This window comes from Podarcis muralis, chromosome 7 (genome assembly GCF_964188315.1).
Source record: "Podarcis muralis chromosome 7, rPodMur119.hap1.1, whole genome shotgun sequence".
In the NCBI taxonomy this organism is placed as follows: domain Eukaryota; kingdom Metazoa; phylum Chordata; class Lepidosauria; order Squamata; family Lacertidae; genus Podarcis; species Podarcis muralis.
In genome coordinates, this window is record NC_135661.1 from 68,004,694 (window position 1) to 68,110,120 (window position 105,427).

General features: G+C 47.8%; 1 protein-coding gene and 1 long non-coding RNA gene across 6 annotated transcripts; one reads left to right on the forward strand and one right to left on the reverse strand.

Moving 5' to 3' along the window:
• Window positions 1-36,700: 36,700 nt before the first annotated feature.
• On the reverse strand, window positions 36,701-79,242 carry LOC114601479 (mitochondrial peptide methionine sulfoxide reductase-like). 5 transcript variants are annotated; one of them, XM_028738653.2, is made up of 7 exons: window positions 79,069-79,211; window positions 71,853-72,126; window positions 61,428-61,496; window positions 60,674-60,793; window positions 53,770-53,874; window positions 46,812-46,918; window positions 36,701-37,477 (listed from the first exon to the last, which is right to left on the reverse strand). In XM_028738653.2, exons 3-7 carry the CDS (start codon window positions 61,468-61,470, stop codon window positions 37,319-37,321), a joined length of 534 nt encoding a protein of 177 aa, XP_028594486.2. In that variant the 5' UTR covers window positions 61,471-61,496; window positions 71,853-72,126; window positions 79,069-79,211; the 3' UTR covers window positions 36,701-37,318. The 5 variants fall into 5 exon arrangements, with proteins under 5 accessions (XP_028594486.2, XP_028594481.2, XP_028594480.2 ...); XM_028738648.2 differs by lacking the exon at window positions 71,853-72,126 and having other exon boundaries at window positions 79,069-79,241; XM_028738647.2 differs by lacking the exons at window positions 71,853-72,126; window positions 79,069-79,211 and adding an exon at window positions 71,523-71,667.
• On the forward strand, window positions 79,119-88,757 carry LOC144328454 (uncharacterized). Its single transcript, XR_013393725.1, has 3 exons — window positions 79,119-79,192; window positions 87,997-88,160; window positions 88,286-88,757. It is a non-coding gene; the product is annotated as an uncharacterized LOC144328454 (long non-coding RNA).
• The last annotated feature ends 16,670 nt before the right edge of the window (window positions 88,758-105,427 follow it).

Consider the following 105,427-nt stretch of genomic DNA (forward strand, 5'->3'; position numbering starts at 1 on the left):
GGTGGAAGCTTGGTTTCTACTTCTGCAGAGGATAGGACCTGAACCAATTGATTCACATTATAAAGGAGATTTGGATTAAACATTAGGCAGACATTTGTGACTGTAAAAGCTGTTAATAGTGGAATGGACCATCTCAGAAGGAGGTAGACTGTCCTTCATCGAACGGCCACTCTTCAGCTGCTACCACAGGGATGCCTGAAGGACCATCTTGCCTAGAGGAGAGTGGAAAGAAACTTGGGAGGTGATTGCCATCATCCATCTACCACAGTGGACTGCTTCCTCCCTCAGCTGTCAGTACAGGGGCTTCTGCAGAACTATCTTGTCCTGCAGGCGAGTGAGAAGCAGCAGAAGCCTCTTCTAACGAAGCAAGTTTTCTTTTCCATTTTACTGTTAAAAATCTTGATGCAATAATCTTACATAAACCGCTTGGTGAAATCTGCCTGAAAAGCAATATAGAAAAACTGTAAATAAATAGAGATATGAAAATATTGCCTTCTCTATAAGGAGTTCAGATTTCTTTGTCAGTACAGTTCTAGACCATTTGTGTGTGTGTGTAAAGCAGCGGGGGCGGGGGTATGTGTGTGCTTTGTGTAAGGGCAGACCTTGAAGATTCTTCCCACACCCTAATGTGCTTTGGATAAAGCCTGTTCCAAAACTTCAAAATATAAAGATAATAAATAGAGCTGTAGATGAAGTACCAGCTGTGCAGAAACAGATAATTAGAAAGAGAGAGAGAGCCTGGAACACAGGTAAAGAACTGTCTGTTCATTTAATTTCTACCCTGCCTTTATGCAGAAAGTCGCAAGAAGCATATAAGTACCCCCCCATTCAAATAATGCAATAACATTGCATTTAGTCCCTCCCAGATGACCTATTAAGCCCCAATCCTGATTTGTTTGCACAAAATTTGCACGGAGGTTATGCAATGTCATGCTCCAGTGGTAGCTATTCAACATTTTCCTCCATCACTTTTCTTACCGCAAAAAAGTCAATTTGCTGGGGGGCGGGAAGAGAAGATTTGTTGCACAAAAGCACTGTAGTGCGACACTGCTACTTATCCTCTTCCTTAGAAGTGGGTTGTGAAGGTGCATTTGATTGTGCCAAAGGCGTGTACCACACCTGCCCAAGCAGGTGAGAGAAATGAGCAAAAGTGCCGACGTCTGAAAATAAGAGACTCGGTGTGTCATAGTGTAAGGTTTAGCAAACGGCAGGCCCAAGGCCAAATATTGCCCTTGAATTATGCCAATTGGTCCATGCAGCAGCCAACTCAGAGGAAAAGTGTGTGCGTGTAGGGAACACAGTAGTTCTGGCCAAGGGAACTTACCAAGCGGGGGTTACGCAGCCTGCCATCCTTCTTCAAAATGGCCTTGCTAGTAAAACTAGTTGTTAGGGAATGGTGTGTTAGACTCGGACTGGGGAGGCTGAGGTCGAAATCCCTGCTCCACCATGAAGCTTGCTATCATTCAGGCTGTGCTACCTCACAGGACTGTTGTGAGAAGAGAAGAGGCTAGTCCTCTGTGTGGTGCCCTGATAGCTTCGGGAGAAGGGCAGAATACAAAGGGGATGCAATACAGGCCCATGCCTGTGGCTCTACTGGCCCAGATCCCCCTGACTGTACCTGAGAATGCAGTTGGGTGAATAAGGTCAAAAACAGGAGATGGATTTTGCTGCAAAGGGAGAGGGGGAGTGGAGGCAAAAGGAGCCCTCTATTTTTCTATTTTTCTTTAATTGGTTTTGGTGTCAGCAGAGTGAGAAAATACCAAGCGCCCTGCAGGTGTTTGCCTGTTAGCCTCAGCTAGTCTATTTCCAGATCTTCGCCTGAGGTCACGCACAGGTGCTGGCCCATGGGTGACTCAGAAGAAAGTAACCGACTGAGTGGCAGCAGGCGCAGCAGAATGTGCCGTCCCCTTCCTCCTACGATATCCTCTCTCGGGGACCAGCAACCATCGATTCAAAAGCCGGCGGCGGCGGCAGCGACCTCACACAGAGGCTGCAGGCAAAGAGATCAGGGGCATTGTTGGAGGGTGGTCAGTGCTGGGGGGGGGGAGGGAATCAAGCTCCCAGTGTTTTGCAGGCACTCCGTCTCCTGCTCTCCCCCACTTCTAACGTTGTTGTTGTTGTTGTTGTTGTTGTTGTTGTTGTTGTTGTGATGCCTATAAGAGCATCTGGGTGCATTGTTGATGGGAGCCCATCTTCAGCTTGATCCACACCATACATTTAGAGTGCATTCAATATAGCAGGGCCAGTGGTCAGGGATGATGGGTATTGTAGTCCAGAAACAGCTGGAGACCCAAGTTTGGGAAACCCTGTCTAACCTACCTCACAGGGTTGTTGTGAGGATGAAATAGGGGAGGAGGAGGAAAACCATGTGACCACCTTGAGATCCTTAGAAGATAAAAGGGGTATATAAATGTAATAAATAAAACCATGTTGTTGGACTCCAGCTGGCATCAGAACCAGCCATCGGGACCAAGGGCCAGGAGTGATGTGAGCTGTAGCCCAGCTACACCTGGAAGGCAACAGGCTCCCTATTCCTGCATGACTACCTCAATGAGATAGAAGCCTTTTTGCTGTGTATGAATGCAGTGATGCTGTTCTTTTGCTACATGCCGCCCCAATCTCTGAGTGGCGAGAGACTTTGGGGGTTCCAAGCATGTTACCCAGAGTTTGGTTTCCTTGGGATGAAGGTCAGTGGAGGCTCTGGTGACTTTAGCATATATGGATTTATTTGCACATATATACAACCAGAGCATTGGATGGAGGGGCTCACAGCATTAATGCCCCCGTAGATCTTACTTCCCCTTACGTTTCCAGGGGAGTCCTCAATGTCCAGCACAGAGCAAACATGTCTCTGTGTCTCCAGCTTCCATCCCGCTTCCAGCTCACTCATGCACAACTGCCTTAATAATAATAATAATAATAATAATAATAATAATAATAATAATAATAATAATACCACACCCATTGGGTTGGGTTTCCCCAGCCGCTCTTGTACTGCTAGGGGAGGGTGTATTTGTTCTATGGCACAGAGCAACTTCTTTGGATTTGGAAAATGTGGTGCTTAACTAGCCAGCCAAAACCATCGCCATCCTATAGATTCTATCCCACTTACCGGATTCCAGGTTTGGAAGGTGAGCCAAGGTATCATCCAGACTCACATCCACGGCCAAACTCATAACACTGGCTTGGAGGGCTGCTTACATGTTTGGTTTCTGCAGCTTCTGAGGATATCAGCCACAATCAAGCACAAATTTGTAAGCACCATTGATAGTTTAACTGACTGCCGTCACTACTTTTCTCCTTTTTAAACTTATGGCAGAGCTTTGAAGGATGGGGATCTCTCAAAAGAGGAGAGCTGGTGTCCGTGGCAACAGGGAACCTCTTGACTAGATCTAGCTGACTGCTCCCTCTTCATGCTTTGCTACTCCAGACCACAAACACACACCTGTGTGGGCAGCGAGCACTCAGAGAAGAATGTCTTTCGATTTTAACAGAGATTAGAACAATGGGCAGCTGGTTGTGGGGCATGCCTGTGCTTTCTCCGTGCACACCGTGGTGGAAAAAGTGTTCTCTTTCTCTGGCAGCTGGTCTCTTAAGGAACAAGGCAGCCAAAGTAAAGCGCTTGTCAATTGCACTCGTTCCAATGGGCAATTATTGCTTTGAAGAACAGGCACCTCTTGAAACCAGTTTGCACCAGTTTGCATGCCACGTTAAACCATAGTGGCTTCATTTCCCCCCAGCTGCTGATTTGGGCACAGTGATGAAACAAGCCACATTTAAACCATAGTTAAGACGGTGCCTGCATTTGCATGTATTGCTAAGCTGCAGTTAAGGCCAGTAAACCAACAACAAACCATGGTTTGTTTTCACAAACCGTAGCTAAGGCACTGTGCTGGATTCAGATGTCATGCTAAGCCATGGTTTACCCACTAGGGTTTCTTCAAACCATGGTTTAATGTGGCATTCAGAGCAGGCCAGGCAAGCTGAAGCCTTGTGGAGATCTTTGACTTCTGCTGGGAAGGCTCAAGGCAGGTATCGCCACCACTGAACCTTGCCCGGGCATTTGGAGCCTGGCAGCTGCAGGTACTGGGTACCAACATCAGACTTAGTTCAACCAATTTAAAAAGAAGCAAAAGCATAGCTAATACATAGTGGGGTGTGTTTTTTTAAGAGAGAGAAGAAGGGGAAAGTATTACATTCCAGGGAGAATTAAAGAGATCAGGCAGCTTTCAAGTAGTTGAGGTATTTGACCCAGATAAATAAGGAGAATGTTAATTTTTAAAGAAAGGGATTAAATCCTATCCCAATTGCTCTGTTTCCAGCTTGAGCAACGCAGCACACACAGGGCACACAATGCTCTCTGTCCTGTAGCCCCTTGAAAGAAACATGCAATTGTGTTGGAAACAGTCAAGCCAGAGCAATCACGGGATATAAGGCGTAACCACTGTCTTTAGAGGTGGCCCCTTCAGCCTATCAGCATCCCTTAACAGCCTGTGGAGATTATTCCAAGTAGCTGCTGGATCACGAGATCTTCCCTCTAGCTTCTGTATCTCCTGTGGTAGCTGTTGCTCCATCATTGTCTCCTGCTGCTCCGATCTGCCCTGTGGTCCCGATCTGCATCCCTCGGATCAGGCCTATTTGCCTTGTGATGCTCTAGAGGTCACCCATTGCACCACAAATCTATCCCCCAAACAATTCAGGGGGGGGGGCAGAGCTAAGGTGCTTTTTTAAAAAAAGGGTTTTGTAAATCTTCTTTTAACATACAAATAGATCAGTGTTTCCCAACCTTGTGCCTCCAGCTGTTTTTGAACTACAACTCCCATCATCCCTGACTAGCAAGACCAGTGGCAAGGGATGATGGGAATTGTAGTCCAAAAACAGCTGGAGACACAAGGTTGGGAAACACTGGAATAGATGACTTCCTTCACTACTGAGCCCTGGAGACGGAGGTTAATTGGGAGAGAGGACTCCTCAGAGAATCTATGCAATAATTTGCAACTGGCTGTGCCGGGCCGAAGCTTGAAAGCTGCAAGCTGCATGTACGGCCTCCTATTTATTTATTTTTAAAAGTATTTTTATAAAAGGCACTCTAGCTCACCAGGAGATTCAGTCCCTCTCCCTGTCACCTGAAGTGAGCCAGGCAAACCTTGAGACTTTAGCTCAGCCCTGGAGGCCTTGCAACCCTATCCTTACCCCACTACTTGGGAGTAAGCTTCCTATTAAAGAGGACTTACTTCTGAGGAGACATGGTTGGGATTGTGCTGTAAGCCATTGCCCTGAAGATCAAAGTTGGAATGTTTGGGCAGGCACAACTTCCCCACATCCCACACATTAGTTTTCGGCAATATGAATCAATATGTCAGGGGACTCTCCCCTTTGCCTCTCTGCTCTGCCCATCTCTAGCACTCAGGATACGGCACGAGCATCACTCAAATGCTAGCTTTGCATATCTTGCAGCCCTGGTTGTAGAATGTGCCAGCTTTATCTCAGTCTTTATCAGCTTCCAATAACCTACTTTTATTTTTAGATAGGCACAAGCCATCTCAAAAGAACTATTTTTGTTTCCACTCTCATCTGCACGTAGTTGCCTCCTGGTTTCCTGCCCATGGCTTGCACCAAAGCAGTGTCCAGAAGTGATCGGAGCGGAAGCTTCGCACATTTTGAGAAAGTGCAGAAGCCACAGTTTTACTCATCCAAGGTGCAAAAGCCAAACAGGATGTTCTTCTGCTTGAGCCCCAAAGGAATAAAAGGGGGCTGGCAATTGCAGACAGGTAACCAGTTTGCTGGTATACTGCACTTCCCAGAAATTCATATGTGCTCAAAGCAGTTCACAAATATAAGCAACTATAAGAAAGTACAGAACCATAAAAAATGAGTGTCACTCCAACTCTAATAATGAACAGTTCACTGAAAAATATATTAAAATGCGAGCGTCCATGCAGATCGTTGCTCTTGAACAAAATTGAGGTATAAGGTCCAACTTTTACCTTCTAATTCACCAATTCAGGTGTTAAGTCTACCATGCCATATCAAGTCTATCAGGAGAGACTAACCAAATTCTACCATACACATCACTGGTTCTCAAACCTTAAGAAAAAAATAATAATTCTTGGGGTCTCAACTGACCCCTTGGTAATTAAAAAATGTTTCACAAATCACTATATATCTAAGGTCCAGTTGTGGACGACTCTGGGGTTGCGGCGCTCATCTTGCTTTACTGGCCTAGGGAGCTGGTGTTTGTCCACAGACAGCTTCTGGGTCATGTGGCCAGCATGACTAAGCCACTTCTGGCGAACCAGAGCAGTGCATGGAAACGCCGTTTACCTTCCCACTGGAGTGGTACCTATTTATCTACTTGCACTTGATGTGCTTTTGAACTGCTAGGTTGGCAGGAGCAGGGACCAAACAACGGGAGCTCACCCTGTCGCGGGGATTCGAACTGCCAACCTTCTGATCAGCAAGCCTTAGGCTCTGTGGTTTAGACCACAGCGCCACCCGCGTCCCATCTATATATAATTAAATAATATATATAATGTTTAAGCACAGTCTTGTCCTTCAAATGTGATTGATAAATAACAATGAAATAGCACCTGGTATTAAGCACTGTGTTATGAAATTCATGAACTGTAAGCTAAGCAGCTGAGTATAGCCATTTCGACTGGTATATTTGTGGAGGGGATGAGGAGACCAATGTCATGTCATGGTAGGGCAATAATTGGCCCTATACCAGGGTTTTGTTAAGCTGTTTGATCATTCTGCCCTGGTCCAAACAACCTCATTCTCCATCATCAAACAAAGCAAATCAAGTCCAGGACCATGTACAGATCTTCATGGCAGTTCCTCAAACTTTCCCTAAACCATGTGAATGGAACTTGTAGACCACCAGTGGCCCACAAAACACACTTTTAGAACCTCTGGTCAAAGGAGGATGATCCAACCCCAACCCTCCTGCCTCAACAAATGAGACCTGATTGTTCAAATCAAGGAGGCCTGCCTTGTTCTGGATAAATCTCAAAGCAGGCCTACTGTATTAATGTAAAACTAGCCCTCAGAGAATGGGAGTCTCTAACCACATTGTGGACTACTCCTTTTTCAGAGCCTCCAGTGAAATTCAACTCAGGCAATTGAACTGACCAGCTCCGTATTTTCTACTGACCAGCTCTCCAGGTTTTTGAGACAGAAGTGTTTCCCACCCTTCTCTGGAGATGCTGAGGAGAGGGCTGAGTTTGAGGCTCTTGGTGATGACCAGAGATAAGACCTTTCTTTGGGGGTGATGTGTCGTTTGTTGAATATTCTGCCCAGGAATAGTCATTTGCACCAACTCTTCTATCTTTTAGGATGAGGAACAAGATATTGTTGAACTTCCACTTCCAGCCGCCCCAACCAGCATGGCCAACGGTTGGGGATGATGAGCAACTTCCAGAGGACCACAGCTAACCCTCTCCCCATACCATAAAGCAACCTCCCTCAACCTTCAGTCCTCTAGATGATGTTGGACCCCAATACCCATCAGCCACAGCTAAGATAGCCAGTGGTCAGGGATGATGAGAGTCATAGTCCAACAACATCTAGAAGGCCACAAGTTCCTTGTCTCTGACAGATGAAGGCCTACTTCCACATGTTCAAGATTCAAATGCCCAGACTTGAAGGTTTAAAGTGGGAGCAGCCAATTTGGTGTCTTCAGATGCTGTTGGGCACCATTTCCTATCAGACCCAGCCATTATGGCCAATGGTCTGAGATGATGGGAGTTGCAGCCCAACAACATTTGTGGGGCCATTGCTTCCTCATCCCTCTTGGAACCCAACAACACACTTTTATTGATTACTGTTTTCGGATCACTGCTGTGTTCCCTTTGAAATTATTTCTGTGTTGTTGTGATCTATTCTGAGACCATTTCATCTGGATGAAGGAAACAACTTAAAAGATGAGAAGTCACCAAGATAAGCTGATATCCAGGTATTTGAGGTCCTGCTTTTAGGCATCCCATAGGCTTCTGGCCCACCACTGCAATACCAGGATACTGGACTAAATGGACCTTTGGCCTGATCCAGCAAAGCTGCTCTTATGTCTTATGCTCTCTATGAGACCACCACATTCTGAGTTTTTAAAATTGCAGTTTAGAAAAGGAAGTGTTGGCAGTTGACACTTTTCTCACCTCTGCCCCCTTCCTGGAAACAACTTGCATCAGACCCCTGTGGGCTGCATTGCCACCCCATGCACAGGCCACAGCCATCTGCTCCCTATAGCTCGCTTGGCAGGGCATGGGATTTGCAAGCTCTGAGGCAGCGGCACAGAGTGGGGGGCAAGCAACCTCTCTCCCATCCAGCATATGTGTTGCTTTGATAACGATTCCTCAGGAACTGCTTCCTTTCCTTCCAGTGATCCGTCAAAGGGCCAAACGCAAGAGAGCAGGAAGCCCCTTTTGCAAGCACTGACACCTGGCCAGGCTTCCTCTTCCGAACCACCATTCAAGGTGCTGAAACCCCATCCTCTCTTGATTCTTGCCAGCCTCTCCAAGGCTGTAAGGAGACCTCCGGCGCATGCTCTGAGAGAGGTGCAGATGATGCTGGCCTCTGTGACACAATTTCCTTCCTGAAAGATAGTTTTCCATCCACCCAAGAACAGGTGGCAGGTGAAGGTAATCTGTGTCTGCATGTGCATGGGGTTTTTGCTATTGCCTCCCTCCTCTTGCAGTGCAGGTCCAAAGCCCTAGAGCTTTATGTGCTGTATATGTGAACTATTTTCATGTGATCTATACCATTTGGTACTTTTGTGGAGTGCAGGTGGCAGATGCTAACATTCATCTATTGCAATCATATACAGTAATGGAGAGAGAGAGAGAGAGAGAGAGAGAGAGAGAGAGAGAGAGAGAGACCCCCGACCTCTCTCTTTCCCCATTGGAATTCTGCACTCTCCTCAAGTGTTTTTTCCTGGCTGGGAATGTCTCCTTGAACTGTGACAGTGCCTCTCTCAACATTTTATTCAAGCTGGCACCCTGTTTACATTAGAAACAAGAGGGGAATAAATATCTACATGGAGAACCAGGTTGGGAGGAGACCAGCAGTGCCTCTTATTCTCCAAGAGGCCATTGTAGAGGCAGCCTTGGGAGGGCAGATCCAGCCTACAAGGAACTCACAGCAGCTGTCACTGCCATCATGGTGGCAGCAGCAGGTCATTCATTCATTGGAGCCCAGATCTGCTGACCCTGTGGATCCCGCTACCCAAGGCAGTTGCCTCAACTTGCCTCCTGAGTGGACCAGCCCTGTCGGAGGTAGCATATAGTCTTTATATAGTCATTGATAGCTGGTAGGTTTGCCAGACCTCCAGGTATGACCTGAAGTTGCCAGGTTTGCCTGGTCCTCTCCAGGTGTCTTGAATCTCCATGTGGGGAAGAAGAAGAAGAAGAAGAAGAAGAAGAAGAAGAAGAAGAAGAAGAAGAAGAAGAAGAAGAAGAAGAAGAAGACGACGACTGTGCATGCAGCTTGCAAGCTTTAGCCCAGCAGGAGCCGGCTGAAAATAATAGCATAGACACTCTGAGGCTGTCTGCCCTCCTCTCCTCCCCTCCCCTCTCCCAATTAGCCTCCATCTCCAGGGCCCATCTCCATGACATCACATGGGGCCTCCCTTAGGTCTCAGGTTTGGGCTATTGGAGGTTTGAGCTCCTTGGTGGCTGGACCTGTCCTCCCAAGGCTGCCTCTACAGTGGCCTCAGGGTCTGGGATTCTCCTGACCTGACCTATGGACCTATTTATAGCTTTGCCTCTGTACAATGGGTGACAGCATGGGGTGCCTGGCTCATCTGCCAGGGCTGCAACACCTGCCACCGCCCTATACCATGTGAAGAGGAGCTTGAACAGTAGCATGAGGCAGAGCTGAGATGCGACTGTGCAACCACACACAGCATGCACAAATTAAAGCAATGGCACATGGTGCCACAGGCATGGGGGATATGATCCACGTTAGGCCCTTGGCATAGAACATCTGTGGCTCATTGCTAGAGGTGCGACTGCCTTGCAGCTGTAACAGCCATGGGGAAGAGCCTCGGCCAATGCAAATCAGTCTTGCTCTACAGATTGCTTCTGAGGCCACTATCTGTGGCCCTGCAAAAGAATTCAGCAGCATGTGCCTTTTAACAGCTACAACCTGCATCTTCGTCGCTACCCTTCACTGCTTTGCACCTGTGATGCTCTACAACAGAGGAAGAGGAAGATGGAAAAAAATGCAGAAGTGCCATCAGAGTTTAATCTAGACCTGAGACGGTGCAGCTGTGGCTTCACTGGAGGCACCCTGTACTAGCTGCAGAAGCCTTCTGGCAGATGCAAACTGGTGGCTGAGACCCTGAGAAGTAGTTCTTTGCAGTAGCAGGCAGGGCAGAGTCACACCATGCATTTCAAGCACACACCCAGCACACGTTTCAAGCACGACTCCCCCCCCCCCCGCCCCAAATCCTGGAGATGGTAGTTTGCTAAGGAAGCTGGGAATTGTAGCTCTGTGAGAGGGAAAATGATAGTGTTGATCTGCCCATAGAGCTGGACCCAAGTCTGTGCAGTGGTAGAATCATGAAGTGGTTGAGCGGACAGTACCACTTTAAACAGGAGTGAATGCACACACAATTATCTCACACTGCACCTGCCTCCCTGCAAGTAGCAATGGAAATACCTTTGAATTTCGGTCCTCTTAGTGTCATATTTTTCCAAAGTTAAATGCATTTCTCTACATTTCAGCAGCAATTCACAATTTTTTAAATGCAATCTCTTCTAATAAACACACTTCTGTATGCAGTCTTGACTCATGTACACTTTTTTTTTTGCAAGGAATCTCCCCTAAAAGAAAGCATTTGTGTAATATTGTTTTTATGAAAACATTCATTTTTATGCAGACGTTTCCCCAATAGATGCAGTTTTGTAAACTATATTTGGTTGGAGAACTGCACCACAAAATTCAGGCAAGTGCAAATTTTGACAGATAGCTGTGTCCCAGTTCCTACATTATTTCTGCAAGTGCAGATTTGATAGATTTGGCTTTAAATGAAACCCAAATCAAATTTCTCAGCCATCTATTTCCAACTCTCTTTATCCGGCCCTTTAGACTCTCCTCAGGCCACACCTCTGGCCACATACTCCTACTGGTCAGTCCTGAGCAGTTGTACCTGGCTGGAATGTGTCCATAAACTTTGATAATGCTTCTCTGGCTGGAAGCTAGGGAGGGCATGTGCAAGTATGCGCAGAAAAAAGCCTACATACAAAGATTAAATTTGCATTCATCCCTCCACTCGCTTTTGCCAATGTCCATGTGGACCTTGGAAGGTTGCACAGGAGAGAATGTGGCCAAGTGGGAAAGCTTTCCTCACTCCTGTTCTATACAAGGACATGTTCCAGCCAGGCAAAAGCACCTGAGGAAGGCATTGAGTCAGTCCAGTGTGGAGGGTGGCCTGGGAAGCATATGTTGTCTATGGAACATTCAGAGGGGTGTACAGAGAGGCTCGGAAACCGCATTTGACTCCCAGGCCTGAGGGTCTCCTCTCCTGCTCTATGGACGGCCCTGAATTGGATACTCAGGCGGAAAGCAGAATGTCAGGAGTATGCCACAATCCTCCACCCGTGCAGAGGTGACATTTGAATCAGAATGCAAGGCCATGAACCTGAGGGCCTGTGCAGTGCCGGTCCTACCATTAGACAAGGCGAGGCAGCTGCCTGGTGTCACAAAAGGGTAGGGAACTATTGGCTATTTTAATTTGTTGCCGTCATCATCTATTTACTGTCAGGAAGGGGAAGAGGCATTGGGGGGGTTTTCTGCCTCAGCTGACTGAATAACTTGATCACCCCTGGGTACTCTGTACCATTGAGGGGCTGTTGTTTTGTTGCTCCATGCTCAGGCAGTCAAATTTCTTGGTTGACCCAAGGTCTGGGATGGGATCTTCTTGTGTGAGGTCAGCAGCTTAAGTGACATTTCAGATCAAATGGTCATACAGGACAGGCAGCATCCATTATTAGCCATTTCCACACACGGGATATTGAACGCCAAGAACTAACAGTAGCAGCGGAGAAAACATGTTCCCCTCTTTATTTTCAACTTTCTTGGGCACATAAAACTAACCACAATTACCCTGAATTTCTGCTTAACCCTCAAGAAGGAAGGGCGTTTTCGCTGGCCAGGTTTAATTCAAATCCATCAAACCTCCTTTGGGGAAGGTTCTCAGGCAGGGTGGAAGGAGAAAGAACTTGCCCATGTGAAGACCAGCAGTAGGTGGATCCAGAGCCAATGGCAGGCAGAGCCTACTTCTGTTGTTTGCCCTTCTCCCTCTACAAGGGAGCTCTACAAGGGCAACCCTGACATTGAGCTCTACAAGGGCAACCCTGACATTTCAAAATGCAGAACTTCCTTTTGCAGAATATAACTGACAAGCAATTAATTCTTCTTCTTTTCCAGTTAGGAGCAGCCCAATTAGAAAATGTGCATCACTGGAGATACCATATGCTATTTTCTTTCATAGGTTGGTGGAACAAAGTTTGGGGGTGGGCTGTAGTGGAAAAGTCAGTGTTGCAGGGGAGACGGACGGACAGAACTGTAGCTAGGTGATCTTGCGATCCTGGCAGAACTGTCCAGATTGCGCCCCCTAGCCACGGACAAATTAGCTCTTCTTTCCACCTCTCCTCCAACCCCCCTCCACCCATTCAATTCACCCTCTATTAAAAACCTTTCTTATGAGGCAATAATTGATATTTATATTCTGGACATATTTTTAGCTGATTTTGCACACACACCCAATTGCCTGCGCCCTTGGTGGGGGCCCACCTTGCCACCCCCTAGCTACGGCCCTGCATACGGACATGCCAGCTGCTTAAGGGAAGTCACACCAATAGTCCATGGATACTGTCCTATAACTTAGTTGACCCAACCACCAGTTCAGATTCTTCCACCTGCCACCCAAAAATTCTATGTGGCTGAATACAATTCCCATGCATTATTGGTTGCTCGCTTAAAACTACAGGCGCTGAGATGAATTCAGCTCACGAGGCTTATATAGTGCTGCTAATTTTTATACTTGACTATGTAAAACGATTTCCAACTCTCTCGCTTTCCTGGTCATGTCAGAGTTTGTGGGTGCACACCCAGTCTATGTTTGTCCTTGTCTGCTTTAATATTTTATTATGTTTGTATAGTTTATTTAAGAATTCAATAGAGATGCTCTTTTGAAAATTCAGCATTTCCCAAGAAATGACCAAGATAGGTAGAGATTGTGGCCATGCTGCTTTCCAAACTAGCCGAGCGAGTATCTGTCCTATGAAGGTGGGAGATGGCAAGCAGTGTCACCCGCTGGACTGGGTGCAAAGGAGGTGGGCTTGGAGGTTGGCAGTGGGATAGTGTCTCATTTGCCTCAATGGGCCAGCTGGCATCACACAGCCCATCCCCTCTTCACACACTCTTATGCTGATGAGCCTAAAGAGAAATGGGGCTTTTAATGAGATCACCCTGATCATTTGCCATGGGACAACAGCAATAAGTTTTGGGTTTCCCTCAGCCAATGGGGTCATTGAACCCATGGCGCCAGGGAGCAATGGGCCATTAGTAGCCCATTTAGGACAATCCCAGTGGTGAAAAGGATGCAGAATGAACCTGCATGGGCTTTTCATTTTTTTTAGAATGAAAAAAGTTTGCAGGGGAGGGGAAAGCACTTTTTGAGGTCATAAAATTGGCAATAGGTCCAGTTTGTGCGTGGACTGGGTAGAAGACAAACAAACCAAGACCTCAGTGTGCATGGGCTGTAGACTAAAATATGGACTCAGATGAAGACAAACACCACAAAAAGAAATAAATTTTCCTTTCACCTTCTCTCTGCCATTGTAGAAACCTGCCTTTAACAATTGCTTTATTTCAGCAAGCCTATTTGGTATTTGTTTAACATTTGCTGATTTTATCTGCATATTACAGATCATTCTTTTGTATCATTTCATTACACTGCTTGGATATTTTATTTATTTTATTGAATCATTTCTACTTCTTTTCTAAATAAAATAAATAAAAAGGCAATGTGTATGGAGGGTTGTGGGGTTTTTTTGGTGGGGGAAGCAAATTCATACATCAGTTTTTGGTACAAAGTTCTTATCACGAGCAGCTGGATTGGAAATAGTTCAAGGAGAAGGAGAGCCAAAAGTTTCTGGTTTCTCTGTGCAGCTGATGGAGAGGCCCTGCAGCCCCATCTGTTCCTCTGTTAGAGCCTGCTTCAACAGTGTCTTGGGTTTCAGAGCACATGCAGAGTTCCTTGTAGAAGAGAGAGAGAGAGAGAGAGAGAGAGAGAGAGAGAGAGAGAGAGAGAGAGAGAGAGAGAGAGAGAGAGAATTCTTGCATTCTCCCTGCAGCCAAATGGAAAAAGGGAGATCAGGTGTGGCAAACTCTTTAGTTGCTGCTGGGGACCCACATCTTCCTACAAATAGCCCACATCGACACACTGGGGAGTGGGTGATAAAGTCTTTTGTTTGACAACAATCCAAACTGATAGCTTGCAATTTTGCAAAGCAGCTTAGGAAAGGTTTATTTAAGGGCAAGGGGAGTTTGAGAACTTCCACCTGGAAGAGAGCAGCTCAACTGACTGTAACACTTTGGCATCCGCCTGACTCCAGCAAGTCTGTTCTGCCATCTGGAACCCATATCAAAGACAGCCAAAGGCTCCCGCTGGAATGTCACCCTTCGAAAGGGGGCTGTGCCCTGCTCAGTCTGCAAACAATCTCCTGCCCCAATCCAAAGCACTGGGCGGATAGATGGAGAAAGAGCAAGCCTCAACTAGAGATTTTTTAAAGACACTCCCCCCCCCCCAAGACAAGATATTTCAGAGGAAAGAAGGGGATGTCCGTCACAAGAATATACATATAACTGTTTGGCATTAAAGTTGGAACCGGAATGAAAGCCAATGTCACACTGAATCACACAGCTGTTTGAGCTTGCCTAGACATAGGTCACTGGGCAAGTCAGGCATCCACATGGAAATCAGTGGTATAAGTGAGCAGTTATGGATCATCATTATACAGCTGCCTGTCTTACAGCTTAGCTATGAAATTATATTATCTGATTTATATTATCTGTAGGTTCACAAGGCAGTACAGCGGTACCTCGGAAGTCGAAAGGAATCCGTTCCGGAAGTCCATTCGACTTCCAAAACGTTTGGAAACCAAGGCATGGTTTCCGATTGGCTGCAGGAAGTTCCTGCAGCCAATGAGAAACCACAGAAGTTGTGTCAGGCATTCAGGCTCCAAAAAACGTTCGCAAACCGGAACACCCACTTCCGGGTTTGCGGCGTTCGGGAGCCAAAACGTTCGACTCGCAAGGTGTTTGGGATCCAAGGTACAACTGTATATGCAGTGCTTTTTTTCCCCTAAAAAAATGTTTAGAGGTACTCTCATTTTGACTCAAGAAAATCACCATGTTATAGTTCAAATCGGAAAAATAAATACAGTAAATGGACGAAAGTACAAAGATTCACAAAATGTTTAGGGGTATGCGTACCCCTGCATATCCCCCCCGAAGCACTGAGTATATGTAACAATAATAACAATTTTTAAAATACTCAGGAAATCCAATGACACAGCAACTGCTGTTTGCCTTCCCTGCAAAAATCCTAGGAGTTGTCGTTTGTTAGGGTATAAATTGCCCACAATTCACTACCATAAAGCAGTGTGCTCAACATGCATTCCTGTTAGACCTTCATCTTGTTATTGGTCGTTAGCACTACGCCCTAAACATCTTTTGGGCATCGCATGGCAGGACAGAGTCTCAAACAAAGATGTGCTCTCCCAGTTAAACATTCCCAGCATGTTCACAATACTGTCTCAGAGACATCTATGCTGATTTGGTCATGTCCACAGAATTAGATGGCAGGATCCCCAAGGGAGCTGGCTTCAGGCACCACCAGGCCAGTTGGTAGACCCACTCTGCATTACAGTAAAAGGTAAAGGTAAAGGTACCCCTGTCTGTACGGGCCAGTCTTGACAGACTCTGGGGTTGTGAACCCATCTCACTCTATAGGCCGGGGGCCAGCGCTGTCCGCAGACACTTCCGGGTCACGTGGCCAGCGTGACAAAGCTGCATCTGGCGAGCCAGCGCAGCACACGGAACGCCGTTTACCTTCCCGCTGGTAAGCGGTCCCTATTTATCTACTTGCACCCGGGGGTGCTTTCGAACTGCTAGGTTGGCAGGCGCACAACCCCAGAGTCTGTCAAGACTGGCCCGTACGGGCAGGGGTACCTTTACCTTTAACAACTCACATCCCCCTGAACAAACTACAGTTCCCAGAATTCTTTGGGGGAAAGCCATGACTATTTAAAGTGGTATCACAGTGCTTTAAATGTAGGGTATGAATGTGACCTCTGAAGCACATTCGTAAACATAACATTTCAGGGACAGCAGTCCCAGGAAACCTTGTACAAAATGCTGCAATTGCATGTGTAAACAATGTAAAACTTCTCCAGATCAGTTGAAATCAGGCAGGTGGTCTGGATAACCTCCCCTTGGATCTTCTTTAGATTTCACTGTGCTGCCCCAGATCCTCTGCATGTCAATGGAAGCTGATTACCCATACTGTGTTCTTTCCTGCTCCCTGTGGAGCAAAGGTTCCCAAATTCCAAATGCTGTTATTAGGGAGGCCTCTAGTGGAAAGTCGACGATACAGTCCAGTGCAATCAGACATTTGGACAAACTGGATAACTAGAAATGGCCTGGGAGGACTTGTCTGTCTCCTGCGATGGACAGCATGCCTCGAAGAGAAATAAACCAATCGTTTACAATGCTGTTTCTCAATTGGGACCCACCATTTTGACTGTATGGGCAGATCCACACCAGACAGTTAAAGCACATCCAGCATACATTTAAAGCACATGATTTCCCCCACCCTGAGAATCCTGTGAACTGTAGTTTGTAAAGGGTACTGAGAACTGACAGTAAGAGCTGTTCGACAGTGGAATTTGCTGCCAAGGAGTGTGGTGGAGTCTCCGTCTTTGGAGGTCTTTAAGCAGAGGCTTGACAACCATATGTCAGGAGTGCTCTGATGGTGTTTCCTGCTTGGCAGGGGGTTGGACTCGATGGCCCTTGTGGTCTATACCAACTCTATGATTCTATGATTCTAACTGTTGCACTGTTATGGGGAAACTACAATTCCCAGGATATTTTTTTTTGGGGGGGGGTCATATATTTAAAATGTGTGTCTTGTGTCTTTTCAATCTATGTAGTTGGTCTACCCACTGCATCAATGGAGGTTTCTCCACAGGAAACCTACTATACAGCAATGATTCGTTTCTGCACCTGCCTTAGTTCAGTAACTAACAGAAACACACACAGAGAAAAGAAATAGTTTAAGGGTTTTTATTGGGATGTGATGAAGTGTTACCTGCCTGGGGGTGAAGATGAAGAAGAGGAAGTTCTCACCAAAAAGAAAAAAAGGTGTTTTAATATGATTTCAGTGGTATGTTTTAAATATGAGAACTGAGTGTGTTTTGCCCAACAACAACAACAACAACAACAACAATAACAACAATTTTATTATTTATACCCCACCTATCTGACTGGGTTTCCCCAGCCACTCTGGGCAGCTTACAGCATATATAAAAACATAGTAAAACATCAAACATTTAAAACTTCCTGAGCTTGGGGGTTGCATATTAATTTGTGTATATCCTGTCCCAGACACCACCTGTCATTTAAGTGCTTAATAAGCACATAACTTAACATGTCTAATTCCCCCACCTCATTTTTCAAACTGCACATTATCAGCTTTCCAACAGCACAATTTTCTTCCAACTTCACACTTTGTGTCTAATAGCGTTCTAAATATCTAGCACACACAACTAGCTAGGGGATCACTTTACCTGCCATAGGCTCTGGTTCCACCTCCTATTGGCCACCTGGCTTTTACTCTGGTAGTTCCAATGAGTGCTGCCTGCCACAGATTGAAGGGGACACTGTGGGAGTTTGCCCGACCTTAGTTGAAGGTCATGTGTGAACAGTCATGGACAGTGGCGTAGCATGGGGGGTGCAGGGGGGGCCGTCCGCACCGGGCGCAACATCTGGGGGGGGGCGCTCGCTGCCTCCGGAGTCGCCGAAGAGCCTCGGGCGCAGGCTGTAGCAGAGCCCCATGTCTCGCGGAACCGACAAGCTGGCAGTGGCTCTCAGCGCTCGCCGCGGTCCCCGCGCGTCAGGGCCGCGGAGGGCGTGCCAGGCAGCCCCTCCTCACAGCCCCGCCGCTGCTGCTGCTGCTGCAGCTGCTGGGCCATGTTGCATTTTCCTCGCCTCTCTGCCCTCCTCCTCCTCCGGGCAAGCGGCGTCGTTTGGGCGGCAGCGCCAGCGGCAACTCGTCTCAGATCACCTGACACGGACCCGCTGCCGCTGCCGTGGCTACCTTACCGTAAATACCCCAGCCCAGGCAGCAGCAAGAAGAAGCTGGCAGCGGCGGCAGGTTAGGGGTTAGGGGGTGCAAATTACTTGCCTTGCCCCGGGTTAGGGGGCGCAAATTACTTGCCTTGCCCCGGGTGCTGACAACCCACGCTACGCCGCTGATCATGGATGAGTTTACCTGCATGCACTCTACTCAGGTGACCCCCCTTCATCCCCTCTTTTCCCCATGGTAGACAGTGTACCTGAGGCACCCCTGCACAGAGAAAAAAGCACTTTTAGCCTTGATCACACATGGGTGTTCAGTGCACAAAGAAAGTAGCTCTCTGTGCGCCTTTGTGCATGGCGGAGGAATCGCCAGAAAGCAGCTTGCATGACAGCCCGTCAACCCCTGCTCTGAAAGGCAAGGAACCTGCTCCCCCCTCGGCTTGTGGGGACACGGCCCAGGCAGCGGAGTGAGCAATCATTTCCTCGCACCTGGGCAAGCGCTTGAAAGGTGTGTCATTAGCAAAGTACTAATTACCCTGAGAACCTTGAAAGGGAAAGTGCAGGCAGAGGAAGGGAATGTGGGCTGGCTGCTTCTCCCTTGGGAAAGCGCTGAGTTGCCAATGTGCTGGTTTCAGTTCTTTGTATTCGATTTCCCCACCAACCCCCCCCAGCAAGCCCCAAGTCCTCTTTCAGGTCCGGTGGCCCGAGGCGGCAGGCCTGCGCACAAAGCAGGCGGGAATCAGAAGGGAGGATCGATGTTGTGGTTGTTGCCCGGGGGTGGGGGGCAAGCTGTTCCTTTTGTACAGCCCAGGAGCAATGCTTGCCTCTGGGAATTTATGCTTTTGCCATTCCCCCCCCCCCCCCGAAGGATGGGGCTCCTGTGCCTTCAGCGGTTGCCTAACAAGCAAGAATGAAGAATGGTGCAGTTTTTCTAGGCACGGCAACGCAGTGGCGTAGCATGGGGGTGCAGGGGGGGCCGGCCGCACCGGCCGCAACATCTGGGGGGGGCGCGCTCGCCGCCTCCGGAGTCGCCAAAGAGCCTCGGGCGCAGGTTGTAGCAGAGCCCCATGTCTTGCGGAACCGACGAGCTGGCAGCGGCTCTCAGCGCTCGCCGCGGTCCCCGCGCGTCAGGGCCGCGGAGGGCGCGCCAGGCAGCCCCTCCTCACAGCCCCCCCGCCGCCGCCACCGCTGCTGCAGCTGCTGGGCCATGTTGCATTTTCCTCGCCTCTCTGCCCTCCTCCTCCTCCGGGCAAGCGGCGTCGTTTGGGCGGCAGCGCCAGCGGCAACTCGCCTCAGATCACCTGACACGGACCTGCCGCCGCCGTCGTGGCTACCTTGCCGTAAATATCTCAGCCCAGGCAGCAGCAAGAAGAAGCTGGCAGCGGCGGCAGGTTAGGGGTTAGGGGGCGCAAATTACTTGCCTTGCCCCGGGTGCTGACAACCCACGCTACACCGCTGCGGCAACACAATGGGGTGGGTGGGGGAACATCCCTTCTCTTGATTACCAAAAGGACTGTAGTTTTTTAAGGGTTACTAGGAATTGTTAGCTCTGTGATTGGCTACACTGCGCAGAATTCTTTGAGGGAAAGAATGTGTTTTGAACATGTAGTGTTATATACAGTGGTACCTTGGGTTACATATGCTTCAGGTTACATACGCTTCAGGTTACAGACTCCACTAACCCAGAAATAGTGCTTCAGGTTAAGAACTTTGCTTCAGGATAAGAACAGAAATCGGGGTCTGACGGCACGGAGGCCCCATTAGCTAAAGTGGTGCTTCAGGTTAAGAACAGTTTCAGGTTAAGAACGGACCTCCAGAACGAATTAAGTACTTAACCTGAGGTACCACTGTATGGCCTAATTTATTTTCGTTTTATCGATAGATATAAATATACAGCTTGATTGCAAACCCCCCCCCCAAAAAAAAAAGTCTCAAAGTGATTGTTGTTGTTGTTTCACATTTTTGGGAGAAGAAAATGCTAAGAAATAAACCCTACACAAATCCAGAGTGGAGTCCTTAAATGGTCGGACGGCACCTTGTACGCCTCCTTCTGGCAATTCCTGCAGCCAAGCTGGTACCAAATGTATTGCTCTGATTTCCTTTGGCCCACATCAGTGAAGCTGAGAGGTCTTGCCATCTGGGCAGCCCAGGACCTCCATACACACTGCCCAGGCTTGTGCCCCGGGGAGGTCACTTGGGTACTGCAAACGATTGTATTACTTTGCACAGCATTTTCGTTTTGGTAACCCAGCCTGGGCTTTTTGGGTCAGAAATGCTGGAAATAAAAATATTAATTAAATATTTAATAAATTGGATGATTGGGTATAGCTGTTGCACTGTGAAGGGGGTTGTTTTCTGCTGCTCCAGAGAAGTGGACACGGAGCAATGGATCCAAACTACAAGAAAGAAGATTCCACCTAAACATTAGGAAGAACTTCCTGACAGTAAGAGCTGTTCGACAGTGGAATTTGCTGCCGAGGAGTGTGGTGGAGTCTCCTTCTTTGGAGGTCTTTAAGCAGAGGCTTGACAACCATATGTCAGGAGTGCTCTGATGGTGTTTCCTGCTTGGCAGGGGGTTGGACTCGATGGCCCTTGTGGTCTATTCCAACTCTATGATTCTATGAGACCCTTTAGAACTGGGACACAGCATCTGGTTTGGATGCAAAGGCTCCTGGGTTCATTCCTGAGCATCTCCAGGTAGGGCTGGGAACGCCCTGGAGAGCTGTTGCCCATCAGCCTAGACAATACTGTGTTAGACGGCCCAAGAGTCTGACTCAATATAAGGCAGCTTCCTATCTTCCAGAAACTGTAATGGCCCAAGGCAGTCTCCCACCAAGCATCAACCGGATCTAGACCAGATCAGCTTCGCTGCAGCAAGTTTGTGGCTTCACGTGACTTCAGAACATGCCCCAGGACCAATCCTCATGCTCCAGGGCCTGCCATGAACTTTTGCGATGTTTTGCATGCAAACTGAAGGCGGCAGGGAAAAGCTCAGACAGCAAGATAGAAACCCTCTGGGGCTGATGAGTCATCAAGATGGGCCACTTCCTGTGAGTCAGCACACCTGCCAATGCAACGCGTCTTTGACAGGGCCTGACCTTGCCCCAGAACAGAAGCCTCCCCACCAGCCATTTCTCATTTGCATATGCTAATTCAATTATACACCTGCAGGTTTATCACTCTTAATTACCGTGAGTCAAAGGAACTGGAACTTTGTAAATCAAGATCCCTCCAGAACAGCAATTAAAAATATAAACAAAACAAAACCCTGCGCAGACTGGCCTGAAGATCATTTTTGACGCTGCTGATGTGGTAGGCAATGCGCAGGGCGATCTATAATAATAATAATAATAATAATAATAATAATAATAATAATAATAATAATAACAACAACAACAACAACAACAACAACAACAACAACAACAACAATAATAATAATTTATTATTTATACCCCGCCCATCTGGCTGGGCTTCCCCAGCCACTCTGGGTGGCTTCCAAAAGAATATTAAAATACTATAAAGGTAAAGGTACCCCTGCCCGGACGGGCCAGTCTTGCCAGACTCTAGGGTTGTGCGCTCATCTCACTCTATAGGCCGGGAGCCAGCGCTGTCCGCAGACTCTTCTGGGTCACGTGGCCAGCGTGACAAGCTGCATCTGGCGAGCCAGCGCAGCACACGGAACGCCGTTTACCTTCCCGCTGGTAAGCGGTCCCTATTTATCTACTTGCACCCGGGGGTGCTTTCGAACTGCTAGGTTGGCAGGCGCTGGGACCGAATGACGGGAGCGCACCCCGCCGCGGGGATTCGAACCGCCGACCATGCGATCGGCAAGTCCTAGGCGCTGAGGTTTTACCCACAGCGCCACCCGCGTCCCTAAAATACTATAATACATATACTATATGTATACTATATAAAATACATACTATATTTATATAGTATACTATGTATACTATATAAAATATCTTAATAGCATAAGATATTCACAACAAGGCATTCCTCATGGCCAAACTAGATGATATGACAGCAACCTATGATCTCCAGTCTGCTGTTGTCATGATACCTGAATCTAGCAGTGATCCCTTCACGGCCTAGGACCCTCGTGCCTATGGGACTGCCTCTCCTGGTATGCCCCACGGAGGACCTTAAGGTCCATAAATAGCAACACCTTAGAGGTCCCGGGCCATAAGGAAGTTAGATTAGCCTCAACCAGAGCCAGGGCCTTCTCAACACTGGCTCTGTCCTGGTGGAATGCTCTGTCTCATGAGACCAGGGCCCTGCAGGATTTGATTTCTTTCCACAGGGCCTGTAAGACAGAGTTGTTCCGCCTGGCCTTTGGCTTGGAATCAATTTGATTCCCTCCCCCTCTTCTTTTTTCCTTTCCCCTCTTGTGATGGAACTCCTATTTGGGGACTTCCCTGGCTTTTTTCTGGCCCATGTAGGATCAGTCTGGAAAGTTAGCCTTGGTGAAGACTTGACGTTTTCATCCCCAAAAAAGTTTTTGATTTGAGTTTCCATTGAAATGAAGCTGTATTTTAATGTTTTAATGTTGTATTTTACTCTTGCTTCTAAGTTATTTCAATCAATTTGTTTTTATATCAGGTGTTAGCCGCCCTGAGCCCGGTCTTGGCTGGGGAGGGGTATAAATAAATTTCATCATTATTATTATCCAGGCATGGAGTTGTAGACTGCAGGCTCACCAGGTCAGGTTCATGGCTCCCAGCTAAGTGCAGAAAGGACGGAGACCATTGCACCTGAGTCTGTTGGACAGGAGCCCCCCGAGGAACCTCCTAGACCACCAGGGCCTATGGGACCAGAGCCCTGACCCTCACAAGCACCTTCCCCTGAGGAACCAGGTGCCTCCTACTGCCCATTATCAGATTGTTGTTGTAGGGAGAGCACCAGGAGGGAGGCTGTGGGGCGGAGGAAGTGTGTCTGACTTCAGGCCGGGGGTTGGCCCTTTAAGGCTCTGCAGTTCTCTAGAAAGGGTGTGTGTGTGTGTGTGTGTGTGTGTGTGTGTGGAGGAGCTAGACTGGAGACTGATACAGTGGTACCTTGGGTTACATACGCTTCAGGTTACATACGCTTCAGGTTACAGACTCCACTAACCCAGAAATAGTGCTTCAGGTTAAGAACTTTGCTTCAGGATGAGAACAGAAATCATGCTCCAGCAATTTAGCTCTTAGCTAAAGTGGTGCTTCAGGTTAAGAACACTTTCAGGTTAAGTACGGACCTCCGGAACGAATTAAGTACTTAACCCGAGGTACCACTGTACTTAAAAGGCCCAGTCTGCCCCTGACTTTCTTTGGAGCAAGTTGCTCACTGGGAGCTATCCATGGTCTAGCAACCTTTGACCTGCCTCCAGCCTTGCTGCTTGCTCCTTTCTCCTTCATGGAATATGAAGATGTCTTAGAGGTCATCAAGTCCAAACTGCTGCTGGCTGTCAGAGCTGTAGTTTAGGGGGCAACCTCAGCACCCCTGGCAGGCAGCCACCTGTTCTCTTTCAGTTGCTCCAGTGAAAGAGCAGCTTGCATCACTAGGAGGGGTCTCCTCATACTCTGCCAAAATCTTCCACCCTGCAATGCCAGTCTATTGATCCCTGCCTTGCCCTCTAGGGCAACAGAAAACAAGCCTGCTCTTGTTTCCCACATGACAACCCTTCTGATAAGAACAGGTTTCCTTGGGAGCTAGTGGGCTCTCATTTGCTGGAGGCATTCAAACTAAGGGTTGGCGGCCGTTGGTCAGAGGTGCTGAAGTTGTGTTCTGCAGTACAGATAATTTATTGAAAGGGGGGTGGACTAGATGACATCGAAGATACCTTTTTAAAAATTGCATTGGTAGCCCATTGCGTCCGGGATGCGCAATTTGTCTCTGTCATGCAAGACAATACATTTGCAAACATTGATATACTTGCCGATAGATCCCACTTGTTGAATGGGCACTGATGCTGTTCGTTTCCCCACAAACACACACACAAGATGCTCCAAAATGTACAGGAAGACATGCTGATCATGTATGTTCAGTGTAGCCGACTTTACAAGAGAAAGATGAATGACTTGTGCTTGTTTTTTCCTGGTGTTGAAAGGATAGCTGAAGCCCTGGCTACACAGGATGCAAAACACATCACTTAAATCTACATAAATCTCCTTTAAAAGAAGCGACAACCTCTAAATGCAATAGTATGTAGGGAGGAGGATCAGGATCAGGACCACAGCATGTGGGTAGGAGAGGTTCGCCCACTTCCTCTTCCACCATAGGCCTGCCAAGGCTACTGTTTGCGCTGAGAAAGCAAGCCACACATTGGCACCAGCAGAACTTTCTCCAATAGCAGCTTCAACGAGATGATTAGTGCCGGCCCTGTCATTAGGCAGAGTGAGGAAGCAGGTGCTGAGTTATTTTTATTTTTATTATTGTTTATATCCCACTTTTCTGCCAAGGAGCTCAAGGTGGTGAACATGAGTCTCTTCTCTTGCCCATTCATGGGGATTTGATTCCTGACCTCCCAGGTCCAACCCTCTAATTATTACACCACGCTAACTTTCATCTTAAGCGCAATGGGAATTCCCCTCTGTGGGAGGGCAGAGCTGGCTGGGCTGGATGACATGTCTTGCCCATCCCGAAACTGCAGTGGAGGAGGCTGCCTTGTCAACAATACTAAAGTAAGTTTAAAATGTCAAACCAGTTGACCTCTGAACCTAGAATGGGGGAGGGTGTCATCTCTTCCTTTGCCTCAGGCGGCAAAATGTATTGCACACTGCCCCAGAGAGGGAATTTTGGTTGTGAGACCATTATGTGGGAGGAAAAATTTCTTGGGTTTTTGGTTTTTTTTATGCAAACCTGAGGGATGGAGGAGAAAGTTTTGTTTACATTTTAATGAGAAAGTGCTTCATTCGCCCTTCTCAAATCAACTCACAAACTGAAACATAGCTATCCTAAGAAATCTATACTTCTCAGAATTTTGTGGTGTAGCTCTCTGGCCAATGATGTAGTCCAAATATTAGTATAAAATACTTGTGAAATTACATACAAAAAGGCATCCTCCTGGGGGAAATTGCTTGTAAAAATATGTATATAGAAACATGAATAATTTACCCTCAAATGCCAAGGAATTTCCATCAGGATTTTTTTTTAATGCACACCGTTTTTTCAGAAAAGTAGAGAACTGAATTTAAGATAGGGAAAATGAGAAATGTAGAGAATGAAAAACAGCAGTTTTATCCATCCTAATAATAGGTCTCCTCTGTCTCGTATTTAGAGGTTGTTAAAAGATTCAGGGCAGATCCACCCCATATATTTATAGCACATCCATTGCACATTAAGATCTTCCTTCAAAGAATCCTGGGAGGTGTAGTGCAGTGTTTGGTTGGGTATATCAGGGCGACACAATCTTTCAGGTATCCTGGTCCCAGCTGCATAGGGGTTTGGAAGGGCTGTAGCTCCGTGGTAGAGAAGCTGGCATCTCCAGGTGGGGTTGGGAAATATGACTGCTTGAAACCCTGGAGAGCTGCTGCCAGTCAGTGTAAACAGTAATGAGCTATATGGACCAATGGTCTGACTCAATACAAGGCAGCTTCCTATGTTTCCTAAAACCAGCACCTTGAACTTAGCCTAGTGGCTAATAGGCAGCCAAAAGAGGGTGGGTATAATCTAACCTAGGGACGCGGGTGGTGCTGTGGGTTAAACCACAGAGCCTAGGACTTGCCGATCAGAAGGTCGGCGGTTCGAATCCCCGCAACGGGGTGAGCTCCCGTTGCTCGGTCCCTGCTCCTGCCAACCTAGCAGTTCGAAAGCACAAAGTGCAAGTAGATAAATAGGTACTACTCCGGCGGAAAGGTAAACGGCGTTTCTGTGCGCTGCCCTGGTTCGCCAGAAGTGGCTTAGTCATGCTGTACGCCGGCTCCCTGGGCCAATAAAGTGAGATGAGTGCCGCAACCCCAGAGTCGGCCATGACTGGACCAATGGTCAGGGGTCCCTTTACCTTTACCTATAATCTAACCTCTGCATAACTTTTGCACCAGCAAATTGGGATGCATTCTCAATAAACGGGTCGCTTTGAGGAACCAGGATGCAAAAATAGGTGCACCGATTACTTGGAAAGCTCTGAAAGCAGAAACTGTTCCTCTGGAATGCAGGGCCACAGAGGCATAGTGGTGTTTCAGCAAAACAAGCCTCACTTGAACCCAGCCCAGAAGCACGGTCCTCACTTTTAAGATGTGCAGCTGGGGACTTGTGCTTCAGACAGGACGTGAGTAGGTGGCAGAGACGACAACATACCTAGCCGCTCTCGGTGCCGGAGCTGGGTCGGCGGCTTGTTAACAGCGAGCAACAAAGCTTCTGGGGGAACGTGGGCGGAGAGGAGAGGAAGGGCGGCCCGGGTGTGGGTGTCGAGATCAGGGTGAGCTGCAGGCTGGTCCGGCACCAGGTGAACCGGGATGGGGTAACGTGGCTTGCAGCAGGAGTGGCAAACAGGACACCGCAGAGATCAGATTACTCACCTCCAGCTGCGAGGCACAGCACAGCAGCTAATAAAAGACCCGAAATGCTTCCTGTTGTTTCCTCATTAACACCCGCCCACCTGACCAAGCATGTCCCAGTTGCAGCAGGGAGGGCAAAAAGCACACAAGCCAATGATGATAAGACGACAAGAGACATGAGGCAGTGGGGGAAGGAAACAGCTTTGCTACCAGATGCTTCTCCTTCCCTCAACTCAGGTGGCCCAGGCAGGGCTCAAAGAACCCTGTGCAAACATTCAAAGAGCCTGGCTGTTGGGTCGCGTCAATGGCCCATCTAGTCCTGCCTCCTCCTCTCACGGTGGCCAACCAGATGCCCAGAGGAAGCCCACAGGCAGGGCTTGAGTGTGAGAGCAACTCTCTTCACTTGTGGCTCCCAGCAACTGGGTTTCCGAGGCCTGTGGCCTCCAACAGTGGTGGCAGATCATAGCCACTGTGACAGGCCTCTCCTGTCCTGTTGGAAGATTCAGGACAGATAAAATAAAGTCCCTCTCCACACAGAACAAAGTTAAACTATGGAACTGGCTCCCACAGGAGACAGGGAGACCCACCAACATGGATGGTTGGATCAGACAAATTCATGGAGGAGAAGGCGATCAATGGTTGCTAGCCATGTGGAAGTTCGGCTCTACTTCCATTGTCAGAGACATTATGCCTCTGAAAACCAGATGCTGGGATGTACAGCTGGGCAAAGTGCTCCTGTGCTCATAACTTGCCTGTGGGCTCCTTGTGATTCAGAAGGTCTATTCTTACATTTTTTTCTAAACTTGTGTGTGCCTGAGAAGGCCTGGCACTGTTACCTTTTGGGATGGCTCTCTTAGCTACTGTTTTTAGGCGGCTAATTGGAGGGCAGGATTTCAGCTAAAATGATTAGAGGAAGTCAAGGGCCTTGTGGATTTTATCACATGCTAGACATATGCCCACATTAAGGCTGGGGGAGAAATGTAATTCGGTTAGCATTTGAAGGTGAACTACCTTATCTCCACTTTCTAAAGCAATATGTGAGCTGAAACACAGCCATCCTTCAAAATCCGCACCTCTCCAAATTTTGCAAGGGAGGTTCTTTGGTCAAGTAATACGTGCAAAAAATGCGCGTGCTTCAGCCAAATGCACATAGAAGTGCATATAGTATGAAAATAACATATGAAGCACATCATATTAGGTGAAACTGCTCTGCAAAAAAAAATGTGTATAGTAGCCAAAATCCCATACAAAAATTTGTGTTAGGAAAAATCCACACAAAAATGCTGGCAAAATTTCATTTCTTGTTTAAAAGAAAACCCCTTTCCTACCAGATGCTTCTCTCCCACTCCTCATAAAAAAACAGGATCCTTGCTTCTGAGTAGTGGTGTAAAGCAGGGATGGGAAACCTGTGGTCCTCCAGATGATGATGGACTACAACTCCCAACCCCCCCGACCATTGGGCGATGCTGGCTGGGGCTGATGGGAAATGGAGTCTTTTGGAGAGCCACAGGTTCCCTGTTCCTGATTTACAGGACTTTGCTGCAGGGCTGTAATCCCAAATTTGTTTTTGTTTGTTAATAATGCTTCTAGGTGACCCTTTCTTTTTACAGATAGATGCAATGAATAACCTCAATGTAACACAATGTAAAGATGAAGTATACAAGGGAGTAACACACACAGAGCACGGTACATTTTTACTTCTGACTGTCCACCTGTCCATTTCAGTTTCACTCCGTTCCTCATTTTCCAGTCTTCGGTCCTCCACATTTTCTCATCAGTTTGTGATTTTTTTTAAAAAAGCCTCATATAAACCTTTTTTGATGTCTCCTCATATACACCTTTTTGTGTGCAGTTTTGCCTTAATAAATGCATCTTTGCAAAGCGTTTCCTCCCAGTATAATGCATTTTTGCATGTTACTTTCCCTAACGTGCATTTCTATGCACACCATAACCGTTTTTGCATTTTTGTACCCATTCCTTGGCTGGAGAAATGTATCACAACATTTGGAGAAGTGTGACTTTTGATGAACGGCTGCATTTCAGTTCACATATTGTTTCAGAAAGTGCAGATTAAATAGGTTTGCCTTTAAGCGAGAACCAAATGGAATTTCTCCCCCATTCCATCTTCTGAGTAAACATGCGCAGGGTCGCATTCTCTGTGGGCTTGCAAAGAGCTCCGCTTTGACTCAGCATTTCAGCTCTTGCGAAGCTTATCTTTCCCCTCTTAAAATGCAGGTAGTCGTTTGTCCAGGAAATCCCAATCATGAAAAGCACGTGAGATAAAGTCAATCAGAAGGGAAGGAAACTATGCAAGAGTAGATTCAACAGCAAAACACGGGGAGGGTGCTGGCTCTCAAGTGAGGTAAGAACATAAGAAGAGCCTGCTGGATCAGGCCAATGGCCCATGTGGTCCAGCATCCGGCCCTCACTGTGGCCAACCAGATGCCTGAGAGAAAGCCACAAGCTGGATTCAACCACAGGAGAACTCTCCCCTCCTGTGGATTCCAGTAACTGGTATTCAGAAGCATTTCTGCCTCCAACCTTCCCCTCCACGAATTCATCTAATTCTCTTTAAAAGCCATCTAAATGGGTGGGCATTGCTGCCTCCTGTGGGAGCAAGTTCCATTTTGTTGTTGTTTAGTTGTGTCCGACTCTTCATGACTCCATGGACCAGAGCAGGCCAGGCACTCCTGTCTTTCACTGCCTCCCACAGTTTGGTCAGACTCATGTTCGTAGCTTCGAGAACACTGTCCAACCATCTCGTCCGCTATTGTCCCATTCTCCTTGTGCCCTCCATCTTTCCCAACATCAGGGTCTTTCCCAGGGAGTCTTCTCTTCTCATGAGGTGGCCAAATATTGGAGCCTCAGCTTCACAATCTGTCCTTCCAGTGAGCACTCAGGGCTGATTTCCTTAAGAATGGATAGGTTTGATCTTCTTGCAGCCCATGGGACTCTCAAGAGTCTCCTCCAGCACCATAATTCAAAAGCATCAATTCCACAGTTTGACTTAAGGACTTAAGACTTCCCAATGTGGTAAGCCAGCCCTGCTGTGTTTTTAAGGCCCTATACACACACACACACACACACACACACACACACACACACACACACACCACCAAAACACAAATAGTGAAACCCCCCAGGCAGTTGATACATTGGTATACAATATTCAATAATATACATATTCAATAATATTCGCTAATAACATATTCAGATCAACCATATGTACACTTCTATATACCTTAACACTCCTCCTTCCACAAGATTTAACTTTTAATATTTTAATTGCCCCAAATTGTTCAAACCTACCCAAATAATTCAATATCTTCTCAAACCAATCCTCCACTTTCTCACCGGCCTTAAGCCCTTTCATTCTATGTATCTTCACAGTTAGGTATTCTAAAATGATAATATTATTCAGTTTATTTAAGGCCCCTTTTTTATTCTGCAAAGCAGGGCCCTCGACCTCTGCCCCCAGGCCTTGTTTTGATGGTACCACTGGACCAAGGAGGGACCTTCAGAGACAGCTGGAAGCAGGCATTTCCCTCCCTCCCTGCCTGACTCACGCAGTTCCTGTGTGTCCTGAGCCACCCTCTTGCACCTGTTTCTAAAATAACTTCCCGCAGTGAATCACCTGCAGGTTCAAGGCAGGCAGATTGCTCACTCCACTGAACTTTGAAATAAAGGAGTTCACCAGAGATCTTATCAAATGGTGGCTGGAGCCCATGGCGCTCTGGGAATGCAGACTGTGGATCTGGAGACTCCTGATGTGTTCTTCCACACACTGCAGCAGACGTAGGGATGATTCATCACAGCAAATGGTTCAACAGCACCAGCAACCGAGAAGTATGTCCACTGACTTCTAAAACTGGCACTGAGTTGAAGTAACTTAGGGTCGCAACCAATGCTATTTTTACTCGGATAAAGTTGCTCACATTTGGAAAAAGGTAGACTCTACCGCAGGAGCAGGGCCAGGGCGGGAGAGTGCTAGAGTCCTGTCTGGTCAAGTTGCATGGGATCAGTTCCAATCTGTTATCTCCGAGGATGTAGACAGGCTGCTTGGACACTGAGGTCCAGCTCCAAGGGCCTTCTGGTGGTTCCCTCACTGCGAGAAGTGAGGTTACAGGGAACCAGGCAGAGGGCCTTCTTGGTAGTGGCACCCGCCCTGTGGAACGCCCTCCCATCAGATGTCAAGGAAATCAACAACTATCTGACTTTTAGAAGACGTCTGAAGGCAGCCCTGTTAAGGGAAGTTTTTAATGTTTGGTGTTTTATTGTTTTTAATATTCTGTTGGGAGCTGCCCAGAGTGGCTGGGGAAACCCAGCCAGATGGGAAGGGTATAAATAATAAATAATAAATTATTATTATTATTATTATTATTATTATTATTATTATTACTCAGAGGAGACCCATTGGAATTAATGGACATGACGAACTTAGGTCCAATAATTCAGTGGGTCTACTCACAAGGAGAACTTAGTTAGCTACAACCTCTTAGTTCTTCACAAATATTCTCAGTAGCGAAAATAAATAAATCCTATTATTATTAATATCACTGGCTGTCCATACACTACCAGTCCAGGTTCAAAGGCCTTAACAAATTGGGTCCAGGATACTTCAAGGTCCTGCCAGTCACTTATATCCCTGCCCATTCATTGAGATCTTCGGGTGAGTCACTGTTAGTGGTCCCCCATGGCTCGCATGGATGGTTTGTACTCTCCAGGAGCTGTGTGTTCAGTATGGTGGGGCCAATTTTATGGAACTCCTTTCCAGTCGAGGTCAGAAAGAGCCCCTCCCTGTTGAACCACTGGTACCTACTGAATACTTTTTAAAATTCCAGCAGGCATCTCAAATGAATTCTGGTTTTTACAGCTTTAACTTATTTTGACTTTCATTATTTTGGTGTAACTTGCAGGGCCGGCCTTAGATGTATTACTATGAGAGGTTAAAAATAATAAAATGGCTCCTCCTCTGCTGTGCACCCAGGTTCACCCACTGCCACAAGCCTGTGGGTGCACCTCAAGGCAACATACAATTAAAAAGCAATAAACCTTCCAATGCACTGTAAATAGCAATCAAAAACGGAAACACAACATCGCTAACCACTTCATACAAACAATAACAACCCAGAGACACACAAACCATGTAATCACCACCGCCGCTAAAATTAATCAGCCAGACTAAGTAATACCAACAGCACTAACAAATGAAAGATTTAAAAATTATTCAAAAGGCTGAGAGGAAAGAAAGGTGGTTAAGTTGCCCTATCTGGAAGAAAAACATTAGCTTATTCATTCGCAGTGCCTTGCTCACCGTCACATAGGCAAATCCGATTGCTTATGGATAGTTGTCCTGTTCATTGTTGTGAGATCCCTGATTGGCTGGAAAGGCCCCCTTTGCAGAGGCGGGGAAACATCTGTGACCCTTCAGGTGTTATGTTGAACTCCATCTCCCATCGGCCCCAGTCAGCATGGCCAATGGTCAGGGATGATGGGAGCTGGAGTCCAGCAACATTTCCACACCACTGCCATAAAGTGAACAAAGCAGCAACACAAACACAAAAACAAAAATAGAATTTGTAACATGCAGCTCTAATAGCTATTCAGCTGCTTCCCAGTTCAGAGCCAAAAGTCATTGTTTCAGGATAACCCTGATAGGTAAAGATTGTTGTTTAGTCATTTAGTCATGTCCGACTCTTCGTGACCCCATGGACCAGAGCACGCCAGGCACTCCTGTCTTCCACTGCCTCCCGCAGTTTGGTCAAACTCATGTTAGTCGCTTTGAGAACACTGTCCAACGATCTCATCCTCTGTCGTCCCCTTCTCCTTGTGCCCTCCATCTTTCCCAACATCAGGGTCTTTTCCAGGGAGTCTTCTCGTCTCATGAGGTGGCCAAAGTATTGGAGCCTCAGCTTCAGGATCCGTCCTTCCAGTGAGCACTCAGGGCTGATTTCCTTCAGAATGGAAAGGGTTGATCTTCTTGCAGTCCATGGGACTCTCAAGAGCCTCCTCCAGCACCATAATTCAAAAGCATCAATTCTTCGGCGACCAGCCTTCTTTATGGTCCAGCTCTCACTCCCATACAGCTGCTTCCCAGTTCAGAGCCAAAAGTCATTGTTTCAGGGTAACCCTGGTAGGTAAAGATAATAGAAAGTTCATGCTAGGTCCTGACTTAAAATACAGGTGGGGACTCCATCTGGAATTGCCAGCACCTGTCCAGGACTTTTGTTTGGATTACTCAAGGGTTTCAAGTCGTAAACGGACTATGCCTTTGCAACACCTTATTTTATTCAAAGAATTAAGGGCATTGTCGTTTGCCGCTCGGTTAACAATTCACAGCAGAGATGGATTTAGGGGAGCCTCAGGGGCACCGCTAGTATGATGCAGAATGGAAAGTGAGAAGTATGGGGGCGCTGGGTTTTGGTGTTGCGCAGGGCACCGCTGAAATTTGAGACCCCAAGGTCTGCCACTGTTCACAGCGACACTTAAACAAGAGCTGTCGAATTGTAGAATTGGAAGTATCATCAAGTCCAACCCCCTGCAATGCAGGAATATACAGCTGCGCCAAATGGGGATCAAACCTGCAACCTATCACACTTTAACCAGCCTAGCTATCCAGGCCATTAGGGCAAATGGGGTGCTGCCCCACTAACCTCAGTGTGCCCCGAGGCCAACTTCCTCTTCCTCCATCTCAGTGTTGCCCTTGTAGAACTCAGCAGGGAGGACGGGGGCAAAACTAGGGTTTAGTTGGCTCTGGAGCCACCTACTGTTGGGCTCTGAGCCTTCTGCCCCTTGTGTCCCAATGGGCACCAGTCACAGATCAGGTGTTTGTGGTTTATGACCCCATTTTGCATCAGCCATTTCACTTTTGCATCATGTCCTGCCTGAAAAACCCCTTTTCCCTTTGCATGGATTACTTCTTTCTCTTTCATTCTCAATCGCCAGATCGATGCTGACCAGGAGAGGCTGATTTGGTTATGCCTTTTTATATTTATTTTGGTGCATGCAGCACGCTCTGATTAATGTCGCAGCTCCCCCTGCTGGCATCCTCATGGAACACAGCTACAAAGGCAGAAAAGAAAGAGGGCAGGCCCAAAACTTTTGAAGGCAGAAACAGTATTGGAAGAAGAACAGGATATAACCAGCTCCCCTTTATACCACCATGAGCACATCGTCATGAATGCACAATAAAAACAAAGTCTGGGTTATCATTCTTGGCACTCTGGGCTCCTTTTCCAAGAGAGAGGCAGGACAAAAATAAGTTTGTTAAATAAATACAGGGACATACACTGAAATACTGATGTGCCAGGTTGTTCTGTATTTCTTCTATTTGTTTAATTAATTATTTTTAAAGGGCAGCCTTCTAAGGCTGTTTTTCATTAAGTTGGGGGGGGGGAGTTAAACTGAATTCAGTGGGATGTGCAACACAACCCCTTGCAGGCTCCCCCAGGAGCAAGTCCCACTACGTTCAGTGGAGCTTGGGTTAGCTGCATATAAGACGGCTGCCTTACTGAACTCAGTGGCAGATCAGTTCCGTTTTGCATGCAGAAGGATTTAGGTTCAATCCCCAGCCTCCCCAGGTACAGCTAGGAAAGAATCATGTCTGAAAATGCAGAGCCACTGCCAGCCAGCGCAGGCAGACCTGAGTTAGATAGGCCAATCATCTGATTCAGTTATAAGGCAGGATCCTGTGCATCTCAATTCTTTCTATGTTCTAAAACGGGTGTGGGTGTGTGCTTCCATGTAACCCAATCCTTTCCATGTCAGACACATGGGAATTAAATGTGGCTCCCATGTAAATTTATGTAGGGTTGCAGCCTTAGACATATCCCCTCCCCACCCCCCACAACACATGCTTTCCCCCACTAAATGCATTTATCACTGTATATGTTGACACATGGATTGCTTTACAGCTGCCTGACTGGTGTTTTTTCTTTTTTTTAAAGCACCGCCAGTCACTGGAACAGTACAATTAGCATATGCAGATGAGCTACTGCTCCACTTCTCCCCTTCCCCCTCAATTCTTCTGGAAGCAGTAGCAACTTGAAAAAAGGGCCTGTGTTGCTAGCAGCATTACTCTAGGATGTTTTGGAGGGTGCCGAAGCAGGGCTGTTTCCCCCCAGTTGTGATCTACTTTGAATTCAGTGACTTGATGCCTGCATTGGCACCAGTACCACCATGAACATCAGAGGGCAGAGGGCACTTCCAAAAGATGGAGATACTATGAGTCCCGTCCCCCAACACACACAAACAATGCTAATAGCTAATCTCTGAGAGAGACTCTTCTCTCAATCCCACTACACGCACTGAAGACATTTAAGCAGTTGATTTGTGATCTAGTGCCATTTCTTCAACCTTGGGTCCCTAGGTGTGGGTGGACTACAACTCCCATCGCCATTAACCACTGGGCTGTGAAACACACCTTGAAAACAGAGCGGCGTTATAAATGGTCCCGTGGCCAATCAGGGGGCAGGAGCAGAGTGGAGCCAATCAGAGCCCTGTGGGTGTGGCATAGCCTGCCACAGCCAATGGGTAGAAAGAATGGGAAGGAGAGACACAGGCCAGCTGTCTCTCGCTGCAGATTGGTGAAATGAGGAAGGAGCTGCGTAGCTGCGTTCAATAGCAGCTGGCCTGTTGTGTGCCCATAAGACACAGCGGAGGGAGAAAACAAGGTCTTGGCTTTAGTCACAGGTCACAGATGTGGAAAATCCTGAATAATATTTCATAGTTCTAGGCAGCCTCTCTAAGTCACGGTGACCTAAAGAGAGTGCTACAAAGGAAAGCACAGGAGAGAGAGTATTTGATGCAAAAACCATTGCCAGAACACTCTGGGCTTGACCATAGTAGCAATTAACATGTGTTTGAAGCTCCTGGAACCTAAATTTTTGGCCCATCATCCACATGACAGCCTCCTTTTGATCATTCAGTCAAGAGTCCCCCTATCCCTGGGACAATACGAAAAGGGGAAATAAGCCTATCTCACTGTCATCAGTGAGCTGGACACACTGTAGTAGGGCTGTTTTTGTGGGCTGGCATGTCAGAACTTTTTTTTTTGTTGTTTTTGAAAAAATCCCTTTCCTGCTTCCACACCCCCTGCTTCCTCTATGGCTCTTGTCTGTCTTCCAGTAGTTCTCCCGACAACTTTTGGTAAGAGTCAAGAGTTTCTTTAAATGCAGCTGCACTGGAATTGGTTTTTTGCCAATTCCCTACAACCACCTACTTGCATTGCAGGCTGTCTTGGTTGTCTCCAGAAGAGCTGAAAATGGCTTCTTACTGGTGAGGGCCAATGGGATTGTGAGCATTGTGCCAAGGACATCCACCCTTTTCCTCTCTCTGCCCCTCTGGAGGGCTGCTCCTTAGCAGGCTGTTGGTGGAATCCTGCACAATACACACACATACATCTATGTTGCAAGTCTGGGTGCAACTCAGCTTACAGAAGAGGGGTTTTGCATGGGTTAAAACAGACAATGTTATGGAATTCCAGATTCCCAGACTATCCCTGTACCTTTAACCTCTTGAGCTGACCTCTCTCTCTCCCTTTGATGTTAGAGTGATGTTCTCAGGTTGCATCCTGCTTACAACTTCCTCTTCCTTCTCCTACTTGAACCTCAAGATAAGCGGTCACCTTTAATTATCCTCTATGACAACAAAGAACCAGGTATGGCTGCCTCGTTCTTCTCTAGACTAGAACATTTTCTATCCAAGTTACAGATTTCCTACAACAAACAACTTCGTTGCCTTCTTAGCTGCAAGCACCTCTGTGTGGGCAATGGCAACTGGTACAAAGTCTGCTCTCTAGCCCAATTTTCACTAGCCAAATGCTGCTGACTCTGCATACAGAAGGGTTTCAATAGGTAACTGGCCCAGTTGGTCCCAATAATGTATTTATTTTTTTAAAAAACCACAAAAACCGCAAGCGTCCAGAAGTGATGGCAGTGCTAATGGAAGGGCATAGAGAACAACACACAGCCCCAATACAACCCAGCTAGCAGTGCCCAACTGTTGTGGATGGGAAACATCTGCAGAGAAAATTGAAGGCATTTGTGTGCGGACAACCAAGGTGCGACAACAGGTACATGGAAATGGTGGCCCACGCGTGTGTTAATGCCTCAGTGTGAACACAGCCTCAGAGCAATGGCAGTCTCGTCTTTCTGCATTGGCCCTCTCTGAGACAGGACTGGACATCTGAAGAGGCCACAACCAGGAAGAAGGCACCCCTTTCCTGTGTGAGGCCTGTATAGGTGGGTAGCTGTATCTTATCCAAGCCACAGGACGGTCTCCTGGCAGGCTGGCCGTTGTCTGCCTCCTTCCCCAAATCTTGCAGCATCCCACAAACACAAAGGAAGGAAAGGACAGCCCCAATTGCTAAATTACAGCTGAATTAAGGAGGATGCTAGGCTGCTTCGGTTTCCATGGCAACTGCTGAAGGGTTCCGATCACCATGGTTCCCAAGAACACTCCCCTCTGGAGGAGGCGGGCTCTCATTTGCCAATGGGGCAGGCAACCCCAGTGCCTTTCAGGCCGCAAAACCCCTTGGGGTTTTTGTGCAGGTATTGCTGGTGGTAATCTTCAGCGTAGTAGAACTTGCCGGCCTCCTGGATCTCGGTCGTTATCCGTCCCCGCTGCTTCTTAGACAGCTCCTGCCAAAGAAGAGACATTCAGATAGTTAGCACTCCCAGCAGGATGGTTAGAGCAAAACGCAAACCACGGATAGGTAACATGCACCCTTCTAGATGTTGTCAAGACTACAGCTCCCATCATCCCTGACCAATGACTGTACTGGCTGAGGCTGATGGGATTTGGAGTTCAACCATTATCTGCAGGGCCATAGCTCACTATTGCCTAGTACACTGACTGACAGCAACCCTCTAGGATTTCAGATGGGGATCTTTCTCAGCTAGGCCTGGAGATGCCTGGATAGCTCAGTTGGTTAGAGCGTGGGGCTGAGGACAGTAAGGTTGCAGGTTCAATCCCCGTATGGGGCAGTTGCATATTCCTGCTTCGCAGAGGGTTGATCCTCATGGTCTCTTCCAACTCTATGAGTCTATGCCGGGTACTGGAACCTGAAACCTTCTGCTTTGCAAAGCATGTCTTCTACTAATGAGCTATGTATGGCCTTCCCCCACCTGCCTGCAAGATCTTTAGTTACAAGTCTACGCCACCACCGCCTTCATAGCATCCGTCAAATTTTGGAAGCTTGGTGCTGGAGATATAAAATATTGAGATGCTTATGCTAATTTCACCACACGTGAAAAGAACACAAGTTTATGGCCCACGTGACTGTGAAGGTGGCTGCACTTGGAATACTGTGCACAGTTCTAGCTGCCTCAGCTCAAAAAGGATACGGGACAGCTGGAAAAGAGACGAAAGAGCAGGCAAAATGGTCAAGGGGATGGGAGTGGCTTCCTTATGAAGAAAGGTTGCCACATTTAGGACTTTAGGGAAAAGGTGACATGACAGAAGGCTATAAAATTTAGAACTTATGGGCACCAAATGAAGCGGAATGTTGGGTAGACCAAAGAAAATACTCCACACAGTGCGTAATTAAACTATCGAGCCTGTTCCTCCTGCAGGTAAAAGATAAAGGTAAAGGACCCCTGGAGTGTTAAGTCCAGTCAAAGGCAACTATGTGGTGCGGCGCTCATCTCGCTTTCAGACTAATGGAGCCAGCATCTGTTCATAGACAGCTTTCTGGGTCATGTGGTCAACATGTTTAAACCATTTCTGGCACAACAAAACACCATGATGGAAACCAGAGCACACGAAAATGCCGTTTACCATCCCGCTGCAGCAGTACCTATTTATCTACTTGCACTGGCGTCCTTTCGAACTGCTAGGTTGGCAGGCGCTGGGACAGCGCAACGGGAGCTCACCCCGTCGCAGGGATTTGAACCTCCAACCTTCCGATCGGCAAGCCCAAGAGGCTCAGTGGTTTAGACCACAGCGCCAGCTGCGTCCCTGATCCTCCTGCAGGAGGCAGTGATGGCCACCGACTTGGATGGCTTCATGAGGACTGAGCAAATTCATGGAGGATGAGACTGTCCAATGGCTACCAGCCACAATGGCTGTGTTCTGCCTCCATGGTTGGAGGCTATATGTTTCTGAACACCAGCTGCAGGAAACCATGGGAGGGGAGAGGGTTTTCTCTTGGTCCTGCTTTCAGGTCCTGCTTGAGGGTTCCCCACAGACACTTTGAGAAGAGGATGCTGGACTAGATGGGCCATTGCCCTGATCCAGCAGGCTCTGCTCAGTGTTGGCCTCTGGTCGCCCACTGTCATGTGGCCCTAGAAGGTTATCCAGAAAGGAATGAGTCTGGAGAGGGTTTCCCACCCCTGCAGTAGATGGAGGGCAGACAAGATACAAGTTGTTCACAGAACACATTTTCAGTCAGTGAAACTCACTGCCACAAGGTTGGGGTCTGGTGAGAACAGAGGAAAGATGAGGATATCATGGCACATTTAATCAGCTGGGGTTTGTGCGTGGAATCTTAAGTTAATATCATTTTTAATCTCGGTGGCTCCTCTGCATTTTGGGCTTGTGGATTTGTTACATGATTGATTCTCCTGCAATCTGCATTAATTGAGTTACTTCTCGGCCTGTCACTTATGTTTTCACGTTGCCTGGAAATGTTATGATCTAGTAATTATAAATTGCACGTTTTGATGAATTGCTTAATGGATTGGTATTGCCTAATATTTTTTTATGTCTGTCTCGTCTTATTACAAATTTGTGTTTTAACTATCGAGGTCTTGTAGACTAACATTATTATTTTTGCATTGAATTACAGTGGTACCTCGGGTTAAGAACTTAATTCGTTCCGGAGGTCCATTCTTAATCTGAAACTGTTCTTAACCTGAGGTACCACTTTAGCTAGTGGGGCTTCCCGCTGCTGCCGTGCAATTTCTGTTCTCATCCTGAAGCAAAGTTCTTAACCCGAGCTATTATTTCTGGGTTAGCGGAGTCTGTAAATTGAAGTGTCTGTAACCCGAAGTACCACTGTATTTTTGTCAGTTTAATGCAAACCACCTTGAATGCATAGGGAATGATGGACCTATGCAAAGTGAGGTGATGTTCAGTAACTCCAATCACTTTAGAACGGGGTGAGGAACCTGTGACCCTCCAGATGTTGCCAGACAACAACATCCCACCATCCCAGTCAGGCTGAGGCTGATGGGAGCTGGACTCCATCAATATCTGTGGGGGTCACAGGTCGACCACTTTTCCTTTAGAAGGTGATTGGACAAATTCAGGGTGGATGGGTCCACTGACAGCCTGGAGAGCACCATCACTGTTCTGGTAGCCCTTGCAACCTAACTCACTCTTCAGTGCCAAATTTAGGGTGGTGCTCTGTGCCCTGCTTTCACCTGGGCAGAGCAATAGCTGAAGTTTCAGTCAGCCTTCAAACCCATGGCTGGCACTACCACTCTGCATCCTCGGGCAGCTTCTGATGCCCCAGGAGGGACCACTGGCGTCGACACCTGCTTTGAAATTGCCCCCTTCCCTCTCTGGATTTGGGGCTTACCGCAGCTGGCCGCCATTTTAAATTTCCCAGAAATGCCATTGTGGATAATTAAAATGGCAGGCAGCTCGCAGCCACCGCCTACCGCAAGACCACAGAACGGCAGTGGCGGCAAGCCGTTGCCCACCCCTTCCATCTTGGGCCTCCCTGTCAAGCTTGGAGACGCTCAGCGGCACTGAAATTTCTAGGCGAATTCTCAAGCAAGGAGGTAGGAGGAGACAGACGCTGTCAAAACGAATTACTTCCCTCCGATGGGCTTAGGAGGGATTGGCCTGCTTCCTCCGGCATCTCCTCTACCCTTTCCCCTTTAGCGATAGAGGTAGCGAGCCTCTTAAGCCTTGGTGCCAAGTACATCTTCCCCCTCTCCTCCTAGTTGGCGGCCTTCACGTAGGGAGGTGATGGTAAGGAGGGAGAGGAGAAGCCAATGGATGTCTTCAGCAGTAGTAGGAGGGATCTGCATCACGAGAAACGTGGAGGGGGGGGAGAGGGCGGCTGCAGCCCAGCTTCCCAACCATCTCTTTAAATGCAATTAAGGATGCTGCCCACTTCAAAGGCTCTGCCAACTCTGGAGGGCTTCCAGCCAACAACACTGGGCTGCACATGTTTTGGGCGGGGTGGGGGGGTGGGAGTGCGTAACAGCTGAGAGGGAGGCAGGCGAGGAGGGAGGCGCATGGCTCTCCAGGGCTCAGAACAATGAGGCTTATCGCAGGCAGAGTTAATTCACAGGCATCACGGATGGTGCGTGCAAGAGAGCCGATAAGACAACACAGTTAATTAACTGGAACCCAGCTGGGCCTGGTGCTGGCAGAGAAGCTGCAGCGGGAAAAGAGCAACAGCGGAAAGCAGGCTTGCAGAGACAGAGAGAATGTGCAGGGTGATGTGGGTGCTTGTGGATGTTACAGGGGTCATAGATCCTAAGGAATTTATTTTCTTCCTCCTCCCCCGCCTCCCCGCTCCCCTGTTCTCTCTATTAGCAGGATGGGCATGGGTGGAACTAATTGAAAAGCTCACCTCTTTGATCTCCAGCCCCCAGGAACTTTCCCTCATCCAGCACCGCTTTCTCTGCAGTGCTTTGGGAGGTACATCCGTTCCCATACAAGCATCACTAGGGCATAAACAAGGGATGGGGAACCTTTAACTATTGAGGGCCACATTTCAGGATGCTGATAGCAGGTGGAGATGAATAGAAGTGGATACATCCACTCTGCTTGCTTGCTGGCTCTCTGCCGCCGCCTCTCCCTACCGCCTCTCTGTGTGTGTCACCCCCCTTTTCTCTTTCGCTCTGCCACCCACTTTCTCTGTGTGTCACTGACTTTCTCTCTCTGCCACCTTCTCTCTCTCCCCCCGCCCCAATCCGCTTTCTCTCCCCCATGCCTGTTCTTCCTCCCCACCCCATGGGCTACCAGGGAAAGGACAAATTGCTTTTGTCTCAAGCCTGAACTAGATGCTTGCAGAGGCATTTCCGCCCCCACCCCAATAACTCCACCCATGTTTGCCTTTTTCCTATCCCTCCCCCCCAACTTTTCTTCTCTCCCTCCATACTCCTCCTCTGATAAGAATTAGGCCAAGGGTCCCTGCCCTTCTTATAAAGGGTCAGATTCGAAAGAAGAACCCCCCACTGGACCACATCAAAGAGTTGGCTAGTCAGCATTCCATTCCCCACATTAGCCAATCAGATGCTTCAAGGATGCCCACCAGCAACTGGTATCCAATGGCATGAATGCAGGGCCTGCATTTATGTATCGCAATCAGTTTAGAAGCCTTGAAATCCACCAATCAAACAATCCATATTTTAGCCTATGCAGAACACACCCTAAATTGGGGATGAGGGAGGGAGTGCATCACTATTGCTATCCTGGAACATCCCAGAGCAACTCTTTGAACCTATGCAAAGTTCCCATTCCCACCTGAGTGCTCCTGGTGGCAGCTAAAAATGTTGCTGGTCTGCCCATCACCCACCTATCTCTTACCAGCCACCAGCAAAGATTACTGAAGAGAGGCCCTTTATAGCATGGGTAGGCAAACTAAGGCCTGGAGGCCAGATCCGGCCCAATAGCTGCCTAAATCCAGCCTGCAGACCATCTGGGAATCATCATGTTTTTACATGAGTAGAATGTGTGCTTTTATTTAAAATGCATCTCTGAGTTATTTGTGGGGCATAGGAATTCATTCATTCCCCCCCCCCTTCAAAATATAGTCCGGCCCCCCCCACAAGGTCTGAGGGACAGTGGACCGACCCCCTGCTGAAAAAGTTTGCTGACCCCTGCTTTATAGGGAGTAAAGGAGCAGCATATAAATGACTGCCATAAGCCCTTGTACAATTAAGCACTCTCAACAGCATAATGCACCACTGGTTCAGACACCAAAACAACCATGTGGCTGTGGGGGCGCATAGATGCGTGGGGGGTGTATGAACACGTGTATCTTGCATCTTTACCCCAAAGCCAAACAAGATTGGCTGGTGGAAGCAAGAGGTTTCTGTGCCCCCTTTATGCCCAACCACTTAAAGGTTCGAGATCCGTGTCTTTTTCCATCTGTGATCACCCAAGCAGCTGCCAATGGGAAACACAGATCCTGCCTCCATGCTGCTGCCTCTGTCATCAGCATCAGTTACCTGCTTTGGTCATCTTTTGAAGACACACCTCCTGCTCCAACCTCCAAAAGCATTTTCTCTGAAAGCTGGAAAGCTTTATTGCTTTTCTGTACTTTTTTTTTAAAACTACTATTCCTAGTGGCTTGTAACCATGCTTTTATTGTAAATTTTGGAAAGATATGTGCATATGTGTGTTTTAATTTGCAGTACACACTTTAGAATTTTATTTTATTTTACTGGTATATTAAGCAGCATAAAGATGGTCTTAAGTAAGCAAATGAGAGCAGGGTTGGGAAGGCGCCCCCGTAGGAAAAGGCAATGCTATTGAGACAGGATCCCAGGTGGCTCTGGACAGCAAGGAGGCTCCCTGCCCTTGGAGCTATTAATAAATGCTAAGATGTGTCTTCTGCCACATGCAGGCCTCAGATGAGCAAAGCTCTAGGGGCCCCTCCAGGGAGCAGGGAGCAAAGTGCCTAGTATTTAGGCTCCGCGGAGAACAGAATATATAAATAACAGATTGTTCCTAGAGGCAGCATGCTGTCCCACTACCCTCTGGGACGGGGGCTATTGAATATTTTCTCCCTGGTGGGGTATATCTTAGCATGACTAATGGGCCGTTGGAAGCAAACCTGCCAGCAGTGCAGAGCTGAGCGACATGTCATATTTGGGATCACCAAGACGGAGACAGTTTCTGGTCTCAAAGTTATGCTGCTGAGTAGCCAGAGACACATACATACAAACACACGCGTGAAAAAAGAAGATATTCTGGGTGCATGGAAGAGTAACCAACCTATTATAGCTAGGGTTAACTCGATGCAGCCCATTGGCACTTAGGACATAGCTGTCAACGTTTTCCTTTTTTTAAGGGAAATTCCCTTATACCGAATAGGATTCCTCGCAAGAAAAGGGAAAAGTTGACAGCTATGACTTAGGAGCATAGGCTTCCCAGGATTTCAGGCGAGGGTCTCTCCCTTCTACCTGGAGATGCGGGGGATCAAAGATGCATCGTATTAGGGAAAACCTGTTTGAAAAGATGCACATGTTTGGCAAAACCACACACAAAAATGTGAATATTTAGGACAGGGGTCAGCAAACTTTTCCAGCGGGGGGCCAGTCCACTGTCACTCAGACCTTGTGGGGGGCCGGACTAAACTTGGGGGGGGGGGTGAACAAATTCCTATGCCCCACAAATAACCCAGAGATGCATTTTAAATAAAAGCACACATTCTACTCATGTAAAAACACACTGATTCCCGGATCGTCTGCGAGCCAGATTTAGAAGGCGATTGGGCCGGATCTGGCCCCGGGCCTTAGTTTGCCTACCCAAGAGGACGTTAAACTGAAATTTGCAAGCTGATGTGGAAATGTGGAGAACAGACCTTAAGACTGAAAATATTAAGAAACTGAAATTGACCGATTTGTCCATCCATGGTCAGAAGCATCTCACTGTGGCTCCGCCTAGGAAGACGGAAGCTTCCCAAAGTCATCCATGTTGCCCTTGATCTCACCTCTTCCCAACAGCCCTCAAATGTGGAGCTTCTTTCCTCACCAGAGGCTGCTGTTCAACCAGCTCTGCCTACAACAATCCCCTCACCAACACCCTGCGCCCCATCCATCCTCGTACACCTCCCCCCCTCCGGTTCAGGCACACGCCGACGTCTGCCCAGCACGTGCCGATTCCAAGCAGGGTTGCCCTTAATTGCCTCTGCAATGGCGGCCGGGGGGGGGGGGGCAAACGGCTTACGGCAATGAATCACATTGAAAGGGGCGGTGGGTGGAGAGGCTACACCTGCCTGTGCCGCTGACCTTTGCACCCTAGCTGCCAATTGCCGCGGTGGCAAGTTGCCAAGGAAACCAACATATTCTCTCTCCCCGCCCCCGGCGCAACCCCTCTTTTCCAGCCCATAGTACACATATGGCCTTGGAGGAGCAATTATCTGCATGCACTCCCGCCTGCCTTTGTTGTGGGCATGGCTCAGAGGGCAAGTCCTATTCACCAGAGGGCAAAGAAACAAGGCATGTTTGTGTCCCCCCCCCCAAAAAAAGCCCCATTGGTATCTCAAGTCCTATGAAAATGTCAGCAACGAAACAGCGGGCAAATATCTCCCCTGGGACCCTTTTATTTACGGGATTTTATAAACCGCCTTTCAACACCGGTCTCCCAAACAGGTGGCAACATCAACCTACATAAGGAGGATTAAAATATTAAGCAATATTAACAAGCGAACAAGCCATGGGGGCGGGGCGGATCCCAGCACCAGGATCCTGCTAACAGGAGCTTTGCTCCCCGCCCCTCAAAGGCACAGCAAAACAGAAACCTCTTCCCCCTGCCTCCTGAAAAGACAACAGATGGACTCTCACAAGCTTCTAGATCAGGGTTTCCCAAACTTGGGTTTCCAGCTGTCTTTGGACTACAACTCCCATCACCCCTTGCCAGCAGGACCAGTGGTCAGGAACAATGGGAATTGTGGTCCAGGACCCCTGCAGAGAAGATGCTGTTTCTTACAGCAGCCACCCTGGCTTCTACACCCTACGGTTCTCTCAGCAGGGCTTTATTTGCTGATGTTAAGTCTCCTGGTAATTTGGATAGGAAGTGTGTCTTCCCGGGATAGTCAGGACACAAACGCTTCAAGGCAGCCTTCCCCAACCTGATGCCCTGTAGAGTTTTTGAACTCCAGGTCCCAGCAGCCCCAGCCAGCATAACCAGGGCCAATCGGGGTGTGGGTCGGCGCATTTGGCCCAGGGCCTCAAAGCTCAAAGGAATCCAGTGAATGCTTGCATTGGCAGTACAGTGTGGGGCAATGACAGTCCTTTGCAGGAAGATATTATAATAATAAATTATTATTATTTATACCCCGCCCATCTGCCACAGAAGCAGCTTTGTTGATGTGTATCAGGAAGAGGCCAAAGATGGAGAACTTTTCACAGTGATGAATGTTTTGAAGGCTCCACTAACTTCCCTTCCCACACACTTTTAAGACTGTTATGTACTGAGTTGAATAGGATTCAAAATGCAGCAATCTGATTGGTCCTAGAACAATAGGATTCAGAATGCAAAAGTCTGATTGGTCCGAGAACAATAGGATCCAGAATGCAGCAGTCTGATTGGTCCACAGAAGCCACTCAATCCAGCTCTAGGTGTAAGTGAATCCGCAACCTGATTGGCCTACAGGAGAATCCCGGAATTAGCCAATCACGTGGGGCCCATTGTGTAAATAATGTATATAAAGCAGTCATTCTAGGGGAACTTCCATTCCTCCTCACCACTATGAGCTGAATAAAGAGCATGAAATCCATCCTCGACTCCGAGTATATTTCAAATACCATCTTCACAATTACAATTGCAAGCAAGCAAGCAAGATGGGTGTTGAAACCAAGATCTTACTTTGCACTTGAATGGGTTTCTGCACTGGCGTATACAAAGTCCTTGATCATAAATGAGATACATTCTCAGGGTTTGCTTCATGGCTGCAGAATAGCTGCTGAGCTCTTTATTTTAGGGTTATGGGGCACAACCGCTGTTAAGCAGGTTTCTTCATTAGCACCAGACTCAAGGAGTAACAGCACAGCGGGACAATAGCAGGACACGTTTTGCATACCGCAAGTCCTGGGTGCAGTCCCAGGAATCTCTAGCTGAAAGATGTCAGATAGCTGGGCTGCAAAAGAACCAAACCCAGGAGTAGCCCCTCCAGATGTAGCTGGACTACAGCTTCCATGATCCCTGACCAGTGGCCATGCTGGCTGAGGTTGATGGGAGCTGCAGATGATCAACACGGGGACGAAACAGACTGATCACATAAGGCAACTTAAGGTGTCCTTACCCTCCAACCTTCCCCCATCCAAATGCCCATATCTCCCATACCTGCTCATACATCTCCTTCGATCTCAGGGCAGATTCCAGCTGCTCAGCTCCAATGGGATAGATGGCTGAACGATACTGGGTGCCGACGTCTTCATATTGCTTCATGCCTGGAAAGAAAGCCGTTGTTAAAGGGAGCAGACTTGCAAGGCGGCCACCCTTGTTCGGCAGCAACTGATAAAAACTGGAGTTCTGCACTTAAGCCAACTATTGAGTCTGTGGGTATAAGCCGGGGCAGCCATTGCGGCACCCTCCCATCAGCCACAGTCAGAATGGTCAATTGTCAGGGATGGTGGGATGAGATTATTGGTTCATCTAACCCAGGATTCTCTACAGCAGCCTTCTCTACCCAGATGCCCTCCAGATGTTGCGGAACTCCAGGTCTCATCAGCCCTAGCCAACATCACCACTGGTAAGGAATGATGGGAGTTGGAGTCCAACCACATCTGGAGGATACCAGGCTAGAGAAGGCTGGTCTACTGTTCCTTTTCAACCTGAGACCTTCAGCCAACCAAAGGCATACTCTCCCATTGAGTTGTGCTCTTCCCCCGGCTGACCGTCCTCACCAAACACTGGCCTGCCCCCATGTATCCATGCAGACGCACTTTCCCCCTGCCCCCTCTGCCTCCCAGCCACGAACAAACAATTGCTATTCCTCTCATGGGAAAGGCTGTTAATCACCTAGGCACAACAAATCCACTGTGCCCACTGTGTGACTTGTCAGCCCAGCCAATCCTGTGTCTGCGTAATGTGAATATATTACGAAGCCCTCATCTGGAACACAGAGAATGGAGCCCAGGGAGAAAGCAGTGCCTGGAGGGAGCACCACACTGGAGAGATCAATGTTACCAGAGATGGGGCAGGGAAGGACTCTTGTGGTGTGCTGGAACCAGGATGCTGCTACTGCTCTGTCCATCTCAGTACTGTCTACATGGAGAGGCAGTAGCTCTCCAGGATTTCATGCCTACCTGGAGATGCTGGGATTTGAACCTGCAATGTTCTCCATGTAAATCAGATGCTCTCTAACACTGAGTTATAGCCCTTTGACTATCTCAGCCATAGGCAAACTCAGCCCTCCAGATGTTTTGGGGCTACAACTCCCATTATCCCTAGTTAACAGGACCAGTGGTCAGGGATGATGGGAGCTGATGGAAGTTGAGAATCCCAACAACTCTACAGGTCCCCACCTCTACTTTTGAGTCCTATGTCTGTTCTTAGCAGATTGGTATTCTTGCCTGGTTGACCTCTGGAATGCAGAAGTGTCCCAGGTGACTGGTTTTCCAATCAGCAGGAAATGGGGCTCCAGTCTTCTGGGTACCAAACTGTCACAGAATTGTAGGGTTGGAAGGGACCCTGAGGGTCACCAGGTTCAATGCAGGAATATCAAACAGATCAGGCACCCCCAACCTGCGCCCTCCAGATGTTTTGGCCTACAACTCCCATGATCCCTAGCTAACAGGACCAGTGGTCAGGGATGATGGGAGTTGTAGTCCCAAAACATCTGGAGGGCCAAGTTTGCCTATGCCTGGCCTATCTGGACCAGGGACACTGTAGGCCAATAAAGGAGGACATTTCATTTCACTTCCATTTCACTTGTAATTTGTACACTGCCTCTCTGTATGATTGTGTGCGAGGCAGTTTTACAAGCTGAAGAAGCAACAAAGATTGCACACCTCCGATCCAATGCAGAGACGTCATAATAAAAACATAGTTTTAAAATAAACAACTCATATTGCTTTATTTGATATGAGTAATATTCAATAATCCATTAGGATATAAGAGTACGCAGTAAAATTAAATATCAGCCCCCCCAAAAAAAATAGCTAAACAGAAATTCACTCTTCACAATTACAATAAATAACTTCTAGACTATAAGCAATAAAAATAGCAGCAAGTCACAGTGCATAAAATAACACAATACAAATTGAGAAGCAGAGACACACAACTTGTAAAATTATTATTGTTTTTTAATCCCCTGAACTCCTCTTCATGGTACTCCTCCTTAAGGACATGGCAATGGTCTATAGAATTGCTCATGGTAGGGAAAAAGCGGATTTAAAAAAATATTATCATATGACAAAAATCACTACTTGGCAACTATTTACACAGTATCATTCTTCTTTTTCATAGATTTTAACTCCAAATTTAACACCCCAACCTTTCCCATTATCACAATATCATATGATTCTTCTTTTAAAGCCAAATTTAGCCTTATAAACTTATAAAACTTATAGCCTTATAAAATTTGCTGAGTCCCTGCTGAACCAATTTAATCTATAATTTCACACACACACACACACACACACACACACAGGCAATGTAACAATTTCAAGTTTGATCCCAATGCTGTTGGGGCTCAAATTCCTTTTCCAAGTTTTGCAAGCGCTATTCTTGCTCTAGTAAGAATATATACAATTACGATTTGTTTTTCTACCCATACATAGTTCTAAAGAAAAGTTGTTGGGTTTTTTTTATTAAAAAAAGGATATTGTAGAGCTAGGAAAGATTCAGGAAAGAGCAACCAAAATGGTCGAAGAGCTGAAGTGACTTGAGAGGTTGCAACACTGGGGTCTTTTTAGTTGAGAGAGAAAAGGCAGGAAAGAAGGGGACATGCAAAAGATGACTAAATTGATGCATGATGGGGAGAATTCTTATAACACCAGAATTCAGGGGCAACCAACGAAGCTGACTGTGTTTTGAGGATCCAGGATAGATTAAAAGAAAATACTTTGTCACAAGGCACAGAGTTAAATTATGGAATTCGCTCTCACAAGACACAGTGATGACCTCAATCTTGAGTGGCTTTAAAGGACGATTAGACAAATCCATGGAAGGCAAGGCTATTGATGTCCATTAGCCTCAATGGCTCTGTTTTACTCCCACTGGCAGAGGAGATCTGAATCCCAGTCACCAGATACCAGAAGTGGGGGGGGAGGGGAGTTGCTGCTGCTCACAGGCTTCCTGCAGGCATCTGGTTGGACACTGTGAGAAGACGATGCTGAGCAAGACTGGCCTTTGGCTTGATCCAGCACAGCTCTTATTATGTAACAATGGTATTCCTGGCATGTGCTTATAGCTCTGGACTAAGGAGCTGGGCTCGCTCCTACAAAACAGCTTCCATGAGGAAGGAGCCATCAGCTGGCAGTTTGCATGGACCAGCATTGCCGTTTCCAGGATGCTACTGCCCAAATCTGCCTAGGCAAGCGAGGTAAACCCACAGGGATTAGGCAACAGGAACGTATTGTGCCTGCCTTTGATTTCACTGGTTGCCATTACATTCCCAGGCCAAATTCAAGGTGCTTGTCTTAACACAGCATGAGCGCCCAATAGCCAATGGAGAGATTCTCTCCATATAAGCTATCCAGGCCCTAAGGTCATCCATGGACACCAGGCATCCCGGGTACCGCCCAAGGGTGGTGGTGGTGGGGACACAGCATGTGTGTGTGTGACACACGGTGGGACGAGGACTGAAGGGGCGGGCCTGTCTCACCCTCCAAAAGGCCCACTGGAGCCTGCTGCTGCTATAAGGGGGCCCGCCTGGCTGTGGAATATCGAGGGAGCCTGGACTCCGCATTGAAACTATCCTCCAGGTACCGTTCATGCTGAGATCTGGGGGGTGGCAAAAGCAGAGGGGTCTTTTCAGTAGTAGCCCCGTGCTTGTGGAATGCTCTCCTTAAAGAGGATCGCTGGGCACCCACTTTGCAATTCTTTTTGGCACCAAGCAAAGCCATTTCTTTCCTTCCAGACTTTTAAGCAGGTTTTTTTTCTGTTTTAACTGCCAAGATTTTTTTAAAAATCAGCCGGTATTTTAATTGCGTCAGCTAATCTGATGCAGTTTTTCAAGGAGAAGATTTTATTTGTTGAATTATGATGATGGGTTGCAGATGTATTTGAATGTTTTTACTTGTTTTAGTTTTAAATGAATATCAACAGCGTCCTAGGCCTCATGGTCAAGGATTTATTAAGGCATGTCTTAAGGGACACATCAGTCATTCTTATGCCGACGGCTGCTTGAAGAATTCATTTTTTGCAAATCCTGATGCTGCACAAAAAAAGTGACCTCATTTGCACTTCCTAAACTAATGCGTGGATCAGAATGCAGCTTTCTCGGGCAAGTGGGAATTTCATACTGCTCTGAATTTTGCAAGGCAATTCTTGACTCAAAAAAACATAGCAAAATGACTTCAAAATGTGACATAAAATACATTCAAAAATATGTGTTTAAATGCAGGCTTTGTGAGAATCACAGATAAACATGGAAGCCCGAAGCCCTGGAGAGCTGCTGCCTCTCAGTGTAGAGCAGTGTTCTGCAACCTTAGTTGAGATTCCTATGTTTGCAGGGGGTTGAATTAAATGACCCTCAGGGTCCCTTCCAACTCTACAATGCTACAGTTCCAAACTTGGGTCCCCAGATGTGGGTAGACTACAATTCCCATCATCCACAGTCTGCTTAGCGCAATGGTAAATAAAGGATGATGGGAACTGTAGTCCACCCATACTGGCGACCCCGAGGTTGAAAAACACCGGTGTAGTCAATACTGAGCTAGACGGACCAATGATCTAACTCTGTATAAGGCAGCTTCCTAAGTTCCCTGATGATTCAGCAAAGCAGGAGGCAGCGCTGCCTAGTGGTTAGGTGGTGGACAGGTGTCACAAGGGACCATTATGAGATGCCGGGGTAGGCAGTAACCTTTTCCAAACTTGCAAAGTCCAACAGTGGCTCTGTCTGAGTTCAATACTGTCTGCCCCCGTAATAAGCTGTGAGCTTTGTCATGTCATATGCTCGTATCATCATATCGTTGGAGGTACTCAAAGATATGTAGTACCAGCACCCCCCCCCCCAAAAAATGTTAAAAGTGTGGCACTTACTGTAACAACAGAAAAGCACCATATATATGTGTATACATATTAATGCATGTATGTGTCTGTGTGCACTCTCCTTGGGGAGGAAGAGCGGGATATAAATGGTTTTTTAAAAAATAAATAAAGCCATCGACGCAGACGCAACTCATTAAAGCACCCACACGCAATTACGAACCCAGAGGAGTGCCCTGCCGGTGACACAGAGAGAATGCTAATCTCCTCATTAAAATTACACTTCATTACAAAAAAAAAAAAAAAAAGGCTCAGCCTTCCCCAAGCCTCTAACCCTTCCCCCTATCCCTTGCTGTCACTCAGTGTTGACGTGAGGCGGGTTTCAAACAGGCCTCCCCCCCCCACACCTCCCGGTTATTAACACGGAGGGAGGGAGAGAGAGAACATTAAAAGTCCCCATTGCCCTCTTCTTTGCAACTGATCTCCCTTCTCCTTCCATGGCCCCCCTCCCTTCAACATCCTCACCATTCCCCACCTCACCCCTGTGTTTGGGAGGGGGAGACTGGAAGGCACTTAAAGAGACAACTACCTTAAAAGCAGAGGGTTGAAAATGGAGGCAGCCTGACAAGCTTCGTTATAGGACTGCAAACAAAACACAGCCATCCCTTAGAAGAGGCATTAGCAAAACCTCTCTGGGTGAAGAGCTTTGCATGTCCTCTGCATGAAGTTACCCAGGCAAATTGCTGTGTGCTCTTCTGTGGCTCTGCCCAGCGCTTCCTGAGGATTTAGCATCAATAGCCTGACTCAAGGGGACGGAGGTGGAGTTCCCAGGCAGTGCCCAACCAGACTCTGCCCAGATCCAGACCCGCACAGTATCCGCAAGCTTTGCCGCATCACGTGTCCTCCTGCTAGCAAGAGCCAAGGAAGCTGAGGAACGCTGGGAGTTGCCATAGACCGGGTCAAATCGTTTGTACTTCTAACCCAACTAGTGTCTGGTTTGACAGACAGCTTCTCTCCAGGGTCTCAGGTAAGGATGCTTGAGGAATCGACGAGTGCTATAGAACCCTCATGCACACCAACCTGTTCTGCTCCCACCCAGACAAATGAGCAAACCACAATGCAACTATCCGTCACATCTCCCGAATTCTGGAATGAGAGTTCTCTGTTCAAAAAGGGGGGGAAAGGCCACACATACCAAAATGCATTTTAAAATGTGTGATTTTAAGGTGAAACAAAGCTGCACAATACATAAGGATAAACATTTAAAGATGCAATTTTGATAATAAAATATGTAAATACTACTTAAAATGAAAATTTAAGTGGGAATATTCATGCAGGTCTTCTTTTAGAGGGGGAGGAAATCATAGATGAATGGAGCAGAACAGTCTTATGGCTTAACACATGCAGGATTGACATATGTCAGAAATAGATTGCTCCATCCCTCCTTTGTCTCGGGTAGAGGTCTTTCACATCACCCGATTCTTCTAAGTGGAGATGTCGAGGGTCAAACCAGGGACAATGGGTGTGCTCTACTACTAAACCATGGCTAGGACATCTTCATCAGCTTCCATGCCATTCTATGCACAATGCTCTATTTGGTTTGGGAGCAAGGTATAGCTGAAAGATCTGCCCTCTCCCACATGAAGCCGACTATTCCTTAAGTCCCTGCTTTGGCTGCCGCCACCCTGAGGTTAGGCGAGTGGCAACCAGTGACGGGGCCTGCTCTGTGGTGGCACCCTACTTAGAAAAATGGCTTACTTAGCACAGCCATTGGTCACGGATGATGGGAATTGCAGCCTAGCAACTTCTGGAGGGCCACAGGTTCCCTCCAGCATTACGAGATTACTGTCCCAGCTTCCCCCTTCATGGTGCTGGGACAGCAAATAACTACAGACCACTGAGATTCTTGCAGATCTAGAAATTGAAAGTCTGTACCTCTGTGACAAGAGCACAGGCTTTGCCCATAAAAGGCTCCAGGTTCAATCCCAGGGATCTCCAGGTTGGGCTGAGAAAGGTTCTTGCTTGAAATTGTTGCAAGCTGATGTTGGTCATGGTACACAATTCTGACACTGAGTTGGGGAAAGTCACTCTATCTAGGCCAGTTAGAGCTCTCATTCATTCCCTTTCCTCCGACATGAGACGTTACCTTGGGTTGGATCGTGGTTCTCCCAGAAAAACCTGAGAAGGTCCTCGTAGCCGATGATCTGTGGGTCAAACACAACTCTGACCACTTCCGCATGTCCTGTCATCCCTGGGAACGAAGAAGGTGGAGGAATAGATTGTTATTCCGTAAGCCTGAAAATTCCCTTGCTCCTTTGGATTAGCACAGTGGCTTGTTGTAAGCGCCGTTCCCGGGAAGGATTGCTGTAGTGCCCATCAGCTGACTGGTGCTTACAACTAGCCTGTTCTGGGCAGGGTTCAGCTGCGCTACAGAATTCCAAGTTGGGAAGTCTGGCCTGTGGGCCAAAACAGCTGACATCTGCCCCTAGTGGCTGACCAGAGCTTACAGCAAGGCCGCTGGGATCAGCACCAAGAAGCATGAACGTGCAAGCATGCACGTTTAGAAAATAGCCGCTTTGCTCTTCCCTTGGTCCAGCTGCCACCGTGATACCGACAGCTACCCCATGGTTTGGCTTAGCTTCATATCTGAATTTAGGCTCATGGTTGGTCTCCCGAAAACAAACCATGAGAAGCAAGCCAAGGACAAGTCTCGCTTACAGATTGTGATGCATTTGGAGCAAGACAAACCACGAACCTGGCTTCAGGCGTGACAGTAAGCCAAACCATAGCTTAGCCCTCAACAGCATGGCAGCAGCATAGTTTGGCTTAGCGCTACGCAAGATCCAGGTCAGTGAAGGCAATATGGCCATTGTGCTCAGATCCAGCTTGCCGGCTTCCCTGACTGGCCACTGTGTGAACAGGATGCTGGACTTGATCCAGCAGGCCCTCCTTCTTCTCCCGCTATGCCTGCGTATAAGACCGCATCTGCATTACGCGGAGTAAGCCTCACCAATCTGTTCTATGATCTGCATTATGTTTTGCATCGCATTTCTGCATGCCACCCCGATATTCTCCAAATCTCCAAACTCCGAAACAAACAGTTGGCCAACTGATGGCTGAACCCCCCCCCCCCCCGCAAAGCAAAACAAATCCTGCATCCGCCTTAACAGTACTGAGCAGAATTTTATGCATGCGGGTAGATTAGGGAAGATAGAACCACGGCAAGCAACGCTGCAAGGGTTAACCCAGAGCCTCCTTCCCTATTGGTAGTAGCTGAAAAGTCGGGATGGGGATGGGGGAGAGCGGTGCTCACTACCGCAACACCTCCCCCACCCCAACAGGGCTGGAGATGCTTCTGGGGAGGCCATTTCCCTTGAGCAGTTTCCAGTTAATTTTGCTCAAGCAAACCTGCTGCCCCTCACACGGTAATTAAGAGGAAAAGGAGGGGCTACCGTGCAATGTGATGAGCAAGGCAGCCGAGCGAGCCACTAGCGCCTGCTGAGAGCTGCCCTATATACAGGCGGATGGGGAGGAGCAGATGGGGAACAGCCACAGGCTCTTTTGCCCAGGATGCATTAAGGTGGGGACCGCAAGCAGAAGGGAAGGGCAAAGCCTTCCCACTCCCATCTCTGCTCCCCGTCTTCTCCTGCTTGGCAGACCAAGGTCTGCAGGCAGAGCAAGGAGCTGTGTGGCTCGGGGAGCAGCCATGCTAGCAAAGCAACACTCCTCCCTCCAGCACACACCCGCAAAAGTGTGTGTGTGTGTTGAGAATCACACTCCCCTGCGGCAGAGAGAGATTTGCAGCCTCAAAATAGGCCTGCATCTCGAGGCTGCTGCAGCGTGCCGATGCGCACGGCCGTGCATCTCTTGCCCTCTGCTGCACCCAAGGAGGCACTGCATAGCTGCACGCCAGAATCCCTACACTGTTGGGCAGAACTTTTCCTCCAACAGCCTTGAAAGGCCAAAGCAGAAGGAGCACGGATAGGCACAAGCCCGGGGCAGGGTGGGGCGGGGGGAACTGATGTCACCACTATGATCTGAAGCACAGCCCCAGTTAAGCCAGTTTTGCCTGCCTGGGTGTGCTGATTGAGCTTTGCTGCAAAACTACCTGTAGGTAAAGGATGAAGGAGAAGGTCCTTCGGTACACTGCACTGGGGGCGCAGGGGGTAAAATAAACCACCGGGTTATGCCCTGACCATTTTGCAGTGGGAATAAAGAACTGGGCCAAACCCAGATTCTGGGACAGGCCCTCTCTACTCTAGTAATCCAGTATTATTGCTCCTGTCATCACCTGCCCATTCATTTGTTATCACTGCCAATTCACCCTCCGAGGCCCAGTCTATCCAGATGGAGAGGTCAAAGCAAGCAGAGGCTGCTTGCTGTTCTTGTCGTTGCTTGTGCACCAGGAGAGGGCAGTCGAACAGGAACGTGGAGCAGAGGCAATGAAGACAGGGCATAGGGAGCTAAGCTGAGACAGCCCTGCTACTAGAGAGGGGCTTGCCAGGTGCCAACTCATGATGCCAGCCCTGCTTGGGGCGACGAGATCATCTGGTTTGTGCATAGGCTGCATTCTGTAATAAGCCAGGTAGCAAAAGCAAGGAGGAAGAGCAGGTCTGTGAGGCCCTGGGTGGAAACAGCAGGACCCCTGTAGGGGTGTGGGTTCCTGCAAGGCAACTGAGTCTCCTTCCCTACTCACTTAACACAATACAGTATGGAATTTATCCCTTTTCGGTTGCCATATGTGGAGTCGTTGCAGCGACCCATAGTTAAGAGGAGAAGTCGGCAAATGTGTCCTCTTTTTTGCTCTTCAAAATATGGCAGCTTCTAGCCCAGGGATAGGAAACTGGTGCCCCTCTGTCACGTTACTCAACTCCTATCCGCCTCAGCTAGCGTAGTATCAGGAATGGTGGGAGTTGTTTTCCAGCAACATCCAGGGGGCGGCCACAGGTTCCCCATATCTGAGTCCTAACCAAAAATAAGACATTTAATCCTGAGCTGGGGATTTTAACATCTGCACCAGTATTACTTAAGATCAGGCCTCGCTTCTCCTCCCCAGAGATGCCAAAGGATCTCCTAGTCTCCTTTCCTCCCAGATGGCACCCAGGGAGCAGATACAGACTTAAATTTGAAAAGCAAGAGAGGGACACTCTTCTCTCTCTCTCTCTGGAGATGCATCATCTCAGCCCAGTTAGGGAAGGGTTAAGCTCAGAGACAGGTTATAATTAGATGCATCTCTGCTACATTTACAGCCCAACACAGTATGTATGTATGGGGAGGATGAAGAGATAAGAGTCTGTTGCCTTCTTTTATCTGCAGCCAGCCAACCAGCAGAGAAGGATAGTCGACTGGGAAGGGTGTGTTCAGCAAGACTGGGAAGGGTGTGTTCAGCAAGGCCGGGCAAAAGAGCTGCTACCCCAAATAGCCAAGCACAGCAATAGCAAACAAGACTACCATTTCATTAGGAGGGCAAGAGATAAGGACAGCCCTGCTGGATCAGCCCAGTGGTTCCTCTAGACCAGCATCCTGTTCTCACTGTGACCAACTAGATGCTGATGGGGATGCATCTGAGGACCTGAGGGCAGCAGCTCCCTCCCCACTTCTGACACCAAGTGACCGGGATTCCGATTCATCCCTCTGCCAGGGGAGGTAGAACACAGCCATTGTGTGTAGAAGCCACAAAGTGCCTCATCCTCCATTTGTCTAATCCTCTCATTCTTTAAGTTAAATAAAAACAAATCAAAAGTGTTGGTAAAAAAATATGACAGAACAACACAAAAAGGACTTAAGACAAAAAACAGAACTGTTAATAGAAAAAAAGGTGAAATACTTAGGGGTAAGGTTGACAGCAAAGAATACAAATATCTTTGAACACAACTATATAACCACTTGGAAAGAAATAAAGAGAAATTTGGAGGTATGGGGGAGGATGAACGTATCATTGTGGGGAAGGATATCAGTAATAAAAATGAATGTATTGCCAAGAATGTTATTTCTATTCCAGTTGATTCCAGTAATCAGTGGAGCAGGACACTTCAAACAATGGCAGAAAGATATTTCAAAATTTATCTGGCAGGGGAAGAAACCAAGGATAAAATATAAATTGTTAACAGATACTAAGGAAAAAGAGGTGGCTTTTCACTGCCAGACTTGAGATTATACTATGAGGTGTCCTGTATTTGCTGGCTTTGGGAGTGGATTGTTCTAAAGACTGTTCTATGGAGAAGTACTTTCAACATTCTTCTGCTATTCAGCTTCCCTGAATGCCCTGAGAAGCCCACAAGGACCTGTGCGCCACAGCACTCAATCCTCCTGCAGTTTCCAGCAGCTGGTATTCAGTCGCACATGACCTCCAAACATATCCATGAGGTCTAGTAGCCACAGCAGTTGCATAGGAAGGGGGGCATGGCACCCCTGGGCAGCACTTGAGGCTGGAGGCTGCCTGAGCTGCTGCCTCCTCCTGGGCACCCTCTGGGCCCAGCTCTGCCCAAAAAAGCAGTGCAGAGCATGGGTTTCCATGCTGGTGAACCATCGTGTTCTCCATAGATTTGCCCATGTTTTTGGTGGGCATCTCTGCCTCTTGTGGGAACAAACTCCATAGTTTATCTATGATAGGCAGCTTTGGTCAAGTCTATGGTCAGAACCGGAGAGAAAGAATCAAATTACATTTGTACAAAAATGGCTGCCAAACAGACAGCAGTAGCTGTGGGCAGAACGCTATCCAAAATCTAACGAATTTTTATCGTTTTACATGAAAATTTTGTCAGTCAGGCATTCACTCCGAGTCCTGCATGACCCACTGTAATCTCTTCAGATTACTTCTTCCCGAGGGGGGGGTAAGTGTGTGTGTGTGTGTGTGTGTGTGAGAGAGAGAGAGAGAGAGAGAGAGAGAGAGAGATCCTTAAGGAAAACCTGAGCCATTATATCCCAGCTCGATCACTGAGATCATCCGGAGGAGCGTTGTTAGCTGATGTCCATGTTACAGAAACCAAAATGGCCTCAGCTGAAAGTTTGGGCATTTAGTGTGGTCCACCCTTTGCTGTGGGAGACAACTTTAGCAGAGATTCAGCACCTATATTCCCTCTGGTCTTTCAGGCATTTTTAAAAAGCATTTTTTAAAAAGGAGATAGAAGAATTACACAACTTTTAGAAAACATCTGAAGGCAGCCCCATTCAGGGAAGTTTTTAATGTCTGTCATAGTATTCTTTTTTTATATTTTGCTGGAAACCACCCACAGTGGCTGGGTAAACCCAGCCAGATGGGCAGGGTACAATTTAATAAAATTATTATTAATTATTATTATGTCAATAGGCCTTTTCATCCATTTAACTAGCCAGTCCCTTTAATGGTTATTTGTATTGTTTTACACTGTGTTTTTTTCACAGTACACCGCGCCCTGAAAGTTTATAATATAGAAGCCTAGAAATACTTTCCCATAAATAAAATAATTAAAGCCCCTCCTTTTCCCAGCTGCATTGTGTTAATACCCAGAATGTAGACAACAGACGTGGATAATATTTCTTGCAGACAGATAATCCCCTGTACCAGCACTCAAAATGTTTTCACAGATAAGCTGCAAAACCGTCTGTTCTGATTGATCCAGGTTGGGGATGTTGCGGGAGGGGGGGGATTAACTTCGCCAATAAATGCATTGGCGTGCCGAGGGGAAAATGGGGCAGCCACATCCTGCACTGATATTACTAAAAGGGTAGTGCTATTAACCACGGGGGGCCCTCACACCCTTCCGCAGCTGCTCCAGATTCTGATGGGAAGGCCCAAATAAGGCCAAGGAGACCTGCCTTTACCAAGCCAAACACGTGAGTTGATGCTAATGTTTCAGAAGAGGGGCACCTCAACAGCTTCTTCTCTCCAGCAGGGCTAGCCAATGAGGTGGACTCCTGACGTTCCTAGTTTCCCATCAGGACCAACAGTCTGGCATGATAGAAGTTGTCATCCAAGAATATCCAGAGGGCTACCTCTTTGTTAGAGCAGAGGTGAGGCAAAACATGGCCTTCCAGATGTTGTTGAACCACAGCTCCCATCAACCCTGGCCATTGGCTGTGCTACCTTAGAGCAGATGGAAGTTGAGTGTCCCAACAACCCTAGAAGTCCCCACCTCTACTTTTGAGTCCTATGCCTGTTCTTAGCAGATTGGTATTCTTGCCTGGTTGACCTCTGGAATGCAGAAGTGTCCCAGGCAACTGGTTACCAATAGGCAGGAGATGGGGCTCCAGTCTTCTGGGTACCAAACTGTCATGGAATTGTAGGGTTGGAAGGGATCCTGAGGGTCATCAAGTTCAATGCAGGAATATCAAATAGACCAGGCACCCCCAACCTGCGGCCCTCCAGATGTTTTCACCTACAACTCCCATGATCCCTAGCTAACAGGACCAGTGGTCAGGGATAACGGGAATTGTAGTCCAAAACATCTGGAAGGCTGAAGGTTGGGGATGCCTGAACTAGATCATATGTGAGTGATGGCCATCCAACCACTGCTTAAAAACCTCAGAGGAAGGGCAGCCTGCCACTTCTCGTGGGCTCTGGAACAAGAATTAACTAGGTCAAACATGCAAACATATGTTAATTATATCTTCCTTAGATACCCTGCCCAATGGAATGAGAAGTGGCTGGCTGCTAGGAAAGCAGCCTTTTTGTCGGCATCTTGCTTACACAATGCCTTCCCCAGAAAGGCTTGCCTGGCAGTGGGGAACATGTGGCCCTGCAGCTATTTCTGGACAACAACTCCCATCATCCATTGGCCATGCTGGCTGGGGATGATGGGAGTCCAACAATGTCTGGCAGGCCACAAGATTTAAAGTCCCCTGCTTTAGAGTCTCAGACCTGGTCTCCTTTCAATTGCTTTTGTTTGATTTGCTTATTGCAAACAGCTGAAAGCCTGTAAATTTTGATAATAAACCCGATTTGCAAAGGGGGTTGAATAATTTCGATTGCAACTGCATGTTGGGATATTACCTCACAGGTTAACTAGGCAAGAAGATCATAACCAAAACCCTCCACAAGGACTAAGAGAGGTGGGGGGGAAACCACTCACCACTGCGGACTTCCTTGTAGGTAGGGTTGGGGGTAAACCCTCCTGAGAAGCCCACCTGGGTGGAGAAGACACCTGGCAGCTTCCAGAACATTCTCTCCGCTCCCCAGAAACACCCCATGCCTGGGTAGAAAAAGAGGTAGGAGAAAACCCAAATGTTATGAATAGGCTAGAGAAAGAATTCTTGGATTTTTGAATTGTTCCAGCATTTTATCACTGCTATGAAGGGTGTGTGCTGATGTTTCCCCGCCCCAGGCAATGTGTTCACTGAATATGCAGAAGGGGGTGGGACCATGTCTCTTGGCTCCACCCCAACCACGGCAGATTCAATGTCAGGGATGGGGGGAGGGTGTCAATAAGGCTCCTTTCAAACTAGCGCCAACACCTAGGGGCAGAGGAAGTGGGCAGGGCCAGTGAGCATGCTTCATTCATTCAGCAAACACACCATGGCTGTCTCAGGTCGCACCTATACAATAAATTTAAAGGACTCTTATGCCCCTTTGAAAAGTCATGGCTTTCCCCCAAAGAAACTGGGGCAAGTATCACTGATTATGGGTGTCAAGAACTGCAACTGCGAGGGTAAGCTACAGTTCTCTTTTGCAGGGAAATCATAGCTGTCCATTGGTGGGCCAAATGATTTCTGGATTCATTTCATTACTTTCTGTTCTAGGGCAAGATTTGAGGACAGCCAGTACTGAAACCCAACGGGGGCGGAGAGAAATTGTACCTGGCCATGAAACAAGAACCACTCACGTACCAAATATTGCCATCTGCATTCCTTCCGGGAATGGCGGGTACATTGGATTTCTGTTGACGGCATGGCTGGCTGGCAGGGGGAAAGAGAAAGAGATGTGAAAATCTCCTCACTAAGTCTCCAGGAGCTGGGTCATAACAAGGATCACAAAACAGTGCAGTGGGGCTTACACCACTGAGACGGCACACTGCAATCCTATACACAGGGATAGCAAATGGTGCTGACCTTTAAAGCTCTAAATGGCCTCAGCCCAGTATACCTGAAGGAGCATCTCCACCCCCATCATTCAGCCTGGACACCGAGGTCCAGCTCTGAGGGCCTTCTCGGTAGTGGCTCCCACCCTGTGGAACACCTTCCCATCAAATGTCAAGGAAATAAACAGCTATCTAACTTTTCGAAGATATCTGAAGGCAGTCCTATTTAGGGAAGTTTTATTGTTTCATGTTTTATCGTGTTTTTAATATTCTGTTGGGAGCTGCCCAGAGTGGCTGGGGAGGCCCAGCAAGATGGGCGGGGTTTAAGTTGTTGTTGTTGAGAGCTAGTGTGGTGTAGTGGTTAAGAGCAGTAGACTCGTAATCCTGTGAACCGGGTTCGCGTCTCCACTCCTCCACATGCAGCTGCTGGGTGACCTTGGGCCAGTCACACTTCTCTGAAATCTCTCAGCCTCACTCACCTCACAGAGTGTTTGTTGTGGGGGAGGAAGGGAAAGGAGAATGTTAGCCGTTTTGAGACTCCTTCGGGCAGTGATAAAGTGGGATATCAACTCCAAACTCCTCTTCTTCTTCTTCTTCTTCTTCTTCTTCTTCTTCTTCTTCTTCTTCCTCTTCCTCTTCTTTTTCGTTTCCTGCTCTCTCTCCAGCTCACAACAGTCCCAGACAGCATGGACCATGATCAGTGTTGATTGGAACTTTATTCTGACAACACCTGGAAGGTATCACCTTGACTATCCGGTATACACCTACTGTCATAGAATCATATGTTTGGAAGGGATCTTGAGGGTCATCTATTCCAATCCGCTTTGCCAGTTCAAGATCTGCCATGCAGGAACATAAAAAGAGACTGCTGGGCCAGGCCAAAGGCTCACCAACAGCGGAGCCTTATCCTCCATGGATGTATCTCTTACTATTCTTATTATTCCTTTTCTCATGGACCAGCAAGATTTCCTTTACATTGAGTGCTTGGCATCTCCCCAGTTCCCTTTCCAATTTTTGAAATTTATATTTATTAAATTTCTATACCACCCTTCATCCAAGGATCACTGTCTGTCAGAACACTGGAAAGTGGGGGAGCCTCTTTAAATAGTCCCAAGCTCTTCCCGAAGAATTCTGGAAGCTGTAATTCATTACGGGGCTGAGATGAGCTGGGAAACCCCTGTTCTCAGAGCTACAGTTCCCAGAATGGTTTAGCCATCGATCCTTTTTTTCACAGGGAACTCTGAGAACTGTAGCTCTGTGAAGGAAATAGGTATCTCCTAACAACTCTCAGCACCTTTAACAAACTGGAGAGAATTCTTTGGGGGAAGTCACCTCCAGACCATAATGTTTAAAGCAATCTAATAACACTTTAGCAGTCATGGCTCCCCATTCCTCCCCCCCCCCAAAATGATAATAATCCTGGGAGCCATTAAGGATGCTGGGAATTATAGCTCTATGAGAGACCATCTAAGCACCCTTAACTGCAACTTTTTGCCTGCCTGTTTCCCCCCTATTCCAACCAGAAAGCATTTTTCCCCACCAGAAAAGAGACACACACACTCCATCACGTTTCCGAGCACAATTCAAAGTGTAGGTGTTGACCTTTAAAGCCCTAAATGGCCTCAGCCCAAAACACCTGAAGGAGCATCTCTACCCCCATTGTTCTGCCTGGACGCTGAGGTCCAGTGCCGAGGGCCTTCTGGCGGTTCCCTCATTGCAAGAAGCAAAGCTACAGGGAACCAGGCAGAGGGCCTTCTCGGTAGTGGCACCTGCCCTGTGGAACGCCCTCCCACCAGATGTCAAAGAGAAAAACAACTACCAGACTTTTAGAAGACATCTGAAGGCAGCCCTGTTCGTGGAAGTTTTTAATGTGTGACATTTTAATGTATTTTTAATAAAATAACAACAACAACAACAACAACAACAGTTTGGTATATTTGGTTGACAGTATGCCAAGAATACTGTTAAGTACTATAACACGGCCGTCATCAACAACTGGCACAGTTAGGCGCTTTCTAAGGTTGAGAGGCCAGCAGAGGGCTCACTGCTGACCCAAGATGCTGAGTCCATCTCTCATTAGCAGCAGGAGAAAGAAGGGTGCAAGAGTCAATCTCCTCTTCCTCCTCCAGGCATTTCTACCCTGGAGCAATGGGCACTCACCCCCCCCACACACACACTGCCCAAGGAATCACTGCAGAGGTTTCTGGGGATGAGCAAATAGATCAATTTCAGTTCCTTGTTTTTCCAGCCCTAAGTTCAGTTTTCCAGGATTTTTCCATTTCAGTTTGCAAAAGACTAAGATATGAATAATGGCCTCATTGCAATTCATTTGCATTTCTCCAAATATACACATTGCCTCCCCTCCCCCACCAAAAAGAGCTTTCTCCAATATTTTGCATGTTACTTTCACCTGTACATGAATTTATGTGCACACTTAGTCTATGCTAGAGAACTGCATTGCAAAACTAGGAGAAGCGCGGATTTCGAAGGAGTCCCATGTGCTTCGGTTCACATCTTATTTCGGAAAAATGCAAAGTGGGTAGGTCCGACTTTAAATGCAAACTGAATCAAATTTCTTCTCCCACCCATCCCTATAGAGTGGTACCTTGGTTTACAACCATAATCCATTCTGGAGGTCCGGTTGTAAAGCAAAACAGGTTGTCACCCAAGGTGCACTTTCGCCAATGGGGCCTCCCCCCAAAAATGGGTTGTGATCCAAAAGAAAATTGGATTGTAATCCAAAAAAAGGTACACACACTTCTGGGTTTGACGTGGCTGTAATCCAAAATGGTTGTAATCCAATGCGGTTGCAAACCAAGGTACCACTGTATCTGGGGCAATCTTGGTTGGAGGTGGGGGGGAGGCACAACCTGGTGACTGTGCAGCCAAAGCCTTCTTTTGCTCTGCTATCTTAGCCAAGAGTCCAAATGGAAACTCAGGGTGTTGGAAGGGCACCACAGCATAGGGAGACCCATGGGCACCCTGTGATTTGAGAGCCCACAGAAAACGGCAACCAGCCCTGCTCCACAGAACCCAGAAGCGATCGGCGCCACGAATTGAAGGGCTCACAACAACTTATTCTCAGCGAGACTTTTAAAGGGATTAGACAAATTAATGGAGGACAAGGTTGCCAATGGCTACAAGCCATTATGGCTATATAATACCTCTAGGATCAGAGGCAGCATAGCATTCCTTTGGATACTAGTCCCAGGGGAATAACAGCAGAAGAGGGGCATTGCCCCCCCCTTGCCCTGCTGCTGCGCTCCCCCCAAAGTATATGGCTGGCCTTTGGCCTGATCCAGCAGAGCTCTTCTTATGGAACCATAGAACTGGAGTTGGAAGGGACCACTAGTTCAACCCTCTGCAATGCAAGTATCTAAACTAAAACTCTCCCGAAGCAATTCAGAGGTACACTGCCTCTGATGTGAGACGTGAAAAACAGCCATCATGGCTAGTAGCCATTGATGGCCTTATCCTTCATGAATTTGTCTAATCACCTTTCAAAAGTTGGTGGCTGTCACCTCTTGGCGAACGAAGTCCATAGTTCTAACTACATGCACAAAAATTTCCAATACGTAATAATTTTTTCTTTTGTTTTGTCGACTTCTCACCCTGTTTTCAACTGGGTTCTTTATTTCTCCCCCTTGCTGTACCCTATCTTCTCTCTCTTATACCGTAACAACAATAAGACAACCTCCAATTCCTTCTGTTGCTTGTAGTTCAAATCCTGTTCACAAATTCATCACGCTATAGTATTTCTTTAAATAATCCGAATTGGATGTTACCGAGTTCTAGTCCAGGCAACTTCCAGTTTAGGCACATCAGAATGATGAGCAATCATGCACACAGCGCCGAACCCTGAAGTAGCCCGAAAACGTCACGAAAACGTCATATAAAGGGGCAGAGTGGGCTTATGTGCACTCTGCCAATGTGTGCAGGGCCCCAGGATGGAACTTCCACGCAAAACGAGGATTACATGTGTACCTGAAGGAGCGTCTCCACCCCCATTGTTCTGCCCAGACACTGAGGTCCAGCACCGAGGGCCTTCTTGTGGTTCCCTCACTGCGAGAAGCCAAGTTACAGGGAACCAGGCAGAGGGCCTTCTTGGTAGTGGCACCCGCCCTGTGGAACACCCTCCCACCAGATCTAAAAGAGAAGAACAACTACCAGACTTTTAGAAGACATCTAAAGGCAGCCCTGTTTAGGAAAGCTTTTAATGTTTAACAGATCACTGTATTTTAATATTTTGTTGGAAGCCACCCAGAGTGGCTGGGGAAACCCAGCCAGATGGGTGGAGTATAAATAATAAATTATTATTATATTATTATTATAATGAGAAAAGGAGAACAACCTCTCCAGATGAACTTTCTCCACACTGCATCATTTAATAAACCTGTATCATTTCCTCTCTCACTTGCCTTTCCTCTAATCCACTGGTTCTCAAACTCTTTCTGCCCCATTGGTTCCATCATCTCATCCCTGGTACCCCTTATCCTACCCTATAAAAACCATGATTCAGAATAAAAGCTTCCACAGCCCACTATGGATGATAATAACACAACAGGCGTCAAAACAGTAGCAATTAATTGCAGGTTGATTCAAAACCAAATCAAGACTATTCAACAAAATGGGTGAACTTGATCCCGTGATGCCAACCTTTCAAAGTCTAAAAGACTTTTACATCTCCACCTCCTCCCTGCCACCTGCTTGCCTCTTAACACTCCCCCTAGGTAACTCCACCGCCCGCCCCCAAGGGTAGCAGCACCTACTTTGGGAACCACTGCTTTAAAGAAAAAAGCCCCAAAGATTCCTTAAAAGGGGGTTGTCAGCAGGAGGGGGACTGGCAGGAAGTTGAACGAGGGTGCAGGTCCCAATGCCAAGAGCCTGGGGTCAGACCACTCATGGAATAGAGCCACAGAATTGTAGAAGTTGGAAGGAACCAAACTAGTCCAACTCCCAGCAATGCAGAATCCTGCCCACAGCTCTCCCTAGGTGGGCTTGAACCACCAACCTTCTGGTTAACAGCCAGATGCACTGACCCACTGCACCACTGGGGAACAAAGCTGTCAGAACAGTGCCACGCAGCCGCACAGCCCAAGAAACTAGGCCTCCTGCTAATCTGAATCCACAGGCAAACCCCAGCATCTCTAGGGAATGCACACTCAAGTTATACACTCCCTCTATCACAGATTAAGGCTACAAAAGCCCAGGACTGGTTTCTCTCCTCACCTGCACTCTGCCCCAGTCCTCCTTCCGCTGCAGATCTCTATTTTAAGACTCTACCCAACAGCACGTGATCAATCAGCAGGAAGACTTGCTTCATGAGCAGCTTCCAACCCCAACAGATGGAAGCAGGCTATGTTTATAGACGGCCAGGGACAGATCAGCCGAGTCCTGCCTTGGCTTTAGTGCTGCTTGCTGGGGCCTCCCGAGGTGAAGCGGGAGGGAGGGGGAGTCCGCAAACCTTCCTGGAAGATTAGCCTGGATGTTCTCAATGTGGGCAGCCGCACATAACTCAGCCCTGTGAGTTAGGGCATCCCCATTGCTTCCTCTGACCTTAAGCACCATTGGTTATTACATGGATCAGCGGAGAAGGGGCAGTGCCAAGGGGCACAATGGCTGCTTGCTTAGAGAGAAGCGGGAAGTCTTTCTCTAGGATACCCAAGCAGCAGGAGTAGAATGCAATGGTGGAGGGGGCGGAGGGGAAGGAATGGGCTTTGGCCGAAGGAGGATACGCAAGAAGAAAGCGAAGATCAACAATATTTGGCAGCAGGCATGTAAGAGGGAAACAGCTGATTAGTCAACCCAAACCAGAACACAGCTCTGCAGTCTCATAACCTGCATTGTGTAGATGAGTCATAATTGTTCAGTAAACAAACATGCATTCCAATGTTTTCCAATTATATTTTATATAGGGAGATTGGGGAATCCCAACAAAAATGGGAAATGGGAAGGGAACTTGCCAGCATTTCTTCATCTGCCCCATGTACAGAACAGCAATCAATCCAACAAATGTGATTGGCATTCACTGTTGTTGTTGTTGTTGTTGTTGCTTTCAGTCTACAAACGACACGTAACTGATCACATACCCCCAACCCTTTGCACTGAAACTGAGTGGCAGTGTGATTTCTGTGATTAATTGTAATGTTGCCACAGCAGGTTTTGGTGGAAGATGAAATGGAAAAGGAACAGGAACAGGACTGCATGTGATGAATATAGGATAGAAGGGAAAACTCTGTCTTCTTACATCACTACTTTTAAACAACTATTGGATGAAATTAGCAGAGTCCATGGAATTCATACACCCATGTTATCAGGTAAAAAAAAAAAATTACCATAGGAACTGTTTTACAGAATTTTACACTTAATAACAGCCATGACTCCAGGAGCCAAAAAGACAGGAGAAGGCTGTGTGTCCATGCAATGCTCACCTTTCACACATGCAATGTGGTCATTCTGAACAACACCAAACATTGTAGTCAGGGAAGAGATGTGGATTGAGAAACATCAGTGCAAAATATGCATGATTTCTCTTATTTTTGCACTATTTATTTTGATTTTGAGTCACGGGGGTTTTGAGACCTGCTGGAGGAGACTGAAGCCCACCCGCCAAGCTTTGCAAATCTTCACAGCTGTAGAACACTAGAAATGGGACTCTTTAAACACACACAATACAACACACAATTCTCAAGAAGTTAAGAACCTTTGCCCAACAGCACATTCTGAGCTTTTTTCACTCAGCCATGAAGTTCACTGGGTGAAATTGAGGCCAATCATTAACCTATCTCACAGGGTTGCTTATAGAGGACAAAATGGGGAGAGGGCCACAGCGGCTGCTTTAATGTCCCTGGAGGAAAGCTAATATTTAAATGTTACTACATAACTAAAAATCTGCATGCTTCCTTTCCTAATAAAAATTCATCCAAGCCGGCTTATATAGTAAAATATTAAGCGATACAGTGTGGTATAACAGTTAAGAGTGGCAGACTAAGACCTGGGAGGCCAGGGTTCAAATCTGCCCTCAGCCAGGAAGCTCACTGGGTCAACTTGGGCCAGTCACTATCTCCTAGTCTCACCTACCTCACAGGGCTGTTGTGGGGCTTAATGAAGGGAGGAGAAGTATGCATACCACATTGAGCTCCTTGGAGGAATAATAAAATAAGAGTATGCCAACTGTAACAAATAAAATAGTGTTTCCCTCCCAAATTCCCAAAGAACAATTCTAATAACAAATACTATGTATTATAGAAAAGATCACACAATGTTAAGACTGACCTGCAGTGGCTTTTGAAGCAGTGTGTCAGCAAACTGTGCTTAAAAGCTTTATTAATTTTAAAAGTATATTAAATATCAGAATGGAACTGAATGGACTGGGATATGAAAAGAAAACTGGGGGGAAGGGAGGAAGCATATTTGAAATCAATGAATAGGGATAATCAGTTTCAGTCTATCATTCGTTCCGAAGCAAATGCATTGGGGAATGAATGGATATTCTTTTCATCGCTTTCATTCATGTCGGTTGGAGGTAGGAGAGCTCACCTGCTCTGGCAGCAAAGGGGGAGGCTTCTCATCATCTGTGCCATTCCAGGCACTGTAGGTAAATAAAGTGGTCTCCCCCCGTCCATCAAAAGTGGTCGCCACCTGCCACAATTCCCCCCCTCCCGTGCCAACGTCATAGCACAGGGGATTCTGGGTAAATACAGCAGTGGCTGCAAGAAGCAGGCACCCTCCTGCCTCCCTGATCAGCCTAGCTGCTGCCACTGCCGGCAGGGGTTAAATAAAAAAAGGCACAAAAAAGAAATGGCAAAAAGAAATGTGAGCAAGGACATATGTGGTTTCTATGCGTGAATCACAAAACAAATGGCTGAAACGACCAAACAAAATGAACTGAGTACCAAAACGAGGGGCAATACAAGAGTTCACTGTGTGCCTCTGTAGGAAACTGCTGCCTTGCCATTGTGTGTTTGGACAGCTAAGAAAGTCTCAATTGAGCTACATCCTGGTCTAGTCATACCATTTTTTTAAAAAACAACAACAACAAAGGAACTGTCTGCACTCCCTTTTGGCTACGTGTACATTGCAAAGCCACAGCACACCCCCACTTCAAAAGGAAACTCACCAGCTGCAGAGTGAAATAGCCTGCTGTACAAGGTGGGACAATGATGCCTTCATGCAGAGATATGAGATCTGTGGCCCTCCAGATGTTGCTGGACTCCAGAGCCCATTATCCCTGACCCCTTGGCCACAGGAGCTGGAGCTGATCAGAGCTGGAGTCCATTGACATATAGATAGCTGGTTCGCCACCCATGCCTTGAGTTAATGCATGTGCAGTTACATACGTGAATATTAAAGAGTTCACATGAATTTGCTCCCTTACCTACCCATTTAATTTTCCAGAAACCTAAACAAGCAGGCTGAAACCTCAAAAAACGAGGCCTCCAGCATGCGGGAATTCATTGTAAAGGAGAAATTTTAAAGAGACAACTGGGAAGCATGATTTTCCAGAGGCAAGAAAGGCACCAGGAAATCAGCGTTGTCACAGAAAGGTAAGGCTCATCCAAAAAGATAGCCTGCCCAGCTTCCTTAAATCCTTACTTGGTGAAAGAGAAATTAGCATTTCAAAGCATCCCAGCCTCTACAAGCCAGGTGGCAGCTATATATAATAAATCAACACTGTGTTAACATGTAAAGAAGAGCTGAGGGAAGGTCTGTGGTTCTCTTCTCTTTCTAACGTTCTCCTTAACACATGTCTGCATTGGGAGAATTCCAGCCAACCCAAGCTGCCCTCTAGCAGAGAGCTATTTCCCCGTTTTATCTCTGGCTTTCTGGACCACACCCACCTGATATGCTTTGCAGTGCATTGCACTGGCAATCCAAAACCCGAAAAGATGCAGCCATGTCTGTGGTGCTGCCTCCACTGTCCCTAAACCTCAGAGTGCACAAAGCAAATGGGAAAGGTTGGGAAATCAGGGATCTGCAAGGTGGAATTTGCCCAGGAAAAGGGCCATGGAGAGGATAATGCAATGCCAAATACAGAAATCAGGAGAATAATGGATGCCAGTCGAGAAATAACAAAGCCGGCTTGGGAAGGGTTGTGGAAAACCTGCTTTGCAAGCTGAAGGTCCCCGGTTCGATCCCTGGCATCTCCAAGTAGGGTTGGGAAGAACACGATCTGAAACACTGGAGAGTGGTGCTGCCAGTCCGTGTAAGCAATATAGAGCTAGAAGGGACCAAGATTCTGACTCTGTACAAGGCAGCATCATATGTTCCTAGGACTCAGCCAGCCCAGCCCACAATCATATACCCAACCATCTGGCATGCAGAACAAAAAGAAATGGTAGAGACCCATCATGTGTGAGTTGGTCCTCGATTTTCCTACCTGTCCCGAGCTACCTGCCACAGACTCCGGACGCTGCCCATTCAGGAGCCCAACAAGCTGGGGCCATGCAGGGGAGCCACAAAAGGGGAGATAGCAGATAACCCAAGGAGGAGTCCAAAGGCACGGAGGCCCGCTTGGATCGGCTCGATGTTTTGGCTGCCAAAGTGGCCAGGCAGCTCGGCAGCTCCCAGCCAACTCCTCCCTGTCTCTCTGCTTTTCTCTCTCACTCTCACTCCCTTTTCCGAGCGGGAACAAGCAGGCTACATAATTTCCTTGGCCCAGATTCAATTCAATCAGCATAGGAACTGCCACATTCCCTAAACGCAACCCCCCCTCTCCGCCTGAAAATATATTGCAAAACAGAACGAGCCAACCAACAGCCTCCACGAGAAAGAATATCAAATATGAAATGGATCCCCCTCCAAAATAAATAAAAAATTAAAATGTAGACACAAGAAAATGTCCAATTCAGTAGCCTGCAATCCCTATTCTCTGCCTTTCTGCGTTTCACCATTTCTTCCTCACCTCCCATCCATACAACGTCGCCGCGTCCAGGCTGCCCCAGTCTTCCATGGCATCTCTGCCAAGCATCCTTGGCAGACCTCCAGCCCGTGCCAGCTTTATTCTCTCTCTCCCTCTGTCTCACGGCTTCCCTGCCAACCTTCATCCCAACTGTAGTGGTTCTATGCCACCCTCAACCCCCCCTTTTCGCTCTACGCCTGCCTGGCGGAACCCAGAAAGCTAGCCAAAAAAAAAAAAAGTAGGCAGATCCAAACATTCACAGCAACTAGTTTATTTATTTAAAAACACCCACAGAGATAAAGAAAAGAACAGAGCAGAAGCAAAGAAGCTTACCTCCTCTGGCGCACGGTCCCCCAATTCCTTCAGGCCAGTACCCGCCCTGGACTCCTGTGGGTGCCCGCCTCGTGCCCTCTATCCACAAGAGGTTCTGGGTGTCAGGGAAAGGGGTGGGAGGGAGATAAAGAAAGCCAGAGAATACAAGACAAGGAGGACCTTGTCGGAAGCCTGGCAACTTTCGCCTCCAAATGGTGCCAGGGTTGCTTCCCCCCTTCTGCCATCAGAAGAACGGGCAGGAAAACAGCCACTCTTTTTATATGGCATCAGCTTGCTGAGGTGCAAAGCATCATGGGACCAAGAGAAAGCGAGAGAAAGAGAAAGGGAGGAGAGAGAAAGAACAACTCGGTAAAGGCAGGAGGAGAAGGGGAGACAATGAGCAAATTTACATTCAACATGCCAGTTCTGCGGCAGGATGCGCACGCGTGTTTTGTGTGTCCAGACAACACACACCGAAGAAGAGATCTGGATTAGCCAAGGAGCCAAAACACCAAGCTTCTAATAGTTCTTCCTAAGGCAGAGGTCAGGAACTTGTGGCCCTCTAGATGGAATATAACTCCCATCGTTCCTGATCCCTGGCGGCTACTTCAATAACAAATTCATACCTTGCTTGCTCTAAGTACCTGATATGAATCTCTCCCAGACTAGTAGCACTGTTTTGCTTGGCACTGCTGCAAAGTTTTGTACCCAGGAGAACAGAAGGAAATATAAAGTATTTGTTTATTTGTGTGTTTTTTTATACCCCGCCTTTTTCCCATACGGGACCTGAAGGTAAAAATTAGAACAACTCAAAATACAGTGGGGGGGGGGGACCAATCATTTAAAAAACACACACAATTAAACATTGGTAGAATTAAAGCTTGCTTTATTTATTTATTCATTTAAATACCGCTGTATCGGGGGGGGGGGGTATCAAAGCGGTTTGCAACAATGCAAAAACTGAAAGCCAAACAATATCATAAAAAGTTTTGGGGTTTTTTTTAGAAAAAAGAAAAAAACAAACAAGCCAACTATTGTGGGAGATGTATTATCCTGCATAGGCCTGGCGGAATAGAGAAGGAAGGCATTTAAAAGTTGGCACAGAGGGAACCTGCTGAATATCTAGGATCTAAAACCATATGGATGGTTACAATGATAACACTACAGCACCAGCCCTGTCATTAAAAGCAGTCAGTTCCTCAAAGCCTGTGGAAACAAAAAAGTCTTCACCTGCCATCAGAAGGGCAGCAAGGAGGGATCCAGCCCACCTTCTTTAGGGAGGGAGTTCCAAAGTCTAGGAGTAAGCATATGAAACAAAACGCTCCATGACTTGCTTGAGAGTAAAGTATCAGTTTGGTTTGGTTTTCTAAGAAACAGGGGAGTAACCAGAATAGGGAGAAGTTGTTATTCTTTTAAAAAACCTGGACCTTTTGCAAGAAAAAACCTGACTGAGGAGCCAAGTTGATCTGCAACCAGTTCAGCTGAGATGTGATCCAAGATCTTCTTGCACTGTCGAGGGGGCAAACTGAGTAGAAAGAGGACCGGTGCTGTTTCAAGATTATGAGTTCCAGAGAGTCAACTGTGTTAGTCAGCTGCAACAAAAAACTGGCGGCTGCAATCATAGGCACATTTACCTGGAACAAGGCTCAGTGACCACCCTGGGTCCAGCTTCTGTGTGAACATGCCTAAGCTCCCACTAAGTGTTGAGCAAGGAAGCTTCAGAATGCAAGGTACATGCTTTGCCACTGAGCTACAACCCTTCCCAAGCCTGCTTTGTTGTGCCTTCACCAGCATCCTCTTCCATCAGTCTCCAGAGTTCTGAATCTGGTAATACGTACATCCTCAGCAAGGCTCTTGAATTCACCACCATGCCCCTTGCGCTCGGCAAACATCCACTCTGCAGACCCTCATCTTCCACCTTCCCCTTCTGACTTGGGCAGTTCAAGGTGAGGCAGAGCCAAACTGTGAGTGATCAGCGGTCCAGACTGAAGGTCTTTTCCAGCCCTATCTATAGATGCCAGGAACTAAAGCTGGGAATCTTCTCCATTGCAAAGCACAGAATAATCTAACTTGCCACGGTGGGCTGGATGGACCTCCATTCCAATTCAGTAGGGTACATCTTATGGTCAACGGAACTATAGCAACACCCAGCATCTTCTTCTGCATTGCATTCATAATCTAAAACAAAGGGGCTGTGGCTCAGTGGCAGAGTATCTAATTTTGCATGCAGAAGGTCCCAGGTACAAACCCTGCCTGCTCCATGTAGGACTGGGACCTGAAACCCTTGAGAGCTACTACCAGTCAATTTAGACATTACTAAGCTAGAGGAATAGGGACACGGGTGGCGCTGTGGGTTAAACCACAGAGCCTAGGAGTTGCCGATCAGAAGGTCGGCGGTTCAAATCCTCGAGACGCGGTGAGCTCCCGTTGCTTGGTCCCAGCTCCTGCCAACCTAGCAGTTCAAAAGCACAAAGTGCAAGTAGATAAATAGGTACCGCTCCAGTGGGAAGGTAAACGGCATTTCCGTGTGCTGCTCTGGTTCGCCAGAAGCGGCTTAGTCATGCTGGCCACATGACCCGGAAGCTGCACGCTGGCTCCCTCGGCCAATAAAGCGAGATGAGCGCCGCAACCCCAGAGTCGGTCACGACTGGACCTAATAGTCAGGGGTCCCTTTACGCTAGAGGAACCAATGGTCTGACTCAGGGTTAGGCAGCTTCGAAAGTTCCCATGCAAATACTTAGGCTGCATACACATCATACATTTAAAGAATCATAGGAACTGTAGTCTTCAAGAGCACTGGGAATTGTAGCTCTGTAAAGGATAAACTACAATTTCCAACAAAAAATATTAAGGGGTGCTTTAAGTGTGCATCTGCTCAGCTTATAGAAGGTGCCCAGTTCAGTCCCCAACATCTTCGGGTTGTGATGGAAAGAGACTCTAGGCCTCAAATTTTGGAAAGTCACTGCCAGCCTGTGTAGACAATGGGACTCAGCAGAAGGCAGCTTACTGTGATCCTAAGCAAGATGCCCCACCACTGGTGAGCACCTTTTCATTTCTTACAGACATGGCAGAAGGTCATACAAGTGCCTTTGTACCAAGCAAGACTACAGGGGTTAATGGCGACTGACATTATTGCAGGGTAGATGTGCAAAGAAAGAAACCTGGTCTTCAGATGCTCCCAGCTCCTCCACCGCCTTGCGCTACCATGTGATGGTTGCAATGACAGTCTCCACGTTTCAGGAATAATCTTGTTCCAAAAGACACTTTGGGGAGAGAGAGTGGAAGACGAGGAGGAGGAGGGGTACGAAGGCTGCTGGGCATCCCTCCCAGCCTTTTATTCCTCCGCTGTCTCCTAGCAACACTTATCTGTTGCCATGGAGAGTGCAGTATACCCCATCCCCAATCAGTATCATTCCATAGCACAGGCCCTTGGCACATGTTCAGAATGTAAACAGGGATGACACTCTCTTGGGAAGAGCAGCTGGGAAATCAGCAAGCAGTTCCCCCCACCCTAATGCATATAACCACCCACCCATTCATTCCAGCACAAAGTAGAATAATAATAATAATAATAATAATAATAATAGATAACACAAGTTATGGAGCGAGCATAAAACATGCTCACGCCATCTCCAGGTGATCAACAGAGCTTATCTGAAATGCAAAGGGCATCAAATGATGGTCAAGTCATTATTTTCTTTTATTGCTTGTAAGAAGAACTCAGTTGGACCTTCAGGATCTGAATGTAGCTCAGAGCTTTTCCTCTACTGAGAGCACATGTCCAACTCACCCTGTCCAGCTCATAATAGCATTACTTTCACACACAGTTCTTGAGCATGTTGCTCAATCACGGTGCTAATGAAGGCTATGAAAATATTAAGAGCACTGGAAGCTGCCTCATACAGAATCAGATCACCGGTCCATCTAGCTGCATATTGTCCGCTCTGACTGGCAGCAGCACTCCAGGGTTTCACGCAGGGGGCAGTCCCAGTCCTGCTGGGGATTGATCCTGAGGCCTTCTGCATGTGAAGAAGATGCTCTATCACTGAGCTGTGGCCGTTCCCCTACTTAATTAATAGAATTATAATCTATAATACAAATATAATATACAAATAAAAATCACCATGAATGGGGGGGGGGGGTTCACTGTTGTGCCACAATCTCCCTGCTGCTCACCATATAGGAACAGTGACAAGGTTTGGGATTTTTAGCTTAGAAAAAGGGTGAGGAAGAGGGGCATGGCCGAGGCATATACAGTGGTACCTCGGGTTAAGAACTTAATTCATTCTGGAGGTCCGTTCTTAACCTGAAACTGTTCTTAACCTGAGGTACCACTTTAGCTAATGGGGCCTCCTGCTGCCGCTGTGTGATTTCTGTTCTCATCCTGAAGCAAAGTTCTTAACCTGAGGTACTACTTTCGGGTTTGCGGAGTCTGTAACCTGAAGCGTCTGTAACTTGAAGTGTCTGTAACCCGAGGTACCACTGTAAAACTAATGTGCCTGGTGTAGTGAAAGTGGAAAGAGAGTGGTTTCTCCCCTCCCCTCTCCTAATACAGTGGTACCTCGGGTTAAGTACTTAATTTGTTCCGGAGGTCCGTTCTTAACCTGAAACTGTTCTTAACCTGAGGTACCACTTTAGCTAATGGGGCCTCCTGCTGCTGCTGCGCCGCCGGAGCACAATTTCTGTTCTCATCCTGAAGCAAAGTTCTTAACCCGAGGTACTATTTCTGGGTTAGTGGAGTCTGTAACCTGAAGCGTATGTAACCTGAAGCGTATGTAACCCGAGGTACCACTGTACTAGAATTCAGGATCATCCCATGAAGCTGAAAATTCAGGACAGAGAAAAGAAAGCACCTTTTCGCACAGTGCCATAGTTCAATGATGGAATTTGCCCTCTCAAAATGTAGTGATGTCCACCAACTTGGAAGGCTTCCAAAGAGGATTAGACAAATTCATGGACCGCAAGGTTATATTGGTGGGCGCTCATCACAATGGCTCATCATACCAAATCCTGGATCGGAGGTGGTATATCCCTCTTGAGTCCCAGTTGCTGGAGAACAACAGTGAGAGAGGGCTTTCACATTCATGTCCTGCTTGGCCTTGGTCTGGTATACCTGAAGGAGCGTCTCCACCCCCATTGTTCTGCCTGGACACTGAGGTCCAGCTCTGAGGGCCTTCAGGCGGTTCCCTCACTGTGAGAAGCCAAGTTACAGGGAACCAGGCAGAGGGCCTTCTCGGTTGTGGCACCCGCCCTGTGGAAGGCCCTCCCACCAGATGTCAAAGAGAAGAACAACTACCAGACTTTTAGAAGACATCTGAAGGCAGCCCTGTTTAGGGAAGCTTTTAATGTTTGATGCATTACTGTATTTTAATATTTTGTTGGAAGCTGGCCAGAGTGGCTGGGGAAACCCAGCCAGATGGGCGGGGTATAAATAATAAATTAGGGATCCAAACTAATCAGGGTGAGGAGTTCTAGCTTAGCCTTCTCCCTGATACTGTTTTGAATGTGTACGACCCCTTCTTTGCCAAATGGGGAAACATTTAACCAGGCAGCTCCTTAGTGCTAATTAGAAATGGAACAGACAAGGAGGCTTTACAATCTTATCTACTGCATGCACAAACTAGAACTTTAGACTGTGTGAGCTTCAGGAAGCAATGAGGTCAAGCATGCAGTCTCCCTTGGACTTCAGCCTTTGCACTTTTCCTGTCAAAAATCACTTTATTACACTGCTTTACATTCCTGTCCCACTTCCACCAGGGAGATCAACACAGCATGCACAGTTCTCAGTGTTAATATCACAACAACCCTGTAAGGTATGTTGTCCCAAAGTCATCCAGTGAGCTTTTCATGGCTTGGCACAGGGATCTGGACCTGGGTTCTCCACAGCCATAGTCTGAGGTCACATCCACTGTATAGCATTGGACTTCCCCTAAATAACCCTGGGAACCTTTGGGTTGTTCAAAGTTCTGGGAACTGTTCTCTGGGGAGTACCATAAATGACAGCTCCCAGGATTCATTGGGGGGAGTCATGTGCTCAAATGTATGATGGCACTAATGTGACCTGTGAGACATTCTCTACACCACATTGACTCATCAGTTTTTTATAGGAAGAAGTCTTCTACATCTCATATTATTCACCTCCACCCAAAAGTTCAGTTTTGCAGGTAACATGCAAAGGACAATACAGTGGTAGCTCAGGTTAAGTACTTAATTCGTTCCGGAGATCCGTGTTTAACCTGAAACTGTTCTTTACCTGAAGCACCACTTTAGCTAATGGGGCTTCCTGCTGCTACCACGCCGCCACAGCACAATTTCTGTTCTCATCCTGAAGCAAAGTTTTTAACCTGAAGCACTATTTCTGGGTTAGCAGAGTCTGTAACCTGAAGTGTATGTAACCTGAAGCATATGTAACCTGAAGTGTATGTAACCCGAGGTACCACTGTAGTAAGCCTGGATAAGGAGGAGGGTCCCCCACACTCTCTCCTAGATCCACCATTTGGGAAGAACCACAGACTCTCAACACAAAGCCATGGGCATAGCCAGGATTTTTGTTAGGGGGCACAGGCCTTTTGTTGTGGGGGCAGGCCTCTTGTTAGGGGGGGCAGAACCTCCGTTTGCTATATATTTTTATTGATGGGGGGCAGCTGCCCCTCCCTGCCATCCCTTGGCTAAGCCCATGAACCCAGCCCCTTATTCCACACAGACACGTGAGCAGCTTGGATAACGAGCGGAAGCTTGCACGCCCGTAACTTATTTTGGGGTGCAAATCCCAGCTCCCGACTTCTCTGCCCCGGGAGCGTCATGCGTCAGAGCCAATTTGCAAACCACAAAACAACGCACATTCCAAGAGCTCCTGGAGGCTCAAAACTTCTCACGGGAGTGCGCGCGTGTGCGCGCGCAGGATCCCTCCTGCAATCTCCGCACTCAGGACCTGGGATCTAACGATCCTCTTGAGCTATACGGCGTTGGATGCCTTCCTCCTTGCTCTTCTCTGCCGGTCCCGTGCAGGTCTACGCGGGAGCAAACCCCACGGGGAGCTTCCCTGCCTTAACTGACTGGCGTTCCCTTTTTTTCCTAGCAGGAAGGCGCTTGTGCCTTGTGAGATAGACTTGGGCGGGTAAAGGGCAGAAAGCATAGCTGATCATGGTGGGTGGGGATTTCTTAAGCCCCCTCCCACCTCGGCTGCACCCACCCCACGAAAATACAGGGACACGCGTGGGTCTCCCTCTTCCCGTACCTGACACTACGATTGCCTCAGATCTGCCTAGCAGAGCCTCTTCCCGAGAGGGCATCCGTACAGGACCAGGCATGGCGTCGCAGTTCAACAACGGGGCGCCCCACCGCTACCCACATGCATGCAAGTAAGTAGCCAGCTTCCACTTTTCAATGTCTCAGGCACGGGACAAGAGGTGGGCGGGGCCAAGGGGCGGGAAGTGTGACGTAAACTGGTGGGTGGGGCTGATGAAGCTTCAAGCGGCGCAAGGGGCGGGGTGGGCTGTTGGGAGATCCACCCTCCTCCATCCCATAATCGGTGCTTTAGTCGTCAGGAGCCCACTCGCTACCTACTTTTCTGCCTTTCGTTGACCCCCCTCGCCTCACCGTTTGAAATATTTACGCACACACACCATATGTTTACTAATTCTGGTCACGTCCGCACTGTACATTTAATGCAGTGTCATACCACTTTAAAAGTCAGGGCTCCCCCGCTCCCCATGGAATCCTGGGAAGTGTAGTTTACTAAGGCTGCTGTCCGGTCCCCCCCCCCCCCCGCCCCGAGATTCCATTCTCCGAATTGGTTTAACTGGCAGCTATAGAGGAACAGGGGCTCTTCTCACAAAACTCAACACCATTAACAAACCGGATTCTGTGGGGGAAGCCACATCTATTTAAAGTGGTGTGACACTGCTTTAAATGTACGAATAGTGCTAAGATGGAGTCTTATATTTAAAAGAGCTTCTACGAGGCTAAATGTTTTAAAATCTGTAGGCAGTGTCCGAAAAAAGCACAACATAACAATAAAGGCTGCAGGGTTTAGTTGGTTCATTGATCAATTAAAATCATGGGGCAGCAGATAATTCTTTTTTAAGGTTAGCTATTTCAAGTGCCCAGGTCCCAAACAGATGATGATGATGATTATTATTTTGTTTTTTTAGTAAAGGTAAAGGGACCCCTGACCATTAGGTCCAGTCGTGACTGACTCTGAGGTTGCGGTGCTCATCTCGCTTTATTGGCCGAGGGAGCCGGCATACAGCTTCCGGGTCATGTGGCCAGCATGACTAAGCCGCTTCTGGCGAACCAGAGCAGCGCACGGAAACGCCGTTTACCTTCCCGCCGGAGCGGTACCTATTTATCTACTTGCACTTTGTGCTTTCGAACTGCTAGGTTGGCAGGAGCAGGGACCGAGCAATGGGAGCTCACCCTGTCTCAGGGATTTGAATCGCCGACCTTCTGATCGGCAACTCCTAGGCTTTAACCCACAGCGCCACCCGCGTCCCTATTCCTCTAGCTTAGTAATGTCTAAATTCATAGGGAGTAGCTCTCAAGGGTTTCAGGCATGGAATCTCTCCCAGTCCTACATGGAGCAGGCAGGGTTTGTACCTGGGACCTTCTGCATGCAAAATCAGATGCTCTGCCACTGAGCCACAGCCCCTTTGTTTTAGATTATGAATGCAATGCAGAAGAAGATGCTGGGTGTTGCTATAGTTCCATTGACCATAAGATGTACCCCGTCGCAGGGATTCGAACCACCGACCTTCTGATCAGCAAGCCCTAGGCTCTGTGGTTTAACCCACAGTGCCACCCGTGTCCCTATTTTGTTTTTTAGCTAATACAAAAATAGTCTATAGGCAGCTTACAAACAGAATAACATTACAGAAAATAGCAATAATCAATACACTAATGAACAACAGCATCAGAATCACAGTGGTAGCACCAGTAAAATGATCAGTGGTATCTGAGCCATGTTAAACTGTCACAATCCACCAGATGCCTTGGAAAAGACAAAGGTCTTAACTTGGAGCTGAAAAGATGTTAGGCAGGCCTCAGTGGAGAGAACATTCCATTGCTGGAGTTGGGTGGCAGGTGGAGGTAGACTTTCTCTTGCATTGTCTCTCCCTGATCACCTTTTTTAAATGGAAAGGGGAAATGGATGCCCCTCCCTTGTGGCTTTGGGTTTGTGAGATTATAAGGAACACCTCAGATAGCTCCCAGAGATGCACTGGAAGCCAGTGAAGCTCCTTTGACACAGGCCAAATAGAACTGGATCAGCAAGTCTCTTGCTGCTCATACCCCATACCAGGGGTGCCAACTGGCCCCACAACTGTGTGTGCCCAGGGTGAATGGCCCTGGCACCAAAATTTATGGGTGCCTGGTCACTTCATGGGGACTCTTATGGGTGCTCGGGCACCCAGGGAGTTGGCACCTATGCCCTATGCAGTTAAAGCACATGACTTGGACCCAAAGAATCTTGGACCCTGTTGTTTTGTGAAGAGTGCTGGGAAGTGTAACTCTGCGTTGGGTGAACTGCAGTTCCCAGGATTGCATGAAGTCATGTGCTTGGAATATATGGTGTGTGTGTAGCCCCAGATAATAGGGCCGAACCAACCGATATTTCTGAACAGTCTTCAAGGGCAGCCCCATGCATAAGGCAGCATCTGATGTTGGAAAGGATTAAATAAATACAGAGATGCAGTGTTGTGCTTAAGCCACCATCGGCTTTTCTCATTTCCATCTCTTGTTTCGGATCTAAGAGGTATTGTTGCTCGATGGAGGGAAAAAGCTTTGGAAACATGATTTATAAACCTGCTGTCTTTTGCTTTTCTTCCAGTATCTCCTTTATTATCCTCCCCCCACGCCCCCCCCCCTCCCTGAGTGTAGCAGCCAGGGCTCAATTGTCACCTGAGTGAGTGAATGAATGCACACGTCCTATAATTTCCTACTTGATGTCAAAAGGCATTTAATAAGGAATCTTTGTGAGTGCCTAATAACACTCTTGCCAGTGGAGAGAGAAAGGGGGAGACACCCCCTACTTCACAGCTCTCTTGCTTTCTTCTCCCTCACTTCCATTTGCTCTGCTAATTGTGCTCGTAACTCCTTTGTTTTGATTTAAGTCTCCTTTTTTGTGCGGAAAGGAGATGAGAAAGAGTGAAATCTGGAGGAGGGAGAAGCCTGAGCTGTAATGAAGAGCCAAAAAGCCACAACCATTGAACACAGCCAGGCTGAGCAAAAAGCCATCCAGAGGAGGATGCAATTCCTTATTGTAATTTCCACCCAGGCTGCAGGGAAAGAGCTCAGGGCAGTAGCTGAGGCTGATCCTTGAGGGTGAAATCACCAGCTTCAGTCTGTCCCACCTGCCTGCCTTCTTATTTACAATCAGCAGCTTCCTTCTTCTTAGGCGCCCATCTGCACTATACATTTAAAGCAGTATTAAACTACCGTATTTTTCGCTCTATAAGACGCACCAGTCCACAAGACGCACCTAGTTTTTGAAGGAGGAAAACAAGAAAAAATATATTCTGAATCTCAGAAGCCAGAACAGCAAGAGGGATCGCTGCGCAGTGAAAGCAGCAATCCCTCTTGCTGTTCTGGCTTCTGGGATAGCTGCGCAGCCTGCATTCGTTCCATAAGACGCACACACATTTCCCCTTACTATTTAGGAGGGGAAAAGTGAGTCTTATAGAGCAAAAAATACGGTATTTTCAACAGCCATGGCTTCTTGCCCCAAAGGATCCCAGGAAGTGTGGCTTGTTAAAGGTGCAGAGACATGTTAGGAGACCCTTTCCCCCATCACAGAGCTGCACAATTCCCAGAATTCCCATGGGAAGTGGGAATGTCTGTTAAACCGCTCTGGGAATTGTAGCTCTGACTTCAGCCCTTTGTTTTCCTCCTTGCTTCCTTCGTTTCCTTTTGGGCCATGGCATCATACCTCAACCCCCCATTTCTGCTATGAAAATAGGAATATGAGTCCTTTTTAATAAGAATAATAAAAATAATAATACCCCGCCCATCTGACTGGGTCGCCCCAGCCACTCTGGGTGGCTTCCATCATATATAGAAACATAATAAAACATTGAACATAAAAACTTCCCTATACAGGGCTCTCTTCAGGTGTCTTCTAAAGGATGTATAGTTACTTATCTCCTTGGCTTGGAGATTGCATAACTCCATACCCTCCAACATTTCTCCGGTGAAAATAGGGACATCTTAAGGGAAAATGGGTTCAAATCAGAAACCGTGATGGCTTCTGTAAATTTGGGACTGCCTCTGGAAAATAGAGACACTTGGAGGGTCTGTGACATCCACCCCTTCGTGGAAACAGTGAATATCCACACAGGGCTCCAGATTTGAGCTTTACTCTGCAGTCTGCACAAGGCTCTCATTCAAGATCAGATGTGCTCAGGCCTTGGAGCTCCAGCTCCTGCTGGTCCATTGCCCATCCATCTGCACGGCAGATTAGGTGCAGAGAAGGCCCTCAAACCACTTAATGAAATCCTCCCTGATGCTAAGTAGAATTCAGACTTGCCAATGTTTGTATGGAGAACTGCCTAAGAACTGCATGCCCGTCCTCCTGGGCTGGCTTTTGGGAAGAAAAGCATGCTGTGGAAAGCAATATAAGTGACAGTAAGGATGGGAGGCTAATGTGAGCTTCATCACCAGCACAATCCAAAATCCCCCAGCTATAGCTCAATGGGAGAGCATCCGCTTTGCATGCAGAACTTCCCAGGTTCAATCCCCGCCATCTCCGGTGGGGTTGGGAAAGATTCCCTGCCTGAAATCCCAGAAAGCTGTTGCCAGTTAGTGTAGACATTACTAGATGGACCAACGGTCTGACTCAGTATAAGGCAGCTTCCAATGTTCCCCACAAACACTTGGGCTATGTACCTATCAAACATTTAAAATATATGTCCCCTCCCCACAAGGAATCCTGGGTACTGTTGCTTGTTATGGGTGCTGGGAATTGTGCCCATGGACTGTCTTGCCAGACTGGTGCATACTCTAGTTATCTCCAGCTTGGACTACTGCAATGCGCTCTACGTGGGACTACCATTGAAGGTGACTTGGAAACTGCAGCTAATCCAGAATGCAGCAGCTAGACTGGTGACTGGGAGTGGCCGCAAAGACCACATAACACCGGTCCTGAAAGACCTACATTGGCTCCCAGTATGTTTCCGAGCACAATTCAAAGTGTTGGTGCTGACCTTTAAAGCCCTAAACAGCCTCAGCCCAGTATACCTGAAGGATCGTCTCCACCCCCATTGTTCAGCCCGGATACTGAGGTCCAGCGCCGAGGGCCTTCTGGTGGTTCCCTCATTGTGAGAAGTGAGGTTGCAGGGAACCAGGCAGAGGGCCTTCTCGGTAGTGGCACCCGCCCTGTGGAATGCCCTCCCACCAGATGTCAAGGAAATAAACAACTACCTGACTTTTAGAAGACATCTGAAGGCAGCCCTGTTTAGGGAAGTTTTTAATGTTTGATATTTTATTGTGCTTTTAATGCTGTTGGGAGCCGCCCAGAGTGGCTGGGGAAACCCAGCCAGATGGGCAGGGTAGAAATAATAATTTGTTGTTTTGTGAAGAGCAGAATATGGTTCCCAAGCAGGGTGTGTGCCTTAAACATATAGTGGGTATGCAGTCATTTGTCCTGTGCTAAGTTTAAAAACTAGGCTTGCTCTTTTCTATTGCTTTATACAATGTTGTTTAGTCCAGTGTTTCCCAACCTTTTTTGGGCAAAGGCACACTTGTTTCATGAAAAAAATCTCGAGGCACACCACCATTAGAAAATGTTAAAAAATTTAACTCTGTGCCTATATTGACTACCATATTTTTCGCCCCATAGGACGCACCGCCCCATAAGACGCACCTAATTTTTTGGGGGGAGAATAAAGAAAAAAAAAATTTTCCCCTCCCCAGGCACGGGGCAGGCGCGGGGGAAGCCCAAGCTTCCCCCGACCCCAGCCCCCAGAACAGCCTGATATCCGCAAGCCTAGGGAGCCACACTGGTCTCCCCAGGCTTGCGGAGAGGTGCGTGAAGCCCGGGGGCGCTCTTCAGCGCGCACCAGGCTTCGGGATGCAGGCAGCTCTGTGCTACCCTCCAGAGCCCCGTGCGGCTTCGCGCCGGGATCCGGGGGGTGGCGCGGAGCTGCAAGAAGCCCTGGAGCGCAGGCAGCTCCGCACCACCCTCCGCAGCCCCGCGCGGCTTTGCGCCGGGATCCGGGGGGTGGCGCGGAGCTGCAAGAAGCCCTGGAGCGCAGGCAGCTCCGTGCCACCCTCCGCAGCCCCGCGCGGCTTCGCACCGGGATCCGGGGGTGGCGCGGAGCTGCAAGAAGCCCTGGAGCGCGGGCAGCTCCGCGCCACCCTCCGCAGCCTCCTACGGAGGGCGCCCCGTGCTCCGCGCTGCTGGCTGCCGCCCGCAAGCCGTGCACGCGGGGGGGAGTTCCCCCAGGCGCCCAAGGCTTGCGGACAGCTGCGCGAAGCACGGGGCGTCCTCCAAAGGGCGCCCCGCGCTCCGCGCTGCAGGCTGCCGCCCGCAAGCCTTGCGCGCCGGGGGGGAGTTCCCCCAGGCACCCAAGGCTTGCGGACAGCTGCGCGAAGCACGGGGCGTCCTCCAAAGGGCGCCCCGCGCTCCGCGCTGCAGGCTGCCGCCCGCAAGCCTTGCGCGCCGGGGGGGGAGTTCCCCCAGGCGCCCAAGGCTTGCGGACAGCTGCACGAAGCATGGGGCGTCCTCCAAAGGGCGCCCCGCGCTCCGCGCTGCAGGCTGCCGCCCGCAAGCCTTGCGCGCCGGGGGGGGGAGTTCCCCCAGGCGCCCAAGGCTTGCGGACAGCTGCGCGAAGTACGGGGCGTCTTCCAAAGGGCGCCCCGCGCTCTGCGCTGCAGGCTGCCGCCCGCAAGCCTTGCGCGCCGGGGGGGGAGTTCCCCCAGGCGCCCAAGGCTTGCGGACAGCTGCACGAAGCATGGGGCGTCCTCCAAAGGGCGCCCCGCGCTCCGCGCTGCAGGTTCCCGCCCCCCCGCCCCGCTTCGGAGCACCGGGAGAAGCGATCTCCCCGCAGCCCCTTGCTTCAAAAGAGGTCCGGGGGCAGCGGGGAAGAAGCGCTGTGCTTCCCGCTGCCCCCGGACCTCTTTTGCAGCAAGGGGCGGTGGGGAGAAGCGATCTCGGGCGCCGCGGCGCGCAGGCGCACTGCTCGCTCCTCTTTCCGCGCAGGCGCCTTCTCTCGCTCTTTCGCCTCCTTTTCTTTCTCTCTCGATGGTCCGCCTACAAAGGAGCGAGGGAGGCGCCCGCCATGTTTGGATTTGCATCCAGCAGGAGATGCCGCCGCCGCCCCGCCTCTCCCGCCTCCCTCCCACGGCACACCAGGCAAGGTCTCACGGCACACTGGTGTGCCGCGGAACACCGGTTGGGAAACACTGGTTTAGTCTACCAGCCTTTCTCAACCTGTGGGTCCCCAGATGTTGTTGAACTACAATTCCCATCACCCCTAGCTAGCAAGGCCAGAGCTCAGGGATGATGGGAGTTGTAGTCCAACAACACCTGGGGACCCACAGGTTGAGAACCACTGGCTGTTGAATTACGGTAATTTACCTGCATTGTTTTTCAAAATGTTGCATGGATTGGTTTTTGTGTGTGCGCATTTATTTATATTATGATTTGTAATTGTTTCTCATGTTTTTTAGTTGTTGCTGTTTATGTGAGTTGTTGTGGGCCACTTTGGGCACAATCTCATGGGGAAACCACATACAAATAAACAGGCGAGATGAGATGAAAAAAGAAAATTATGGGGGAAGGCAATCCCAATTATGTGTCATCCAGTGGCAAAAGGAGCCTCCTACCTGTATAAATGAAACCAATTCATTCATTCGTTTCATCTTTATGCCGCCCATCCACCTAAGTGCTCTGGGCGGTTTCTGTAAGGAATAAAATACAGTTCTCAATAAAAACCTCTAAAATCAAGATAAATTATGAAACCAACAAAAGCCTGGCAAAGCAGAGCACAACTAAAATAAGCATAAAGCACAGCAACTGTAACAAATAAAAGCAGCATAAATCCCAGCAAGGGGGAACTTGGTGCAGAAACTGAAGAGCTGGGTGGGATTGTGCTGCAAAGAACCTGGGAGAACCAGAAGGTCCTCAAGCTGGCAGCTTAAAGATCATAGTGTAAGCCAGAGGTGGGGAACCTGGCAAACCTCCAGATATTCTTGGACTCTAGCTCCCGTCTGCCCCAGCCAGCATAGCCAATGGTCAGGGATGATGGGAGTTGCAGTCCAGGAACGGCTGCAGGGCCACAGGTTTCCTGTTGCCAGGTGAGCGTCTCTGGGGAGCAGTGGTGGAGGAAGAGGAGTGGGGGGGAGCGCACCGCCCCCGACAGCATGATCCTGGTGGAGTGCCATCGTGGCTACCCCTGCCAGTGCTGGGCGCCACACACCCGTAGGCTGTGTGCCACGCCCCTGTGGTCGACGTGCCACGCCCCCAGGACATCCACCACGCCCCTGTGGGTGGTGTGCCAGCCCCCCCTGCCTGCTCTCTGCCCCCCCCCCGGTGCCTGAACCTGAAGCTCCGCCACTGCTGGGGAGGGCATTCCATAAACAGGGTGCCATCACTGAAAAGGCCCATTCCTAGTAGGTGCTCACCTCTCACTTCATTCACAGAGGGGCCTGGGGGAAGATAAAATTGGCCTCTGCTTGTTTTACATGCTAAATTCTGGTTCTGTGGCTCATAGGGGAGGGGGCAGCATGGTACCAAGAGGACTGGAGCCCACTGAAAAACCAATCACCCGGGACACAGCTGAAATCCAGAGGTGAACCAAGCTCTGGCTGACCTGCTCAAGTGCATGGCTGTGTTTTTGCACCATACCCACCAGATTACACTTACGACTGGAAGAATGAGGTGGGGGACCCCTGAGAAGCTAGTGGTGCTGTACCAATGACCAGTGGAGTGGGTGGGTGGGTGGGTGTGAAGCATACAAATGTGTCCCTATGTAAAAACAGAAATAGTTCTATAGAAACCTAGCACAGCAGGGGGAGGACAGAACTAGAACCCTTCTCCTTCATGGACTCATATTCTACTTGCAGTAAATTTTTACATGAAGGAGTGTTCAAAAACGGCACCTCCTCCATTTGCATTGGCCCAGCCCACTATGCCACCTCAGTCCCACATTCTGCTGCCTTTTGTACCTAGAAACATAGGGATATGCCTTACAATGAGTCAGACCATCAGTAATGTCTACACTGGCTGTCAATGGCTTTCCAGGAGTTCAGGCAGAGGATATTCCCAGCCCTACATGGAGATGCCAGGGATCTTCTGAAGTACAAATACCTGCTGGAAATGTAAAGAGAAAGAAGGTACCTTTAACCATATGTGGTGGTCGTGTAAGGAAATAAAAGCATTCTGGGAGATGATATATAATGAATTTTTAAAAATGTTTAAAATAACCTGTATTTTAAAAAACCAGAAACTTTTTTATTAGGAATTGTAGGTACCGATATCCCAGAGGAGCAGAAAAGACTTTTTATGTATGCAACTACAGCTGCACTGATGCTACTAGCCCAGAGAAGGAAAGAAGACCAAGTCCCTACCAGAGAGGAATGGCAAACCAAGCTGTTGGAGTATGCCAAAATGGCAAAACTGACCTGAAAGCTCAGGAAACAAGAAAAACTTCAAAAAAGAATGGGGAAAAAATATAATTTGTTTAGGAGACCACTGTAAGCTGATGAAAACATTAGCAGGATTTTAATAACACTTGTAATGTAGCAAATATCATGAATATGGAGAGATATAAAACATAGATTATGAAATAATATGCAGTTCAAAAGGTTGACAAAAGGACCTACAGAGGGTGGGAAGTCTGGAGATTCAGAGAAATCTCTAAGTATGGATATGTATTTTGTATTGTTGTAATTCTACACTTGTAAAATCAAATAAAAATTATTTCAAAAAAGGAAAAAGAACCAGGGACGTTCTGCATGCAAAGCAGATGCTCTACCACACGCATAGGCAAACTCGGCCCTCCAGATGTTTTGGGACTACAACTCCCATCATCCCTAGCTAACAGGACCAGTGGTCAGGGATGATGGGAATTATAGTCTCAAAACATCTGGAGGGCCGAGTCTGCCTATGCCTGCTCTACCACATGAGCTGAAGCCCTTCCCCAATGTTGATTGACCCAGCCTAGCATTGATCCATATCCTTTAGTGTGTCTTCCAGGCTTAACATCAGCATGACCTGAATTCAAGATCTTAGAAGATGAAAAAGACAGGTGATCAGCTGTTTTCTCCTCTTTCCTTATCCAAGTGACAGCGGCCAGTGGACTAGGTAAAGGTGAAGGGGCCGCTGACCCTTAGGTCCAGTCGTGGCCGACTCTGGGGTTGCGGCACTCATCTCACTTTATTGACTGAGGGAGCTGGCGTACAGCTTCCGGGTCATATGGCCAGCATGACTAAGCCACTTCTGGAGAACCAGAGCAGCGTACAGAAACGCCGTTTACCTTCCCGCTGGATTGGTACCTATTTATCTACTTGCACTTTTGACGTGCTTTTGAACTGCTAGGTGGGCAGGAGCAGGGACCGAGCAACGGGAGCTCACCCCGTCGCGGGGATTTGAACCGCCGACCTTCTGATCGGCAAGCCCTAGGCTCTGTGGTTTAACCCACAGTGCCACCCGCATCCCTGGCCAGTGGACTACATCAGAAGAAAAAGCACGGGGGGGGGGGGGGGGAGAGAGAGATGATGGACCCAGCGACCCGCAAACGAAAACACCTACAACTGAAATAAAACAAAGATGGAGACCGCGTGAAGTGAAACCCTCCTCCGTGGCCCGCACAATGGCAGCTGAACCAGATAGCTCCGAGTTCATTAGATTCTCCAATAATGTTGAAATGACATGAAACGCATAAAGGAAACTCCATGGGGGAGGGATGTGGTGCTTTGTGGCAGGAGCGGCTGTGTCATTAAAAGGATCCATCGGTGGGGGAAATTGCATTGTGGATTAAATTGCAGGGTAAAACTGCGTGTTTGGGAGGGGAAGAGAATCTTAAATTCAAGTGATTACTGCAGCTGAGAATGAATTAAAATCCCAGTGCAAGCAATTTAGGTCACAATCAACGTGCTCAGAAAGTAATATAGATGGGGGAAATGGGGTGGGGGGCAGGGAGAGAACACCAAGCTCCAAATAGGGACATTTGTCGCTCAGTGGGGTGGGAAATAGGTATAGCGTGTTGATTTAGGATCTTAATCAAAATGGCTGCTTCCGCCTTTGATTTTTGCTTTTCTCCTGATCTGCTGTTCTCTTTAGTACTGAACGTGCTGCTGACTTTACAGAATCATCTGCATCAGGGACATGGCCCCTCAGGACTCTCCGCCTGGCCCTCAGGACTCTCTCCCCAAGCCGCACCGCTTCCCTTACCAGGTCACATCCTTACCAGCTCTGCTTTTGCCCTTCCTTGAGGGAAATGCTACACTGCCCTGAGCCCCATGGAGGAAAGGCAGGGTATAAATGTTGTTGTTGTTGTTTAGTCGTTTAGTCGTGTCCGACTCTTCGTGACCCCATGGACCAGAGCATGCCAGGCCCTCCTGTCTTCCACTGCCTCCCGCAGTTTGGTCAAACTCATGCTGGTAGCTTCGAGAACACTGTCCAACCATCTCGTCCTCTGTCGTCCCCTTCTCCTTGTGCCCTCCATCTTTCCCAGCATCAGGGTCTTTTCCAGGGAGTCTTCTCTAGTAATAATAGCAAAAAGAATCCAGGGAACTGTCATTTCCCTCTTACCAAGCTGCAATTCCCAACACCCTTAACAAACTACAGTACCCAGGATTCTTTGAGAGAAGCTGTGTACAGTAGTACCTCAGGTTACATATGCTTCAGGTTACAGACGCTTCAGGTTACAGACACCGCTAACCCAGAAATAGTACCTCAGGTTAAGAACTTTGCTTCAGGATGAGAACAGAAATCGCGCGGCGGCAGCGGGAGGCCCCATTAGCTAAAGTGGTGCTTCAGGTTAAGAACAGACCTCCAGAATGAATTAAGTTCTTAACCCGAGGTACCACTGTACTTTAAATGTATGGTGTGGGTGTGAACCACATCTCCAGTGATATCTCCTCTGAAGGAATTCAAATACAGTGGTACCTCGGTTTTCGAGCATCTCAGAAGCTGAACGTTTTGGTTTTCAAACACCGAAAACCCAGAAGTAAATGCTTCCGTTTTTGAACGCTCCTTGGAAGTCAAACGGATTCCACTGCACCCCCCCCCCCAATTTTCTCCCTTGACTTTGCAGACCACCCTTTGTACCTTGGTTGTCAAACGTTTCAGAAGTCGAACAGTCTTCCGGAATGGATTACGTTCGACAGCCAAGGTACCCCTGGAAGTGCTAGCCTTCCTGCTGCTGTTGGACTTCAGATCCCATCAGCCTCAGCTGGCATGGCTGATGTTCAAGCATGGTTCCTGAATGGGACAGCTGTATATTCCTGAACTGCAGGGGATTGGACTAGATCAGGGTTTCCCAAACTTGGCCCTCCAGCAGTTTTTGGACTACAACTCCCATCATCCCTACCTAGCAGGATCAGTGGTCAGGGATGATGGGAATTGTAGTCCAAAAACAGCTGGAGATGTGAGTTTCGGAAACCATAGATGATCCTCTATGGTGGCAGTCATAACATCTAGAGGGCCCCATGTTGGCTATCCCTGCCATTTGTTATAGAATTTTGTTTTGCTATTTTAAGTTCTTCATGAAGCCAGTCTAGGAGCCCTTTAGACTGAAGAAATGGGGTGCAGAAATGCCTGCAAACATGAAAAATCTTGGAGAGCTGCTGCCAGGCAGTGTTGACAATACAGTGGTACCTTGGGTTAAGAACTTAGTTCGTTCCAGAGGTCCGTTCTTAACCTGAAACTGTTCTTAACCTGAAGCACCACTTTAGCTAAAGGGGCCTCCTGCTGCTGCTGCACCGACGCCACGCAATTTCTGTTCTCATCCTGAAGCAAAGTTCTTAACCCGAGGTACTATTTCTGGGTTAGCGGAGTCTGTAACCTGAAGCGTATGTAACCTGAAGCGTGTGTAACCGGAGGTACCACTGTACTGAGCCCTCCAGTCCGACTCAGTATAAAGCACCTTCCTGTGCTGCTCCCACCCCTTCGGATACATGAGAGGGAGGCTGAATCATGCAGCCTGATAATGGTGGAAACAAAAGCATCATTCCTGCACATGTTTGCTGGCCCAACATCTCAGAGGGCTAAATGGGACCTTGGCCCGGGAGTCTCAGCTATTGAGGGCAAAGCTGGGGTGAATAGATTAGCCAGATATATGTTGGCTTGTTGCCGGAACCTGTTTCAAAGTAGCTGCCTTTGGTATTCAAAATAGGTTTGACACCCACCCATTATCCCACATGATTAAGCACACCTTTTCCTTTTGCCTTCCTCTGATGCCGTTCCAGACCCTGACCTTTCAGTTTGGCTCTTCCGAAACTGTTCCTTATCATGTCCCATTGCCTTCTGTCTCTTTGGAGATGCGATGAGCAGAACCGGGCACTTGGGCTGCACACACCGCCCGCTGTTGACTCTCCGCCTGGTGCAATGCCGTCACTGGTTTGGAGAGTAGTGTGCATGCGACGTCAGTCGCGGTCTAGATCTGTCCTCTTGTTTCTTAGGAAATCCTGCATCTGGGTGCATTTCCCCGCATCACCCCAACCCACCTTCAATCCAAACTGAGAAAAACAACAACGACCTAGCTGCACTTGAAGCCAGCACTGTGTGCACAGCCGTGATTCAAAGTCTTAAGGCAGGTCTGCGGCCCTCCAGATATTATTGGACACCAACTCCCATCTGTCCCAACTTGCATAGCCAATGGCCAGGGATCATGGGACTTGTGATCTAACCACCTCCGAAGGTTCACTGCTCCCTTCTTCTAAGGCCTGGACCTTTTCTATTCTTCTTCTGCATCAACCAGCACAAAATGAACCCATTGTGTCATTGGAGGGTTTTTGATGCTGCCTGCTGCAATGTACCAATAATTCTGCTGCCGTTGGCAGAGTGTGTGTAAAAGACCCAACCCCCTTTGTCAATCAACAGGTAACCTGGACTCCCCCCAAAATACTGATGCTTGGAAAAAGAATGCCGCTCCTGCTGGGTATCAGCAACAGACCCTTGCTTGTACGCCGACCAAAATTTCAGCTGCATTGTAGACTTCCTTCTTCTCCCTCCCAGGACCTTAGGTGCAAAGTGACCTTCTTTCTTCTGTCCTCTTTGGCAGGAGCTGTCGGAAGATGCTTCCACTGCCTTGGTATAAAATGGTTAAATCTACACACGTACACACACACCAGGAAAGGGTGGGGTGGAGGCCAGTTAACAACGGTGGTGCCCTCATTCTGGTTGGAAAGGCGACATTGACACCCTGGGTGTCACCCATCAGCTCACTGCTAAGATCATTCCCTCACTTCGGTCTTATTTGTCTGCACGCCAGCCGTCTCCTCCCTCCCTCCTTCTCTCCTTCTCTCTCTCTCTCTTTCTCTCTCTCTCTTTTGCTCCCTCTTCACCAAGAAGAAACAGCTTGGAGTGTTCTGCAGTTCAAACATTAAGGTAATTATGATGCAGTGGGTGTTGGGGGGGGATGGAAGAAGGGGGGAAGAGGGAGAACAGGGGAAGGGGGAGAATGGTGATACACTGTCCTGTAATGAATGCCCTATTGTTTCCACTACAAGCAAGGAATTTGGGAAGAGGGCTTGGAGAGGGTGGGTGGGAGATGTCTCTTGATTCCTGATGGGATATCGTGTGTGTGTGTGTGTGTGTGTGTGTGTGTGTGTGTGTGTGTCTGCTATAAGAGACAGGATAAGTGCTGGCATTGAGTGACTAATGTGGGCCATTTTTAAACATAGCCCGGTGATAGGTTTCTTTTTGTGCATGTATTTTAAGGAGCAGCTAGCTGCATACCTCCAGAGAGAGAGGCAGACCTATGGCTGCATCTCCAAATCTGCCAGCAGTGTCCCCATGCCTCAGATGCAGATTTCCTCCAACTGTCACACTTTCCCTGGCCAAGCTTTTCTCTGCATTCCCATTTCTGTCTGGATAGCTGCATCTCTCCAGGCAGGCAGATCCTTCCCTATAGTGCATGACAGCGCAGATGCCTCTTCTCCCCACACAGCCACTCCTCTGAATCCCATTGTCCTGCCCGTCTCCCCTCTCCTCCACACAGCTTCCCCTGCAGGTCCCATTGCTTCCTGAAGCGCATAGAAACACCCCCCTCCCCTCTTCCCAGCTTTGCCCATTCCTTCCGCAGGCAAGTCACCCATTAGCATTAAGACGGCTCCTTCCTCCCACTGCCAGAACAGCCTTCCTCTCCCCTGTCATCTCATCCTTTGGCAAGACCCAGAAATGCCACACCACCCTCTCCTGCGCATTGCACCTTAAATCCGAGGGAGGCTTTTTGTGTGCCTGCCTACCTGCCCCATCCCATCTGCAAGACAGCCTCTGGCTCTTCCCCACCCATAGCCCCATCCCAAGCACCCCCATTGTTCTTCCAGAGAGCTCAGCTCAGAGCTAATATTATACAGTCTCCAAATCAGCTGTTATTGGGGTGGGGGCTGAAATGGCAGTGCTGTGAATTGAGTGATAATCCTTTGCCCAATGAGCACTTCTGTTTAAATACATTTGTTGGGGTGGGGTAGGGGACAAAAGCAGCACAGCTTTTCCCCCCTACACACACACACACACACACACACACACACACATCTCTCCCCCACAACCCCACTTTCTGATATAACCCTGGTTCAAAGATGACCTTCAAGGAGAAAGCTAGGGTAAATTCAGGGTGGTTTTAAAAGAAAAAGAAACTAGCTCATGCAGATGTAGCTGAGGCCATTGGAGTTTAAGCAAGTCCCAGAGATGGGTTTTTTTTGCAGATGGGAGTCAGCTGCTGCCCAGACCCATTTTCTTTCTCTCATCTTTGTTAGGAGGCTGCAGGTCAACTTAAAGAGACAGCGATGCAGGAGAAACTGGCCAGAGGGGGTGGGTGAGGGAGAGCATAAATGCAATCTTAAAACACAGGCGTGAAAATGGAACGAGTACATCCCTCCCTGTTTTCATTCTTGCTGAGTTCAGTGACTGTGCAGCATAAAATGAACCTCCCCTCCCCCCCCCCCATTAAGGATTCCAAAATCCATATTAAGGCACAATACCTTCGTTCGGCAGCTCTGTGGCAGAGCAGCTGCTTTGAGTGTAGAAGGCCCAAGGGTCAATCCATAGCCTCTCTAGGTAGGACTGGGAGAGACCCAAGTATGAAACCTTGGAGAGAGCCACTGCCAGTCAGTGTAGACAAAATAATAATAATAATAATAATAATAATAATAATAATAATAATAATAATTCATTTATTCATATTGAGCTCTAGAGGGACCACTGGTCTGGCTCAGCAATATAAGGCAGCTTCCTAAAATATCATGAAATGCTTCACTAAAGAAAGGTATTGCCCCATTATGGATTGGGGATATCTCCCCCCCCCCATCATGGGCTAGCACAGCTACCTTTACTTTTCTCCTGTTAGGCATAGTGTCCAGTTCTAGCAAAATGCAGGAAATGGAGAACTCCCATCATATCACATTTGATGCTTGCTACATGCAGCCCATCACACTCTTCCCACCCCCGCCACAGCATCTTTGTTTAAATTGCCGAGGTGTCTTCTCATTTATTTGCTTATTTTTAGAAGTCCACCAGGGCTAGTTCAGCTGTCAGAGAGCCAGGAATGACTACTGCTCCTTTTTGAGTGCACTGAGTTTTGTGTGTGGAATGGCATTTAGAGCAGGGGTGGGGATGGGGGTCTCAGGCCCCAGGGGCCATCTGTGACCCTCTGAACCTGCCTGACTGGCCATTGCAACTCACCCCAAGTCACATTCCCTCCTCAGCCCCACACCGTTGGCCTAGGCCACACCCCTCACCAGCCCAGCTTTGTAACCTCCTTGGGTGTTTTTGTCTGGCTGGAATGTGTCCTTGAACTCCAAGAATGCCTCTTGCTTGCCTGGAGACAGAGTGGTGTATTGGTGTGTGTGGAAACTAGTCTTCTGTATAAAGGTAAAAGATATATTATTTGCTCCGCCCACTTTTGCCTCTAGCCCCGCCCATCACTGGCATTCACATACACCCTCCCTGAAAGGTTGTCCGCAAGAGAAAGCAGCCCCTGGACTGAAAAACATACCCCATTCCTGCCTTAGACCCTTGGTCATCAGTTGCTGGACCAGGGAACAGACCTAGAGGGCCCCTCCAAACGCCCTTCTTATTGCGCATTCGTTTCATTTATTTTTATTTATTCCACAATGTTTATATGCCTCTTGATTGCATTAAAACTCCGAAATGGTTTACAAAAAGGAGAAAAACGATAAAAAGATCATTTTAAGAAATTGTTAAAAAGAAGCACTTTGGGGGGGATTATTTAAATAATCCATAAACTAAACCAGATTAAAATATGCAACTTTTTCTACATATGGTTTACCAAAACAAAGATGTTTTAAGCAGGTATCAAAAGAAGCACAGAAAGGTCCACAGCCTGATGTCAGCAAGGAAGGAGTTGCGAAGTGGGGGGGCTGCCATAGGAAAAGGTTGATTTCTCGCAAGGGCGGAATGAGTGGTGTTGGATAACGGTCGAGATTATTGAAATACTGAATGAGTAGGGTCTGAGCAAGTGAAGGTTGGGAAATGAAGGTTGCGTTTGCAAGAGAACCATTAGAGAATTGCAGGGCAGCATAAGCACAGGAGCTATGGCTATAACTATAACCTTTTTAAGGAAAAAGGAAGGAAAGGAAGAAAAGAAAGTTGTTATGCCTTGTGACTGAACTAGTAGAAGCTAGCGGAAGGAAGTACTGCCATATATGGACACAACTACCCCTTTGCTTGCAATAATATAAATGCTTATGGTCTTTTCTTTTTTGGTGTGCCACCCCTTAACTACTTGCTTTCACCCATCTGATGATTGGTGTCTGGGTTTCACTGGCTGAACCCACAGGGTCATCGAACCCCAATATATCCCCAATGAAGCCTGTAATGGTGCCCGTTCCACAGATTGAAGCAGTCAAGTGGGCACATGAAGGAAAACCTGCAACTAAACTGGTCCCAGGCTGTTATGTGGGTTTATATACTAATAGTAAGGCATTTAGCTTGGCCTGGTAGCAGATCAACATCCACCACAGGTCTCGGAGCAGAGGTGTCACATGCTGACCAGATCTCACTTCCGTCAGCAATCGTGCTGCAGGATTCTGCACTAACTGCAGCATCTGGCTTGCACGCAAGGGAAGCCCCACATAGGGTGTGTTGCAGTAATCCAATCTCGAAGGAACCAGGGCATGAACTGCCGTGGCCAAGCTCTCCTTGCCCAGGAACAGTGGTAGCTGTCAAACTGCAGCCAATGGCATCAAAAGCCGATGAGAGATCAAAAAGCAGGAACAATGTCACACTCCCCATTGTCCCACTGTCTGCAAAGGTCCTTCAACATGGAAACCAAGGGCAACTTACCGTAGTTCCATAGCCAGGTCTAAATCCAGGTTGGAATGGATCTAAATCATGGGTAGGCAAACTAAGGCCTGGGGGCTGGATTTGGCCCAATTGCCTTCTAAATCCGGCCCCCCGATGGTCTGGGAATCAGTGTGTTTTTACATGAGTAGAATGTGTGATTTTATTTAAAATAAATCTCTGGTTTATTTGTGGGGCATAGGAATTCATTCATTCCCCCCCCCTTCAAAATATAGTCTGGCCCCCCACAAAGTCTGAGGGACAGTGGACTGGCCCCCTGCTGAAAAAGTTTGCTGACCCCTGATCTAAATGAACAGCACTATCACAACTCTCTCTACCACCCTCCCCTCAAAGGGGGCATTTGCAGATTAACCTTCTATGGCCTTTGCCATAGAAGCGTTTGTGGGAGTGGGATCATTGATTTGTTTTTGTTTTATCATGTATTCATTTTGTATTTTTATGTTGTGAATCGCCCGGTGATTTTCAGATGAAGGGCGGTATACAAATTTAATAAAATGAAATAAATTTGCAATTAGTCAATGACTGTTCCAGCCCAGTGGGTCAAGAACTGGTTCCATTAGATGCATGAAGCATAATCCTAAATTGGCAGACATGTGTACCAAAGGGTAGCCAATGAGTTCCCCTCCAGATGTTTTAGACTCCAACTTCCATCATCCCTGACTGTTGACCCTTCTGGTTGGGGCTTATGGAAGCCGTGGTGCAACAACCTCTCAAGGGCACTACCCTAGATATATAAACATGGGGTTGGATTGAAATTAGTCAGTTAAGGTGACTCATTGGGTGGCATTCAATGCTAGCCCCACTGTGAGTCAACCCGTTGAAATTGATGGAAATGACTAACTTAGGGTTGTTGATTTCAGTCCCGTAAAAGTTTGAAAACAGTTATTTTGAGAAATGGCAACTGGAGCTCCTGAATCCAGATAAGTCACAGATCTTTTTCAAAGATTTTCCTTTTGGTGTGAATGAAGTTTGGAGAGACCCTCAGGGATGTTTTGTTTTTGTTTTTAATTAGTAAATTAGACAACAAAACCACAATAACATTATGCTTCCTGTATACCCCAAATAATTGGCAGGCTAACTTTCTGAATAAAGCCCTTTCTAAACTTAAGAAATTTAAAACAGGGGAATTATTACTAGGAGGGGACTTTAACTGGAACTTGGAAGGAGTAGACATGAAATTACTCATTTGTCCTACAAAGAAATCTGAAAATATAAGGGTGAATAAATTTTTGAAGGAAAAGGCATGATTTTATGCTTAGTACAGAACTATAGTCTGTGAGATATTTGGACTGAGACACACCCCCCATACACACACACAGAGACCATAGGTTCACACCCCAGTCTTCTATCCATAGAACAGAGTCTTGGATTGACCATGTGTTTCACTTGCAAGACTTATTTTCAAACACCAGCTTCGTGCAGGTAGGGGCAATCAGCATTACTTACCACGCTCCAATCCTAGTATAAATTATGGCTTTGAATTCTTTGCCCACACACACCCAGCCAGTATTTTAATTCATCACTTCTCACCTCAGCAGTAGAGCCTGAGAAAATAAAAGGTACCCCTGATTGGTCTGTAACAGTGTTATGAAAATCTATGGAAGCTTCTTTTGCACGGAACCTGTATTAAAGAGTTATCTGAATAGGAAAGAAAGAGCCAATGGGTAGAATCTGTGTTGAAATTAGCCCATAGATGGTAACTATGAGCCCTGAAACCTCTCTGGTGTCCTGGAGGGGTTGTGCCAAACCAGACACCTATTGCCATACGAAGCAGTTGAGTCCATGGACTGGCAGCTTCTGGAACTTAGCATTTGATGCAGTTCAGAAAATTATTACACAACCAATAGACCCTGCAGCTGAATTTATTAAACGTTTTTTAAAAAAATCAAAACAAGGAAATAGAGAGTGACAACAACAAAAATTACTTGGGCGCCTTTTAATGGTAACTTTGTGAACATGCATAATGTGGGAGCTTATGACATTATTGCAAAAACAAACAATAATCAAATCTCTGCACCTCTCACCAAAAGCAACAACATTCTGTGAGAACAGAGGCATCTCAGGAACTTAAATGCTAGGAGCTCTCCATGGTACTGAAATGGCTGAACTTTTAAAGCAGGCATAGGCAAACTCTGCCCTCCAGCTGTTTTGGGACTACAACTCCCATCATCCCTAGCTAACAGGACCAGTGGTGAGGGATGATGGGAATGGTAGTCTCAAAACATCTGGAGTGCCGAGTTTGCCTATGCCTGTTTTCAATACCTCGGGGCAGCAGAAGCAGAGTCCAGAGTCCAGAGCACTCATACCAGTTCCTGCCTGTTTCTTTTGTTAAGGGAAAGGGGGGAAATGAAATTGGAATAAGCACTTTCCATGCTTCTTTCATTTCTGTGTACAAATGGGGAACTTGTACATTTCCCCCACCTCCACACTTTGCACCAAGGCCACCTTGTAATATGGGGACAACAATGGCAAGGAGCCGGACTTCCTTGCCTTCCTTAAGGCTTGAGCTGCTGGTGATTATGTCCTGGATCAGCAGAAAAGCCACCAAGGCCACAAACCCCTCCAAAGCAATGTTTTATTTTGGCTGTATCCCTCCACATGCTCTTGACTACATTAATAGTCGATTCATGGCGGATTTATTATTCTTTATTAGTCTGTCTGTGAGGCTTCCCCAACGCTGCCGCATTACTGCTGTCCAGAGGGACTGGAGCGCAACACAAGCAAAGACTAAAAAATAAACTGGGGCGTTTGTGGTGTAAAATGTTACAGGATTACAGCAGGGCTATGCACCGATTGGGAGTGAATCTTTGTGACCGCCCAAACGTTTTTGCAGTATTGGAAGCAGGACTGTGTACAACTGCCTTGAGAGCATCATGAGCACAAATCGCCGTGAGTGCGCCAGGAAAAAAGGACGTCTGGAGGGCCCCCGTGTCTTTTCAACTGAGTGCTACTTTTACTGGTCCTTGGCCCTGATGGACCTTTCATCCTCACTTCCTATGGTTGCTCTCTGCTAGCATCCCTGGCAAGCTCTAAGAGGGTCTAGTCAAATTACGATTCTGCCATTGTGCTGTGCTTTCAATCATCCAAGTTTTCTGTGGGCTACGCAAATCCCAGCTGATGCCCTTCAGCCTCTCTGTGCTTCGTTACATAAACACACACACAAAAGTGTGTGCTTTAGACCAGAATAGCTTTAAAATAGAAAGCTGTCAATCATATAGGCGGATATCTAGAAAGACACCTGATGCCCCAGGAAAGATGGCCTTGATAAAACATCTATCCCCTTTCCTCCTTCTTTGTTGTTGTTGTTTTTTTTTTTAAGTAATTTGTATTAGATTTTCCTAAAGCATAACAAATGGAGGGGGACAAAAAAAATCATAACAATTCTCATCCATAATGAACAAAACTGCATTTTGGGGTATGTTGAACAACTACAATTTACCCTGACATGTGGAGATATCCATGCCGTAATGTTTCATGTGTTGCTGGAGGATGATAAATTATCTTCTTGTTGTTGACAAAGTAAAGAAACTGAAACCATGTTACATCAAAAGTCTCACATTTGGACAGGCCCTTTATTGCCCTGTGGTGTGTTGGATATGGGCTATGCCCATATCCTGTCCATCCACCCCTGCCTAGTGGCGTCATTCATGCCCTACCCATTTCTTGCTATTTCTGTCCTCTTTCCTAAGCCCTTAGCCAGCATCTCTATCTATGGGCCAGATCCCACCCACCTGCTTTCTACCTGGAGCCTGAACATGTCACAGTTCCATGGAGATTCTCGAGAGAGCTGGATTCTGCACTTGTTTTATCCCTCCTTGCCTAAGGAGCTCATTGCTTCTTCACTGTAGCCCTTCGGGTATTTGGCAAAGGCAGAAGTCCCCAGATCAGAAGGAGAGGCCCTTCTCTGTCCTGCCAAGGGTGGAAGCCCAACTGGGTGAGGCAAGAGAGAAGGGCCTTTTCCATGGCTGCACCCAGATTATGGAACACTTTGCCCCATGAAGTGCTGGTTTTTGTTTGTTTGTTTTGACCACTTATTGAAGACTGTTTTATTCCGGAAGGCTTTTTGCTGTGTGTAGCAGGCAGTGTTGTATTTTGACCACTGACCCAAACTCTTTGATTGGTTGCCTTATTTGATTATTTATTACATTTCTATTCTACCTTTCCATCGAGGTGGCATGCAATGCTTCTCACCCTCTCCACAGTGTGGTGTAGTGGTTAAGAGCAGTAGACTCATAATCTGGGGAACCGGGTTCGCTTCCCTGCTCCTCCACATGCAGCTGCTGGGTGACCTTGGGCTAGTCACACTTCTTTGAAGTCTCTCAGCCTCACTCACCTCACAGAGTGTTTGTTGTGGGGGAGGAAGGGAAAGGAGAATTTTAGCTGCTTTGACACTCCTTCAGGTAGTGATAAAGTGGGATATCAAATCCAAACTACTACTACTCCTCTTCTTCTTCCTCCTCCTCCTCCTCCTCCTCCTCCTCCCAACAACCATGTGATGTATCACAGGCTAATAGACAGTGGCTGGCCCAAGATCACCCAATGAGAGGTGATTTGAACCCTGGTCTGTCAAATCCTCGTTGGACAGTGTCTTACCACTCTGCCCCTTTGGCTCCCTTGTTCTTTGTTGCTGCTGTTACAAAACACTTGTTTTGAAATGTTTCAGGCTACCTCAGACAGGGCTTTGCACCAGAAGGTAGGGATAGAAGAATGAAAATAAATAAATAAAGGTGGTACGCCGACAGGAGTGGGAGATTTGGGGGTGCTCTGACTGCCTTACAGTAGAATTCTGTGCATGCTTACGTGGAGATGAACCTTTGCGTGTGCAGTCATGAACTGGTTGGACGCAGAGACATGGTGGGAGGAACCAACTGGGGAATCTCCAAGGGAAGAAGACTCAGAGCCCAGGGAGTGGTGGAGGGACAATGAGTGGTCAGAGGGAAAAGAGAGGAAAGACTGGGAAGAGAAGGTATCAGAAGCTGAAAGGGTAACAGGGCTAGGAAAGTCCATAGCAGAGAGAAGTCTAGAAGCAGAAGAAACTGAAGCAGGAGAGGAGGGAGGCCAAGAGGCAGAGATGAGTCTAGCTGGTGAAGAGGCATATTGTGTCTCCCTCTCCTGCTGTGACAAGCTCCCTTTCCTCCTGGTTTCCCAGAATCAGAAGAGACATGAAAAAGGCAGAGGAGAGGTTGGCCGCATGCAGGCGCAGTTTCTGATTGCTTGGTAAACGTCCTAGAGAGGAGGGGACTTAAACAACTGCGGGGAGGTGGGACCTTCAGTCTCAGCAACTGCTTCATGGGGACAAGACCTACTGGAGATGGGTTGCCGTGCTCATTAGGCATGACACTCTGCCAAGTCTGCGGAGATCGTGTTCTTGCTAATAAAGAGTGAAGTCCATCTTTGAGCTGACTGGCATACTCCTGTGATGTGATGCTTAGGGGCCCTTTCTAAGGCTGAAAAGAAGCATCTAAATTGGATCAACTGTGGGGCAGCTTTTTCAGTCTGGGGCTACATCCCAGCAGTGGGCGGGGTCAGAAGCAAAAATGGGTGGAGCAACGGATGTTGTGAATGTTACCATTGTACAGTGGGCAAGTTTCTACATTTGCACACCCTTCTTTATTCTCCATCCATGACAACAGGAAGCATGATTAGAGTTCCGCCAGGCAAAAACACTCAAGGAAGGTGCCAAGTTAGAGAGAGGCATGTCCTAGGTAGGAGGAGTGTGACCTGGAGAACCCTGTTCCCACCCTCTCCCAACTTGAGATTTCTCATCCTTGCTCAACCTATTTTAAAAGAGGGGGAAAGTGCAAATTATTTAATTGAGCTGACTCTGTAATAAAGGTGTTTAAGATTGTAGCCTTACAGTGCAATCCTATCCAGGTCTACCCAGAATTAAGTCCCACTGAGCTCCGTGAGTCTTTGCCCCTTGCAAGTGTGTGTATGTGGATTGCTATTTTCATTCATATCTCTTTGTTTCTGTTGGAAGATTTGGCACTGCCCTGGGCTACCATTGGTGTTATTTTGCTGTTCTTAGTGTTTCAACATTTGTATTGCGATCTTTTAAAGAACTTTGCGAACTGCCTTGTGGGTTTATGAATCAAAAGGCAGGGGTTAAAAATATTTTATTAAGAAATAAACGGGATTTAAAAAAGAAAATCAATTCTGCACCTTTTGGCTCTCCTGTGGATTCGCAATATGTTCCCCACCCTGTTCACTGGTTTGGAAATATGGAAACACTTCTATTAAGGGGTAGTAGAGGGATAATTATATTAACCACCTGTGATGATGATCATGGCAGTGAATTCACTCAAGCAGGTGGTAACCCTAACATTTCAATTTCTTGGGAGTCTGAACTAGATGGGGGCCACTCTAGTCAAAAATAACACACAAAACTTTTATATTAAGGGGAAGTGCTTTGCAGAAATGTGAATATTAGGCAAAATTGTGTGCAATTGTGTGTATATTAAAATGCTAGTGAATTTTCAGGGGCAGTTTTTTAAAACAAAGATGCAAACTAATGTGGAAAATATCAAGCATGGAACTTTAATATGGGAAAAATGAGAAACGGAGGGAAACCAAAATGGACAGGTTCGCCTATCCCTATTCTTAGCCCTGACCTTGAGCACTACCCTGAAAGTTTCCACTCCCCTCCTTCTCCATCACAAATGCAAGGCAGACAACAAATCTCATGTTATCTGTCAAGTGGAATCATTTTACAAAGCTATCTTAGATCCCACTGAAGCCGGAGCAGGAGAATTTAGGTCAGCCACCCTCAAACTGTGAGCAGCACCACTTAGAAGGTCCCGTGTGGCTGGCTCACCAGCCCATCATTAACACACCTTGAAATCACTCCACCTTTCGGAGCATTGCCTCCACTGGAGCAGAACAAGGAGGCTTGGGTTGTGTACATAACACACACTCAAAGTCCGGTCGCTTTATCAGTCACACACACACACACACAATCCTGGGAACCATAGGAGCCAACTCCAGGAAGCTGTAGGTGCTTGGGCACCCACAATAATATAATTGTGGGAGCTGGGCACCCACAAAGTCCATGAGAAAAGCCGGCAGGCAGCAGTGGAGTCTCTTTGCCTCCACGTCCAAGCCCCTCCCTGCAGAAAAGGGTGCCTCACTGGCTCCGGAGAGGGGGAGGGGGAGGAGATACTGTGGGCCGCCGCATCGCACACATGCGACGTCACACACACACGTCTGCATATAGTGCGTGTGATGCCATGCACCAGTGGGCACCCACAATCCTGAGGGCGGGTTGGTGCCCCTGCTGGCAAGTTTGTTAAGGGTGCTGGAAGGTGTAGCTTTTGGAAGGGGCCTCCTTACTACTCTTAGCACACTTAACAGACTACAGCGGTCTGAGAGTTTGTTCAGCGCACAGTGCAGGTGCAACCTTGGGCTTGAAAAGCCTGAGTACCCCGAATAATAATAATAATAATAATAATAATAATAATAATAATTTATTTATACCCCGTCCATCTGGCTGGTTTCCCCAGCCACTCTGGGCGGCTTCCAACAAAATATTAAAATACAATAGTCTGTTAAACATTAAAAGCTTCCCTAAACAGGGCTGCCTTCAGAAGTCTTCTAAAAGTCTAGTAGTTGTTTTTCTCTCTGACATCTTGTGGGAGGGCGTTCCACAGAGCGGGTGCCACTACCAAGAAGGCCCTCAGCCTGGTTCCTGTAACTTGGCTTCTCGCAGTGAGGCAACCGCCAGAAGGCCCTCGGCGCTGGACCTCAGTGTCCAGGCTGAATGATGGGGGTGGAGACGCTTCTTCAGGTATACTGGACTGAGGCCAAATACTTAGGAGTGTGAACGCAAGAAAAGTTGCCCTATGGAAAACGGGCTGTTTAGGCTAACCACTGAACAACGGATGCAGGGCCAGCCCTCTCGTTTGACAGAGTGTGGCAGGCAGCCAATGCTGTTGGAGGCAGGCAGCGGAGGCGAGGTGCTGGAGAACAGAGCTCTGTGAACCTTTCAGCCTGCCCCACACTCCTCCAGCTAGCCTGATGCCCTCAGGTGTGGTGAAGGACCCTGTCCCTTTGCCCTTGCTGAAGGACATCCACTCAGTCAGCTTTTGTACATGGAATAGGAGGAGGGTGCCATCTT

Excerpts from the sequence above, each read along its gene's own strand:
- LOC114601479 (XM_028738647.2), bottom strand. The coding sequence starts at position 71,664 with ATGAAGGTTGGCAGGGAAGCCGTGAGACAGAGGGAGAGAGAGAATAAA. Across the intron at positions 53,875-60,673 it reads CTACAAGGAAGTCCGCAGTG|GGATGACAGGACATGCGGAA; the intron begins GTGAGTGGTTTC and ends CTTCGTTCCCAG. Across the intron at positions 37,478-46,811 it reads CGAAGGAGATGTATGAGCAG|GAGCTGTCTAAGAAGCAGCG; the intron begins GTATGGGAGATA and ends CTTCTTTGGCAG.